At 41.4% G+C, this 144,179-nt stretch overlaps 1 protein-coding gene across 2 annotated transcripts; it reads left to right on the top strand.

Annotated features, from left to right (window-relative positions):
* Positions 1 to 34,697: 34,697 nt before the first annotated feature.
* On the top strand, positions 34,698 to 137,339 carry ANO6 (anoctamin 6). 2 transcript variants are annotated; one of them, XM_061639893.1, is made up of 20 exons: positions 34,698 to 35,044; positions 76,034 to 76,113; positions 80,238 to 80,366; positions 87,913 to 87,978; positions 90,475 to 90,753; positions 92,652 to 92,765; positions 94,653 to 94,768; positions 96,432 to 96,566; positions 98,016 to 98,121; positions 100,106 to 100,166; positions 104,758 to 104,903; positions 111,193 to 111,270; positions 114,011 to 114,236; positions 115,030 to 115,199; positions 118,719 to 118,816; positions 120,487 to 120,617; positions 121,976 to 122,181; positions 128,398 to 128,600; positions 128,973 to 129,078; positions 131,618 to 137,339. In XM_061639893.1, exons 1-20 carry the CDS (start codon positions 34,963 to 34,965, stop codon positions 131,822 to 131,824), a joined length of 2,739 nt encoding a protein of 912 aa, XP_061495877.1. In that variant the 5' UTR covers positions 34,698 to 34,962; the 3' UTR covers positions 131,825 to 137,339. The 2 variants fall into 2 exon arrangements, with proteins under 2 accessions (XP_061495877.1, XP_061495879.1); XM_061639895.1 differs by lacking the exon at positions 34,698 to 35,044 and adding an exon at positions 49,317 to 49,503.
* Positions 137,340 to 144,179: the final 6,840 nt, after the last annotated feature.

Genomic DNA, 144,179 nt, shown 5'->3' with positions numbered 1-144,179 from the left:
TATATCTCGACTTCAGCAAAGCTTTTGACAAAGTGCCCCATGATATTCTGATTAGCAAGCTAGCTAAATGTGAGCTGGATGGAACAACTATCAGGTGGATCCACAGTTGGCTCCAGAATCATACTCAAAGTGTACTTATCAAAGGTTCCTTCTCAAACTGGGCAGAAGTAACAAGTGGGGTACCACAGGTCTCGGTCCTGGGCCTAGTGCTCTTCAACATTTTTATTAATGACTTGGATGAAGAGCATGCTTATCAAATTTGCAGATTATACAAAATTGGGGGGCATAGCTAATACCATGGAAGACAGAAACAAACTTCAAAGGGACCATGATAGGCTGCAGTATTGGGCTGAAAACAACAGAATGAAATTCAACAGGGATAAATGCAAAGTTCTACACTTAGGAAAAAGAAACCAAATGCACAGTTATAAGATGGGGGATACTTGGCTAAGCAATACGACATGCGAGAAGGATCTTCGAATTGTCGTTGATCACAAGCTGAATATGAGCCAACAGTGTGATGTGGCTGCAAAAAAGGCAAATGTTATATTAGGCTGCATTAACAGAAGTATAGTTTCCAAATCGTGTGAAGTATTAGTTCCCCTCTATTCAGCACTGGTTAGGCCTCATCTTGAATACTGCATCCAGTTCTGGACTCCACACTTCAAGAAGGATGCGGACAAACTGGAACAGGTTCAGAGGAGGGCAACAAGGATGATTAGGGGACTGGAAACAAAGCCCTATGAGGAGAGACTGAAAGAACTGGGTATGTTTAGCCTGCAGAAGAGAAGACTGAGGGGAGATATGATAGCACTCTTCAAGTACATGAAAGGTTGTCACATAGAGGAAGGCCAGGATCTCTTCTCGATCGTCCCAGAGTGCAGGACACGGAATAATGGGCTCAAGTTGCAGAAAGCCAGATTTTGACTGGACATCAGGAAAAACTTCCTAACTGTTAGAGCCATACGACAATGGAATCAATTACTTAGAGAGGTAGTGGGCTCTCTGACACTGGGGCATTCAAGAGGCAGCTGGACAGCCATCTGTCGGGAATGCTTTGATTTGGATTCCTGCATTGAGCAGGGAGTTGGACTTGATGGCCTTATAGGCCCCTTCCAACTCTACTATTCTGTGATTCTATGATTATCTGGAGAAGCCAAGGAAACTGTGAATGAGCTCCTCTGTCTTTCTTCTTTACCAAGACAGAGACCCAATGAGGCAAGCAGTAGACAATAGTATGGCAGCCATATTGCTTTCAGCTCTGCAGCTACTACTAGATCCTAATGGATTCAAAATAGTTCCATATTTGGTATATGTACAATATTCAAAATGATCATGAAGTATTTGGTTAAAATGGCTCCAAACAAATATGCAATTTTAGACATGTGTATGTAACATCTTCATTTTAAAAGTAAACGCTTTTGGAGTAGGCGACTAGTGTGCTCACAGCCTTACTTTAGTTAAAGACACAATAGTGCAGTATTTTCTCTCTAATCAGACCCTTAGGGACAATCCACTAGGAGATTGTCTTGCCCAAGACCCACTGAAACGTATTGGAACAGTCCTTCCTGTGGGGCTTGCACAGAAGAAATTCCTGATGAATTGTGTCCTGCCTCCTTGATTATAAACAGATTTCTTTGGAAGCTAGGACATTTTGTACAAAAGAAACATGGTGTCTGCTTAAAATCTCACAACTGCATGGAGGTTGTATGGAAAAGCCCAGAGCCGCCCCTAGGCACCGGGAAGCGGGGCAGGTGCCCCGGGCCCCGTGCTTTGGGGGGGCCCCACGCTTGGCGATCTGCTCACCAGCCGGCTCCTCCCTGCCTGCCTGCCTGCTTGCCTTTGCCAATCCAGGCAGGGTGCAGCGCTTGCTCGCTCTCTTTCTGTCCGCCCAGGACAGGGGCTCACTCACCTGCCCGCCTACCCGCCATGCCGAAGCCACCAACACCGCCGCCGCTCCTGCTGTGGTCAGCGAGTGGTAGCCACTCCGGGGACAGCGAGCTGGGCTGGCAGTTCCGGGACTGGTGCCTGCACACCTACAGCAGCTCGGCCAAGACCAAGACGGTGACCCGGAGCAAATGTGGGGGGCCCCCAACTATGCTTTTGCCCCGGGGCCCGCACATGCTAAGGGAGGACCTGGAAAAACCATTTGGATGGAAAACAGTTTTCCATGCACATCCTGCAATGTTTACCATGCCATCATGGTGGCAGTCCAGCTCCAGACACTCTTGGATGAGACCGATTATCTAGATCCATTTCAGTCGGGTTTCAGGCCTGGTTTTGGCATGGAAACAGCCTTGGTTGCCTTGTATGATGACCTCTGTCCGGAGAGAGACAGGGGAAATATGACTCTGTTGATTCTCCTTGATCTCTCAGCAGCTTTAGATACCATCAACCATGGTATCCTTCTGGGAAGACTGGCTGAGTTGGCAGTGGGAGGGACTGCATGGCGGTGGTTCCGCTCCTACTTGGCACATCGGCTCCAGAAGGTGGTGCTTTGGGAACATTGCTCAGCACCCTGGACTCTCCAGTATGGGGTTTCACAGGGGTCAGTTCTGTCCCCCATGCTGTTCAACATCTACATGAAACCGTTGGGTGCGGTCATCCGGAGCTTTGGAGTGAGTTGCCATCAATACGCTGATGACACGCAGCTCTATTTCTCCTTTTCATCTTCTTCAGGTGAGGCTGTCAATGTGCTGAACCAGTGTCTGGCTGCGACAATGGACTGGATGAGGGCTAATAAACTGAGGCTCAATCCAGACAAGACTGAGATGCTGCTAGCGGGTGGTTCTTCTGACTGGATGGTGGATGTTCAACCTGTCCTGGATGGGGTTGCACTCCCCCTGAAGGAGCAGGTTCGTAGCTTGGGGGTTCTCTTAGAACCATCTCTATCACTTGAGGCTCAGGTAGCCTCGGTGGCACGGAGTGCCTTCTAACAACTTCGGTTGTTGATGAGGTGCGCCTGGCGCCAACACTGTTATCTTATCAGTGCCAGGTCAAGACTCTCCTCTTCTCCCAGGCATTTTAGCAGGTGTTTTTAAATTGCTTTTTAAATAATGTGTTTTTAAATTTGTATATTTGTTTTTAATATTTTTAATTGTCATAAACTGCCTACAGAGCTTCGGCTATGGGGTGGAATACAAATGCAATAAATAAATAAATAAATAAATCATAACAATATTTCCTCACACAAATGCACTTCATGATGGGGATGCTGAAAACAGCCAGGTCCACATGGGTTAATGCTTAAAAACAGCAACTTGCCATGCAAGACAGTTTCCATGCTGACAAACAGTCAGTTAATGGCCAAGCTACTCTGCTTTGTATGCAGAATGTCCCAGGTTTAATCTCTATCATCTCCTATTGAAAGGATCAGGTAGCAGAAGATGGGAAAGACGTTTGCCACGAACCTGCAACAAGTTGGAGTAGACAATACTGAGCCAGATGGAGAAATGAAATTATCTTTTTTTTTTTTTTTCAATAATTTTTATTCAGATTTTCATAAAACATACAAGACAAAATCATAAAACATTCAAAGACAAAAAACAAAATCAAAAATAGTTAAACAAAAAGAAAAAAAGAAAAAAAAAACAAAAATAAAAAATAAAGAGTAAAATATTGACTTCCCATTTGTCAAAGATCAAATCAGTTATAAGTCTATAATATATAGCAATCCTGTCTCTTAAGTCATATTATAAAATCACTTTCCTCCAGTAGTTATCTTACTTAATCATCAAATCTCATAAACATTACTTTATTCTTTCCACAAAAAGTCAAAGAGAGGTTTCAATTCTTTAAGAAATATATCTATCAATTTTTTTTTCCAGATAAGCATATCGATTAATCCATCTCATTACTAATTATGATAATCTTATTGTCATAACCATAGTCAAAATAAACATTTCAATTAATCCATCACATCAGAATCTGTTAGGTTCAGCAATTTCAGTAGCCATTGTTCTATTATCTCCATTAGTTCCATTTTCCATCTTCCATCTTCAGTAGTCTTGTTAAGTCCAGTAATTTCAATATCCAATCTTCCATTATCAGTATTCCATAATAATCTTGCTGTCAAAGCCATAGTCATATAGTAAGAGTCTGATGGGAATTACCTCTATCCCAAATATTTTCTTGCCATCCATTCTGAATAGGTTGCTGAAATACTGCTGTAAAATCATATCTCTGTTCTTTTTTTCAAAATACACTGGGTCATCTCTTAAAAGTTTTTCCATTGTCACATGGCTGCAGTTAATTCCATAGATTTTCTCTATATTGGGCTCCATCACATCATTCCAGTCCAGAAGATAATCCATGCCATTGATAACTTTATCTCTAGAATCTTCATTAATTTCTTCAGAGATAACATTGAGTTCCAAACAATAGATTTTATTTCTAAAGTCCATAGACTCCAAATCTTGTTCCTGTTCCACGTTTGTTCCAATCTCCGGGATCTCCTCTCTCACAGGGACCCCTATTCCAGTCTCCAGGGTCTCCTCTCTCACAGGGACCCCTGTTCCAATCTCCGGGGTCTCCTCTCTCACAGGGACCCCTTCCAGGGTCACCTCTCTCACAGGGACCCTTATATCTTTAATCTCCTGCTTCATTTTACTCAATTCAATTTTCGTTATCTCAATCTCATCCATTATTTTCTGAAACATAGTTATTTCCAGATTCTCAGCCACTTTCTTAATTGCCATTTTAAAAGAAAAATATAGGAAAACCACTTCTTATTTCAGCAACAATTGGGTTAATACTCCAAACTTGGTGACATCACAGTATAAACAGAGCAGACAGTCTTATCTCTCCAATAGTTAAGTAAACAAAATGCAGTTCCCAGGATCGAAACAATTAATGGCAATCGTCAAGAAACAGATTCGTCAAAATAAAATAGACCAAAAAGAGAGTAGTCTCAAAACAGTATAATATTTTTCAAAATAAAAATCTGGAATAGAAATCCCTCTTCTGTGTGTATCTTTAGAATGCAAATCCAGGACAGCTTTTTGCAACAAAAACAGAGATAAGCTATTAATTAGTGCGTAGCAGAGAGAAGTTACGGCTCCCCAGTGAGATGTCAAAAACCGATCAATCTGGCAAATCTCTTTTAAACAGCAACAATTTAAGTCAAGTAAAAGAAAAATATAGAAAGAAGGGTGCTTGCCTGTTAGTGCGTTCTCTCTTAGAAGATAAGATGAACGTTCGCTTTAACAGATAGAGCTTGCTGTTGAAAATCCGTCCCACCTTCGTCGGCTGGACCTCGTCCCATAAATTAATGAGATCTGGTCGTCCCAACAAAAATAGGCTTTGAGGTTAATCTCTTCGTTTCTCCCTACCCGGGAGAAGTTTAATCAGTCAAAAAAAAAGAAAAAACTGACTGATATATCTGAATAAGCTTCTTTTGAGGCAGGAGCCCGTCTCAAAAGCAGGCACAGGCTAAGTCACCCTTCCCGGAAGTCGAGAAATGAAATTATCTTGATATAAGGCGGCTTCTTATGTTCCAGTTCCATTTCAAGCTGCCACAATGCTGTTGTTTGCATGAAGCATTCCATCAACTGCAAGTAGTTACACTTAAATAGGCTTAGGTTAGGCTCCCAGCCTAAAGGTATTCTTGATTTGTCCTTCATCATATCTCATTAATACTCTTTTGTTCCTGTGCCGCTTATTCCCAACACATCACACCCCCTACTCCTGTTAGTGAGGTGCTCCTCAGAGAGCTGCTAGGGGGGCTGCACACAGCACACTTTCTTTTTTTTAAAAACTGCTCTTTTGTGCAAGTCTGCTATATGTTGGAAAACAGGTATCTCAAAAAATTTTTAAAAAATGTGCACAGGTAAACAAATCCCTGTGTGCGTGTCCACAATGGACCTCAGGTTTGTGGAACTCGGAGAGGGTGAGGTAGTACTAATTCAGGGGAGGGAACAATAATGCAGAGTGCAAATACATTCCAGCAAGCACCACCCTTTAGCATGGATGAGAAACCCTGAGACAGAGTTCAATTGAAAGTGCTCATGTATGGAAAAATGTGCAGAAAAGCACACATGGAAAAATCAGATACATGCGACCTATGTGTGCATTAACACACTGGTGCAGCAGTTGTTCTCAGTATGTTCTAGCATATATTCCAGGTGGAGAAATAACTAATGTGCAGTTATGTCCTGGCTCAGCTACTGGTACCCACTATCTTAACAAAGTGATCATAATTCAGTACCAACTCAGGCATGCTTAAGATCATAGGAATCAATGGGCTGAACTCATCTGAGTTTGTGCAGGATTGCTTGTAATTAAAAAAAAATAGGCATGTCTAAATTCCATTGAAATGATTGGAAGTAAATTGGATAGCAGCATGCTTATGTCTCATTGATTTTAATGGGGTTTTTAAGCACATCTAGCTTTTGCTGAATCACCCCCACTTTATAGAAGCAAATCTACTGAAACCACAAAATGTACCTCAGTACTGTTTGTATTTCAGCATTTTTGTGATCACCAATGGTTTTTAGCAAATAAACTGACTGACTACTGAAACCAAAGAGACTTTAATTCCAAGTAATATGTTCAGAATCATTTGCATCTCCATTGTAAGTGATCCATGTATATATATATATAACTCAGAATTAGCTATTTTTTCTTTACTGTCCAACAAGCCATTCTGTGTAATATGCAAATGTACATACACCCTTTCCCTAAGTAGATCTGCTGACAGTTAGTTCCTGAGGACAAATAAGATGAGATCATCACAATCTAGCTCTCCATCTGCAAATAAACTTTAAAAGCCTACCAAAAGGGAATGTTCTAGAAAAGAAAGAAAAAATAAATCCCAAATAACAGAATTAGAAAATGGCAGGTGCAATTATATCTTAAACCCATCAATTCCTGAATGAAGCCAGAATTTCAGGAAGCAGAACTTAAGGACCAATGGAGATGCTGGTAAATGAATCTCCGTGACAAAGGATGAAATGGTGGATTACAAATGAGCACTCCCTTTAGTTAGCTTGCTAAATTGGTGTGCAAGGCTGGAAAAAGAGAACAATGAATGTCTCCTGACACCAGGCTGTTTGTCTGGTGAGTGCTCCTCAGTGCAAATGTTGGTACTCTGTGAGTATTTTTTGTCTTTCTATAAAGTCCTAATGAGCTCCTTGGGTGAGAGTGAAAGCCATTGCTTTTTCACACTGTGCTCAAGACCCCTAAACTTCACAGGGTCAGGCCTAAAGAAAGGGTAATGGACCATGAGGTCCAGCTTAATAGACCTGATATTAACACAGCAGCAAGAATGTCACCAAATGCAAAGTTTAGGGCAAGCTATGAATGGGGTATTTGTTACACTTAATAATATACACAGATGATAACAGAGTAGTAGCACTATATCAATGTCATCGCAGCAGGACTTTCAAAATCTTCCAGGTATGAAATAACTTTTGCAGATTTGCCCTCCCTTGTAGCAGCCATCATTAGGTTGTAGGCACTGCTTTGTAAGTGACATCCATATATGTGCATATCAGGCCAATAATAACTAATGTTGTTTTTTTTAAAGATCTTGGGGTGAATGTGGAATCTCCCTGTAAAACTTCCACTGTGGCTGACTCAAACAATAGAATATTTGCATATGAGAGGAATGAAAGCATTGCTGGGCCTGCCATGCTAGCAAGCTTAAATAAATAAATAAAAAGAATCAGAGTTGCCTATTTATATCCATTCCATAGAACGCTATGTCTGTGTCCAGATGCACACTCTGGAAAGGATAAGCCTTTCTGGGGATCTGGCCCTGGATCTTTTATTTGCACTATTCCTGAGAGACTAATACGAACACTTGTCTCCTTCAGTTCTAGCATAAACAACTGTATTATGTGTGCCCTATAAAGACCCAAAATGGGTTTTCTAAGTAATTGCCTTTATTTGTTAAACATTTTCTCCCAACCCAACAACTGTGCTTATTTAACAGGTACAGTGCCTTGAGCTCCCCAGTCTAGAGTCTTAAAGCACATCTCAGTTACCTTTTGGTCTGCATTTCTTACAGTGATCATATCCTATATAATCTGCTCCTTTCTGTGCTTCCATATTTAATGTGCATTTTTCATGTGCTTCCCTATACACTATTATTTACTTTATGTATGTAAATATTTATAGACTGCACTTTTATAAAACTACAGCAAGGCAGTACACAACATACAAAATTACAATAAGATCAATAAAAACCAGAGTTATGCCAGGCAGTCCCCATGCATAGAGGAAGGTTACTTATCTTTTACCTTATCAGTTTCAAATGCAAGGAGAAGAAGAACCCTCAAAAGTGTACAGGAATCAGGATATCAAAGCCATAAGCTTAATACTCACCTGCTGGGAGTAAGTCCCGTTGAATTCAATGAAGGTTACTGCTGAATAGACATATATAGGATTGCACTCTTGATAAACTGATTACTGCACACCTTTGATGCTTTCTGGGAACTACAGACTAGTCACCCTGATATCAATCCCTCGGAAAGCTGTGGAGCAGATTCTAAAGTGGTCAGTCTGTAAGCAGCTTGAAAACAATGCAATGATTACTAGAAGCCAACATGGATCTATAAAGAACAAATCCTGCCACACTAATCTTATCTCATTTTTTGATCGGGTAACCTCCCTAGTAGGCTGTGGGAATGCTGTGGACATAATATATCTCGACTTCAGCAAACCTTTTGACAAAGTGCCCCATGGTGTTTTGATTAGCAAGTTAGCTAAATGTGGGCTGGATGGAACAACTATCGGGTGGATTCACAGGTGGCTAGAGAATTGTAATCAGAGTGCTTATCAATGGTTCCTTCTCAAACTGGGGAGGAGGTAACAAGCGTGGTACCACAGGGCTCCGTCCTGGGCCCAGTGCTCTTCAACATTTTTATTTATTCACTAATAGGCAAAAAACCTTGCCGTTTAAGAACATACCTATAGCCCACAGATATTTCTATCAAACTTTTAAAAGCAGGGACATTGGGCAGCTATAGTGAATGCACCAGGGGAGCAGGAGACCTGACCTCCTCTCTAAGATATTGAACTGCCCTACAAATTGGTCAAAATGCAAACACCATTTGAGTTGGTCTTTCACAGTCCAATCCACTTCCTGTGTAGCTTGGAAGTATTTGGTAACATGTGCCTCTGAGCATATGGTGAGTGGTGGCAACACCTGCCATCTCCAAAGATAGAGAATTATATTTTTGTATGTTTGTTGGTGTTCTTCTTACTTGGCTTCTTTCCTGTGTTACTAATGTTTCTACAGAGAATCTAAACTAGAAACTTTTATATTCATCTTAGAAATCTGTTTCAAATTTATTTTTATTAATTTCAAAGCCTTTTTATTGGTGAGTGTCATATGATGGTGAAGACAGCCTTTTGAGTTTCAAATTGGAGGTTATGTTCTGTTTCTATTTTGGGTGCATTAACAGTTGAATCTGAAACTGCAGTTTGATGTAAAATCAGATTGATTACAATACATTGCTGCTTCAGCAATGACTCTAGCTGTTGCTATGTTTAAACCATTTCATTTAAGTCAAGGTGGGCATGGTCAATTAAAAACATAGAGCACACCTAGAAAATTTCTAGAATATATTTCACCTCCCACTGTTTTATCTTGTGCAAATTGAGACACTCCTGATATTCACTGGAAGCTATTCTGCAGAATAGTCAGTGCCATTATTCCACAATTATTTTTGGAGTTTTTTAGTGTAAATTTTGCAAAGTGTTGCTGTACACATATTCACAGAAAAAGAAACAAAAGAAAATGTTTTCCTATAGGAAACATCACTAAAATTGCAAAGTAAATCAGACATATTCAAAGTGACCATCTGAACTATATCAACTGTCTTAATAATGTTGATTCCTCCCTGCTAAAACAAAATCAGCACAGCACATGTCTTCTTTCTATTATTTGGGCTGATTGCAGGTGTTGCCACCACTCACCATATGCTCAGAGGCAAATGTTACCAAAATCTTCCAAGCTACACAGGAAGTGGATTGGACTGTGAAAGACCAACGCAAATGGTGTTTGCATTTTGACAAATTTGTAGGGCAGTCCAATATATAAGAGAGGAGGTCAGATCTCCTGCTCCCCTGGTGCATTCACTATAGCTGCCCAATTTCCCTGCTTTTTAAAGTTTGATAGAAATATCTGTGAGCTATAGGTACGTTCTTAAACGGCAAGATTTTTTGCCTATTAGTGAATTTCTCTGCTTTTTAAACTGGGAAGTAAGAAATGGGATCCTATGCAAGTTTGCTGAGAATGGATTGATCATTTGCATGCTTATTGAGTTCAGTTGGATATACTCCCCTGCTTAGGATAGGTGAAACTGACCACAGGGGATGGGGAGGGGAGAAGGAGGGAGGGAAGGAAGGGCAGAGGGCAGGAGTGGGATGGGAGCAGGCAGGATGGGGAGGGGAAGAGAAGGACAAGTTTGATCATTTGCATGTTTATTGAGTTCAGTAGGATTAACTCCTGTGCAATCATGTTTAGGATAAGTAGAACTGATGCAGGGGGAGGCAGGGCTGGAGTGGGTAGGGGAGGAGGAAAAAGGGGGGAGACAAGGAAGGGAGAGGAGAGGGGAAGGAGGGGAAAAGCAGTTCTGATCATTTGCATGCTTATTGAGTTCAATGGGATTTACTCCTATGCAAGCATGGTTAGGATAGGTAAAACTGACCACGGGGAGGAGGAAGGGGAGGGGGAGGAGGGGGAAGGGGAGGAGGAGGGGGAGGGAGGGGGAGGGAGGGGCAAAGGAAGGGGGAGGGAAGGGGCAAGAGGGAGGGGATCGGAGGAAGGAGAAGGGAGGGTGGGCTTGATCGTTTGCATACTTTTTCAGTTCAATGGGATTTATTTCTGTGCAATCATGTTTGAAAATGGAAATGAACTGCCTTTAAGTCGATCCTGACTTATGGCGACCCTATCAATAGGGTTTTCAAGATAAACAGTATTCAGAGGTGGTTTTACTATTGCCTTCCACTGAGGCTAAGAGGCAGTGACTGGCCCAAGGCCACCCAGTGAGCTTCATGGCTGTGTGGGGATTCGAACCCTGGTCTCCCAGGTCGTAGTCCAACACTGACCTGGGGGAGGGGCACAGAGGGTAGGAGGAGGGGGAGGGGGAGGAGATTGGGTGGGTGGGCATTGGGCAGAGGGGAAGCCCCTTACCTTTCTAAAAGGAAAACATTGTGAACAGTATCATTGCTTTGCAGCATTTCCCCCACCTTTTTATTCTACAGCTGGCACATGTAGCCTCCCACCCGTATTTAAAGCAAAGCCGTCCCTGGCCACATCCACACCAGGCCTTTATTTCACTTTGGATGGTCATGATTTCTCTCAAAGAATCCTGGGAAGTGTAGTTAGTGAAGGGTGCTGAGAGTTGCTAGGAGACGCCCTGTTCCCCTCACAGAGCTTCAATCGGAGTGGCTGACTGTTAAACCAGTCTGGCCACTGGAGCTAGCTATGTCAGGGGAATAGGAGTCTCCTCTCAGCACCCTTCACAAACTATACTTCCCAGGATTCTTTGGGGAAGCCATCACTGTCTCAAATGAAATCAAAGTCTGGTGTGGGTGTGGCCCCCTGATTAGTCTAGTCCAGAAACTGTGAGTCTGGCTTTTAGAACACTGACAGTGGGGTCTTACTGAGCATGGCTGACACTATCATTGGGTTCAAGCCAAAATTTCTTAAATTAATTAAAAATCAGCCAGGCATTTTTTTAAACTTTTAAACTGCAGAAGATGAAGGTCAGAGTATGGGGCAAGGTCAGTTATAGGATTACAGGTGCTCTGTGAACATGGCTGATTTTTAATGAATTTCAACAGATTATGAGAACTCTGAGAGAAAAAAGTCCAAAAGGGCTCTGGGTTGTTTTTTTCTCTTTTTAGACTTTGAACTCCCTATTTTGTACACTGCCCAGAGAGCTATTTGCTATGGGCGGTTTATAAATGAAACAAATAAATAAATAAATAAATTCTCTCTGACTGTTTTGTGTATTGCCACGAACATTTACAGGGTTGTTAAGGAAGCGTTTCTGAGTTCAGGACTATAGGTTTTGTAATGTTTTGTTTTGAAATGAGCTTATGCGAAGCATCAGAATGGCACTTCAACTACCCGGACATAGATTGGCCACATATGTGTTCCAGTCATGACAAAGAAGCAAAGTTTCTAGATATTCTAAATGACTATTCCCTAGACCAGTTGGTCATGGAACCGACCAGAGGGACGGCAACCCTGGACTTAATCCTCAGTGGGGACCGGGACCTGGTGCGAGATGTAAGTGTCATTGAACTGATTGGGAGCAGTGACCACAGTGCTATTAAATTAAACATACATGTAAATGGCCAATTGCCAAGAAAATCCAACACGGTCACATTTGACTTCAAAAGAGGAAACTTCACAAAAATGAGGGGATTGGTAAAAAGAAAGCTGAAAAGCAAAGTCCAGAGGGTCACATCACTCGAAAATGCTTGGAAGTTGTTTAAAAACACTATATTAGAAGCTCAACTGGAGTGCATACCGCAGACCAGAAAAGGTACCGCCAGGGCCAAGAAGATGCCAGCATGGTTAACGAGCAAAGTCAAGGAAGCTCTTAGAGGCAAAAAGTCTTCCTTCAGAAAATGGAAGTCTTGTCCGAACGAAGAAAATAAAAAAGAACACAAACTCTGGCAAAAGAAATGCAAGAAGACAATAAGGGATGCTAAAGAAGAATTTGAGGAGCACATTGCTAAGAACATAAAAACCAACAACAAAAAATTCTATAAATACATTCAAAACAGGAGACCATCTAGGGAGGCGATTGGACCCTTGGATGATAAGGGAGTCAAAGGTGTACTAAAGAACGATAAGGAGATTGCAGAGAAGCTAAATGAATTCTTTGCATCTGTCTTCACAGTGGAAGATATAGGGCAGATCCCTGAACCTGAACTAACATTTGCAGGAAGGGATTCTGAGGAACTGAGACAAATAGTGGTAACGAGAGAGGAAGTTCTAGGCTTAATGGACAATATAAAAACTGACAAATCACCGGGCCCGGATGGCATCCACCCGAGAGTTCTCAAAGAACTCAAATGTGAAATTGCTGATCTGCTAACTAAAATATGTAACTTGTCCCTCGGGTCCTCCTCCGTGCCTGAGGACTGGAAAGTGGCAAATTAACGCCAATATTCAAAAAGGGATCCAGAGGGGATCCCGGAAATTACAGGCCAGTTAGCTTAACTTCTGTCCCTGGAAAACTGGTAGAAAGTATGATTAAAGCTAGATTCACTAAGCACATAGAAGAACAAGCCTTGCTGAAGCAGAGACAGCATGGCTTCTGCAAGGGAAAGTCCTGTCTCAGTAACCTATTAGAATTCTTTGAGAGTGTCAACAAGCATATAGATAGAGGTGATCCAGTGGAAATACTGTACTTAGACTTTCAAAAAGCGTTTGACAAGGTACCTCACCAAAGGCTTCTGAGGAAGCTTAGCAGTCATGGAATAAGAGGAGAGGTCCTCTTGTGGATAAGGAATTGGTTAAGAAGCAGAAAGCAGAGAGTAGGAATAAACGGACAGTTCTCCCAATGGAGGGCTGTAGAAAGTGGAGTCCCTCAAGGATCGGTATTGGGACCTGTGCTTTTCAACTTGTTCATTAATGACCTAGAATTAGGAGTGAGCAGTGAAGTGGCCAAGTTTGCTGACGACACTAAATTGTTCAGGGTTGTTAAAACAAAAAGGGATTGCAAAGAGCTCCAAAAAGACCTCTCCAAACTGAGTGAATGGGCGGAAAAATGGCAAATGCAATTCAATATAAACAAGTGTAAAATTATGCATATTGGAGCAAAAAATCTTAATTTCACATATACGCTCATGGGGTCTGAACTGGCGGTGACTGACCAGGAGAGAGATCTCGGGGTTGTAGTGGACAGCACGATGAAAATGTTGACCCAGTGTGTGGCAGCTGTGAAAAAGGCAAATTCTATGCTACCGATAATTAGGAAAGGTATTGAAAATAAAACAGCCGATATCATAATGCCGTTGTATAAATCTATGGTGCAGCCGCATTTGGAATACTGTGTACAGTTCTGGTCGCCTCATCTCAAAAAGGATATTATAGAGTTGGAAAAGGTTCAGAAGAGGGCAACCAGAATGATCAAGGGGATGGAGCGACTCCCTTACGAAGAAAGATTGCAGCATTTGGGGCTTTTTAGTTTAGAGAAAAGGCGGGTCAGAGGAGACATGATAGAAGTGTATAAAATTATGCATGGCATTGAGAAAGTGGATAGAGAAAAGTTCTTCTCCCTCTCTCATAATACTAGAACTCGTGGACATTCAAAGAAGCTGAATGTTGGAAGATTCAGGACAGACAAAAGGAAGTACTTCTTTACTCAGTGCATAGTTAAACTATGGAATTTGCTCCCACAAGATGCAGTAATGGCCACCAGCTTGGATGGCTTTAAAAGAAGATTAGACAAATTCATGGAGGACAGGGCTATCAATGGCTACTAGCTGTGATGGCTGTGCTCTGCCACCCTAATCAGAGGCAGCATGCTTCTGAAAACCAGTTGCCGGAAGCCTCAGGAGGCGAGAGTGTTCTTGCACTCAGGTCCTGCTTGCGGGCTTCCCCCAGGCACGTGGTTGGGCACTGTGAGAACAGGATGCTGGACTAGATGGGCCACTGGCCTGATCCTGCAGGCTCTTCTTATGTTCTTATGTTCTTATGTTCTTATGAGGGGTATTTTCAATTTAACATTGAGGAATGTGAAAAATCCATGCTGGCTCTAGTATACCACCACTCTCTAAAAAGAGAGTAAAAAAACTCCAGAGCCCTTTTGGACTTTTTTCTCTGAGAGTTCTCATGAAATTCATTAAAAAACAGCCATATTCACAGAGTGTTTGCCTATTAGTGAATAATGACTTGGATGAAAAGGTGCCTGGAATGCTTATGAAATTTGCAGATGATGCAAAATTGGAGGGGGGATAGCTAATACCCTAGAGGCTAGAAACAAAATTCAAAGTGATCTTGATAGGCTGGAGCACTGGGATGAAAACAGCAGAATGAAACTTAATAGGGATAAGTGAAAAGTTCTACACCTAGGAAAAAGAAACCAAATGCACAGTTAAAAATGGGAGATATGTGGCTCAGCAATACTGCATGCAGGTGAAAATGAGCCAACAATGTGATGTAGCTGCAAAGAAGGCAAATGCTATTTTTAGGCTGCATTAACAGAAGTATAGTTTCCAAATCATGTGAAGTATTGGTTCCCCTCTATTTGACACTGGTTTTGCCGCATCTTGAATACTGCATCCAGTTCTGGACACCACACTTTAAGAAGGATGCAGACAAACTAGAACAGGTTCAGGGAAGGGAATGAGGATGATCAGGGAACTGGAAACAAAGCCCTGTGAGGAGAGACAGAAAAAAACTGGCATGTTTAGCCTTGCAAAGAGAAGACTCAAGGAAGATATGATAGCACTCTTCGAGTACTTGAAAGATTGTCACACAGAGGAGGGCCAGTTTCTCTTCTCAGTTATCCCAGAGTGCAGGACATGGCATAGGCATTCAAGAGGCGGCAGAGCTTGGAAGTAACTCGTTATTTTTAACGAGTTACTTGTAATTAGTTACAATTTTAAATAATGAGTGGGTAATTCCATTACATTTGGCAAGTAACGGAACGACTAGTAATTTCCCTACTTTTCAGCTGCAACTTTAACGTTTCCACATTAGGTTGGACGTTGCTTGGGGGCGGGAACAAGGGGAAGTCAGCTCCTGGCTGTGATTGGTTAACACAAGACATGTGCCTCACACTGATTGGACCTCTGCGCAGACTGTCTCTTCCCTCGTGATCTGTGTTAGGAGGCACGAGGGAAGAGGTGAATAGGCAGGGTCTGCTAGCGTCTGAGAGGAAAAAATGGACGCCGGAGGAAAAAGCCAGGGCAAGGACAACGGAGGAGAAGGCAGCAGCAGAATGGCGAAGAGCTGTGGAGGTGAGTGACGATGATTTGTGTGTGTGTGTGTGTGCCCCCCGCGGCCCCTTCCGCCCCCGTGGCATTTTTGCCCCCCCTGCCCCCGTGGCCCATTCTGCCCCCCCCACTGCCTCTCCTTGCCTAGGTATGCATGGGAACAAGGGGGAGAGTTCAAAAAGGGGGGGAAGGAAGAGAAGTAGGGCTTCTCTTCCTTCCCCCCTTTTTGAACTCTCCCCCTTGTTCCCATGCATACCTGTGTGCTGTATTTATCCAGACAGAGCACTCCTGCCTTTTAAAATGCCAGCTAGCTTTTTATTGTATATTTATTTGAACTCCATCTTTCTTTTTATTTGTATTTTTGTCCTGTTTAATCGCAAGACTGAATTGTATGTGGGACAAAAACTGTCTCAGTAATAGTAATAATAATAATAATAATAATAATAATAATAATAATAATAATAATAATAATAATAATAATAATAATAAATCATTAGGCATATAATAAATGGCTTAAGGCTGATTTTTTTGTTCTTGGCAGAGATGAGGTGAGAAGTAGGGTCCTTGCAGCTCCTCCTCTCAGTCCCCCAGCTCTCAAACTCATGTTCTGTGAGAAAGAGAGAGATTCCCAGTCCCAGAGAGAGATAGACTGTTGACAATCTCTGCTAATATCTATACAAATGTACATAACATGCATCACCTGAACTCACATGATCTAGAGTTACCTTAGATCTTGCAAGATTTGCAAATGAGAAGCAATAGGGTTTTATATTAGTTCTGACTGTCTATTGGGCTATCATAGGTTATATGTTATTTTCATTTTCTATGGCAAAAACTCCAACTTCAGTGGAATTTATGTGATGTGTTCTAATCATTTGAATTTGGCTAATGAATGCTTTATTCTTTCATCAGAACTTTAGCAGCAGTACTAAAATATTAATAAAAAAGAAAAGGGAAAGAAAAAATACTTTACATACATCATTCAGCTGTATTGCTAATTATAGATATAGATATAAAAGATAAACGGCATTTTGTCAAAAGTATTTTTGTCTACATTTTATACCTCATCCTTGGTTTTCCAAGCTTGGCATGGAATGCTTCTCGTACAGAATTAATTTGAAATGCTGCATATTTATTATCATAATCATCATATTCAAAATAAAAAATATATGTACCGCCTTCAAGTTGATTCCAACTTATGGTGACCCTATGAATAGGGCTTTCATGAGGCTGAGAGGCAGTGACTGGCCCAAGGTCACCCAGTGAGCTTCATGGCTATGTGGGGATTTGAACCCTAGTCTCATTTTGTTCTCACAACAGAACAGGTTAGACTGGCCCAGGCAGGGTTATTCAGTGAGCAAAAATGATGCAAATAGGATCTCTTTTAATTGTGCTATCGACCTGCTTACTTCCACTCTGACTGGGGGATCTTGCAGCATGGGGAAGAGATGGGGGCACATCACAGCTGAAGTTCACCCATATAGGAGCATTATCTCTTGTTTATTACAGAGATGCCTGTTGCAGGTTTTGCTGCTGAGAGCAGCAGTCAGTTAGTGCGGCCACTTGAGTCACAGCTTGTTGATCCTGAGGAGGCAAAACTAGAAAGTGAGGTTCAGAAAGGAGGCCCTGTGCATGAGAAGGAGGAGGGCATGAAGCAGTGCCAGTTGCCCACAGCCACATCTGCAGAACAGCAAGTACCATGGTTTGGCTTTGATAAAGCTTGTACATTTGTGAGCCAGAGTAGGAAAAATGTTGTTGTACGATGCAATTACTGCCTTCCAAGGATCAAAAATCTGAGATCAGCTGTTTCCTCCTCATCCAATGTGAAGAAACATTTTGAGGTAAGCCTTTGTCATGCTGGTCCTCAAAGAGTGTCCATTGTTTATTTATGTTTAAATTGTGAAGTTCCTCTTCCATTTTTTCTTGGATTCATGCTTTGTTCTTCTTCCTCAGAGGGCACACCCTGAGAAGCTGAGAGCAATTGAAGAAGCAATAAAGGCAAGGAGACGTGGCCTTCCTGAACCAATGCATGACACCCTTCCTCCCAAAATGCTGAAGCAGCAGCAGACAACCCTTGAGAGGTGGGGATCTGGCAGGGAGCCTGTCACCCAGAGCAATCTCGACAGGAGAATCATTGATTTCATTGTAGAGGAGACCTTACCACTTCAGACTGTGGACAAACCATCATTCATTAATCTGGTTCGCATTGGACTCCCCAAAGATCTCACCATCATATGTGCCAAGACTCTGAGAGACAGAATTGAGAAGAGAGCATGCCACATGAGAGAAACTCTTGCAAACCGAATGGGTGCTGTGGCATATATAGCAACCACTGCAGATTGTTGGACCAATGGCAAGAAGAGTTACTATGGGGTAACAGCCCACTGGATCAACCCAACTACTCTGAAACGTGAGGTCAGGGCCTTGGCTTGTAAGCGTCTGAAGGGGCGCCATACATACGATGTCCTTTCAAAAGCACTGCATGATGTACATGTGCAGTACAGGATCCACAACAAAGTTATGTGCACTACTACAGACAATGGCTCCAACTTTGTGAAAGCGTTCAGAGTTTTCATGGCCAAAGAACCAGTGGAAGCTGCAGGCACCAGTGACGATGATGGTGATAACCAGGAGGAGGAGGAGGCTGAGGTGGAGTTTGTGCCTATCTGTGAGATCCTGGACACAGGACCTGAGGCAGAGGAAGAAGCTGCAGACTCAGGAGAGGATTTTGTTTTACCACCACACCAGAGATGTGCTAGCCACACCCTCAACCTTGTGGCAACACAAGACATAGAGGCCATGCTTTCTGACTCCTCCAAAAGTAGTCTTCTTGGTCCTTTCAAGAAACAGTTTCGTTCCTTGATGGGAAAGTGCAGCAAGTTGTGGTCCAAGCAGAACCAGTCAGCCCAGATTGCTGAGTATATTCATGCGCAATGTGGTGTGTATCTGAAGGTACCGAATAAGACCAGGTGGAATTCCACCTTTGATGCGTTGAAGCAACTACATGAGCAACTGTCAACTGTGCCACTAAAAATGCATGCCATAATGGACCGCTGCTCCTTGTCCAGGATCACAGCTGCTGAGATTGAAGTGGTACAGGAATACACAGAGATTATGGAGCCACTAGCCCAGTCCCTAGATATCCTGCAACGGGAGAACGGCATGTTCATGGGGTATTTGCTACCAACGCTCTGCAATCTGGACCGCAAGTTAGAAGGACTGGAAAACAATCCTGAGAGGTACACATACTGTTTTCAGCTGCTGAGAGGTGTGCGCGAAGCCCTAAGAAAGCCCTAAGAAAAATCTGGGAGGACAAGAGGCTTCTTCTGGCAGCCTGCCTACACCCTCGCTTCAAACTAGATTGGCTGGAATCGTGTCAGACCACCACCCATACCAACAAGTAAGAACATTAGGGAAGCCCTTTGGGTGGATTACTCCAAGGGAAATGTTGTCTCAAGGGAGGCATCAGAGGGCTTAAGGTGGTAGGCAGGGGCTGGGCCTTTTTTTCCTGGGGCTCCTCATCACAACCTTGGGTTGCTGCAGGTAATCCTTAAGGGTCTGCTGTGCTGCCCATGAGTGTGGTGACTTGGTCACCTTCCTACCTTCCATGTCATCATCCACAGGCTCAGGCTGGACCCTGAACCAGGGGACATGACAAGCATCAGGAAATGAAGAGCAGATGATGGTTTCCTAACATATATGTGTTAACATATCCTCTCTCTTTCTTACATACACAATGGAAGCCTTGCTGAAAGCTGAAATAAAGATGGGTGTACTTAATGAGGACAGTGATCAGTCTTCAAATAAAGACCAGGAAGGAGATGACTTAGAAGATGACTTCTTTAACTTTCTGCCCCATGGCAAGAAGTCAGCAGTGGACACTGCTGAGGAGGAACTGGTGAGGTACCTGAGGTCTCCCAGCAGGGAAGTGTCATCACTCCATGGCTTTCCACGTGTGCTGCGGTGTTTTTTGCAGCACAACACAGGCATGCCTTCAAGCGCCGCAGTAGAACGCCTGTTCAGTACTGGTGGCAACGTAATGACTGTAAAAAGACATTCCTTGTCTGACATGCTCTTTGAGCATCTTGTTCTTTTGAGACATAACAGAAACATATTATAAAAGCATTTCAAGTGTAAAATTTGATTTCAAGAGTTGGGGTATCTTCATTGCTTGGGGGGATGTGAGGTTCTGTTATGCCATTATGTTAATCTTATGGATAAAAATTTTTATTCTACTACCCCCTGTGTGTGTGTGTTTATTTTTAATATTGTTTTAGGCTTCTTAGATGTGCAGCAGCCAAGGCCAGCACCTTGTAGGAGTTTTTTTTAAAAAAAGTAACTGAAATGTAATTGTAGTGATTACTTTTGAGAAAAAGCAAAGTAATCAGTTACTTTCAGAGCAATTGTAATTGTAATGGTAATTACTACTTTTTTGGGCCAAGTAATTGTAACTGTAATTTATTACTTTTTAAAAGTAATCTTCCAAGCTCTGAGAGGCAGCTTGACAGCCACCTGTTGTATATGCTTTAATATGGATTCCTGCACTGAGCAGTGGGCTGGACTCAAGGAATCATAGAATCATAGAACAGAATCATAGAATAGTAGAGTTAGAAGGAACCTATAAGGCCATTGTTTTCTGTATTGGTGTCTTCCTCCCTTTTCCCTTGTTCCCTTTAATTTTTTTTAAAATCATGCAAGAGTTGTGTTATTGCGCATGAAACAAGATCATACAATTATGTTGTGTTTCTCTTTGCAGTGGCATTTCCCAGCCAGCATTTAATGAGGAATAGGTTTCACCTGATGTGCACTATTGCACACAAAGATTAACCACTACCATCTGGTTTTTTTCCCTGGTTGTTAAAACAATAATATATAACAGTTTCATCCAAGTGAATGAAAATAATATATATGGGAGTTCTGCACCTGTCTGACATTTCACACATTTATATCTCACCCCTTTTGATATTGATCGTGAGATTGTATATGGTAGAGAGGCTTCCACGTGCAGCCATCTGAATGAAAAAATGGAAACCCAGTAACAATTCTTTTAAAAATGTCCTGCAGCTTGCTCATACCTGGATTACTTGGATTTCTTGGTGGGTGCACGGGGTGCTGGCAGCAGCAGAGGACCTGCTTGGGGAGAGTCTCCTGGGGAAGTTCCTACAGCCCTAACCAATCCTTTTTACTCACCAGGCTGAAACTGAAAAGCTAAGAGTATGGAACTTACAGATGACCCATTTATTGAGCATTCACTCTGATTTATTTGTGGGTATGCTACTCGATGTGTCAAAGCAAGTGTTATCCCACACTTTCCAGTGCATTTCCCCATCACTTTCCTCGGTGCAAAAAGTCTAATCACTGGGGGAAGCAGATTTGTTGTGAAAGAGCTGCAAATCAGCTTTAACTGCACAAACTGAATTTGCCAGTATATGATTGAATCCCATCTGAAAATAGCAACCATCCAGAAACACCTTAGTTGTGACACTGCCTACTCAGACCTGGAGTGGCCAGAATGTGCCAGTACAGCCAGCCAGCTTCTTCCTTCTCCCTTCCAGTCTGAGACACCAAAGAGGGTTTAACCTGAACTGCAGTAACATATGCCAACATGGTCTGGCATGGAGGCCGGTACACAGGGATGCCCTTCATACCTGGACTACTTGGGTTTTCTAAAGTCTGGATCATAGCCACTGATTTCTGCCTAGTCAAATGCGTGCACATTAATTATTTTTTCTTCTGATGCTGAACTTGCTGTCTGTTTTAATATCTACTATAAAATCAGTACAAAGCCTTAAAAATTAGCAAATGTGGTCTTAAGAAAGTAAGCAGTTATATAAATGTGTATGATTACATAAGAATTGGCCACATAAGCTCTCCTCCAACATTTAAATACAGGTAGCAGAGAGCAATCTCATTGCACTTAATGCTGGTGCTAAAATATTTTACTGTACAGAATCATGAATAGGCTTTGCATCCAGTCTTGCATAGACCTGTAAATAGATTCCAGTTTCTGATGTACCACCAGCCTCAGTGTTTTAGGTTGCTGGAAAATCAAAACCTGGGATTTTTCTACTTTTATTTGTTTGGTATTATATGTGTCAATTCTAGTAGCAGTGAAATGAAACTTTCCAAGTCAGGAGGTCTACGAATCTGCATTGAGATCACAGCTTTGGCTCTTAAATCAAACTGAGCTTGTTCCTTGCATTAGAATACATGGTTTTTAGTCAATAGCATTGCAGCTTAGGCAGTAGCAGCTGCAGTTCAAGCCTGCAAACCAAAACAAGACTGCCACCAGGAGGCCATTGTGAACAAAGTGATCTGGAGTTTGCAAAGTAGCTAAGCTATAAACAGTGCTGGCACATTTGACAAAGCCCTAGAGAAAATATAATAAGGGAGAATAGTTAATTAGGCTGTATAGTACTTACAGCTGAAAAGTTGCATTGGTTAAGTGGTTATTAGCATGTACATTGGGCATGGATGACAACATGTTTTTAATTGGACTGACACGATTGCCACATTGCTATTAAGGAAGAGGTGGTAGTGCATAGTTGCTAAGAGACTGAGTTGCTCCCTGAAAGTCCCAGGTTCAAATCTTTCCTCTGCCACTAATTTACTAGCTGTCCTTAGGCAAGCCACACATTCTCAGCCTCAGTCCCTCCACCTGCAATATATGGGAAATAATTTTGATTAACTTTAGACTAGCATTATATGGGTTACAACTAGATAATACATGTGAACTGCTTTGAATACTTACAAGTGTTCTACAAATGCTAAGTTGTTGTTGTTGTTGTTATCATCATCATCATCATCATCATCACCAAAAAAGATCATTCTGAATAAATTAGCAATTCTTCAAAAATAAGCCATACACTTTGCTACAGTCTTTAGGCCTCTTTGTTTGGAATATTTCCTCCTCTCTCAGGTTCTAATGACTGTGATAAGCATACTTACAACCTGATTCTATGCTTCTTTAGTCAGAAATAATTTGCAGCAAAGCCAGCTGGAAATATATTTAGCATATGCCTGGGGTGGGTGGGGGAATGCTATTTTTAATTTTAACATGTTGTCTCTAAATTCAGAATTCTTTTTCCATAATCCAAAGAGGATACCTGAATTTAGAATATTCTTCCATACATTACTATTTAGTCATTCCACATATGGAAAATTTTTGAACTTATACTCATTACCAAAGAGTCCCAGGCAACAAATTATACCTCTAAAAATCAATACCAAGCTACCCCCTCATTCTGCCCTTTCAGATTTTTCCAAATTGCCCTTTTAATATCTAAGATATCTTTTTATATCTAAGAGACCTCCCCTACCCACGGATGGGCTCTTCTTCTCACATCTTTCCAAAGACCACCATAGTTCCCATGCCCTACTCTGTAGGTCAGCCTGTAATCAAGCCTAAGCACATGCAACTGAAACAACCACATATTGTTCCCCAGTTTTCCTCTCTTTCCACTTCCTTCTACTCCCCTTTGAAGCAACTTTTAGAATGTAAGCTCCTCAGGGCAGGGACTTGAATTCTTCTACCCTGTGAAGTGCCATGTAAGATAATGGCACTATATAATGTCTTATCATTGATATTGTAATCCACAGTGGGAGCCTTTTTATCTGAGATAGAAAGGCTTTTAATAATAATTCCAGTACTGGAATCTGAGAGCATATGTCATTACTGTTTTATTAGCAACTAAGCTTGGTTTACCATTGAAGTCTCATGGGAGACCTATAAACACTGACATTCCAACTTGTCAGTGGATAATGTCCCATCCGAGGCTTAAACCAAGTCAGGGTTCACTGGGGATCAACCCTGGAATCTATGATAAATGTTGGGGCTCAAATGTGTTGCCTTCATTATTGAATAGCAACTAAGCACAGCCCTGCTCCAAAATGCCTGGCTTTAAAGGCAGGGATTCCAGATTAGATGCCATTGTTTCCAGGGACATTTAACCTAGCACCGTACTTTCATGAAATGGATAATTTTTCTAGCTTCAATGGAAAATGATTTGCTGTCTGATGAACTACTGTATTTAGTGAGGGCATCTGCTATTACAGCATAACATATTGGGGAAATATGAATTGAAACTTTAAGACATGCTTCAAATAATATATTGAGACTTCTAAAGAAAATGCATTTAATATCAAGCATTTTATAAATGTGTTTTATGATTATAGAAAAAATTAGGGGTTGTTTTCTATTTATGTAATCTTTTTTCTTTTATTTGGGAATAAAGTCATACATGACCTGGGTTTATTCCCTCCTGGGAGGAATTTTTACTTACTTCATTTGAAGGAATTAGACTTTTATGAAGAATGCTGGCAAACCAATGGAGCATGTCTGGGGGGGGGGGAAATCACATCAGAGAAAATGTTCCTGGGATACATTAATATGACTCCTATATTTTCTAAGGCCCATGCTGGCATTTCTGAAAAGGAAAGGTTAAGGCACCCAGATTCATTAGCAGTTTCTATTTATGGTGAGAAAATGCTTCCATAGTTAAAGACTGTATAAATATGCCCTCATGTGGTCAAATAATGGACTGCAAGTCCTGAAAAATGTTCAGATGTTCTAGTTAAGGGACAAAGACACCATTGGATGAAGGTCCCACAGCTGGAGGGAAGAAGAGGATTGACATGCTGTCAACACTAAGAAAGGGAAGAAATTGCCAACCTAAAAGCATCATCTTGGCACATTTCTCATTGCCTTCAGCAGGATCCTAAGATAACTTCTCATTGCAAGTTACATTTGCTTGCACAGGCTTTGTCTGTACTAGTTGCATTATCATCAGAATGTGGAAAGGAACAGAAATTCCTTCATTCCTTTTGGCTCACTCTGACTTAATGGTTTGTACTGAATTATGGGCAGAGGCCCCATCTAGCTGTGCAGTGTTCAAACATTACTAGAACTTCAGGACAAGAAGTTCCATGGTATTTGTGTGACAATGGTGCTGTCAGTTTTGCAAAAAGTTGCATAGGGTAAATAAGGACAACAGCTATCCTATTAGACTATAATCCTTCAGACAAATCCTCATGCTCTTCCTATACGGATGTGGTATGCAAGGAAGGGAGCATATGCTCACTTTGGGGCAAGGTGTCAGCAGTATGCTGATGATACCCAGCTCTATTTCTCTGTAACATCTGAATCGGGAGAGGCCGCTGGACCATTGCCTGGACTCGGTGGTGGGCTGGATGAGGGCCAATAAACTGAGTTTGAATCCTAGCAAGACGGAGGCGCTGTAGATTGGTGGTTCCCGAGTTCAGATAGTTGGTCAGTTGCCTGCTTTGGAAGGGGTCGTACTCCCTCTGAAAGAGCAGGTCTGTAGCTTGGGGGTGCTCCTGGATCCATCTTTGTCACTAGAGGCCCAGGTGACCTCAGTGGCTAGGAGTGCCTTTTACCAGCTTCAGCTGGTGAGACAGCTGCGGCCATTTCTGGACTGGGATAGCCTGATCGCTGTTGTACATGCACTGGTAACTTCCAGGCTGGATTGCTGTAATGCGCTCTATGTGGGGCTGACCTTGAGGTTGGTCCAGAAGTTGCAGCTGGTGCAAAATGTGGCAGTGCAACTGCTCAATGGGGCAGGGTATCACTAACATGTCACCCTGCTGCTGAAAGAATTGCACTGGCTGCCGATTTCCTACCGGGCCAAGTTCAAAGTTCTAGTTTTGGTGTACAAAACCCTATACAGCTCTGGACCAGGATACCTGAAAAACCGTCTTACCCCTTATATACCCAGTCAATCACTGCACTCTGCAGGTGAGGGCCTCCTGCAGATACCATCTTATCAGGAGGTTCGTTCTGCACAATATAGGAAACGGACCTTTAGTGTGTCAGCACCTACCCTGTGGAATTCCCTCCCTTTGAATATTAGGCAGGTGCCATCTCTGCTATCTTTTCGGCGCCTTTTGAAGACCTTCCTCTTTCAACAAGCCTTTTAGGTTGAGACCTATCCCAGTCTGCATCTGTGTTAGAATTGCTTAATATGTTTTTTAATAATGTTTTTAACCCTTTTTTAAAGTTATTTTTTTTAAAAAAAATGTTTTTAACACTGTTTTGTTTTAACGTATTTTAAGATCTGTTTTTATGATGTTTTAAAGTGTTTTTAGTGCTTTGTTTGCCACCCTGGGCTCCCGCTGGGAGGAAGGGCGGGATACAAATTAAATAATAAATAAATAAAATAAATAAAATAAAAGTGCCCATGGAAACCAGCCCTTGGGTTATCTAGGGGATTCACTGGCTAATAGTCAAAAGAAAGATTTGTAACAAAAGTTAAATATAAGGCAGAGAAAACACATTTACACTTGGGTGGAAAAGGACAGTAGGAACCTTCCAACAGTTAAAATATTCAGGTCAAAATACCCTACCTCTACATCCAGGCAGGATGATTTATTGATTTTATTGATTCATTATATTTATATTGCACCTTTCCACAGTAGTCTATAAGTTGGTTACAAAGTTCCAGGGAGCACCATCAGAATTGCCCATTTCCATAATTGACTCCAAAATCTATTTTTACATTTCCTGTGTCTGTAAGTTGGTGGGGGAAAAACAGAGCTTGGAAGATTACTTTTAAAAAGTAATAAATTACAGTTACAATTACATGGCCCAAAAAGTAGTAATTACCGTTACAACTACAATTGCTCTGAAAGTAACTGATTACTTTTTCTCAAAAGTAATTACTGCAATTACATTTTGGTTACTTTAAAAAAATGCCTACAAGGTGCTGGCCTTGGCTGCTGTACATCTAAGTAGCCTAAAACAACATTAAAAATAAACACACACATACAGAGGTAATAGAATAATTCTTTTTATCCATAAGATAGCAACGGTGGCCTCTCCACTGGTAAGAGAGGTGGGGAGGGAGGCAGAGGCCACTACACAGATCTTTGCACATCAAACCAAGTGCAACCCCCACCCCACTCAGCCAGCAAGCATAATCTCTGTCACTTAACCACCTCCACACCTTGCCCTGCCACCAACTAAGGGACACTCACCCAAGCAAAATTTTCCCCTGAGATGCAAAAAAGCTAAAATACTGCAAATTCAGCACAGTAGCCAGAGAGGATGGTGGAGGCCATTTTGTGTGCCAAGTTCAAACACAGTATTCACACACACATTGTCATCTTTCACCTCCACAGTTCTTTATCTCCATTCTGCTGCTGCCTCCTTCTCCTCCTTTATCCATGTTCTTGCCCTCTGGCTCCTTTTTCCCTCCACTCCATTCTTCACCACCACCATCCATTTTTTTAAACCATTGTTTTCTGCACTCCACCCCATCTCACTCTCCACCTCCTCCCTCGTTGCCTCCTACCCACCCACAGAGCATGAGGGAAGTGCGTTGCTGCATAGAAGCCCAGTTTGAGGCACATGGTTTTCATCCACAAATCTGAGGAGTAGAAGACTTCCCCTGCTGCCGCCCCGAAGTAATGCCCAAAAGTAATGCTGGAAGCATTACAATTACTCCACAAAAGTAATAAAATTGCTCCTAGTTCTATTACAATCAAAATGTAAAGGAATTACCCACTCGTTCCTCAAAAAGGTAATGAATTACAAGTAACGAATTACTTCCAAGTTCTGGGAAAAAAGCTACATTGACTGGAACAGTAGCCTTCAGCTTTGCAGATCTAGGACACATTTTTGGTCCCAACCTGCAACATGTCACTTTCCAAGGGCTACATGCTAGTGGTAGGCTGGGCCAGAGGCAAAAGTGGATGGAGCAACAGATGTGAATTTTACCTTTGTACAGTAGTTTAATTTCTACACACTGTCTTTATCCTCCATCCAGAAAAGTTTTAGTTTACTTTAAGTTTTTGTAGTTTATGGTTTATTTCTGTCCCACCTTTTTGCCAAAAGGCCCTCAAGGCAGCTTACAAAAAATAAACACAAATATAGAAATACATATCAATAAAAACAGTACAATTTACAAAAATTAAATAACAAGGTAATAACATTATTAAAAAGCAACAATAACAACTTTCAATGAAAATACAATAACAAATCACACTTTCCTAATAACTTCCTGACAATTAGACAATGTCTACTAGTTCTTACATCCATATGTTGACATCAAAACATGATACCACTGGGGTGTCCTGCTGGTACTGCCTCTGCCAGTCTTAAGACAGGAAAAGGAGCAGGAGCAGTCCAGCTTTTTGCCAACATAGACGGTGTCCATGGTAAGCAGGACTTCAACTTGATCATGGGAATGAAGCGGTTGACGTTCTGGCTCTTGTAGGTCGTTGCAAAAGTGGAAAGGACGGGCTTGGAAAGCAAGGAGAGGAAAAAAGTAGAAGCCTGCTTGGTGTGGGTGGGTCTGCCCACGGGAGAGATGGAAATGACGGGCTCTGAGAGGAAAGGAGAGGAAAGGGTTGGAGGCCTCCTCAGCATAGATGGATTTCCCCGCAGGGGAGGCCCCGGCGCTGGAGCTCATATCTTTGGAGAGTTGGTACAGGTCCGCCATCATGGCCAGGTTGGACAACTAGAGGCCCAGCAGGAAGGGCGGTGGCAAAAACAGACACGGTGGTGAAGATGGGCAGGTGGTGCTTGGTGGCTCTGGGGCTTTCAAAGGTGAAGGTGACACAGCTGCCCCTCCACCAAAATGGACAACAAAAAGCTCTCAAGGGAGGGTGGAGGCAAGGAAGACATGGCAGTGGAGATGAGTGGGCGGTGTTTGATAGCTCTGGAACTTTTCAGAAATAAAGGTGGCACAACTGCACCTCTGCCAGTAACTCTGCTCTGTACTCTGCTCTGCACAGGTCCTGAGTGGTGAAGGTATTCAAAATAAAGCACCAGCAGCTTGCCCGCTGTTCTCTCTCCGCTGTCTTTTTGCAACCTTGCAGGAACCCTGCAGGAACCTGCTCACTCTGCCACTCATTCCACCGCCATCTTCCAAGCAAAAGTTCAAGGACACATTTCATCTAGGCAAAAAAATTGGGTGTGAAGCAGGGCCAGTGAGGGGATGTGACCTGAAAAGAGCCGGTGTGGCCAGTAGAAAATTCTGAGGGCCAGATAGAGGCCTGGAGGGCCACATTTGGCCCCCAGGACTGAGGTTCCCCATCCCTGACTTAAAGAATCTCCCAAATGTAGGTTGCCCATTTTAGAATGACCATTAATCTATATTCTATAGTCCAGACAATAGTGATCTTTCTGTAATAGCAACATGCTGTTCTGTATGCAGTATCAAAACATAAGAAACATAAATAGAATCCTCTGCCAGTGGCCTTGCTGCTGTGCACTGTCATTGTATTTTCTATTTAAAAAACAACTTAGAAAATGCATACATCACTGTACAAGTTCATGTGTGTATGAACCTCTGGACAGCTAAGAGGCATTCATCACCAATAGGTGGTCTAGGCTGAAGGAAAGAAAATCTATGGATTTTATATCAGTCAGTGGCATGGGATAGGCCCTCCGGTATCACCTAATTCCTTGTGCCAGGGTTTCTTTATAAATGTCCAGTTTTGATGTGCTTGTAGTTTCCTCCTTGGATTAGCAGCCCACTGGTACAGCAAGTCAAAACCCAATCTTGAGACCTCAGGTCTCACAGTTTTATGCCTTCAGTCCTGGCACCACTTCTGGGTTGGATTTTAGCACTTCCTAAGGCACTAAGAAAAATGTGAAAAGTGATGGAGGCATTTCCAAGACAATTTCCTAGTGATGGAAACTCAAGGGAAAAAAGTGTGTGTTGTGCAAGAGGAGGGCAAGAGCACGTCCATATATATTTTTAAATGTATCATTTATGAGTCCTAAAAGGAAAATGATACATTTACTCGAAAGATCATCATATTAAGTGGATGTGGCTCCCTGTTGAGTTTGGGGCCAACCCTGCTGTTAGGCACAATGAGACAGCTGCCTCAGACTTAAGATGCTGGGAGGCAGTGAGTGCCTCCTGGATACAGGTACTGGAGGACAGAGTTATGTGTGCTTTTCAGTCCTAGCTAACCTTACGTGTCATAAAGGTTGCTGTCCTGCCACCAGTGCTGAACTAAGATTCAGTTGCCAGTTCAGGTGGCTACTGTATGTACAGTTGGAGATAGGTGGGATCTTGTCCTTCAACACACACACACACACCCCACACACTCACACATATGGCTGGTCCTGTGGCTATATTAGCATAAAACTGGAACTATGGGAGGTACTTTTCTCACTCCATGATAAAAGCATGAATCCTGTAGTGCACACTTTCCAGTATGTGTTGGTTCAGCAATCTCCATAACTCCCTAAAAATGAACAGCATATTTAATTGTCAATTGTTGTTACCAGTTCAGTTCAGCAGAGGGCAAAAGAGACTGTGGTCATGTTGATCTGGAACTTGCATGGAAACATGAAAATTAACAAGTCCTCGGAGGATTAAACACAACTGGAAACAATGTTAAATTGGGTTACGGTTGCTTCACACCGCTTTTTCTATACACAGCCATTTTAATTTCCTCTAATACTTCACAGCACTGCCTGTCATTAAAAGGCAATGCAAATACTGGGAAATGAATTCTGGCACTAGGAAATGTAGTCCAGGAATGTGTTTTTATCAGTCTCTTGAAAATATGCTTTATCCACTGAAAAAGAATGAACAAGTTGGCAAATTGAAAGAATTGCTCTTTTGATTTTCCTGCACTGTGCCCTACTTTAAAATGTTTGTAATATAGAAAGTTCCCCTGACATCAGGTGTGTGAAAAAGATATAAGAACATAAGAAGAGCTCTCCTGGATGAGATAAAAAGGCCCATGTAGTCCAGCATCCTGTTCCCAAAGGGGGCAACCAGATGCCTATGGAAAGCCTGCAAACACAACTTGAGTACATGAGCACTCTCTCCACTTGTGATTCCATCAACTGCTATACAGAGGTATACTGCCTCTCACCGGTATACTGCCTAGTAGTCATAGATAGCCCTATCCTCCATGAATTTGTCTAATCCTTATTTAAAACTATTCAAGTTTGTGTCCATTGCTGCATCTTGTGGGAGCAAATTCCATACTTTAACTATGTAAAATAAAGGAAGTACTTTATTTTATCCAACAATCAGCTTCATTGAAGGCCCTGGATTCTAGTATTAGAAGAGAGGGAGAAAAACTTATATCTATCCAATTTCTCCATACCATGCATAATCTTTTATGTCTCTATCAGGTCCCTTCATACTTGCCTTTTTTTAAAATAAAAAGACCCAAATGTGTAACCTTTGTTCATAGGAAAGTTGCCTCAGCCTTTTTATTTATCATTTTGGTTGCCCCTTTCTGACCCCTTTCCAGCAGGACTGATGATGATGATCTAAAGCATACAGTAACTCTGCTAGCATGAACAAAGTGTTTTATATATTTATATATACCAAAAATGCCATCCTATGCCTTATATACCCAGGTGATCACTGCACTCTGCAGGTGAGGGCCTACTGCAGATACCATCTTATCAGGAGATCCATTCCACACAACTTAGGAAGTGGACCTTTAGTGTAGTGGCACCTACCCTTTGGAATTCCCTTCCCTTAAATATTAGACAGGCACCATCTCTGTTATCTTTTCAGTGCCTACTGAAGAACTTCCTCTTACAACAAGCCTTTTAAGTAGGGACCTTATCCCAGTTTGCGTCTGTTTTGGAATCGCTTTTAAGACATTTTAAAAGATTGTTTAAAAGACACTTTTAAGATGTTTGTTTTTAAAAATTGTTTTAATATGTTTTGTTTTTGAGTTGTTTTAACATATTTGTAGCGTTTTGTTCTTTGTTTACCTCCCTGGGCTCCTTCTGAGAGGAAGTTAAACAACAACAATGTTATATCTTTCCAAAGGACAACAGTTAGAACACTGGACTTGGACAGTGGGGATGCAGATTAAAATCCTTAGCCATGAAACTCAGGTGATCTTGGCCCAGACATTTTCTTTCTGTTTTTCCTGCTACCTTACAGATTTGTTGTGAAGATAATAAGGGAAAGTTATGAGGATGAGGATTTATTAGATTTATTAATTGCTTGTTACCCAAAGGTCTCCAAATGACTTACAACATTGATAAAATGTTTTATGGTAAATATATCATACCATAAAACAAAATAATAAACAACCACCCTCATACAGCCCCAGAACACTTTGGCAGCATACTAATACAATAAACATCATCTTCGTCTATCAAACGTCTGAAAAAAGAAAAATCTTTACCTGGTGCCAAAAAGATGTCAATGAAGGTGCCAGGCAGACTTCACTGGGGAGCGTATTCCACAGATGGGGAGCCACAACTGAAAAGTCCCTCTCTCTTGTCACCACCCTCCAAGCCTCTCTCAGAGGAGAGAAGTGGAGAAGGGCCTCAGAAGAAGATCTAAGGGCTAGGTAGGTTAATATTGGAAGAGGTGTTCCAGAAGATATTGGGATCTTGAGCCGTAAAGAGCTTTTTAGGTCTAAACCAGCACTTTGAATTGGATTCAGGAGTGTACAGGCAGCTAGTGTAATTAAAACAAAATTGTGTTACATTATCTGTTTGCCTCAAACCCATCAATAGATGGGCAGCCACATTCTCCACTAATTGAAGCTTGCAAACCATTTTCAAAGACAGTCCCATGTAATGCACATTGCAATAATCCAGCCTTGAGGTTGCAGAGAATAGATTACTGTATCCAGGTTATCCCTGTCTCAATAGGGTCACGGTTTGACCACTAAGCCGATGGAAGGCACTCGGTGCCACTGAGGTTACTTGTGCCTCAAGCAATGGATCCAGGAGAACCCCCAAACTATGAACCCACTCCTTCAGAGGAAGTGTGACCCCATCTAGAGTAGGCCACACACCACTCAGCCAATCAGAGGAACGACTCACCAACAGCATCTCAGTCTTGTCTTCAGTTTATGGGTCCTCTTCTAGTTCATTCTCGCAACCAAGAACTGATTCAGCACATCCACTGCCTCACTGGCAGAAGATGAAAAGGGGAAATAGAGTTACGTGTCATCAGCATACTGATGACAACACACTCCAAAATTCCATATGACGCCACTCAGCAGTTTCATGCAGATGTTAAATAACAAGAAGGACCCCATACTGGAGAACCCATGGAGCTGAGCAATGTCAAGAACCACCTTCTAGACCTGGCCATCCAAGTAAGAATGGAACCCACAAGGCAGTGCCCCAACACCCAACTCAGACAATTGCCCCAAAAGGATTGATGCGATCAAAAGCCACTGAAGGATCAAGGAGAATCAGCAGAATGACACTGCCCCTGACTTTCTGCTGACACAGGCAATCATACAGGGTGACCAAGGCAATTTCTGTACCAAAACCAGGTTTGAGTCTCAGTTGAAATGGATCTATAAAACTTGTCTCCTCCAAAAGTATCTGGATCTAGTTGGCAACCATGCTGTCAAGAACCTTGCGCTGAAAGGGGACATTTGCAACTAGTTTAAAATTATTAGGATCTTCCAGGTCCAGGGAAAGCTTCTTCGGGAGTGGTTTTACTACTGTCTCCTTCAGGCAGCCTGGGACTACTCTTTGGAAAGAAGGATTATCTACCAGGCCCATCCAGCTGTCCCCTCCCTGCCAGATTTTATCAGCAATGAAGGACAAAGGTCCAAGACACCAGAGGCTGCACGAACCCAACTAAGTATCTCATCCATGTCCTCAGGCTGCAGCAGCTGAAATTCATCCAAGGACATCAGACAAGGAAGCACTCCGGACATCTCACCTGGATCATCAGCATCAACAATGGAGTCCAAATCCTGGCAGATGGAAGTTATTTTGTCCTCAAAATGCTTAGCAATAATGATGTATATGTTTCAAAAGATCTTTGGCAGAAGATCTTTGAGACACACATACACAAACCTTGAATGGTGTTAGACTTGCTCATAACCACACTATAGTATTTGCTCAGATACCCTTCAATTGTCCCTGTTTTGTCCGCGTCAATCACTGCCCCTACTTTTGTCTTTGCTGATGCCTTGTTATTTAGCTTTTGCTACTGTTTGCTTGTTGTTGTTCCTTAGGGTTCGGCTGCTTGATCCCACAGTCTCTAGAATATGGAGTCTAGAGTGGGGAGTGAACACATCTGGCCTCTAGCAATGTCCATGCATTTTAAAACAGGCACCATGTGATGGCATGCACAGCATGCTATTTTATTTATATACTTATTAACTACATTGGTTTTATACCTGCCCGGAATAGGAGCACAGGGCAGCTCACAACACAGAATATAAAATGGAATAAGGCGCGCGCACACACGCACACGCACACACACACACACACACACACACACAGACAGAGTAAAAACAGCCTAAAATCCAAAGCCTTTTGAATACAACTCAGCAGCAGTAAAGAATCCGCACCATCTATTCTAGAGTCATCATCAACTTTTGCAGGCTGCAGTAACGGGTTTTTTTAAAGACAGTTATGTGCTTGTGGTTCCCCATATATTTCTTTCAGAGCAAATGAATGCAGCATAAGTTCATCAATATGTAAAAGAGGGGACGGAAGGAGCACGAACAGGGATCCTGGGCAGAAGAACTGAGATGTCCCAAGCGTGTCCTCCTTATTTTTTCATTAGTGAAAGGTCGAAGGGTACTGTATTATGAACATACTCGCTGATTGCCCATCCTGAAGTCCAAAACAGAAAACGAGAACCATGCATTTGATGTGCAAGAGTGGGCGCTGGCTAGTTTGCTTCGACGAGCACCCCGGCTGAGGCAACATGCCGGGCACAACACGCCCTGAAGGAAGGGGAGGGATGGGGTGGGGAAGCCCGGTCTCAGTCACCACAAGAGCCCTGTCTCTATGGCAACCGGGGGAAACTCCCCTCTCGCTTTCCCGCCTCTTTCGCCTTTTCAGGGCAGCCTGTCAAGAGGGCGGAGGCTTCAGCCTAGCTCTCTTCTGCAGCAGAAGCCGCCTCGCCTCGCTCAGAGTTGGGCTTTCGTTTCATTAGCCCCGGCGCTTCACTTTCCCGGCAGGCTCGTGGTGGCCTTTCAGCCTTCAAGACCTCCCTCCTTCTTTTGTGTCTTATATTATCTGCGGGGGGGGGGCTCTGCTTTTCAATTGCGAGCAAGAAAGACGAAAGGAAGCTGGAGCAACGGCAGCCGCCGCCACAGACATCTGGCGAGATGAATGCGGAGAACCAGGATGTGTTGCTGGAGCTGGAGGAGGACGAAGATGAAGAAGGGGAGGAAGAGGATGGGGAGATTGGTGAGTAAGGAGGTTGGGGGTGGAAGAGAGAAAAAGAGAGAAACGGGCTGCCTAGGCACCATAAATTTAAAACGTATTATTTCCCCCGCCCAAGAATCTTGGGGACTATGGTTCGTTAAGGGTGCTGGGAATTGTAGCTCTGTGAGGGGTAAACTACTGTTCCCAGGATTCTTTGGGGGAAAATAATGTGCTTTAAATGTTTGGTGTGTACGTAGCCTAGAAAAAAAGGGGGCAGGATTAGGAATATACACTTTTACACACAGAGTAAGCGTATATCTAAACTTATTTCAATCAAAAGCAGAGAACAGCATCAGAGACAGATGAATTTCTTAAAGGTGTCTCCTGGACAGGAGATAAAGAGCTGTGCCAGAGGGTTTTTTTCATCCTTTTCATTGGCTGCCTTTTTTTCACCTTTGATTCCCCTCACTTTTTGAAGTGTATCAACAGCTTTGACAGTCCCCCAGCACAACTTAACTTGGAAAGTTTTACTTCCAATTCTTTCCAGCTCATTTCCAAACCATTACCCTTGATTTGACTTCCAGGATTTGCTGTCTGATGATGATGCCTTGCGGCTGGAAAAAAAGTCCTGTGTCCAGGGACCTCTTCATTGTCTCTTCCCTGCACCCACACCCAGGCCACTCCCTGTTTTCAAATAGTGATAGAGATTTCACTGGAACATCTGCAAAGAAAACTGACTGTGATGGGTGTTTTGATAGGCTTGGGATCTTCCCGGATCTTGTTTTTTGTCTGGGGCTTTAAAGGGCAGAGATTTGTCGCTTTTCCAAATAAATGTGAATCAGAAAAAAGGGATGAATTGAGAGGATGAAATAATCTTTTTAACAGATTATCTGGAAACACGAAGATAGTGCCTTTTTCTGATGGGAAAGGCAATACTTTAGCATACTACTAGGATAGTAGTTGAGGGGCACAATCCAGCAAAAGTTAGACATAGCTGCGGCTGCAATCCTAGCACCACTTACCCGGGAGTGAGCCCCACTGAATTCAGTGGAACTTATTTCTGAGTAGACATGGTTAGAGTTTCAAGTCCCATTGAAATCAGTGAGGACTTTGGTTAGTCATAAGCCCCCTTTCATAGCTTTAAATAATCAGTAAATACAGCAATGAAGTGTGGGGTTGTGCCTGTTCTGTATTAAGCTGAAGCTGTCCTATTTTGGAAGAGAAAATAAAAATAAGTTTAACAAAGAAGAAGCATGTAGGAGATGGCAGCAGAAGAAAGATATCGTTCACTGTTGTGATGGAGCCAGCATTCCACTGTATGGCCAACAGGAGATGATCCATTCAGTGTGTTAAAAACCACACCCCTGTGTCTAGTTTGGACCTCACTTCTGGCATCAACATCAAGAAGCAGCAGCTCTGCTTTCCCAGTTTTGCAAAGCTGTAATTTGACAACCAAAGCAGCTTTGGATGGCAGGGAGAAAAACATGGTGAATAAGGGAAATGTATTCTGTATCTGTAAGAAAAAAGTAGCTAACTGTTTTTCTCAGATAAAACATGAGAGGGCTGTTTGTTTATTCATGTACTTACATTTTTAAATGTATCAACTATCTTTTCATACTTGGAGTTGGATCCAGACTTAGTCATGCTTAGAGCACACCTATTGAAACCAAAGGGACTAACTTAGGTCCTATTGCTTTCAAAGGAACTGCTCTAAAGATGACTAAGTGTGAAGTCCCTTCAATTTCAGTGGGTCTGTTCTAAGTATGGTTTAGGCTGAAATCCACCACCCCCATGCTAGATGGGGGGGGGGGGTTGGACTGAGCAGAGATGTCCCTCTGCTTGATTCTGCCAGCTCAGGCAACCAGGTAGCAAACACGCAGGCAGGCAGAAGGTCCACTGATGGTATTTGCTCTAGTAGAGCCCAGGAGAAAGCCCCCAAATGGGGTGTTCTGAGGGAGGAGTCGGGCTGAGCTGGGCCGGGATCCACTGAACCCCAAGCTGTTCTCACAGTCAGCACCACTATCCATAATGACCATGACCCCTGGTTCAGACAGCATGGGAAGCTGTAATTAACTGAAAGCAGAAGTGAAAGCTTCCTTCTCTCAGCCACACAAAAGAATGAGAGCAGAGGGTGAAGCATGCAAGCCCAGGAGGATGTTAGGTTTGTTCATGTATTACTAAAGCATGGCTTAGTGCTACATCCAAACACCGGGAGAAAGGCCATCCCTAAGGATACCAAAGAATAGTGGGATTCAAGTGAGCAAAGGTATTTCTGAACATATGTTGGATCTAGACCAAATAAAGGATTATAAATGGGAATAGAAAAATCCCAAGGACCTGGTCATCAAGGTAACGAGGCTGATATTTCTATAGCCCTATGCAAGCCTAGTATAAAGAATTTTTATGCTGGCACCTAAGAATTTGGTACAGGTTCATGAACATTTTAACTACTTTCCAGCCCTACTTATACCTTTTTTCCCTGTAACATTATGAAATTGCCATAAAAGTTTCTTTTTGTAATTGAATACAAAAATAATTTTTCTCAAATCTTCTCCTTTCACTTTGTAAACTGATTCTGACATTTATCTCTTATAAATTATAGTGCAGATCTGCCTACGTATTTGACACAAGTCTCCCTTCAGTCATGAAACCTTTTACTTCTGCCTAAGTTGTTAATGAAAATAAAATAAAGCAGAGATGAAAAACAACTGATGTGTGTAATATTTGTAAATGAAGCTTACCAGCAGAGGAGACTGGATATTAGGAGCTGTTCAGATTTATCAAAGGGAAAATGGGTGAATGATTTCCCATCATTGTTTCAGACTGTAACAAAATAAAATTCAATAGACATGTGTCTGTTGCCATTTATATTATGTTTGGATCAAATGTCTATATTTGTTGGAAGGTGGCAAATTTGTATATGAAACTATCATTTGGTGTTCAGGAGGTCTTACAGTTTATCTGTGTTAAATGTTAGCTCTTGATAAATGTGTCATCATAGCTTTTTAAAGTGAGGCTAAATAAGCAAGCAACGTGGTTTAAAAGAGGCTTTAGGCATAAGTTAGTCCACATGGGTAAGTTCTTTTTGCATAGCCACTGAAATACATTTGGGCCCTATGAGTTTATTGCCATTTTAAGTTCAGTACGGCTTTGCTCATTCTGCTCACTGATCCTAATCCAATTGAAGTCGATTAATAGAGTGGCGTTAGTTTCACTGTGTTTTGGATTAGATCCTGTAGAGAGATCAGGAAAATGTAAAAAGAAAGAAACAGAGCTATGTTCCATCTACAGTAAGTGACAGGAACTAAGTTGGCACCGCTTGCTTCATTGAGGGATGAGTCAGTGTTCTGGTTTTATAATTAAATCATGCTGTCTTGTTCAACATTGTCCACGGAGAGAAGTTGAGCTTATGAAAGTTTTGTTACTTGTTTATTTCTAAAATGTCTATTCCACCCTTCTGCATGAATATTCTCAGTTGTTGCTGCTAAGAATCATCTATAAAGTCAATGTATGCCCAAGTCCACATACCACAGATTTCCAGAAAGAAGTTTAATTAAAACCAGAGAGATTGCTTTTGAATACATGGTTTGCAACCAGGCATACCAGTCCTTCCCTTTCCCAACTGTAGCTTTTGCCACTCAAGTAAAGGTTTGTAACATGTCGTGGAAGGCTTGGGGCACGTATCAGAAAGGAAACCAGACAAGAATATATTATATTGTCTTCCTCCAAAAAGAACTGCAACAGGAAACTTCTGGCTCCATCCCGATATAACTATATCCAGTTCCCACCTAGTGGCTAAATAATATAAGGACACTATTGACTTATTCTGCAGCTACAGTGATATCCTATGTAAAGCAAGTAGGGCCTAGATTAAGAGCTTTGCTTTCATGAGGTCAGATCAGGTGTGGGGAGCCTTTGGCCCTCCAGAGACTTGGACCATTGGCCATGCTTGCTAAGGCTGATTGGAGTTGTAGTTAAGTATGTGGAGGACTGCTTTGGGGGTGTGGCATAAGAGAAAATGGCTGCCACATCTAAAAGAACAAAACAGAGACTGGACCACAAAATGGTGCAGATGTCTCCATCCCACCATCAGTGCAAAAGAAGTTGTATACACCAGTCACAACCACACTCATTCAGAGAGAGAAGCATTCCACTGTTTAGAGTGGAAAGAAAGCTGGGTGTCCAATCGTGGCATCCATGAAATGTGGGCATGTTTAAGATGTGTCAACGTAGGAGAGGATGAACTAGTGAAAACAGGAAGAGCAAACAGTCTGTCATGCTCTGTGGATTTTGGAGGGGCTATACTGAGATCTTCTACATGCATAGGAGGTATTATGGGCACCCTGTCACCCACAAATGCCATGGGTACCATGAGGTGGGGATATATGGAAGTAGGAATTATACTGAATGATGCAGCCATGTTTAAAGGGTTGGCCCTAGTATGGCGGGGGGGGGCATTAGGGCTCTGATTCAGGCAGCAAAATGTCTTAGTCTGTCACTGCCCTGGGGAGAAGGAACCACAATCTTCATATCGATCATACTTTCATTATGATATTTACAGTGCAATTCTACACATGTCTACTCAGAAGTAAGACCCACTAAGTTCAATGGCTCTTATTCCCAATTACATATGTATAGGATTACACCTTCAATCCCAATATATTTCCAGGTTTCATTTATAATAATGAAAAATGTTAACTTGTGTAGGCTGCAATTCACAGTATGCTTATTCCAGAGTACTGTAGTTCCTTTTACTTCAGTCGGGTTATTTCAGAAGAGCTTTGAAGGGAACAAATTATGTGATTCTTTTCTGAAGGGGTTAATAGAAAGATGGAGGATTTCACGCAGGATAATGGTATTAATGGTATCAAAGGCTACTAGCCATGATGGCTATGCTCTGCCTCCACAGTTGGAGGCAGTATGCTTCTGAATACCAGTTGCTAGAAACTGCAGGGTGGGGGAGAGCACTCTTGTGCTCAGGTCCGGCTAACAGGCTTCCCATGGGCATCTGGTTGGTCCCTGTGAAAACAGGATGCTGGAACTAGATGGGCCACTGGCCTGATCCAGCAGGCTCTTATGTTCTTAAGATAAGCTATATGCATGTCAACAGAAACATCATAAATTCAGTTTCTTGTCCTCAGGAAATGTATTTCTCTCTTCCACAAAAGTCATAACTGAGGAAACATTGTCTTATCTGCACTAAGTTTTGATCCCAGACATGATGAGCTGATATTGCATCTTGCCTTTTAGCCATGTTGGCATCTTTTCCCATTTTATTTCCATACTGAGATGTTTTCCATCTGTGTTTTATGGACATATGCAGGACTCGAGATCCCCAAACTGCATGTTTCATCTCGCTAATGTCACTGTTTTTCTTCAATTCTGTCTGTATGTTTAGTAACCAGCTACATTTTAATTAAGGAGCATTTCAATCAACCCTTGTCTTGAACAGCAAAAGCAAAATGAATGTGTGTTGAAGAATAATTGCAGATGGACAAGAGGGCAATTCATTTGCAGTTCAAGCAAAACATATTAAACAGAGCATATGCACAGGAGAAAGGGTGAAGGGTTAATATGCAGCTTCCTCTGCCACACTATTAAAGTACTAGGCTCATGCTAGAATACTAATTGAAGTGACTTGCTGGCGCAAAAAGCAAAGGCAAGAGCCAAAAACGAAAAGAAAATCCTTCTGTACTACGCTTCTTTTTTCTTTTTAGTCAGTACAGTTCTGCTTTATATTGAACCATTTGCCTTTTTTTCAGGGCCATTTCACACCCACAAACACTGCTAATTTTCTCCATGTTATATGCAGGATGATAGGAATGAATGTTTGTGTGGATTGGGAAGAACATGGAAATAGCCAAAAGTTATTCTGGCTGCTCTTTTTCCATCTGTTAGGATCATGGAAACAGCTATGTACTGCTGCATGTGATCTAGCTCTAGTGCCCGGTGTTTATAATTCAGCTGTTAAGAACATTAGAATCGCCCTGCAAGGTCAGAGTAATGGTGCATCTGCACACGGCCGGAGTTCGATTCCAACGGAAGGAGGAAGTTGAATCTCCAGTAAAAGAGGTCGAAGTCCACTCAGCCTTCCAGCCATCCGTGGTCGGTAAAATGAGTACCTGGCATACGCTGGGGGGTAAAGAAAGGCCGGGGAAGGAACTGGCAATCCCACCCCATATATACGTTCTGCCTAGTAAACGTCGCAAGACATCACCCTAAGAGTTGGAAACGACTCGCACTACAAGTGCAGGGACACCTTCACCTTTACCTTTAGTCCAGTATTCTCTCTATTGTGTCCATCCAGATGCACATGGAAAGCTTCCATGTGGGCCAAGATGGTGATCGCCTTCTTTTGTTGTTTATTCTCAGCACTACCCTGTACTACTTCTGAACAAGACAATTCCATTTTTAATTATTGTAATTAAAGCCTATTCCTCCATGAATTTGTCTTAATCGCTTTGAAGCCATCTGAGTCCAATTTCAGATGTTTGAATAGCACAGTAACCCTTGCTTTTAGAATGGTTAAAACCACCATCGTCAGGTGGTGGATGTCCTTCCATAGCACCTCATAGAAGGGCATCTTCATGCAATGCTGGCTCCAGGATTTGGGAGCCCCTTGGGCACAGCACACTTATGCCCCGTAACCATGAAAATACAAGATACGAATTTTTCTTAGGCTTCACCTGATCTTCATGAGTACTCTTTGCAAAATGGAAATGATAGCACTTTTAGGGTAAAGGGCCCTCTTGTTGGTCTTGGAGCCCTGGGTGGGAAACACCTAATCTTGCCACCCTCTGGAGCTAGCCTTACTTCTGGAAATCTAGTGGAAATAAATGGAAGTGTAGCACTCATTTCTGTGTTAATTGCTTCCAGAAAAATATCACTTTGCAACCCCATTTACTCGCAAAATTGCGGGAGTTTAGCATGGTATTTTTAGTGTGGATTTCTTAGGATACCACCACCACCACTCTTGTAACAAAATTTGGAGCAGTATTCCAGCATACTGTTATGTTACACCATGTCCACTGGTGTGAATGAAATTTAGAGCAACATGGCAGTATATTTATTAATTTTATTAAATTTATATCCCATCCTTCCTCCCGGGAGGAGTCCAGGGTGGCAAAAAACACAGATCCATAATACAACAGACACTATAGTGTGAAATGATCATTAGAAATTGGGACAGAAGCACTAACATTATACTGAGGAAAAATAACACTGTTAAGTTCACAACTACCGACCGGTTGCAAATACCCCCTTTTTAGGGAAGGTGATTGAGAGGGTTGTGGCGCAGCAATTGCAAGTACTCTTGGATGAAACAGGTTATCTTGACCCATCCCAGTCTGGGTTCAGGCCTGGTTATGGGACTGAATTGGCCTTGGTCTCCCTGATGGATGACCTTTATCAGGAGAAGGACAGGGGGAGCGCGACCCTGTTATTCTTACTTGTCAGCGGCTTTTGATACCATTGGCCATGGCATCCTTCTGGGCCGACTTGGTGAGATGGGTATCGGAGGCTCTGTTTTACAGTGGTTCCAATCCTATCTCCAAGGTCTTTCTCAGAGAATAACATTGGGTGACTGTTTTTCAGGCCCCTGGCAGTTGTGCTGTGGGGTGCTGCAGGGTACCATCTTGTCCCCCATGCTGTTTAAAATCTATATGAAGCCCTTGGGAGCGGTCATCAGGAGATTTGGGGTGAGGTGTCAAAGGTATGCTGATGATACCCAGCCATGCAAGCCCTTGACCACTGCCTCAGTGGTGGGCTGGATGAGGGCCAATAAACTGAGTCTGAATCATAGCAAGACAGAGGCACTGTGGGTTGGTGGTTCCCAAGTTCGGATAATTGGTCAGTTCCCTGCTTTGGATGGGGTCGTACTTCCTCTGAAACAGCAGGTTCATAGTCTGGGTGTGCTCCTGGATACATCTTTGCTGCTAGAGGCCCAAGTGACCTCAGTGGCTAGAGTGCCTTTTACCACCTTCGGCTGGTAAGACAGCTGCAGCCATTTCTGGACTGGGATATTTTGACCACTGTTGTCCATGCCCTGGTAACCTCCAGGCTGGATTACTGTAATGCGCTCTATGTGGGGCTGCCCTTGAGGTTGGTCTGGAAGTTGCAGCTGGTGCAAAGTGCAGCAGCAAGACTGCTCACTGGGGCAGGGTATCGCCAACCTGTCACCCCTCTGCTGAAAGAATTGCACTGGCTGCCCATTTGCTACTGGGCCAAGTTCAAGGTTTTAATTTTGGTGTACAAAGCCCTATACAGCTTGTGACCAGGATACCTAAAAGACCAGCTTATCCCTAATATAGCCAGTCGATCACTGCGCTCTGCAGGTGAGGGCCTCCTGCAGATAGCATCTTATCATGAGGTCTGTTCTGCACAACATAAGAAACAGACTATCTCTGTTATCTTTTTGGCACCTGTTGAAGACCTTCCTCTTTCAACAAGCCTTTTAAGTTGAGACCTTATCCCAGTCTGCGTTTATGTGGGAATTGCTTTTAATATGTTTTTAAACCTTTTTTTAAAAACAACGTTTTTAACCTTTTTTAAAAAAAAGTCTTGAAAGCTTTTTTAAAAAATGTTTTCAAAGATGTTTTGTTTTAATGAATTTTAAAGTCTGTTTTTATGATGTTTAAAGTGTTTTTAGTGCTTTTGTTTGCCACCCTGGGCTTCTGCTGGGAGGAAGGGTGGGATATAAATCAAATAATAAATAAATAAAAATAAAATATGAATGCAGCCTAAGTAAGCACAATATATTTGATGATATAAACTGTATACCTGAAAAAGATTTTCCTTAAACTACCAGAGTGTAAAGTTGCCATAGGTATGTAGAATGTTTCTAGTAGTGTGTGAACCCCAAACAGAGCTTGCACAGGAATTTTTGATTATTGATTTTGTTGTATCTTATGTCAGGCTTACACAGGACTTAAGCAGAGGGAAGTTGTGTCAAGATCGGCTGCTAATCCCAAGATCTGTAGCATATAAAAAGAAAAGAAAAGCTGTTTCATCTTCTTTGTGCTGCAATGGTTTCCTTTGTGTATATCTGTTGGCTGGATAACATCTAAGTGTTCATCTATTCCTGACCCATAACTATTTAGATGAATCTAAAATGTGAGATAGTTCCCATAGTAATGTCATTGAGTTTGCTTACAGCTGTAATAATTGTTTTTGGCACGTTTACTTTTCCAAATACAACAACACCTATAAAAATTATGCATGTAGCATGTGAGAAATATGATAACTTGTTCCATCTCTACAGTCTGTCTAGTGGGGTACAGAGGTGCTATTCATCAAGATATTCTGCTCAAACCATGGCAATCCCCCAGGTAATCTATATAAACTCATAGCCTCAAATAGCCCCAAATGCTTGTATTCAGAGTGCAGATCCAGTTATATGATTTACGTCAGAGAGAGTTTCATTCTTTCTGGCTGCAACTGAGGAACAAGCACAACACTACTCCCCTAACTTAGGATGCATATATGTATTAACCATGCAACTGCCTGGTGAGTGCTCTCCTATATATTCAGATATATATTTAAACAAACACCATAGCTAAATTCTAACAGCAAAGAAAGTAAATACATCATCTGTAATTACAGGGGGATATCACTATGAGATCATTATTGCTACCATATGCAATTTGACAGTCTCCGTATTTAGTTTGGAAGAGAGAAGGGAAAGGGAGTCGAACCCACGCATGTTCAGCAGAGTTTTTTTCAGTGAAAACCCCTTAAATCTGTAATCCATATACTATCTTATGGAGGGTAGACTAGATGACCCACTGGATTCCTCATCTTCCATTATCTCGTTTTTCATAAATGTGGGGAATACAGGTAAACATCCCATTTCACAGGTGAGAAATTGAGGCTGATAGGCAGTGGCTTTTATAAGGCCACATGGTAGGTCCATGGATAAGATGGAACTTGAATCCTGGTCTTCTCCAGGGGAAAGAAAAGCAGTACTAAAGATATGTTAGTACTCTTCCATTTTGTTTTACTATTTAAATTTTTTAATTAAGTTTCTTCAAACTAAATTAACCCTCCACCTAATATTTATCTATACATGCCTATATAATCTTCTACCCCAATACATATAATCGGATATATGCATTTAATGACAGATTAACATATCAGACAGGACAAAAAGGAGGGGGGAAGAGAAATAAAATCAAATCTGGGTGTACCCATCTTGATGGTTCATCAGTCAAATTCTTTCAACCAGAATCTTCTCAGTTGAATCTCCTTAAGTCTATTCCCTGATATGTAGGAATAATTGAAGGGAGAAGGTAAACTGCAGGAATTTTCTCTTAATTCTGAGTTATAATGTATTATTTTATTATTTCATTCATTCATTCATTCATTAGATTTATATTCCACCCTTTCTCCCAGGAGCCCAGGGCAGCAAACAAAACACTAAAAACACTCTAAAACATCTTAAAAACAGACTTTAAAATATATTAAAACAGAACATTTAAAAAATATTAAAACAAAACATCTTAAAAATATTTTTTTTTTAAAAAGCTTTAAAAACATCTTAAAAAGCAATTCCAACACAGAATCAGACTGGGATAAGGGCTCTACTTAAAAGGCTTGTTGAAACAGGAAGGTCTTCAGTAGGCACCAAAAAGATAACAGAGATAGCACCTGTCTAATATTTAAGGAGAGGGAATTCCAAAGTGTTGGTGCCACAGCACTAACGGTCTGGTTCCTATGTTATGTGGAATGGACCTCCTGATAAGGTGGTATCTGCAGGAGGCCCTCACCTGCAGAGTGCAGTGATTGACTGGGTATAAAAGGGATAAGATGGTCTTTCAGGTATCCTGGTCCCAAGCTGTATAGGGCTTTGTACACCAAGACCAGCACTTTGAACTTGGCCTGGTAGCTAATGGGCAGCCAGTGCAATTCTTTCAGCCGCGTAGTGACATGTTGGCAATACCCTGCCCCTGTGAACAATCATGGCGCCACCACCTGCAGCTTCTGAACCAACCTCAAGGGCAGCCCCACATAGAGTGCATTACAGTAATCTAGCTTGGAGGTTAATTTATGCATTTAAGAAATTCATAGATGACTCTTCATCATTTGATTCCAGATCAGTTTACAATGATAAAATGCAATTTGTAATACATAAAAATATTCAAACATTTTTTTAAAATCTTGAAAACTGACTAAACAGAACAAAACAACCTCAGGGCAGTATTTAACATACTTTAAAAACTTTAGTACCTGGGAATACAGAACTATTTTTGTCTTATGCCTAAGGGATAACACTAGGTATCTGACAAACTTCCCTAGAGTAGGATTTCCATAAACAGGTGCCACAAAACAACCAATAATGAACTTTCCTTGTCACCATCCATCTTACCACTGATGATGGAGACATCCAGAGAAGAGTCTCTGTAGATCAGGGATGGGAAGCCTGTGCCCTTCCAGATGTTGCTGGACTCCATCATTCCTGACCATTGACTAAACTGGCTGAGGGTGATGGAAGTTGTAGTCCAGCAACACATGGAGGGCCACAGATTCTCCACCCCTGCTGTAGGTTATCTCTGTGCATGGAGAGGTTGATATGGGAGTAGACATTCCTTTAAAAGTAATCAGTGAGAAGTCTGTTATTCTTGTGGCCCTCCATATGATGTTGGACTCCATCAGCCCCAGCAAGCATAGTCAATGATCAGGGATGGTAAAAGCTGTAGACTGACAACATCTGGAGGGCCATAGATTCCTCACTCCTGCTTTATAAGGCATTACCTTTCTTCCTTTCAACACAGTCCTATGAATCTGAGTGTTTTTTTATTTTTTTTAAATTGCAATATAACAGAAAGAAACAAGGAAAAAGAGATAAAAATATTGCCATCTGACATTAACAATAAGAATATTTCATCAATCCTAATGGAATGTATGGAATGTATAGATTAATATAAGTGGTCCATATGTCCAAATAGGTATGTAAAGAGATTGATGATTATAAGCCATGTAGAATGTAGAAAGGAGCAGTAGGATCTTCAGATCACTGAGTAGTGGATGGTGGTGATTTGTTCTTCCAGCCTTGCAGTGTAAGTCTCTTTGCCACCATAAGGGCTCACAAGACCCACCTTTGTTGTCCGTCTTTTAGACTCTCACACCACAGGAATATAATTTAAGAGTGTATTAACATCCACAAATATCAAGGATTTCTCCAAAATGAAGTTAATACAAATAATAATTTCTTACCAGAAAGATGACATTACAGGACATACCCATCATATGCCTCAAAGAGGCATTTTCAGCATTATATCACCAACATCTATCTGAACTAGCCAGTTCCTTCCTGGACATCACTTTTTCTTAAATCAATCTCAGTTTTGCACTACATATAGATGCTAAAGCAACTTTTTATTGATTAAGCAGAATGGAACACTCTAACTCTCTATTCCAACCCTGAACATTAAATTTACTACATCCGATAAACATTTATAAACAACTATTATGGGTTTAGCTTTTTGCAAGGATCCAGTTATTAATTTCATTGTGCAGTCCTATCTGAATCTGTGACATCTGCACTGAGAGTATATACTGCTCCAGAATCTGGGTGAAACTACCTGACACTGAAATGGCATCCCTGTGTCAAGTATTGCCTCAAGACTCAATGATATATAGTAACACTAGCTGAAACATGACTTAATCATCATGTATATTTCACTCATACATCATGTATACATCATGTATATTTGTATATATACATTATGTATATATACATGATGTATATTTGAAACTGGTATAGCACAGTGGGGAGGAGAGCCTGGCTGGAAGTCCAGAGTCTGTGAGTTCAAATCCCCGCTTGTGTCTCTTGAGTGTAAAGGGCCAGCTAAAGATCATCCCCACAGTGAGTGGCTCAGGGGTTATGTGCCCTGCCACCTGTGCAGCCGTGGGCAAGCTGCATAGTCCCAATGAGCCCAGTTGCCCCCCAGCTGGCAGTTGCGATCAAGGAAGGGACTGTCTTGTGCAGCTGTGGCAAGCTGAGCAGGCCCTAGCCAGCGGGGGAGGACTAGCCTCAGAGGGAGACAATGGCAAACCCCCTCTGAATACCGCTTACCATGAAAACTCTATTCATAGGGTAGCCATAAGTTGGGATCAACTTGAAGGCAGTCCATTTCCATTTTTCCATATTTCCCTACCCCAATTCCACATCTACCACTAGGAAGGGAAAAGTGGCAAGAAAATACATGGTATGGCTTTTTAGTAGTCTTTAAGGTGCCACAAAACCTTTTGTTACCATGTCACAGGATAAGTGTTACCACATGCTTAATGGAATTGAGAGACAATTTACCATAGGCAAGCAGTTTTCAGTGGCAATCCTGTGTCTCTGGTAGCATAGGGTTTCCTCCAATATTAGTCATACTCAGAGTAGATCCATTGAAATTACTGGACACAATTAACTTAGGCTTATTAATTTAAGTGTGTAAACCTTAGTTGGATACAACCCAGATAGTTCTACAGACAGGTCCGGTTCTTTGCATAGTACTGGGAATACATATGAAGTACAGAGGTTTCCAGAATCTCTTGTTTGTATCATTGGTTATATTACACTTATACACCAGCTTTTTCTATGTAAAAGAGGCAAGGAATGTAGCTACTTGTTTGGATGTATGGTATTCCTGATTTAATAACATTTGCATGTCATGTTTGTTAAGTGGTACTATCCAAGCCATGTTTGTCAGCTTTTTGTATTGAAAAAGCCAGCAAGTCGTAAGTCAATATTCTCTTCTTCATTCTGCCTATATGGCCTATTAGTTGCTGAATGTGTAAATTGGAAAAAATAACAAAAATGCTTTGAGCCTTAAATCAAAAGAGCATAAGAGTTCATTTACATGTTCACCAAAATAAATGGTCTTCGTTTGTTATTTCCACTATTAATTGATTTCAAGAAGATCAAATGGCTGTCAAAAGCTTGAATGAGAGCACTTTCATTTAGAGTTTACATTATAGACTTTCCAGCCACACCCTTTGTCATCAAAATTCTTCTGAATGCCATAACTGAAAAGGAAGGATTGGTATCTTTTTCCCCCGTGTTTGTTACAGGGCAGAATATGCACATGTTAATCTGGTTAGTCAGGTTCTTCAAGATTTTTTGCACTTTGTTCACAAAGAGAGAATACATAATAGGCTGCTTGAGAAAGAATATACTGCCTGCTATTTCCATTTGGCAAATTTGCTTCATTCTGTCCTCCTCTATCCCCATACACCAGTTCTTTTAAAGAAGGATTGGTAGCATATTAATGACAATTTGTATGCTGCTATTTTCATATACTGAGGTTGAGGACTTATAAAGATAAGCACCACTTGTTCATTTAGAGAGGGGCTTTCTTTTTGGTACTCTGTGTTCTTGCACAAGAGTAGGAAAAAGCAGCCAGAGTTTGTGTGAGATTCTGAAGCTGTTTCCTAATCAACAAAAACAACGGACCTTGCCAGGCATCAGTGCTGTCAAAGAGTTTCTACCTGGAGCTACATGGAACAGCAGCCAGGTAAGAAAAGCAGCTAAAGGAATCATAAGCAACAGAATGCCAAAGAGGCAAGCACATATCTGATTGACAGGCAGCAGACCTTTCTATGTTATGTGCAGAAGTTTCAATGGTCAGATCTGGGGATGAAATAATAGCATTTCGCAGGAGAACAATATGAAAGAAAGTGATTTTTGAGAAGGCCAACCTTAGAAGGACACAATCCACAAAACTTGCTGTGCAGATATAGAAGTGACATTAAGATATGCAGTGGAAAGGTAATGAACAAACATAATGGGAGCAGTAATTGACAAATGTCTTATTTGTATTTGTTAATCATACATTTAAACAGGCAAAATTTACACTGCTTACCGCTGAGGCTGAACCAAGAAAAACAGTCTGAGAAAGAAGGATGTGGGTGGAAAGGGCCAGTGATCTAGCTTCTCTGTGCAGGGAAGCACAGAGTTCTTAATTCATATCACATTGTATCTGAATAATAAATAAACTGGAAAATTCATTTAATATCTGATTGCATTTGGAAGATTTTTCTGTAGCTTAAGAAAAAATATTTCCCTTTCGCATGACTTAAAGCAGACCTTTTCCTTCCTCAAACTGATGCAGATAATTGTGAAATGTCCAATGTTTCATTAAAAACAAAAGAGCAGTAATGCCTGAAAGAGGAAGTGAACTCAATCTTTTTTCTTTAAAAAAGTCCTTTATTTACTTTACAAGCTTTACCAAACATATTTTGAAGATACAATAACATGACAATTTCTCTCTCCTCTGTACACTCCAACAAGAAATCATAGAGGATACATGAGCTCAATATTTTCTATATGAAATTCTTTTTTTAAATTTTTTTTATTTTTTAAAGGAGTCTATACATAAACAATAATAATCTACAATTGAGGACTATGATCATGCAACGGTAGGCCAAAATACAATATAGATATTTTAAAATATATCCAGCCATATATTTAAGTTAATACTACTTGACAGCCAAAATAAAGAAAAAATACCACTGCATTTAGCCGTGCATTGACAGCATGAGTTTACGATACATCTATTCATGAGTTCCAAATATGAATAAGTTGATCTGGAGATTTTATATTGTTATCTGTCCTATTAACTTAAGTGATAAACTGTTTCTCCCTCTCCCCACCTAAATAATCTGTTTTTGTTTGGCCTCAGCTTTCGTGTACTTTTTTCAGCCTTTGTGATGGGCCATAGTTCCACATACATTTCTGTTTGAAGAATGTTTAAATGCTAATATAGCAGAGAAGATTGCCAGAGGAAAGATCTCCACCTAGTCAAAAGTTCACAAGCTGTTTGTTGTTGTTTTAAATCTTTGTTGAACTTCAAGGGTGTAGTTGTAGATACATTTTTTCCATGCATCAGAATGGAAAATATGCTTGGCACATTTGAAATTATTAAAATATGATTAAAATAAAATATGATTAGTCACTATGATCTAATAAACATACATAACTGCAACTCAGAGTGGAGTTCATAACAGCTTCTTGTATGAGGCAGGTTCAGGCATGTTAACATACTTTGCTATAGCTTGTCTTCTAAAGTGAAAACTAATAGCAAAGCTACATCTTATGCTATAACATAAATAACAAAATCCTAAGCACCACTTTAGTAGCTTTGGGGTGAAGTGGGGTTGGCATTTAATCTTTTTCCCACCCACTATTTATCTGTTCCAAATTCCCCCCTCTCCAGGCTGCTTCCCCTGCCCCACTGAGGATAAAAAAGCATCTATGTGGATAAACAAGAAAAGCAGTTTTCAAGAGAGAATCTCTGCAGAAGTGTAGTGAATGAGTGTATGTGGGGAGGGGGGATTTAAGAATACTTTCCCTGCTGTTTATCTGCTCTGAGTCCTGAAGCAATTTTATTACATGCATTCACATTTGATGTGTAGGAAGCGAACCTATAGTGTTGTGGCACCTACTCTTTGGAATTCCCTCCCCTTAAATATTAGACAGGCACCATCTCTGTCATCTTTTTGACACCTGCTGAAACCTTCCTGTTTCAATGAACCTTTTAAGTAGAGACCTTATCCCATTCTATGTCTGTGTTGGAACTGTTTTAAGATGTTTTTAAAGTTTTTTTAAAAAATCCTGTCAAAACCCTGGTTGAACTGTGGCATACAGAAATGACCCAGGAGGTTGACATGATTGCTCCTGAGCACCCTGTCCTGTCTAGAGCTCCTATGGCTCCATGGTATACCCCAGAGCTGAGAGTGATGAAACAATATAGGAGACAGCTTGAGTGCAGATGGAGACGAACTCCTGGTGGATGCAATTACACACTGGTAAGTGCCTATGGTAAACTGTATTTAGGGGCAGTGAGGGCATCAAAAAAACAATATTTTGCTGCCACTATCAAATCATCAATCTGCCGCCCAGTGGAGCTCTTCAGAATCGCCCGGGGGCTATTACACGCTGGCCCCAAGGACATGGTAGAACCATCTGAGGCCTGCTGTAATGAATTTGCTAGGCACTTCAAGGATAAAATCTTTAGCATCCACCAGGACTTAGACTCCAGTGTTATAGCAGGTGAATCAAGTGGGATATCCAGAGCACAGCCTTGTCCCAATTTCTTGGATGAGTTTCAGTTGGTACAGCTTGAGGACGTTGACAAGGTGCTTGGACAGGTTCGTGCAACCACTTCTGTGCTGAATCCTTGCCCTTCTTGGCTAATAAAAGCTAACAGGGATGGAACAGCCGGCTGGGCCAGGGAAGTGATTAATTCCTCTCTGCGAAAGGGGGTGGTCCCTAGCTTCCTGAAAGAGGCGGTAGTGAGACCACTCCTGAAGAGACCCTCCCTGGACCCAGAAAATCTTAATAACTATAGGCCAGTAGCAAATGTTCCATTCCTGGGCAAGGTCCTTGAATGAGTGATGGCAGGCCAGCTCCAGACACTCTTGAATGAGACTTGATTATCTGGATCCATTTCAGTTGGGTTTCAGGCCTGGTTTTGGCATGGAAACGGCCTTGGTCGCCCTGTATGATGACCTCTGTCTGGAGAGAGACAGGGCGAGTGTGACTCTGTTGAATTCTCTATGATCTCTCAGCAGCTTTAGATACTATTGACCATGGTATCCTTCTGGGAAGGCTGGCTGAGTTGGGAGTGGGAGGGACTGCATGGTGGTGGTTCCACTCCTACTTGGCGGGTCAGCTCCAGAAGGTGGTGCTTGGGGAGCATTGATCAGCACCCTGGACTCTCCAGTATGGGGTTCCACAGGGGTCAGCTGGAACTTTGCTTTGATGTCATTGGCCACGCTTCCATAGCAGCCCTACCAGGTCTAGTGGGCACCAGCCCTGTATGATGACCTCTGTCGGGAGAGAGGCAGGGGGAGTGTGACTCTGTTGATTCTCCTTGATCTCTCAGTGGCTTTCGATACCATCAACCATGGTATCCTTCTGGGAAGACTTGCTAAGTTGGGAGTGAGAGGGACTGCGTGACGGTGGTTCCACTCCTACTTGGCACGTCAGCTCCAGAAGGTGGTGCTTGGGGAACATTGCTCGGCACCCTGGACTCTCCAGTATGGGGTTCCACAGGGGTCAGTTCAGTCTCCCATGCTGTTCAACATCTACATGAAACCGTTGGGTGCTGTCATCCGGAGATTTGTAGTGCGTTGCCATCAGTATGCTGATGACATGCAGCTCTATTTCTCCTTTTCATCTTCTTCAGGTGAGGCTGTCAGTGTGCAGAACCAGTGCCTGGCTGCGACAATGGACTGGATGAGGGCTAATAAACTGAGGCTCAATCCAGACAAGACTGAGATGCTGCTAGTGGGTGGTTCTTCTGACTGGATGGTGGATGTCCAACCTGTCCTGGATGGGGTTGCACTCCCCCTGAAGGAGCAGGTTCGTAGCTTGGGGGTTCTCCTAGAACCATCTCTGTCACTTGAGGCTCAGGTAGCCTCGGTGGCACGGAGTGCCTTCTAACAACTTCGGTTGGTGGCCCAGCTACAACCCTATCTGGACAGGGATAACCTGGCATCAGTTGTCCATGCTCTGGCAACCTCCAAGTTAAATTACTGCAATGTACTCTACGTGGGGCTGCCTTTGAAGACGGCTCGGAAATGGCAGGTTATGCAAAATGCAGTGGCCAGATTGGTAACAGGGACCAGAAGGTTTGAACATATAAAACCATTCTGGCCCACTTGCATTGGCTGCCTGTATGTTTCCAAGCTTGATTCAAGGTGCTGGTTTTAACCTATAAAGCCTTACACGGCTTAGGACCACAATACCTGATGGAACGCCTCTCCTGACATGAACCCACCCGTACAGTACCCTCAACATCCAAGGCCCTCCTCCGGGTGCCTCCTCTGGGGGAAGATGGGAGTCTGGCAACAATGGAGAGTGTCTTCTCAGTGGTGGCCCCCAAATTATGGAATGATCTTCCTGATGAGGTGAGCCTGGTGCCAACACTGTTATCTTTTCAGTGCCAGGTCATGACTTTCCTCTTCTCCCAGGCATTTTAGCATGTGTTTTTAAATTGCTTTTTAAACATGTGTTTTTAAATTTGTATATTTGTTTTTAATTGTTGTAAAATGCCCAGAGAGCTTCGGCTATGGGGTGGAATACAACAACACTTTATTCGCTTTTAGCCATGGGCCATAGCATACATGTTTCCATAAAATAAATAAAATAGAGATAAACCATACAATGTAGTACACAATTTTGTTGGCTTCCCTATGAGATAAAATGATTTAAAATTCAATGCAATTAGGTTTTGCAATATTGAATTCTAATATGCTTTGCAGCAAGAGCAAAATTGGCTACAGCCATAGTGATTACTCCATAGTTATCTGACAACAAGTCGGCTATTAAAACATCAGAGGAAAGCCCAGCTCTAGAGTTAATAAAGGGAGATAAAAACTTGTGTCTGGGAGCATTATATAGAGGACATTTTAAGATATAGTGGGCTAGATCCTCGGTCTCCTTATTACCCCAAATACAGTAACGTTCAGTTCTTGGAATCCCATTATATCTACCCTCCAAAAAAGCTGTTTTCATAGTCTGGAATCTGATTTCAGTGTAAACTTTCCGTATCTTCGGGTTAGTGAGTATAGTAAAATAAGAGGCAATTACGTGATTTGATTTAAAAGATGGAAACCATCTCGAGAAAGGAGATGTCACTATATAGAGCCTATCCTGGACCTCATGGAAATTAAAGATCCAGTTTCTCAAGTCCTTTGGAGAAAGGGTTAGAAGATTACTGGGGGAGAGATTATAAACATTAATTAGCGTTAGTGTGGTATGGGCCCAGCCTCCAGATTGTATTTGTTCTTGCCAGCAAGATTTTACAATTGAAAATTCATCAAGATTGATAATTTTCCTCCAAAACCTTAATATCGCGCAATCTATTTTCGCTGCCAATGTGGAGAGTCCCGTCTCAGCTCTTACATGAGCAGAAGGCGTTCCTTGGGGAAGGCCCAGAATCTGTTTTAAAAATAAATTTTGGATGGGTTCTAAAGTTGGCTTAAGAGCATAACCCCAAATTTCTGCCCCGTATAACAATTTAGGAAGGCCTTTAGCGATAAAGATTTTTATCATCGGGGGGATTAACTGTCCACCTCGGGTGAAGAAAAACTTTTTTAATTGGCCTGTTATTCTGGCACTAGCTAATTTGATAACCTCTGCCTGGGGTTTCCATGAAAGGTTATTAAGTATTATGCCAAGGTATTTGAAAGATTGGACCTGCTCTATAGGGATGCCATTGAGGGACCATTTGTTTTTGGACTTCCTGTTCTTCCCGCAAATCATAATTTTAGATTTTGGGTGGTTTATCTGTAGGCTGTTATTCCGGCAGTATTCCTCTAGGCAAGCTAGCATTCTATTTAAACCGATCTTATTTAGGGAGAATAGAGCCAGATCGTCTGCGTATAGCAACGCAGATATTTTTTTATTGCCAATTGATGGAGGGAAGAACTTCAATGAAGATAGCGTTGGAATTATATCATTGATGAAATAATTGAAAAGAAAAGGTGCCAAAATGCATCCTTGTTTCACTCCTCTCAAGGATGGAATTTCACGTGATAGAGCTCCGTTTCTACCCAAACGTACTCTTAAATAATTAGAGTGATGAAGGGACCTAATTAACCAAACCAATCGTTTGTCTATATTCGATTGTCCCAATTTATGCCACAGCAACTCTCTATCCACTGAGTCGAATGCCGCGGCGAAATCTATGAACACTATATAAAGGGATGAATATTTTCCTTTGAGGGCTTTAGATATTAGGTGCTGTAGAATATAGACTTGATCTATTGCGGACCTATCTTTTCTGAATCCCGCCTGCTCCTGGTGGATGATCGAAAACTTGGTGTCCCACTCTACCAGTTTATTCAGAAGGAGACGTCCATATAATTTAGCTGTAACGTCAAGGAGGCTAATGGGCCTATAGTTTCAGGGGTCTGATGGATCCCCCTTTTTATAAATGGGTACTATAATACTAGTGCACCAGCCCCAGGGGAAGTTTCCTGTATTATTAATGTATGTAAATAAATTTGCTAACAGAGGGATCCACCAAGAGGATTCCGTTAGAAAAATCTCAGACGGTAACATGTCTTCCCCAGGGGCTTTATTTAGGTGGAGAGTTGAAATTAAATCCCTTATCTCGGTATAGGTGACTGGTGGCCACGGCGGCAAGTCCAGGCTCGCATCTGGAGGGCGGGGCTGGGTTAGTGTTATAGGGGCAAAAAGGGCGCTAAAATATGACACCCACGTCTCAGGAAGAATCGGGGGAATAGGGACTGGATCACTCTGAGTAAAACCTCCCTGGACCAATTTCCAAAATTGCTGGTCTTTTTTATGTAATAAGGCTTGGCCTAGATCCCTCCAATTGTTTGCAAAGAAGAGTTGTTTTTTCTTTTTTTAGAAGGCAGTTATAAGCCCTCTTTAATAGTAAAACTTGATGGATAGAATCCTCTGAAGGACATCGACACATAATTTTAATTTGGGTTGTCAAATCACTTTTCTTTGCACGACATTCCCCATCAAACCACGAATTCAGACCTCTTGAGGGTTTGGGAGGGATAGAGGTTGACACTACATGTTTAATAGCCGAAACTGTGCGATCGTAAATTTCCAGGATATCTTCAGGAGTAACAGTGGCCTGATGGCGAAGATCTAAAAGTGTTTTTGATTGAAGGAGTTGGTTTGCTAGCATTTCTATATCTGGTGTCCATTTAAGACGTGGAATACAAATGCAATAAATAAATAAATAAATAAGATGTTTTTAGTGTTTTGTTCCTTGTTTGCTGCCCTGAGTTCCTTCTGCAAGGAAGGGCAGGATAGAAATTTAATTAATTAATAGTTCTTTCCTTAAAGAAATAGGATGATTTCCATTTTCAGCCCTGTTCATATATTCTCTCCCTGTGTGTACAATAAATGTGTGGATAGCAGACATCAGCAGGTGCCAGCATCCCTCCCTTGGTGTGATGACATTCTTGTCTACAATATACAGCCATGTGTACAAATCTATAGCCAGCAGCAGAGCTACATGAAATTGGGAACCCTGAAAGAACAGGGCCTCTGATCAAGTAGAGCCTATGCAATAGGGTTGTATTCACAGACATGTATTCAGCAGATGGAGAAGATCAGAAAGAGCCCTTAATATAAGTAAAGAGCTTCTAGAAACAGAGGAGAAGCTGTCATACAAAGTCAAACCGTTAGTCCATCTATCCCATTACTGTCTATGCTCACTGGCAGTGGCTCTCCAGGGTTTCAGACAATGGTCTGTCACAGCCCTAATTTGAGATGCTGTGGATTGAACCTGGGACCCTTTGAATGCAAAGCAGGTGCTCTGTCACTGAGCTACTGCCCTTCTACCTTGCTATTACATTTAACAGCTACGGCTTTCATACAAATGAATACCTTTGGATAAAGAACCACAATAATTCAAAAATTCATATGCACAGAATACATATTTTTATTCTTAGCATTCTGTCTCAAAACATGTCTTCCAAAGTAAAATAAAAATAAAAAACTAAGGCAACAAGGGTGCCAGAAATAATGAGAAATAGCATTAAGAGGTACTGTGTGTATGCAACATTTACTGAGGAGCTCCATACTGGTAAAAAATATTGCGTTTCTGGATTACTTATTGTAGGCCATCTTTCCTACAAAGAACTCCAGGTGCTCTGTGAAGTTATCCCATCTTATTCTCAAAACGGTTAGGTTAGGCTGAGAGACTGTAACTGGCCTTCTGTCTCCTTCCTCATCACAAGTTGCAATGCTTGGGCTATGTAACTTTTTCTGGGACCTTGGAAACTGAAGTAGTTCATATATGGCCTCCTGGCTCAACTCATTGGTCTGTTTTAAGAAGCCTCCCCCCCCATGCAAATTTCCCCTTTTTTCCCTGGAGTGCCTTAGTGATATCATGTTACTTTAGAATACATGTGTCTGCACTAGGGTTGCCAGGTCAGAAGCATCCCAAACCCTGAGATTTTGGGTGCAGGCCCTAGTGATGTCATAGGGGCATGCCTGAGTGATGTCATGGGGTGGGCCCTAATGATGTCATGGGGGCCGGCCTGAACGATGTCATTAAATATGATACATTAAGCATCAACCACAGTTGTTTGGAACATACAATTCAAACAAAAACATTTCTCTGATTGGAAATTAAGATTGAAATCTTAGCTAAAAGATGGAGCCTGGGTAGGGAACATTTAATCTAGCCAATTCACTTCTGGTAAAAAGGGTTTAAGTGCCCTCAGGCCAGGCCAGTCACCAGAAGGCCATTGTAGGAAGCCTAGTGTTGTGGAGATGTTAGATGGGAGCACTCAGATGGCCCTGAAGACTGCAATTCTAAACACACTTATTAAGGGACTAAGCCCCATAGAACTCAATAGGACTTACTTCTTAGTAGACATGGTTTGGATTATGTTGTTGGTAAGGCTTGACCAGGGATCCTCTGCAAAGATATCTGTATCGAAGTAGGGTTGGCAACTCCCTGCCTGGAATGCCCTGCCTGCCTTTTAACATGGCTGCTTACAGACTTGACCCTTCACTGCAGAGAGAGGTTTGAGAAAAGAGTAAGAGTTAAGAAGATTATCTACCTTTTCCTGTCTACCTTGTGGGCTGCTATAAACTCACTTTGATAGCCAACCCAATTCCAGTGAGTAATAATGGACAGAGAGAAAACACACATTGTTTGGTCTACATTCACAGGCAGTAGTTTGGGAACAACAGCAATTGAAGCCACACTTCCCAGTATTTTACCACTATTGGGCAAGAAACAAACCATCATGCAAACAAGGTGCATCATCAGTGAGTCTTAAGGGGGTTGAGCTGAGCACATGGAACCACTGTTGTTGCTTCTATGGATGTAAGAGAGTGAGGTCAGAGGTAAATGAAATGTAAATAGAAAAAGAAAAAGCAGTGATGATTTCCTAAATGCAATACCATACCAACTACAACAAGATTCCTATGAGTAAGGCAAAAAACTCAGCATACCACAACCAGTTAGGATTCCTAACCAAAAACCACAACTAAAAATCCTGGCAGCCAGACAGCCAAGATCATAGACATCCCCATGCAGAACAACCTGACCCAGAGGCTGCAGTTAGTGCAGAATGCTGTGGCACGACTGCTGACATGAATGAGACCCTATCAGCACATAATACCTCTGCTTTGAAATCTGCACTGGTTGCTAATTTGCTACCAGGCCAAGTTCAAGGTGTGTTTTCCATGTTATGGGTGCCACATAGTACTTGTTCTGCTCTTGTAAGAAATGAGTCCTTTAGTGTGGCAGCACCTACCCTTTGAAACTCCTGCCTATTGACATTAGCAGATGCCTCTATTGTACTCTTTTTGGCACCTAAAACATTTTTGTTTAGGCAAGCCTACCCAGGCAGGTAGAAACTATTATGTTTTTATCTATTTTAACTCATTGTTAATTTTACTATTTTGAATATTTTTAAATACCTGTCTTTAACTGCTTTTGCCAATAATTTTATTGTTTTAATTCCTTCTGTAAACTGCTTTGAGATTTTTTTTACAATAAAATGGTATATAAATGTTGTAATTAAAATACATAAATAAATTACTGAGTCACTGTGGCCCTTGGGTCTCTTTCCACTTTTAGGAACAAAGGAATCTGTCTTATACTGACTCAGGCCATTTGGTGCCGTCTAGCTGAATACTGATGACATGGATTAGCATTGGCTCTCCAGGATTCCAGGCAATAGTCTTTTCCAGAAACTGAATTTTGGACCTTTGCATGCAAAGTATATGCCCTACCACTGAGCTACAACCCTTCCCCTATTTTAAAAAAATATCTTTTAGAATTGTTCTTTTCAGTTCACTAATGAATGCACATCATACCTAGTGCAGATCCACACCATTCATTTAAAGCACATTCAACACATATTTGAAGCACATGAATCACACCATAGAATCATGGGAACTGTAGTTTGTTAAGGGTGGTGGGAACTATAACTGAGGGGGAAACTACACTTCCCAGGATTCTTTAGGGAAAGTTATGTGCTTTAAATGAAAGCTGGATGTGCTTTAAATGTATTGTGTGGATCTACTTAATAAACTTTGCCTGCATGTAATTAATTAATCTTTTAAAATGGAAATGAGCTATAAAGTTTACTGGGTGACCATGGGCTACTAACCATCTGTCAGCCTAATCTGCCCCTCAGGATGAAAACAACAGAGGGGAACCATGAATACCCCAAGGAAGAAGGGCACACTGAAAATGTAGAGGAAGTAATACTGTACAACCATAGTGTGAAATCAGATACTTATCGGGACATAGTATGAAGAAATATTTATATAAGCATGACTATCAAACATATTTATTATGTACACAACCTGTAAATATATTTATAGTGCAATCCTACGTTTGTTTACTCAGAAGCAAGTCCCAATGTATTCAGTGGGGCTTACTAAAACAAGAAAGCATGTAGAGAACTGCAACCTCAAATGATAAGGAACTTCATTCACCCAACCCAAACTTCAGAATCATGCCACTTTAAGATGTTTTGCAACTGTTTATACTTGTTTTTATGGTTACTGGATTTTAAAGGGTTTTATTTTTTACTGTGAACTGCCTTGGTTTCCAATCTGCAACCCTACCTCACAGGGTTGTTAGAAAAACTCCACACACACACACTGGAGATGTAAAAATACATACACCCCATATTTATTGTCAAAACCAGTTGGTCATTGCAGAACATTTTTAAAAAATCAGTATCAGTTTCCTACATAATAAAAGCAGTGATACCTATGTAGGCCCTACCTAACTGCTTTAAAAATAAGATTGGAGAGGGAGAGTAAGATTTACAACACAAACACAATTCTTTGCTATGTTTACTCAAAAGTTCCATCAATTTACAGCACAATAGTAACCATGTCTACTCAAAAGTAAGTCCTATTGAATTCAGTGAGGTTTACTCTGGGTATGTGGGATTAGCATTGCAGCTTTACTCCCAGAAAAGCAAGTACTGGATTAAAGCTTCGTATTGTATAGGTTTTCAAAACAGTACCCTCTTCAACAGCCCAGGAAAATTTAAACTTGTTTGACTCCTGCACACAAAAGAGAAAAAGACTGAAAGCTATAAACTTACTCAATTGATGGGATTATCAGAAAAGCGGGGGGGGGGGGAACAAGTTTTCTGACTTGCAAAGGGCTCTAGTTACTGCCTTATCAGTCACAACCCTGACTTCACTTATTGGCTACACACCTGAAAGGGTGGGATTAGAGGAGCCAGCTATGAGCTCATTTAACTGAAGTTATGGGGAGGTGGTTGACATTTTTGGTATATATCTCGGGAACCAGACAACCTAGAAACTTAATTTTTAAAAAAATGAAAGTGGAGAGTCCGGAGATTAAAGTGACTCAACTGGAGACCCATAAAGAACCCCAAAAATCAAGAGTCTCCAGGCAAAAACTGGACACCTGGCAACCCTAGTCTGCACCATTCAGACTTGGTGCAGGAATCACCCAAGTGCCTTCTATATCTCTTTTCCTGCTATTTAGATCATGCTAGAATTAAATGCATGAGGTCCAGTGTTAGAGATTAACAACTGTTTCTTTACCAAACACAAAACAAGTAAAATATTACCTTTTATCAGAGCAAATTTGCTATAGGTGTATACAAGTTTCCACACTTCACAGAAACAGTTAAGTTTTAGTTTTTTAAAAAATGCTTACAACCTTCAAAATGTGTAAGTATTTCAGAGCAACAGTTTAACAGTGTTAGTGGAAAATATAATGTGGATATGAGTATCCATTTTAAGATTCTTGGTTTATATTATATGTGTAAACTCACTAAAGGGTTTCTTCTTGAATGCCTTTTTAAAAAGAAATCTGACTTTTAAAATGTTATGTTTTCATATAATTCCTTCATCTGTGCTAAACTCCACTCTTAGTATAAGAATCAACAAATTATGATCACTGAACAGGGCCAACATTTAAGTTATGATTCATATAACTAAAATTTAAAGTTGATGGAAAATTGCTTGAGAGATGTTCTTGCTTTCCTCCCTACAGCAAATACAACACCGCCACCATAACAGCTTTCTGGAAATAGAATTCTCGACATCTGGAAGAAGTGTCAATCCAACTGTACAAGCAATAGAATTTAAACCAGTAACCTTACCAATATGAAGGCTAGATTCAACCTACAGCTCTAATTGTAGATCTGTTTTATAACTTAAGCTCCATTATAGTTGCTGCCCAGAAAACAGTTCACATCATGAAATGCTTTCTGTGTACAAATCTCTTTATGTAAAGCAGCTTCTACACATTTCAAGCAATTTTGTCTACAGCAGTAAAAATCATACTCATTAAAACATACCTATCACTTAGTTTTCACATCTGGAAAACCACCCACATGGTTAGCCTTCCTTGAAGCAACCATGCAGCCAGATTAGTATTTGAATCGAGCCTTGGATAGGGTTTGAAAGGTTGTCTGAATATGGCCATGGAGTATACAAGTACAGACCCATAAAGAATTTTCATGGGTTCTATATTTTGTTCCTAGTTTTTCTTCACCACTGTCCCTTTTCTATTGAAAATACATTATTTTGATTTTCAACATTACTTCTCATCATTTATTTATATCACTTATGTTTATTGTCCACTTCATTAATTGCTCTGTATATGTTTAGAAAGGTGGATATGTGCATTCCCAATATTCTGACAATACCATATATTGTCTTTCTTTTAAAATATAAACTTTTAAATATGAATATGACTTGCATAGAATGCAGTTCTGGTGGGTTAGCCGAGAGAAATGCTCACTTCATCCATATTCTGCTCAGTCTTTCATGTCTCCTTTCCCCAGGTGTGTACTGATGCCATGTGGAATGATCACTGCTTACATTTCACACAGCATTTTTCACTTGATCCACAATGGGTTGTATCCACCATTACTCATGTTAGGATCAGAGCTTGGAAAAGTTACTTTTTTGAACTACAACTTCCATCAGCCCCAGCCAGCATGGCCACTGGATTGGGCTGATGGGAGTTGTAGTTCAAAAAAGTAACTTTTCCAAGCTCTGGTTAGGATCTATGGATTATAATGGTATTTTTCAGAATTAAGCATGTGCAGTAAACACTAAGCAGTAGCTACACTTCAGCTTGGTAGAAATTGCACTGAGAGTCTGGTATAAGAAAAATATCAAACTAAATTAATTGTAGGAAATACAATTAGACAGAAAAGACCTACATCTGACTAACTGGATAGGAGATGCTGCAGAAGAGATGTCTGCAGCATCTGTGGTCCTCCTAAGGGAGCCATGCTGGCAAAAAGAACAAAAGGAAGACTGAGATCAGAGAAGGAGCAGGAAGGGAGATTTGTTTCCTCTGAGGATATCAGTTTACACCTAGAAGGAACAGTGAGCTTAGGTGAGAGTGGATAGAACAGCCTAGGAACTTAAGAGGGCGTATGTCTATCTCTCTGCTCCCCATGTAGCATGCAATCCCCTCCCAGGCTTCAAGCTGAGTTTTCAACAAGTCACACAGAGTAGACTCACTGATATTAATAAATTAGTCACGTCCAATAATTTCAATGGGTTTATTCTGAGAATGCCTAATATTGGCTACTACAAACCAATATATTTTTGAGACTGAGTAGGTTGCTTGCTTTGTTTGCATTCCACTCAGACTTTCATTCCCTGTATTTTGAAATTGAGTGGAATGCTGTCATAACTCACTCCCTGCTCACATTCTACCAGAGGTGTAGTCGTCCAGGGTCTTTGGGGTCTTAGTCCCCTTACTTTTTTGGGAGCCAGGTCCCAGCAGGGTCCCTATGTCTCCAGCATCCAGTGAGCCATTCAGCATGAAAGGGTGTTAGCCACTGAGAAGAGTCTTCTAAAACAATGTTCAAGCTTGTCCAGATTATTCTATATTCTTAGAAGATTGTATAATCTTAGAAGGGGGGATGGCTGTGAGGGAGGCATGGCTGTGACTATTATGAAAGGACCCTGCACTTCTGAATCTGCCACTACACTACTGCATTCTACAAGCCAGGATCTCATTAGTGCCGGTCTTAAACCATGGTTTATTGTTGGCTTATGAATTCTGGAATGTTAGGAAGGAACAAACCACAGTCCTGGGTTCAGGTGTCATGGGAAGTCAAGCTTAATTGTGGCTTCCTGGCTTATTTCCTGTGCTTGTGCCAGGGGAGGCACGAATCAGAAGGGATAAGACAGCCTGCATGAGCAGACTATTCAGTCACAATAAGCCACAATAAGCATGCAGCCCTGGCATATTGTGGCTTGTGAACACAACCAATATTATCTTCTCTCGGACTCACTGGTGTGTCCATTTTATATGAAATCCCAGCTTTGTGTGTTTCATAGATCAGTTTACAGATTATACAGGCTCTGTGTCTACACGGCATAACTATGCATCACTACATAAGCTAAGACCTTGCTGCAACAATTAGATATACTCCTTGATACCCTTTAAGTAGACTTGGAATGGGCTCTATATTTTCATGAGGAATGTTTCTCTGAACACTCCTACAAAGAGGGTGAAAAGCTGGCACTATCTGCTTGTGCCTGTGCATTTGCTGGCATATTCTTGGCAACCAGGGTGGAGGCACTTCAATCAGATCCACCTCTGTCACTGTCTCTGGTTGAACCTCCAATTCCTCCTCCTTTGGAGGAAATGTGAGTGGCAGCTTGAGTGACAAGACAGGGCTGAGGTGGCACAAGGACCTGTCCATTGTCAGACAGTGCTGCTTTAGCACAACTGGAACTAAGACAGCAGAACTGTCACTATCTATACTGCCAAAGCCATTTTCTGTTTCAACCCCCTCCCGCTGCAGCCCACTAGGTCCTCCCCAAGGACCCAGTCATTCTCCTCTTCGTCCTGATCACTCCACTGCAAACTCTCCACAGGGCCCATAACACGTACTAGCCAGGGCCAGATTATCCATTAGGCTTTGTAGGCTGAAGCCTAGGGGCCCGGAGCTCTTGGGGCCCCGTGGGGCACTGGCCCGAGGGCCCCTGGAGCTACGGGGGCCCTTTGCTCTCCTTCCGCAATCCGCGGAAGCAGGGCAGGCTCCAGGCATGCGGAGACCCTTGGGCATCAGCTTGCCCTGGCCTCCCGGTGTGTGTGTGTGTGCGCACACGCATATGTGTGCATGCACGGCCCCCCTGCATGCCCCCCCCAGCCCCCCTACCTGTCTAGTCTTTACCATTGCCCTTAATGAAGATGGTGGCCGCGGTTTCCCTAAGGGGAATGAAGCCTCCGCCACCATCTTTGTTGATGGCACACGTGCAGTGGCTTCAGTACCTTAGGGAAGCTGTGGCCTCCATCTTCATTAAGGGCAATGCTAAAAAGCCGGCTGACAGGTAAGTGGGAGGCGTGGGGGGGCACGGATAGTGGAAGGGGAGCGGAGGGCCCCTCCGGGGCTCCTGTATCTCTGGGGCCCTCAGGCCAGTGCCCAACCTGGCCGCCCTTTAGAACCGGCCCTGCGCGGAAGCATCTGCGGACCACCATCCCCCCGCTATCCCTCCACTTTACCTACCTTTCCGTTGTTTTTTACGGAGCGCAGATTTGCCATCAACAAAGATGGCGGCAGAGGTTTCAGCTCCATAGAGAAACCTCGGCCGCCATCTTGATTGATGGCAAATCTGCACGCACCACAAAAAACAATGGAAAGGTAGGTGAAGTGTGGGGATAGGGGGGCCCAAACACCAATCAACCTAGGGGCCCTCCTCAGCTTAATCCGGCCCTGGTACTAGCCATGTTCTGTATCCCTGAACCTTTAACCTGCCATTGTTTATCCTCAGATTCTTCCAACTGTGTGTGCTCAGACTGACTTTTCTACTATTAGAGGCCTTATCTTTTTGTTTTTTTAACAATATGAGGATTTTCTCTCCACCCCTCCACCCCAAAAACCCTGCAAATGTTAGTAATGTTTTATTTATTAAAAAAGTTTGCATACTTTGGCAGAATGTTCCACACATCATCCCCACTTCCCTCCCTATAGCATTTTGGCACCCAGTGTGTCCACTGGGGTATTATTAAGGTGGCCTTAGACTCATATCTTCTGCCCTACCTTTATTTATTATTGTTATTTATTTGTTTTGTTTGTTTGTTTGTTTGTTTGTTTATTTGTTTGTTTGTTTGTTTACAGGGTGGCTGGGCATGCTGCAAGGTGCAATGCCAGTGAGACCCCAGCCGGCCACCATCTTAATTTGTTCAGAGACTGACATTTACACAAAAATTAGCATATGCACATTTATATCATGATCATGCGCCCGCAGTCTTTTAAGTACTTTTCTGGAATGGGAAAAGTGATATCCCAATGGCTACACTATTTCATATCTCCACAACACAGGTGCTCAGTTAAAGGGAACCTTTTGGGTGATTGAATCTCTCTCAATAAATGCACAATAGCTTCATATTTATTGCATGGAAAGGCCCTCAGTCTGAATATTTTATGAACCATTGCTTAGCTTTGGGGGGGGGGAACCGCTGGGTTTTTTTAACTGTGACCTACTGCCTAATTTTTCAAGCAGTACTATCAAGAACTATGCCAGTGCAGTGTCACAGTATATATAATGTGACACCAGTGTTGCGGACAGATATATAAGCACAAGTGTTTAACAATGCAATCCTATACATCAGGGATCAGGAACTGGACATAGAAGGCTATTTTCAAGCCCAAGTGTGGCATGAGGGCCATTTTCATGGGAAGGTCACAGCTGTGTATAGAAGAATTAACCCTTTCCTCTCCTGGCACAATTACGACATCTACCACCAAAAGCCCCCCCCCCCAGGTGTTGCAATTAGCTTTGAAATCAGACATTTATTGGTACTAATGGAAGGCTGTTTTCAAGCTTAATTGCCTCACGGTGGTGATCTTCCCTCCGCATCTGGAGTCTTCATAGCACACACCCCTCTGCCAATTAGGCCTAAAATGGGTTTTTTCAAACCTAATTGCTTAAGTGGGAAAAAGTGAGTCTGTATGTGTGTGGTATATGTACGCAAATGTGGTGTGTGTGAGAGTGTTATATGTATGTGGCATCTGTGTGTGTGATGGGTATGCATGTGTGAGATAAAGTGTGGAGTGTCCCTCTCATCTTGACCACACCTACCCCTGGAATGTGGCCAAGAGGGAATGCAGTCCTCAGGCTAGAAGTGCTCCGCAGCCCTGCTGTTCATGTTTACTGAGAAGTTCCACTATGTGGGCGTAATGAGGCTTGCTCCCTTATAAGTGTGTTTATAATTGCAACCTAAGAGCTCAGTGGAGTATGTATTTTTGAAAGCAAACATAATTGCAAGGGATCTGTAGTGGCTTTGTACAAACCCTGAGTTGAATCAGGGTGCTTCTGAGTATTTGAGGGCTTGCCCAAGATGAGGCAGTATGTCTACAACCTTCCGCCCCCAAGTTGAAGCAAAACCCCACTCCAAAACCTTATCATTCATTATCTTTGGTGATCTCTCATGGCTGAGTAAGATTGTCTTCCAAGATAAGGTCTTTAACAGAGGGTCCGTAAGTGACTGTGGAGGCCAATTCTGGATCCACACAGCCTCCCACAGTGAGGACATAGGTTTCCAGATGGAAGATGGTCGCAATGAGGATTTGTTTGACATGCCTTCTGCTTAGCTCGTTTGTCCTGTTCACCCTGTATTCGTGCTTCTTCGAAGTTCTTAGCATCTTTGATAATAGCTGACCTCCATTTGGGACGTTCATGGGCCAAGACTTCCCAGTTCTCGATGCTCATGTTACATTTTTTTAGATTCGCTTTAAGAACATCTTTAAACCTCTTTTGCTGTCCATCAATATTCCATTTTCCATCCTTAAGTTGGGAGTAAAGTAGCTGCTTTGGAAGAAGGTGACCAGGCATTCGAACGGAACTCTGTCGACTTGTTTGCAAAACAAGAACAAAACAAAACAAAAAATGCTGCAGACTTTTTTCCATAAAAAGGAAAACCAGTTTTATGGCAAATGTCCTTGATCAAGTGTGAGGGGGTAAGAAGAAGGATAGCCCATTGTGAGTGGCACAGGCCTAGCTTTTACTCAGAGGGAATTATTTTACCAGGGCTCTGGAAGAGGGATGTTAATGGATGGAAACAAATATGTTTGTCTCAAATGCTTGTTGTTCTTTTATAAATTCTGTCTCTCTTAGGGCACTTAGAAGAGTTCTGGTACACTAGGAGACATCACTCCCCCTCCCGAATCTGGATCCAAACCAAATCTTGATGCCAGTGTACACCCCTCATAATTGCCTGTGTAGCCCTGCAGGCATCTACTAGCCCCCTACGTTGCCATCTTCAGTGGGTGTTTTGTTACATATTGTTCTGCTTATCTTCTTGTCTATGCTCTCTGTTCGTTTCTGTGGGATATGATTACCTAAATAAATCAATGGAAATTTAAGAGTAAATTGAAACCTCCCAGTAATCATGATTAACGAAAGTGCTGATGCAGACGTGACACTGCCCCATCATGACTCACTCCCAAAAAATAGGAGGAGGAGGAAATCACAAGCAAGAGGGGAGTAGAAAAGGACAAGAAGGAAGTGGACTGTGTTCCATAAAAACTCATGCCATCATAAACATGTTAGTATTTAAGGTGCCACAGCCACCTGATTGTTTTTACTGCATAAGACTACCTCTCTGGAAACAATTATCACTAGGAAAAACAAAAGCATTCATTCTGCTCTTGTCCAAAGTAAGTGAATCTGTTTCTGCACCCCAATCTCCAAGCATGATAAGACTTCCAGGGGTTCCTGTGTTTACCCAGGGTTTTGTTTTGTTGGGATGAAGGTCAGCAGAGACTGTGTTGTCTTAGGCTATATGGCTTATTCATGCATATATACTACCTGAGCATGAGGTGGAAACATTCTCAGTATTAACAGTCTAACAGATCTTGGTTCCCCATCAGGTTTCTAGGGGAATCCCCCAAAGCCATAGGTTTGGGGCTGAGTACAGAGACCAGGCCTCTCTGTGTGTCTTTTCAGTTCCCAGATTTTCCTCAGACTTAATACAGGCTGCTTTTTGGCTCCAGAACAATGGTGACCTCCAGCCAGATGAAGGGGGAGGAGGGCCTATCTTCTGAAAGAGTTCCCATTGCAACAGGACTACTCTGTATTATATTTTTATATGCTGATTGGCCCATCAAGTGCACAAAGAAGCTAATATGGCTGGAACTATTAACTTATATAAGGAACTTGTTGACCAGTAGAGCAGGTGTTTGATTGATCGATTGATTTGATTTATTACAGTCAATAGACCAATCAGAAAAAGACATACAGAGTCACTTAAAATCACATAGAAATATTAAAACGATCATAATACATCACTGTACATAGGTGTTTGAATTCATTAAATACAATGTAAAATTTAATTATCAGATAGTTGAGTCATTTTGATTTTCCTAATTTGGATGGCCGCAGCACTAAATTTGGCAACTACTAAAGACACCTCAGTTAAATGATCACCTAAGAGATAGTTTAGATAAAAAGCTTGGTCTCTGCCTGGAAATGATCGTAAAATGGGAGAAATTAGTTTGCTTCTCAAATCTTGATAGTATAAACAACGAAAAAGGACATGAGCATTAGATTCAGGTTCTTTCATATCGCAAGGGCATAATCTCTCTGAATAAGGGATTTTATTATATCTGCCAAAAAGAATAGCAGACGGCAAGATATTTAATCTCATTAGAGTAAATGCTCTACGATATTTAGGGAGGTCCAAGGTCGTCAAATACGACATTAATGTACAGTATTTGGGGTTATGTCTTTGCTTCTTGATAAGAAGATGGTTCTGAAAGTCTATATCTTTAATTCGTTGTTTGACTAGTTCTCTGGCAGTTTCATAGTTCAGTTGTGATATATATAAAGGAGAGAGACCTAACATTGATAATTTATGATGAATCATTGTTTCCCAAGGGGAATGATGGTTATCTAAAAGAACATGCGGGGCCAAACTTGAAGGGTTATAAATCAATTTTAACCAATAAAGAATTCTTAACTTCCAGATAATTGCCTCTATGGATTGCATTCCACATTCTAATCTCAGAATGTGGTTAGGTATACAAGTAGGAACTGCTAATATAGCTCTTAAGAAAGAGTTTTGTAGCGTTTCCAACTTTGAAAAATTCGTAGTTGTATTTAGCTGGGCTCCGTATATAAGTTGTGGAATTATTTTGGCCACAAATACCTTTATAACCGGGGAAATAAGTCGACCCCCTTTATTATGAAAAAAGAATATTAGAGATTTGGTCGTACGTCTGGCATTCAACAAGGTGGAAGTAACATGTTGCTGTTGGGAACCAGTTGATTGTAAAATGATGCCAAGGTATCTAATATTTTTAGCTTGTTCTATAGGCAAGTTATTCATCCTCCACCTATATTTGGTCCTTTTGTTAGAAAAAACTACCACTTTAGTTTTATTATGGTTAATTATTAGATCTTCTTTAGAGCAAAAAGATGTTAAGGATGCCATTAATCTTTTAAGTCCAATCGGTGTCTGCGATAAGAGCACTATATCGTCGGCATATAATAGACAGGGTCTTGGCATATTGGCCAACATTGGAGGATGGGAAGAAATGGGTGCAACTGTAGCTATTAAATCATTAATATATAAATTAAATAATAAAGGTGCAAGAATACATCCCTGCTTCACACCCTTAGAGGTAGGAATTTGTTTCGTTAGATGGCCTTTGTTGTTACAACGAATTTGAAGAGATGTATTTCGATATAAACCTTGTATCAAAGCTAGTAAACGGCTATCGATTCCCAGATGTTGTAATTTCGCCCAAAGTCTCGGTCTGGAGATAGAATTGAATGCCGCTTTTAGATCGACAAAGGCAGTATACAAGGCTTTGCCCTTACTATTACTATACTTAGAGATGATATGCTTCAATACCAAGACGTGATCGTAGGGGGAATGACCAACCCGAAAGCCTGCTTGCTCTGGGGCTAGTATATCCATTTGGTTAACCCATTCTAAAAGTTTTCTGTATAAGTAGGTGGCATATAGCTTTGATATTATATTAAGAAGACTTATAGGTCTATAATTTGCTGGGTCTAGACGAGAACTTCTTTTAAAAATAGGAATTATTATTGCGGTTCCCCAGCCCTCAGGAATAATCATAGAAGAATTAATATTGGTAAAAAGGGCAGCCAAAAATGGAGCCCACCAATTTGCATTTGATTTAAAAACCTCAGGGGGTATATTATCAGGACCTGGGGCTTTATTTGGTTTAAGAGAGGCTATAAGATCTAAAATTTCCTCTATTGTAACCGCTGGCCATATTGGAAATTCTGAAGGTAGATCCATCTGAGCCTCTATATTAGCCACACTAGTTTGATACAGAGTTGCATAATATTTTTCCCAAACAGAGGGAGCAATGGCACAATCTAATTTAAAACTTGCTTGAGGCCAATGCTGGGTTATTATATGCCAGAATAACGTAGGATTCTTTAATTTGGAAGCCTGGATTAAACTTTGCCATGTTTCTCTTAGAGCAAGGTTCTTTTTAGTTTTTATTAACAGCTTAAAGCTTTTCCTAGCTTTCCTAAATTTCTCCAAATAGTCATGAGTACCCTGCATTTTATATGCTTTAGAGCAGGTGCTTCTGCTACAACTTTGAATCTGTAAAGTTGTAGTAGAGCAGGTGTTTCTGCTGCAACTTTACAGATTCAAAATCAGAAGCTGGAAGGGGGACCCAAAGACACCATCCATCCATCCCATTTCCCCAGTCCTATAACAATACCAATTCAGTGTGAAATAAGATGTCATAACCCATGCTTAAAATATAGTCTTTATTCTACCACAAACTTAAAGAAGCAGAAAAAAAACTCAAGGAACTTTGTAACCAAACTAAAAATTCAACCCATTAAAAACAACTATATCACTTTCAACATTGCCCCCTTTAGGATGCACACCTTAACGTGGTGAGGGGGTTTGAGAGTGTTGAAGAAGCTGAGAGCAATGCTGTCAGGAGTCTAGACCAAGAGGCTAGACTCCTAGCAGGGGCACCCATGGTGGAATGGTCAAAGCTGAGACACCAGACTAAGATGCATCCAAACTCAGAGGAAGGCAATGGTAAACCACCTCTGAATACCTCTTACCATGAAAACCCTATGAACACAGTATCCAAAATGCAACACAAGATAGTGCTGGAAGATGAGACCCCGAGGTCAGAAGGCACTCACCAAGCTACTGGGGAAGAACAAAGGACAAGTACGAGTAGCTCTGTGACTAATGACGCAGCTGGGTCAAAGCCGAAAGGAAGCCCAGAGGCTGATGTGCACAGATGCGAAAGGAGAGTCCGGAGTTGTACGACGGACACAATAGGAATATGGAATGTGAGAAGCATGAACCAGGGAAAGTTAGAAATTGTCATGCAAGAAATGGAGCATATCAACATTACAATACTTGTATATTTTCAATCAGACAACTACAAAATATTTTGGGCAGGAAATGAGAAATTAAGAAGAAATGGGGTTGCTTTAATAGTGAGAAGTAATGTAGCAAAAGCAATTAGGAGCTACAACGCAAGGTCTGAGCGAGTGATATCAATGAGATTAAATGGGAAACCTATTAACATAACCATCAACCAAGTCTACGCTCCAACATCAAACACGGAAGAAGAAGAATTGGAGAGATTTTACGCAGAAGTACAGGAGGAAATTGATCACACACCAAAACAAGATATGATAATAATTATGGGGGACTGGAATGCAAAAGTAGAGAACAGACAAGAACTAGGAATTGTGGGGAAATGGGGCTTAGGTGACAGAAATGAAGCAGGAGAAAGACTTATTGAATTCTGTGAAGCAAATGATTTGTTTCTTGCCAACACATTTCTTGAGCAACCAAAAAGATGACTGTACACGTGGACATCACCAGATGGTCGATATAGGAATCAAATTGATTATATAATTAGAAACAGAAGATGGAGAAGTTCCATACTTTCTGCAAAAACAAGACCAGGAGCAGACTGCGGTACAGATCATGAACTGATCGCATCGAAAATCAGAGTAAAGCTAAAGAAGAAGAACAAAGCACTCATAATGCCAAAATACAATTTAAATAACATCCCAGAAGAATATAAAGATCAAATAAGGAACAGGTTTGAGGCTTTAAACTTAGTTGACAGAGAACCAGAAGAACTATGGGCTGAAGTCAAGGACATTATCAGGGAAGAATGCAAAAAGACAATACCTCTAGTTAAAAAGAGAGAAAGACCTCAATGGATGACTGAAGAAACTCTTCAAATGGTTAAGGAGAGAAGGAAAGCAAAAGCAAAAGATATAGAAACACGGTCAGAACCCTAAATGCAACTATACAACGACTAGTACATAGGGACAAAGAAAACTAGTACAATAGTTATTGTATGGAAATAGAAAAGGACAACAAAATGGGAAGAACAAGAGCCCTATTCCAAAAGATTAGAGAAATGAAAGGGAAATTTAAACCACGAGTAGGGATGTTGAATAATCAACAGGGGAACACACTGACTGACCAAGATAAAATAAAAGGAAGATGGAAGCAATACACTGAAGAACTCTATAAAAGAGATGACAGTATGACAGATTCATTCACAGAGGAACCATATGATGAAGAACCAGAAATTTTAGAATGTGAGATGAAAGCTGCTCTTAAAATTATTGGAAGAAACAAATCACCAGGAATAGACGGCATACCAATAGAGTTGCTACAAGCTACTGAGACTGAATCTGTCCAAATTTTGACAAAAATCAAAAATTTGTCAAGAAATATGGAAAACTAAACAATAGCCCACAGACTGGAAGTGTTCAATATATATCCCAATTCCAAAGAAAGGGGAACCCAGGGAATGCAGTAATTATCGAACTATTGCCTTAATATCCCATGCAAGTAAAGTAATGCTCAAGATTCTACAACAAAGGCTCTTACCATATATGGAGTGAGAAATGCCAGACGTCCAAGCTGGATTTAGAAAGGGAAGAGGCACCAGACATCATATCGCAAACATATGTTGGATAATGGAACGGAACAAGGAATTTCAGAAGAAAATCACCCTGTGCTTTATAGACTACACCAAAGCCTTTGACTGTGTAGATCATGAAAAACTATTGAATGCTTTAAAAGAAATGGGGGTGCAACAGCATCTGATTGTCCTGATGCGCAACCTATACTCTGGACAAGAGGCTACTGTAAGGACAGAATATGGAGAAACCGATTGGTTCCCCATCGGAAAGGGTGTGAGACAGGAGTGTATTTTATCACCCTATTTGTTTAATCTGTACGCAGAACATATCATACGGAAAGCAGGATTGGACCAAGATGAAGGAGGTGTGAAAATTGGAGGGAGAAACATCAATAATTTAAGATATGCAGACGATACCATACTCTTAGCAGAAACCAGTTTGAAACAAATTTGAAACGAATGCTGATGAAAGTTAAAGAGGAAAGCACAAAAGTAGGACTACAGCTGAACGTCAAGAAGACTAAAGTAATGACAACAGAAGATTTATGTAACTTTACAGTTGACAATGGGGACATTGAACTTGTTAAGGATTATCAATACCTCGGCACAGTCATTAACCAAAATGGAGACAATAGTCAAGAAATCAGAAGAAGGCTAGGACTGGGTAGGCCAGCTGTGAGAGAACTAAAAAAAGTCCTCAAATGCGAAGATGTGTCACTGAACACCAAAGTCAGGATCATTCAGACCATGGTATTCCCAATCTCTATGTATGGATGTGAAAGTTGGACAGTGAAAAAGGCGGATAAGAGAAAAGTCAGCTCATTTGAAATGTGCTGTTGGAGGAGAGCTTTGTGCATAGCATGAACTGCGAAAAAGACAAATAATTGGGTGTTAGAACAAATTAAACCAGAACTGTCACTAGAAGCTAAAATGATGAAACTGAGGTTATCAGACTTTGGACACATAATGAGAAGACATGATTCATTAGAAAAGATAATAATGCTGGGAAAAACAGAAGGGAGTAGAAAAAGAGGAAGGCCGAACAAGAGATGGATTGATTCCATAAAGAAAGCCACAGTCCTGAACTTACAAGATCTGAACAGAGTGGTTCATGACAGATGCTCTTGGAGGTTGCTGCTTCATAGGGTCTCCATAAATCATAATCGACTTGAAGGAACATAACAACAACAACATATCACTTTCATGTCAATCTTACAGTAAAATAAATTCATTTTGTCTACCTTCACATCACTTTTTATAGGACAGTAATACAATACAGTAATGTTGCTTAGCTCTAACTAAAAAGACATAGAATTGCAGTCAAGGAAATAAGAAGAGCAGAATGATGGCTTTTACTTTTAATATTTGCCCTAGCAGAGAGCCATTGTGGTGTATTGATTAGATTGTTGACCTAGGACTCATGTTCAAATTACCACTCACCCATAAAGTTCACTGGGTGGTCTTTGGTCAATCACTATGTCTCTGCCTAGCCTACTTCAATAGGTTGTTGTGAGGATAAAATGAGAAGTGGAAAGAACTCTGAGTCTGCGGACAAAGGGTGTGATACAGAAATCAAATAAATAAACAGGGCAGAAAGTTTGTTGCTTTCATGGCTTCAGAGGATTCATAGCAAAAGGCAGTAAACCCTCTCTGTTTCTCCATCACTAGAACACAGGAAGCTACCCTTATACCAAGATAGATGATTGATCCATCTAGCTCAGTATTGCTCACACTGACTGGTAGCTGCTCTCTAGGGTTTTAGACTGTGGACATTCCTATCTTCACCTGGAGCTGCTAGTAGGGATTAAACCTGAGGCCTTCTGCATGCAAAGCAGATGCCCTACCAGTCAGCTATGGCAGAAGATGCATTGCGGAATCCACAGAACATTGTTTCTATTAACTCCAGACTGAAGACCATTGAGACAAAACTGAGCTGTATATTTTATAGGGAACTTGACAGAGGGACTGATGCAAGGGCATAACCTGGTTTTCTTAATAGCTATCTAATTTAGGATGCTAGATTCTTAACTCTCCCTGGCAGGTATGAAAGGGCAAAGCTGAGAATTTCACCCCAAAATGAAGAAAAGATCACAAAAGTGAAGGCTATAAGCACACTAAACTGTCTCTTCTGCATTGTTTTAGTCTTGGAAGAACTGGAACAAACTGTCATTCCAAGCTATGGAGCAATCCCCAACCAGCCAGCACTTAATATGCCAGAATGGGTAAGTACTATTTCACCTAATGTTATCTTTGGTGGTGTGGCCACTCCTAAGGAAACAGGCCCTTGGATTGGAATAAGTATTGACCAGCTGCAAATATCCCCTTCTTGAGGAAGCTGGTAGAAAGAGAGGTGGTAGGGCAGCTGCACGTATTCTTGGATGACATGGATTGTTTAGATCCATTCCAATCTGGGTTCAGGCCAGGCCATGGGACTAAATCAGCCTTGGTCGCCCTGATGGATGACCTTACATAGAATGGGACGAGGGGAGTGAAACCTTCTTCCTGCTTCTTGATCTCTGGGCTGATTCACACGGGAGCTAAAAGACATAGTAACAATGCAGCTTTTGCCATCGCAATAGATTTGCAAGGTTCACACTTTGTACCTTCAAATCTGCTGTTTTCTGTTCACACTAGTCGGCATTTCTCAGGGAAGGATTGGTACCGTTGTTTCATCCCCCCCCCAAATTTACATGTTTACTCCCTCCAGTGTATCGCTATTGCTAACAGAGAAGGTTTTTTTTGTCAGTGTTTCTTGTCAATTGCATGCCTCTCCCTGCTGAAGCCCACAGCTTTGGTTGCAATTGACACCTAATTAGAAGGGGGGAGATGGTTTTCTTTCATTGTTTCTTCTTGTCAATTGCACACCTCTGCCCAGAGCTTTGAGGTGCAATTGACAGGATACTGCTTAGAGAGGGGAAATGGTTTTCTTTGTCAGCTTCATTGTATCTTCTTGTTAATTGCACACCTCTCCCATCTGAAGCACAGAGCCTAGGGGTGCAATTGACACAAAACTAATTAGAGCGGGGGGGAGGGAAGGAAGGCTATAGCAAACTCCGATGTAGGAGGACAGAAAGGGAGGCAGAAGTGGCTGGTTAAACTGCTAGGAAAAAATGGAATTCATGGAGAGTTTAGTGGGCAGAGAAAGGGGAGTATCTGAAAGTGAGGATCCACCGACCCAGCAAAAAATGTCAAAGCAAAGCATGTACATGGAGTAATGCTGCGAAGCGAAGACAGTTTTTCCTTCACTTTTCACATTATCCCTGGATTGGCTTAATGTGGATTTAAAGGGAAAAACTGTGTCCCAGCTTCTCTTTGCCTGCAACATCATGTGAACCATGTGAATTAAATGGGGATGCAAGTAGCATCAATCGCACAGTAAATCGCTGTGTGAACAGGTCCTCTCTGTGGCTTTCAACCATGGTATCCCCCTGAACCAGCTCTGTGAAATGGTAATTGGGAGCAATGTGTTACAGTGGTTCTAGTCCTACCTACAAGGCTGTGTCCAGAGAGTAACATTAGGAAACTTTTTTATTTTTGCACCCTGGCATTATGCTATGGGGTGCCACAGGGCACTATTTTATCCCCAGTCCTATTTAATATATATATGAAGCCACTGGGAGTAGTCATTAGGCATGGTGTCAAGGTGCCATCAGTAAACTGATGACACTCAGCTCTATTTCTCCACAACAACTGAATCAGAAGAGGCCATGAAGGCCCTGGGCTGGTGCCTGGGTGCAGTGGTGGGGTAGATGAGGGAAAATAAACTGAGTTTGAATCCTGGCAAGATGGAGGCATTGTGAGTGAATGGTTTCTGTGTCTGAGAAATTGGTCACTTGCCTGTCCTGTACAGGGTTGCACACCCTCTGATGGAGCAGTTAAGGAGTCTGGGGATGCTTCTGGACTCAGCTTTGTCAAAGGAGGCCCAGGTCCTAGCCATAAGTGGCTGAAATGCCTTGTACCAGCTGTGCCTTGTATGACAGCTACAACTATTCCTTGTCCAAGGAAACTTGGCCACAATAGTCCAGGCATTGGTGACTTCAAGACTGGGTTACTGCAATGCACTCTATGTGGGGCTTCTCTTGCACTTGATCCAGAAACTGCAGTTAGTGCAGAATGCTGTAGCACGGTTGCTGACAAGAGTGAGACCCTGTCAGCATATGACACCTCATGAATATGAAAAGACAATAAATGGGCTGGTAGATAAAGAATGGGGCAAGAAGTTAGCTGAACAGAAAGTTTGTAGTGCTTGCTTTCTGCTCAGCCTGACCACACACTTAGGTGGAGAAAAGGGTATGGAGAATGGAAAGTGAGCACAGCCAGGAACTAGCTGACTTCAAGACTGGATTACTGCAATCCACTTTATGTGGGGATTCCTTTCTGCTTGTCCTAGAGAATGCAGTTAGTGCAGAATGCTGCAGCATGGTTGCTGACAGCTGTGAGACCTTGTCAGCATGTGACACCTCTGCTCTGAGATCTGCACCAGTTGCCAATTGTTACCAGGCCAAACTCAAGGTGTTACTATTGGTATATAAAGCCCTTAACAGCTTAGGACCAGTTTACTTGTGGGATTGCCTTACCCTATATGTGTCCATTCAACAACTTTGATCTGTGGAACAGAAATTGTTGTTTGAGTGTGGCAGCACCTATTCTTTGGAACTCCCTGCCTAGTAGTAGTAGTAGTAGTAGTAGTAGTAGTAGTGACACCAGGCAGGCGCCTTTGCCATATTCTTTTTGGCACCTGCTTAATATTTCTTGTAAGTCACTTAGAGGTTTTTTTAAATATAATCAAGTGGTATATAAATTTTGTTGAATAAATAAAAATAAATAAAACTTCACCCTTCATATTTGAGGCTTAGATAATAACCCAGAAATACTGAAAATCATGGCACCAGTAGTAACAGGAATATAAATCGGAACAGATCTTTTTTTAAAAAAAAGGTGTGTAAAGAAAAATAAATTGTACCATATGGTCATGAAGGTGATATAAGTTTTTTTGATAAAACTGTTGAGTAAACTTAATGTCCTAATACAATTATTACCTTGTTTTCTCAGCAGGGTTAGCTGTGTTAATGTGTAGCAATGAAACCAACTGCCTCATTACACAATAAAGCTTATGCCACAATAAACCTCTTAGTCTTTAAGGTGCCACAACAGTCTTGGTTGTTTTCACTTTTCTTTTGTTTACTGAATATACACCACTAAATCAACCCTGTGTGGCTCTCATGTTGCATTAGGCTAAATCTGTGGCATATGAAAGTACATAGCACCATGTTATGTCCCCTTCTCAGTCATGTTAATTCTATATTCTGACAATAATTAGTGGTTGGTTAATTGTTCAGGAATAACGATGCCAATAACGTGCAGTGCTTTCGTTTTGGAATCCACAGATTATGTGGTCTCTTTTCAGTCAGTAACATTGCTAATTAACTATTATAAGAGAGTAGTCTTGTAATGCCTGAGTAATTAGCAACCAGTGTTAATTACAATACAAACCCTAACTAGGGGAGGAAGTGGCAGGGAGAAGGAAGTCTTAAGATTTCGGCTGGGCTCAAAGTCCTTTGCCATCTCCAGAGTATGTAAGGGAGTGTGCTGGGGTTCTTAAACCACTATGTAACATCCTTCATTTAATGCATGGTATAGAATTAGGCCATCCTTTCACACATCTGACTGGATTTCTAAACATCTAAAATGATTTAAGTTCTTAGTAGTATCTGCTTAATGGGAAATAAAGAGTACAAAGAAGCCCCACTTAAAAAAATTACACAGAAAGAGTTATATTGTTTTTGGTGCTACAGAGGTATTTTGAACATTTTGTTCATTAACAATGAATACTGTACTAACTTAAACTGTGATTAAGTTTTGAAACTGCTTAGTTGAAAAAATTAAGGAAGCACCAAGAGTGCTGCCATTTTTTCAATATATGGCAAAATAAGAGACATGCAAGCCAGTACTCATATATGAGACAGTGAGCAAATGCTTTTGTATGTGCAAGTCTGAGACAGATATTCTGATCAATGTTTGTTCCCAAGATCTGCAGTGATAGGCCTATATATCCCATTGGCTTTTGCTTTAGTGGACTATTTATTCCATTACAAAAACCATTGCTTCAGCATGTATTGCATTAAAGTTCAGTCTTTATACCTCATAGACTGCACATGAGGCTTGGTGTACATTGTGATTTGCAAAGGTTTTACTTCAGGACCCAACTGAGTAATTGGCCATTGTATTGCTCCAGCCGCTACAGCCATATATTTGAACTGCCTATTACAGTCGTGCTGCTTGTTTTCCGTATGATAGTATATTGGGATTACAGAGTAATCATCATAATATGATATGTTCTTTGCAGGCAGAGTTTAATCTGAAACCTGACTCCCTCTATTTTAATGATGGACGAAGAAGAATTGACTTTGTTTTAGTGTATGAAGATGAAAAGAAAAAGGAACATCGTAAGAGGAGCTTTCATAATAAGCAAATGGTATGACTTGGCTTCTGTTTTATGCTGCTATTGATTAGGGCTCTACTTCTATGGCTGATTCCAGGCTTCCATTTTCAGCAATTATTTTTCTTCAGCCTCTTAGTCAAAGTTTGTGCCAATGTCCAAAGGTGCACTTTTTCTTTTCTTTTCTTCTCTTTTGTCTTTCCCCACAAAGCTGAGTCATTGTTTATATAATCTCAAACAAAGATAGGATTTGATGATCTTCCCCTTGGCTTCTTTCTTACTTGATCTTTCTAGTTAGGTTTTACTTCTTACAATTGAAAAATATATTATCTCTGAATTCAAATATACTTGGTGCTGGCATGCTTGGTTCTTAGCATTTGTCACAAAGAAATTACTGACACCAAAAATGAGTAAAGGAAGCTTTAAATATTATGCATTCTGTACAGTCATGTAATCTATAATAGTTTCCTTTATAACTTGATATAGCCTGTTTGCAATGGTACCCCTTCAGAATGTATGTTGGAATGCCATTCAGATGTTTTTGAGGGGGTTGGTTTTTGTTTTTAAAAAACACCTCCCAGCAGATAGAAAGCCAGTCTGTCAGGGAGACAGCTAAGCTATCTCCCTTACTTGCTAGATTTCTATAGGCAGGAGTGTTGGGCATGGGGTGGGTGGGTCATTCAATGATGTGTTTCCTCATCCAAATTCAGATGTTAACAGGAGGCCTATACTATATCATTTAATAAGGTCTAATCCTTATTAAATAAAAAAGGAGGAAATAACAACTCTCACAATACGCTTAACAAATTACAGTTCCCAACATTCTTTGGTGAAAATAATGTGTTTTAAATGTCTGGCATCTACACAGTCATTAATAGCTCTGTCCTATGAGAATCAGCAAAGGGCTGCTGCTGCATCAACACTTGCAAACTGATCCACATCCTATTTCTCATAGGTATCTTGTGGTCAATCTGGGCAACTTGGTTGCTACATTTTCCCCTGCTATCCTTTCAGTAGCTGCATGAGAGGCAGAAATTCAATAAGCACAACATTTACTATCACTCCAGGTCTACATGGCAAAAAACTTTCCTTGCAGAATTTTTATTTATTATTTTTATTTATTTATTATTTGATTTATATCCTGCCCTTCCTCCTAGCAGGAGCCCACATAGCTGTCACATAGCTGTTAAAGGCACAAAAATAGTTGTTAGGGAAGGAGCTAATGATCTCAGAATACTACTAAAATGTGTAAATAGTCTATTTACTTTGGAGTAATCTCTAATCAATATTTTCCTCCTTGGTGGCAGGAATGCAATTTCTTTTTCTGTTTTTTAGTTGCACTGTCTCTTAACAACCACATTTAACTATTGAATATGTCCCTTGTTCTCCTTCCTCAATGAAACTAAACAATCCTAAAGATTACAGTCATTACATTGTGCATTCCCAAGTTCTTGCTAGCTTTCCAGACATGCCAATGTGGCATTTTTTCAGTACTTTATTATTACTCTTTATTACTTATCTGTTTGGTTCACCAAATAATCATCTAAAGTGTCATATTCTTGGTATATCACATTTTGTGTGTTTAAGGAAGATTCTCAGATTATGCCTGAGTTTCTAGTCAACTCTAATCTCACAGACCCCAGGGAGTTTTTATAAACAGAGAACTAGATGTTGATTTAATTTTTTCTGCTTTAAGAAATCATAACCTGTCATATGCAGTATATGTCACAAATAGCTCTGAAAATGTTTTTGTATGTACTTTTTCCAAGTCAAGTACAAAATTGGGAGGAAGCTAAACATTTGAATCACCTTGTCTCAGAAAAGGCCATGTTAAGACACGTAAAGTTAACATGCACTGTATGACCCATGGAGACTTTAAGTTCCATCTCTTTTCTTTCTGAAGAGTTGCATCTTCTAACTTGCAAAATCCTCTTTTGTAAAATCATCTTGCAAAATTATGTGCAGCCAAGTGGAAATATTGTCATAGGCCACACAGATGCAAGCACAAATTATGGTGATGTAAAATCCACGTGACTGAGCAGTCTCAGAGTAGCCTGTTAAGTCAGGCCATGTATGGAACTAGCAAGCCAAAAATTCAATGAAAATAAAAAATTGTAATATTTTTCAACACAATTTTCTTTTGAATATCTAAACATGATCCTCACCTTTCCTGCACAACCAATCCATTTTCAGATTTCTAGTAGTAGTACAGGCCTTATCTACACAATATTTTTATCCATGTTAATCAAAGTTTTAAATTAATTAATGAGTAACTCTTCATTATTTCAAAGGCCCCATTCAAACATAAGAACAAAGCATGGTTTAGCACAAGAGGAACCTCAAATGTCTGGCTACAATTAATTACTTTCGTGTGAGCACAAACCATAGTTTCCTCTTACATTCAAACCAGCATATTATGGTCTGCATTTGTTCTCCAAGATACACATCCTCCAGTTCTTGTAGTTTATCCCTAGATAAATATCCTACAATTACTTCTGTTATCCACTTTTGATATTTGGGGCAAGGAGATAAAACAACACTTATCTGGAGCATGTATACTGGGAAAAAAGAACTGTACTGCAAGGAGATCTTCCATCTCTAGCTTCTGCCTAGCAAGCAGTGCCTCTCTGTACTGCAGGGAGCTTAGAGTCCTTGGTCTCAACACTGTTGTCAGCAGCAGAAGTGCTTCAACAATCAACGTACAAGGAAGAAACTCCTCCCCATTGTTCTTTGTGAACAATATTGCTCCTAAGTTGTGTTTTGTTTTGTTTTGTTTCAAAAGGTTCTACTGGATATTATTTCAGTCTCTGCCCCTCATCTGCAATATGAAGATAATAATATGAAAATAAGAAATACATTTTATTGTAAGCTGCCAACAGAACTGTGTTACGGGACACCATACAAATATAATAAATTAATTAATACTGGCCTACCTTACAAAGTTGGGTGAATTATGACGCACTTTAAACACATAAATGCTAAGATTGTTATCATAATCATCAAGACTATTCCAGCATAAAATCATCTTTCAAAAATTTTAGTAATAGTTGTCTTAATTAATAAGATCCTAGAGAATTCTGAAAGAGTTCTGGCAATTAACCAGAGTCCAGAGTTTCTTAGAACTGTATTCAGGTGTACATCAGGTATACAAGTGTATTCTTCAGTGTGCTTTTATGGTGCTAGTCCATTATGTTTAAACTATTTTTCTTTTTCTTTTTTAAGAATTGTTTTCCTTGCAAACATGTTGCAGAACCTTTTATGGCTATCCCATGCTCCTATGTATAGAGGAAGGGAGCATGTATCCAAAAAGGACACTTTATCCAATTGTTTTTACTCTGCCACATGGAAGCTGTATTTTAAATCCCAGAACTGTGCTCAGAGCCAATTTTAATTTGTAATTCTGGTAAATTGAATTTAATAATTTTATTTATTTATTGTCTTTGTATACCGCCCCATAGCTGAAGCTCTCTGGGCGGTTTACAGTAACTAAAAACATTACTACATTAACATTTATTTATTTATTTATTAATATTAATAAATTACTGATAGGGAAGTGAGGACCCTATAACAATAATATAGTTGCAAGATACTAGTGTAAGTGGAGTGCTTCCAATATGCATGGAGTTAAAAACAGTGTTGGTTCCCATATAACAGCAAGCTAAACAATGGTTTGGTATTATATAACCAAGCCTCATGCTTGTGCTTCCTCTCTCTCCCTTCTCTTACATGATGAGTTTAACTGGTGATTTCCTCCTTACCATATACCATGGTTAGTCATTATCTCTGAACTGGCAAGCTATGGTTTGCACTCATCCTCCAAAGCAGGATTGCAAATCACTTGCAAATTTCAAATCACTTAAATAGTATTGCAAGCTATGATTTGCCACAAATTATGGCGGTGTACACTCTCCCATTTACTCTGTATCCAGTATGCTCCCGCTACTAGTTTGGACAGCAGTGTAAACATGGTGTTAGGCACAGTCTATATTTATCCTGTATCTATCCTGATGCTTCTTATGAAATACTGTGTTTTGATGCATTTTTTCCCCAAACAGCATTGATATGAACTGAGAAAACGAACAACCTAGCTGGTAATGTGTACACAGCCCAAGTTGCAGTTATTGAAACAGAGTGCACAAAGGACAGAAGAAGCACATGAGCACAGGGCTAGTTTTCATAGTGCCAAACCACAGTATGATTCAGTATATTGTAGATTTATCATGGGAGACAGACCTGGAAACATCCAGTTTAGCAGGATCTGAAGAGTCTGATTTACTTGCAATTGCTGCCTCCATCCCCTTCTCTAAAAAGATAGTATTTATGACTGGGTGGTAGTTGTAACAAACCAATGGCCCAGGGTGGGCTTTTTCAGGAGTGGTCGGAACACTGCCTCTGTTACGGCAGCTGGGGTCACTCCGTCTCACAAAGACCATTCCTTGGATCCACTCGGTCATACCTCTTCAACAAGAGTTAATAAGCCAAGAAGGGCAAGAGTCAAGAGGACATGTTGATGGCTGCATCATTGCAGGCAACTTGTCCACATCATCAGGATCATTTCAGCATCAACTGAAACTGATCCCAAGAAGTTGGGGCATATGTTTCACTGGACACCCCACCAGGGACTATAGTAGATGTAGCTGGGGCATCAAGCTTGCTATGAAGGCAAGCAACTTTATCCTCAAAGTGCCTTGCAAACAATTCACAGTGGGCCTCCAAAGGGTCTAAAACTCCATTTCCTGAAGATGATGTTAACAGACCCCTGACAATACAGAAAAGGTCCACTGGACGGCTACCTGAGGATGCAATGGAGACAGAGAAGTGGGCCTTCTTTGCCGCCCTCACCACCACACAGTAAGCACAGTTATGATGTTTTACTCATGCCCGATCAGCCTCACAGCACGTCTTTTGCCACTTGCACTCTAGTCATCTTCCAGCCTGTTTAATTGCCCTTAGTTCACTGGTGTACCAAGGTGCAAACCAGGCTCCACAATGCTGGAGAGGGCTCTCAGGGGCAACCTTGTTAAGAGCCCAACACATCTTGTTGTTTCATAGCATAACAATGGCTTCAATGAGTCACCTGCTCTATCTACTGGGAACTCCCCCAGGACATTCAGGAATCCAGTGGATTCCATTCGTCTCCAGGGATGGACCATCTAAATCTGGCCATCACCCCTTCAGGAGAGCATTGGAGCCATAAGCTTAAATTTCACCAGGGAGTGGTCTGACCATGACAATGGGGTGACATCCACCACCACCCCAATCGCCATACAAACCTTTCCTCCATGTGGAACAAAAATAAAAAAATAAAAAATGAGTATGTGCCCTGTCCTATGTGTTGGACCAGTAACAACTTGAGATAGTCGAATGGTCATCGTGGAGGCCATGAAGTGCCAAGCCAGAACACTACAGACATAGACATTGAAATCATCCAGGACTATTATTCTGGGTTCCTCAATACCATAGCCTCTGCCAGCTCAGTTAGAGATGCTGCTGGGCAACAGGGTGGATGGTATACCAGCAGCAACCCTATTTTACTGTCTCCTTGGCCTGATGCCAGGTGCAGGCCCTCACAGCCAGCTCCAAGACACAGTGGTTTCCTGGTAACAGAGATGGAAGTCCTGTAGACCACAGCAACTCCTCCCTTGCGTCACTGCAGCCTATGCTGCATCAAGTATCTAGGTGGGCAAAGCTGGGTCAGATCAACTCCTCCCAGCTCACCCACCCAGGTCTCAGTAATGCACACCAGTAAGGCACCCTCATCCATGATCAAATCAATGATCAAATCTTATGAATCAAATCCATGATCAAATGTGGTCTTATTGTGTATAGATCTGGCATTAAACAATAGTACACACAGGCCAGTGGGCACAGCAGATGAGCAACCAGGAACCCATTCATGAGAGGAGTGGGAGCAAGGAACAAGGTGTAGATAGCCTTATCCTCGTCTTCCATGAATACTCTGTTCATAGGGTTTTCATGGTAAGAGGTATTCAGAGGTGGTTTACCATTGCCTTCCTCTGAGTTTTGATGCATCTTAGTCTGGTGTCTCAGCTTTGACCATTCCGCCTTGGGTGCCCCTCTAGCCTCTTGGATGATGAAAGTTAAAGAGGAAAGCACAAAAGCAGGACTATAGCTCAACATCAAAAAGACTAAAGTAATGACAACAGAAGATTTATGTAACTTTAAAGTTGACAATGAGGACATTGAACTTGTCAAGAATTATCAATACCTCGGCACCGTCATTAACCAAAATGGAGACAATAGTCAAGAAATCAGAAGAAGGCTAGGACTGGGGAGGGCAGCTATCAGAGAACTGGAAAAGGTCCTCAAATGCAAAGATGTATCACTGAACACCAAAGTCAGGATCTTTCAGACCATGGTATTCCCGATTTCTATGTATGGATATGAAAGTTGGACAGTGAAAAAAGGGGATAAGAGAAAAATCAACTCATTTGAAATGCGGTGTTGGAGGAGAGCTTTGTGCATACCATGTACTGCAAAAAAGACAAATAATTGGGTGTTAGAACAAATTAAACCAGAACTGTCACTAGAAGTTAAAATGATGAGACTGAGGTTATCATACTTTGGACCCATAATGAGAAGACCTGATTCACTAGAAAAGACAATAACGCTGGGAAAAACAGAAGGGGGTAGAAAAAGAGGAAGGCCAAATGAGAGATGGATTGATTCCATAAAGAAAGCCACAGACCTGAACTTACAAGATCTGAAAAGGGTGGTTCATGACAGATTCTCTTGGAGGTCACTGATTCATAGGGTCGTCATAAGTTGTAATCGACTTGAAGGGACATAACAACAACAACATCTTCCATGGTAGCCCATCACCTCCCATGGCTATGCCTCCCTCTACCCATGATCACTGAAATTGAGGTGGCATCACCCATCTCCCTCCTTCCCAAGACTTCTCCTAAACATGAGATATAAACAACAGCCCACCAATAAAACCTATCAGAACAGTTATCCCAGTATGCCTCTGAGAGAATTGGAAACAGTATTACTAGGACTATACCACCCAATATCTTTCACACATGGCACATCTACTGTCCCCCCGTCTCACACCTAGGGAGGACCAGCCTTCTGCCAGTTGTAGACTCTCACTCTGAAGGCATCTTCTAGAGATTGTTATCCCTGGTCTATGGGATTTATGGAATAATCTCTTATTATTCAGTATTGTTATATATTTATTTTTGTTCAGTTTGATGAATGTCAACTGTCTGTAAGAATATGGGGTTCACACTTTACTCAGGGATAAAGTGGTCATGCTTGCCACCTTGTGTACATTCATCAGAGCCGTGACTCCCTGGCCTGTGTGCTTGCAGAGTACACACACTTTCAAACATATACACATTTTAAAGCATGTATTCATTGCATTGTGTGTGCACCTTAATATCTTGATGTGAAAACCAATCATATGCAAAGAATGCCAGGGTCTATATACAGTTAAACACAATGATTTTTCATATTGCAGTAAAATCTATGTGCATTTCTTTTGAGGAGTATGAATCATCATACCCTTCTAAAAAAAAGAAAAGAAATCTTACCATTTTTCAATCAATTTTAACAGAGGAAGAGGCAAGTATATGAATCTAACTTGATAAGCCGTGGTTTGCAGCTTGAAGCAACAAGGTCGGTAAGTACAATTCCCCTTGTACTTTTTGAAAATGTGCATTGTTGCATTGAAGAAAATGGATTTGTATGTCAGTGGCATTGAAATCTGTCCACATGCTTGTGGTATTTTTCTCATCTTTTTGTAATCAGGCTATAGTGAGGAATCTCAGCCCCTTCTCTCTCTTTTTAGGTTTTGGCGTGTTTGTGTGTGTGTGCACGCACACGCATACTCGCGTGTCTGAAACCAATCAATTCAGTCAGAACACTTGGTTTTAACTGAATTTAGTTGCATGGAAGAATGTTTCATGTGTTACAGCAAAGAGGGGTGCCTGTCATTCCATCATGGGACAAGAATGCCTTTTCTAAAATGTTGAATCGTGCTGCCATTCCACTGAAATGAAAAGAAGAGGCAGCTTACATAAGAACTCTGTGCACACTACGGAACACTGCAAGTTAATGTTATTTTATTATTATTATTATTCATTATTATTTATTTAATTATTTAACTTATATCCCACCTTTCCTCTCAGAAGGAGCCCTACACTGATCTGAACAAGTGCAGACTTGTAACACTGACAGAGTATTTTTATCCGGTCATCTGTTCCTTCTAGTTCTCCTGCATAACCATTAGAGGTTCATTCTGTTTCTGCACTTCCTGGACTATTATGGGATGAACTGTAGTATTGCTAGAGATGAACTTGTATGGTTCAGCTTCTATAATCCCGTGTTATTTTAACTTTTTTTTAAAATTGAGATAAAAATGGCACAGTTGCTCACCTACGCATGACAGTCATGTCTTCTTTCAGATATCCATCCACCCACATTGCTGAAATGTAAGAAGCCGAAGAGAAAAATTGCCCCTCTTCAAACTGGCACAATTTACAGTGCTTCTAGCAATTCCCAGATATTTTACACTGTGAACAGTAAAGGTTAGCTGCATATATTACATGTGAGGAGTAATAAAAATCAAAAGCAAATCAAGCTTTAGAGCCAACTTGGTCATATTTATGACCATATGTCATTTTTATGGTAGTGTCATCAACTGGCAATGTTCATCAATCAAAACATTTAGAAACAGCAGCCTTGTTCACAGAGGTAAATTGTATGATCAGAAGTAGTAATAGGATTTTTTACATGACTTAGTTTGTAACGTGTTTGACAGATTTATTGACATAAAACAAGACATTTGTCCCTTTAATATACACCTATTTCCAGTGAAAACGTATCATTTATATCTCCTTTTGCACAGTGCTTAATTTATGCCAGGGCTTAGACTTGCGATCTATTTTCAGTGCCAGCTCTCAGCCTCAAAACAACAAAACAACAGTAAAGAAAAAGGTGCCTCTGAGTTTAGTTATTATGCCTTCTGACTATCTTTGAATCATCAGAAGGACTGATGGGTAAACTCCTTGTAGCTCACCGTACACTTACACATGCACACCTGTGAACTCCTCAACCCCGCTGCATCTTCTTCCCTTCTCTCAGGCCTACCTGAAGGAGTGAGGGATACAGCAGAAGCAGTAGCATTTATTGGAGGTTGTGTGGTCTCCAGCCACCTTTCTGTGTGTCATAATGTCTAGAAGACAGCATCCGAAGCTCTAGGTTAAAAGTAATTTTACTAGGGATATTAATGGTAGAGTATCTGCTTTACATGCAGAAGGTCCCAAGTTCAGTCCCCAGCATCTCAAAGTAGGGCTGAGAGAGACTCCTGCCTGAAACCCTAGAGAGCCGCTGCCAGTCAGTGTAGACAATACTGAGTTAAATGGACCAATGGTCTGACACAGTGTAAGGCAACTTCCTATGTTATTCATTGTTTATTTACTACATTTATATCCCGCCTTTCCTTCAAGGAGCTCAAGATAGAATACATGGTTCCCTCCCAGCACCCACCACACCCCACTCTGTTTCACTCTAACAATAACCATGAGTAGGGATTTGAACCCTCATCTCCCAGGTACTAATCAATCATTCTAACCACTACACTATACTGGAGAGAGAGAGCTTTCTCAACCACTGCGATTAGACCTGCTCAGCTATCAGGGCAAGTTTGGAAGAAAGCCATAAAAAGAAAGGAAGCACTGGCAGGCAGGCAGCTGTTCTAGGGTGTGACCCAAATATGAAGTAAACGAAATCCAGACCCAAATCTTGCTGACAGGCTTTTCCAGTGGGGGAATTCAGATAGTGACCTTCCCCAGGTTAAACAATCCCTCCCTCCAACACTAATCACAAGTGGTTCATTCTCAAGTAGGATTTGGGAGAAGGTTTTCCATACTGGGGTAGGGGAGGATGGTTTCCAGCAAGGCTTGCACTCTTAGAAACGAAGCACCACTTGTGCTCTTCCACTACTCCCATTGCTATCAGTGTGTCTTGTGCAGGAGAACTTCCCAGCAGATTGTGTCCAAACTGTCACGGGATAATCTTTTTCTGGTTCTTAACAGATTAAAGAATCTGTTTAAAATTCTTTAAAAACGGATGAAATAAACATACATATATTTATATGAATATCCATTTATTGCAGGTCTTGGATGAAAAGCTTTTATTTATAAAAGTGCACGCACCTTGGGAACTGCTGTGCAGCTATGCTGAAATTATGCACATCAAATTGCCTCTGCAGCCAAATGACCTAAAAACCCATGACTCAGCATTTAAGTGGATTAGTAGATTCTTCAGTGTGGATGAAACTATCATCAAACCAGAGCAGGAGTTTTTTACTGCTCCATTTGAAAATGACCGTTTATCAGACTTTTATATGCAAGACAAGGAGACATTCTTCAATCCAGCAACAAGGAGCCGAATAGTAAGTCTCAGATATTCTTGTAAGGATGCATTTGCTTTCTGCATCAATCAAAGCTAATATTTTCTCTTGCTGTTTTGTGCATCAAAACAATAAAACAGTGCATGAAAACTGCATTGCATTGTACAATCAATCATTGGCGATGGGTCATAGCTTGAGAAGAGCCATCACTTGAAGACGTTCAGTAAAAGAACTCATGCTTTAGCATGCAAAAGGTCCCAGGATCAGTTCCTAGCTGGCATCTCTAAGTAGGGCTTGAAAATACAACAGTTTGAAATCCTGGACAGCTGCTATCAGACAATGAATAGACAATTCTGAGTTAGATGGACCAATGGTCTGACTATAAGGTGTAAGGCAATATTTTATGTGCCTGTGACTTTTTTTCAAAGTATTATTATTATTATTTATTACATTTGTATACCACCCCATAGCCGAAGCTCTCTGGGCGGTTTACAACAATTAAAAACATTAAAAACAAATATACAAAATACAAATTTAAAAACACATTTTTTAAAAAAACAATGTAAAAACACATGCTAAAATGCCTGGGAGAAGAGGAAAGTAGAACTATAGGCTCGTTCAGCTGTTGTATTTTCACTCCCACAACTCATCCTGGCCTTTATCAAGTACACGGTTACACAAGTAAATCTAATGTGTGGCCCATGACTCACATGTATTGTCCACATGAATTGTCCCTCCAGCTTCCCTGTCCTCAAGGCACCATTCTCCATCCTTCAGAACCCCACAGATATAGTTGTTCAGGAGAGTACCCTTTTACTAACAGCAATGACAAATACAGTCCTTGAGACAAATCTGATCCCCGCAAGCCACATAAGCATCAGTGCACAACCTGTCATATTTCACTTGTCTGCATCACAGACCAGGGATCACAATCACCATGGATGAAGGAGTCGTCATGGAAAAGGGTCGTGAAAGATCCTGATTTTGTGTTAAACACCAAATTATGTTTCTGACATGGGTTTGACTAATTGTTCTTGGGTTCCCTTCCTGCAGGGATGGGGAGGCTGGAGCCCTCCAGATGTAGCTGGACTGCATCATCCATCACCCCGGAACTTTGGCCATGCTGGCTAGAGCCAATAGGAGTTGAAAAGCAACAACATCTGTTCACAGGTTCCCCACCTGTGCCTTAACTGTGTACATTCTACTGGTTTTGGAGGTTTCAAAAATTATTGTCAGGACTGAGATGGGTTGAGGGAGAAACTAAGGCTGCTAACCACTGGCTTCAGGAAGATACTTGAGCCTTTAATACCTTTGAAGCAGAGAGATGTGGCAGCAGGAAGACAGAATCATTTGTGAACTTTTTGCCCACATGGTGCATAAATACTCTCTGATTCCTGTGCAAATATTATCCATACTTTTTCAAGTCTTTTTCCACAACCATAAGAACTCAAAACCTATATTTTCAAATGAAAATTGAGGGTGGATTCAAATGTCCCTGTTATTCCCATGACTGTTATAATTGTGGTAAATATAGGTATCACATGATTGCTTGGTCACTCGTAGCTCATTAAGAGATATTCTCCTAAGACAAGAGTGTCTAATGTGTAGCTCTCCAGATGTTGGGCTCCCATCATCCCCAGTCAGTATAGCTGATAGTGAGGGATAATGGGAGATGTAGTCCAACAACATCTGGAGGGCTGCAGGTTGGATACTCTGTCCTAAAAGCTACAACCATCAGTAAACTGGGTGCTGCTACTGGATATGATAATCAGATTTGCACTATATATGATCAGCCTAGGATGGCATGATCTAGACAATGCATATTTCTAGACACTCTTACCATATGATTAATGCCCCCTGAGTTTATTCTGGTGTAATCCCTACAAATCTAGTTCATTCTTAGTAAAGTAAGAACTTTGTGTGTGGGGTGTGTGTTTCAGGTTCACTTTATTCTTTGCCGTGGGGAATATGCTATAAGAGACAACGTGAAAAAGTTTGGAATCAATAAACTACTGGACTCTGGGATCTACAAAGCAGCCTTTCCACTCCATGATGTAAGTCCAATATTTAAAGCATTACCCTTTTGATTAAAAAAAATGTATTATAGAAACAATGATACAAAGTCTCTATAGAAGCCAACAGGAAAATACTAGCTGACCTTTTAACTGTGATCGCTTCCAGATGGCCTGTTTATTGAGCATTCATCCTGATTGTACAAAGTTTACAAGGAAGCTAAACAATGTCAGCTTTTTATTGAGCATTCATTCTGTTTTGTTGGTGAGGAGGTTATACAATGTTACACTAAGCAATTATCCCACACTTTCCAATCCTTTCCCCGCTCGCTTTCCTTATTGCAAAAAGTCTGATTTTGGGAGGAAGCAGTTTTGTTGTAAAAGATCTCAAAATCAGCCTTAACTGCACAACCTGAATTTGTCGTATGTGATTGAATCACATCCCAAAACAGCGACAGTCTGGAAATATCCTGTGTACTAGATTGTGACCTAACAGTTTTGCAAGCTACTGCAATGCAGCATCACTTTTTTATAGAATGCTGCAAAATGGACAAACACAAAGTGATGTAAATATTTTATGCACAATTTAAGCAATCTCTACATGGTGTATCCCATACAGAATGCCTTTGCAAAAACTATGTATATTTAGAGTGATATGTGTAAAGATCACTGAAGAATTGTGGTAAATATTTACCCATGGACCAAATAACAAACTTTTGTCATATGTTAGTTACATGCTATTAGTTTCTTGTGAAAAGTAATGAGGAAGATCCTGAATATTTTTAAAGTATTCAAATGCTGTAAAACTGTATTTTAAAATCTTAAAATCTCATTCTTTGTTCTTCTGCACATTGTGTCTGTTTGAGATAATGGGATTTACACTTATAACACTGGCATGAGAGGACTTTTTTTCCCCCTTTGCTTTCTCCACCCACAATCCTGCATATATTTCTACTGCTCTGGCACCACTGGGAAAGTCCCTGTATGTCATAAAAGAAGCTTTTGAGGAACACAGGAGGTATGAAAAGAGACACAAACTCCTGGTGCTATATTATAAGAGCTGGAGAACTGGCCTTTACCACCAATACACTTTTGTGCCCCACAGCATGTCATTCATCTAGAAGGACAACTGAACCAGAACAGGATAGAGTAGATAAAGGCTGTTCCTATTTTCACTGAGTTATTTTTACATTTCAAACTTTGGTGTGTGCTGGCAGAATTGAGGCTATAATATATCTTCATCAGGAGTGGGGAACCTTTGGCCCTCTAGATGTTACTGAACTATAACTCCCATCAGCCCCAGCAAGTTTTTGCCAATGGGCAGGGATGACTGGTGTTGCAATTCAGCAACATTTGGAGGGCCAAAGGTTGCCCAACCCAATCTCCATGCTGTGCGCTGTGTCACTCATTCCCTTTCACACATATTCACATATTCATCTAGGGCTTAAAATAGATAGAGATGCAGTACATCAGCCCTCTCCAACCTGATGCCCTACGGATCTCTCTCTTTATCATTTACATCTCTCTGTCATTCAAATGAAGTTAGATTACTTTTTTCCGTTATGGTGTCAAAATCAACAGCATAACTATCTCTGCTTTTTCTGCACAGTGTGGGTAAGCTTCCATGCCAGTTCCAGAAGCTACCAGGAAACCATTTATGACCACTGTTGCACATTACAGTACCAGTCTTACAAAGATAATGATGATGATTTAAAAAAAAGCATATTCTAGCTTCCTCTACATGAAAATGATAAAATGTAGTTTGACCCTAAAGCATGCCCTGGCAGTGACTGTAAATGCTTCAAGGCAAGTGATTCATGCTTGGGCAATGAATTGAGCAAGAGCAGATTTCAAAAATACAAGACACAAACTGTATTTCCATGGAGGTTGGGGGTTCTTTAATGATCCACTTAATATTATGTTTCACAGTCAAGATTCAACTATCAGTCACAGGATCCCAACTGCCCAAATGAACGGTACCTGCTATACAGAGAATGGGCTCATCCTCGAAATATTTTCAAGTTACAACCCTTAGATCTGGTCAGGTAGGTTTGGACAGGCATCAGAAAGATGGAAGGGCCAATTCAAATATGATTGCCCCCCCTCCATATATAGTAATTCTTTACAAAGAAAACATGCAGAATGCAAGGAGATTGGTCAAGTATGTGTACCCCATCATCAGACATGATGATCTATTTCCTACAAAGTACACAAAAGTACACAAAGTACACAAAAGTACCATCTGTATAAAAGGACTGATGATATTTGAGGGACCCTAATTATTCACTCTAATTTGTTCCTTTGATGTTCTTTGGAGTCAGTTGGATTGTGTATAATCATCCACTTGTTACATATTGAGAATGTTCAAAATATATATATCCATGTAATAAAAAATCAAGGTTCCATTTGGAAGGAAGAACTTATCTCAGCGTGCAGTGTAATCCATGTATACATGTATAAGATATATCCCCTTTCAATGGGACTTACTCCCAAGTCCTTGTGTAAGTCTGTAGAGATTGCAGCCTTACAGAGTAATTCAACTTGTTAGAGGCCAGCAGAAGTGAATCCGTCGGAGGCAGAGCTGGCGAAAGGGGCCACTATATCCAGCTGCTGCTCGGAGGCCTCTTGGAGGGGAGGATGCTGGCTGCATTGGCAGGGTGCAGCAGAAGGAAACAAAATAAATGTTTCCTTCCACCACCACTTTTCCCAGCGTACTGGCTGCTGAGATGAAGGGCCACAAGAGGGAGCCGAATGGAACCTGGATATCATGCAAGTCCCCTCTCTCAGCCCCACCTCCAGCATGTCCCCAGAACGGCCCTTTTTCAGGCCTCCCACTGGCTTCTGCAGGCTCCTCTTATCTCAGGCTGGGTTTCCCCGGAAGACCTCCAGCTGAGTCCCTGCTCAGCTGCAGCTGAGCCAGGGTATGGGGCTTATGCCGGTGCAGCCCAGCTGTGCTGGGGTTCAGCCAGCTCAGCCGGAGGTCCGCCATATCCATCTCCCTTAGCCCATATAACTAGCAGTTGGATTGTGCCCTTAGTGTAATTGTTACTTAATATAACTGGCCTTATCCCTAACATCGCAGTATGAGTGAAAATGTTTTAAGCAAGATCTTTTAAAAATTAAATAAGGATGCTGAATGGCAACAAAATCAACCTGCTTCAGAGCAGCTACAAAAACCTAAACCCTAAACAAAAAAATCTGACACCAAATGTGGCCAGGCTTGAGCTTTAGCCAAATTTTGGAAGAAGGAGGTTTCATAGTAGTGGAGAATCCACGTAAATATTCCTCCCATTGTACAAATTTTAACACAAGTGGAATTGCCATTATGGTGCTCAGATGGAGATCCATTTGGGCAAGGTTCCCAATTCTCTAACATCTGTGTGAGAAGCTGAAATGTAAAAGATTTCTTCATCTCCATGCTAGGAAATACCCTGTTAAACGGCTGCCTCGTGCAGTAGTTAAAGCTTTGTTGGCGGGTGGCTGGGGGGGGGAGATGGCATCACTGCTTTTCAATGATCTTAGAGACAGTAAAGGAGGCTTCTGTGCTCAATTACTATAAGGAATTCTGGTAGCCCAGAACAGATGGCAGTACACAATAATTTATGCATGTTTGCATGAAATATAAAGGGATTCCCACCGCCTTCATTATTGGAATGAGGAGAGATGCAGATTTATTTGCATTTTCTAATGATATGTTTTTATCCACAGGAAATATTATGGTGAGAAAATTGGGATCTATTTTGCTTGGCTGGGATTCTATACTCAGATGTTACTCCTGGCAGCAGTCGTTGGACTTGGATGCTTTTTGTATGGATATTTCACAAAGGACAACTGCACTTGGAGGTAACCTATAATCGTTCATGCAGTTCATGTTACATATAATCCAGCATGCATATGATCCAGCATAAAGATTGCACTGTTGTTAAGTAGACCATTCCCAAATAATAATTTGTTCTGCCAGATGAGTTAATCTAGGCTGCAGTCCTACACACATTTACCTTGGGAAAAGTTCAATTGAACTTAGTAGGACTTACAGTGCAGTCCTAACCATGTATACTCAAAAGAAGGTTCCACAAAATTCCGTGGGGCTTAATCCAAGGTAAGTGGGTTTAGGATTGCAGCCTAAATTGTGAGCATGCAGGGTCAAGTTATTGTTTAAGCATTCAAAGAGGGCCAGCACCAGACTGAAGCAGGCCATCGAAGGCAGCAGTGATACTGTAGCACTACCATGGCCAGGGGCTTAAATAAGTCCAGAAGCATTAGCATGTTACTGCACTGTGCATGCACACCTGCCATCGGATTGCAGAGCAAAAGCTACACCCATCCAGCCCCAGCCCCAGCCCCAGCTGCAGAGGCCCTCGGCCAATGCCCACCCTGGCCATCTGCTGGTGCCAGGCCAGCGTTCAAATGTCTTTTGAAATGTTAGAAAAAACTTTTTACTATTGTAGAACCACATTCAATGTGAAAAGGTTAAAATATGCTAAGGACAACTAATTTTAGTATGTGGTATTGTAATTGCCCCACAAATCTATCATCTATGACCAATTTCCAAAACCTCATTTTTGTGTCTTCTCTGATTCCTTTGTTTTATTGTTCTCTGGAGTACATAATACCCTTTTCAGATTTTTAACCATCCTCTCTTCTGGACATACCATAAGCTTAGAGGGAAATCTCAGCAGTTTTTTTAACCAACTCCCAGCTGAAATCAGTGAAAAATTATGCTATGAAAACAAATGATCCTATATAAATATTAATTTGATTTATGAATATGAAAATTTTGGGGACACTTATGACAAATAAAATAAAATATGGAACACTGACAGAGAACTATAAAGGACAAAATCAATGGGTTATTCAAGAGCAATGAATAATCAGTTACTATCGTATGCATTGATTGGAGCCCAAATGGAAGAAGCCACTAGAAGGGGTGAGATTTGGAAAAGAGAAAGAGAAGGTGGGGAAAAGAATAAGCACTTCCTCCATTCAAACATTTTCTTGGATTGCTTCTGCAGAACTTGTGAACTTGTTTTTTGTTGTTGTTCAAAAAGGATCATTGTGGTGAAGAGCACTGTTGTATTTACTTTGACCCTATTGAAGTGACTGCAAATGGGAATCTTAAAGGAATACGATAGATACAGACAGTGGTTTATGAAAGCAATGGGTGGTAGTCAATGCTGGTCTTACTCAGAGTAGACCCATTGGAGTTAATAAGACTTAGTTGAATTCAACTGAGGGAATTTAGCAATTTGTTCATTGAGTTGCACAGTATATAGAATGGATTTTTTTTTTCAGACAAGAGGTATGTGACCCTAACATAGGAGGTAATATCATCATGTGCCCACAATGCGATCAACAGTGTACATACTGGAATCTCACAATCACTTGTGAATCAGTCAAGGTAACAAACAGCATTTCCTTTTCCAGCATAAAGAAATGCATTCTTTTCTATGACATGAAAATTTATTTTTAAACAAAGTTGAAAATACATGCAAAAAAGGAAGGACTGAAAAGGCTAAAGTAAAATGTAACTCATTAATTAAAGTCAGATTTGTGAGAGGAACAGTCTGAGGAAAGGCTATTGAGAGACATTTCATGGGTAGATTATGTACCTGTATCATAGCCAGGGGGAAAAGTGCATCTGTATTTGATTGGAATGTGATCAGAAGCTTGAAGGACTTCCACAAAGGTGATAAACGGAAACGATGGTGCTGTTGCTCTACTTGAAGAGTATTTTTGTGTTTAATATTGTCTCCCAAATGTTTGCAATCTACTGTAAGTTAACGGTTGCTTAGGAGATTTCCAACTACATGGATTTTTTAAGAAATGTGTTCTTAAGTTTGATCTTATTCCTCTTTACATCAGGATATTCAACCTCACTTCCCAGGAATGTTGATCTCCAAAAGTAGAGTACTGGAAGTTTGTAGTATCTCTGAGAAAAGAATGTAGAGAGAAAAGAATGAAGAGCTGAAAAGGAGTATTGGAAAAGGAGAAATCAGTACAGGCAGTGCTGTTCCTTGGAAAAATTAGATCTTCAATTATCTAAGGACATTTTTATGGCTTCCCACTCATCATCATCAACAACAGTCAGGATTGTTTCTCTAGGCAAAGCCTATTGCTACAGCTCCTACATTATATTTCTGTATCCCATCTGTCTGCTCAGCTAAACAAGTTTGACTTAATGGAACCTTAGCAAAATGGATACTCCATTAACTTGAATTGCTCTCATATACCCATAGCCTATCCTGCACAACCGTATCCACCAATAGAGTGATAGTCTGATACTTCTCATGGCCAGGCTGTCCTTGTCACAGAACTACTTTCTTCTCCTTCATAAATGGAGCGGCACAAAAATAATATGTGTCATTTTCTCTTCATTTTCAGGTTCACTTTAGAAAGGCAGGATAGGGAATAGGAAAGAGATAAATGTGGGGGAAAAGAATAAGCAGACTGAAGAAATGAAACCGATTTAAATGTGTGGTTTTTAAAAAACAGGCCTAGAGTTATCATGCTTTTCATGTGATAAGCTTGTCACATTATAGCTTGCCTTCCACTGGTGGGTCTTTTGTTTATATGATAAGAATGCAACATCTAGAACAACTAATCTGTATATTAGTTTTACACAATCACATTATCATCTGATAGTTGCTGCCATCACACAAGAAACTTATCATTTGAGTCCAGCCTGACGCTGTTCATTTGTTTCCTTATTTTTAGTTGGTCTGCTTTTTATGTGTGCATTTAATATTTGATATATGAAACATATTTGTCTCTCTTTTCAGGATGGTAAGTAGATTTTAAAAACTGTTGTGATTTTAAAAAAAAATCCCATGTATAGCATATTGGGCCATTTTCTATGATGCGAGACTAGGTTAGTGTTACATTTCTCTGATTTATGAAACTTGACATAACATTAAAAAAATGGAAAGTTTATTTAACTATAAAACTGAGAGGCCGTTATCTTGACAGCTTCTTACACAGTAGAGAGCTACGTGCCATCACCATAGCTTCCAGTTGGCAATCGCTTTCTTCCTCCTAACAAACAGATGGCCAATGCCTTCAGCTGATCAGCTGTGGGGCAAGAAAACAGCAAGCAGGTGCCTTGGTTCAGTCCTTCCTCCTAACCGATGAGGAGTGCCTTTCTTTTGTCACTGTGTGCATCCTGAGGCATACCAAACGCAGAGCCCTAGGTGCTGGATGCGGGACTACCATTTGCATGGCGTAAGAGAATATGTGCACATGAAAACTGGTTTCTGTGTATAGGTAGCCCCACCCCACCCCCATACAATTGAATTATAAAACTTCTGAGTCTCTGTTCTTTAGGTGCGTGGGAAGATAATACAGCATTATATGTTAAGCTATTTTTTTTCCTTAATGTTTTCCAGAAGCTGTGTATATTTGATAGCTTCGGAACACTAGTGTTTGCAGTATTTATGGGAATATGGGGTAAGCTGATTTCAAATATAATGTTTGGGGCAGATTTTTTTTTAAAAAAATGAAATCAAAGCAGAGGCATTGGTTTCTATATCTATGTCTATATCCATAACAACTTCAGATAGATTTTGCAGGAATGGTATAGCATAAAATTGTTCTTCAAGACATGAAGTCAATGTACAGAAATCACAGAATCAGCTAAGTGTTTATCTAGGTGAGAGATATGACTCCCCCACACCCACAGCACTGCTGTGCATGCAGAAACTTATTTGCGTAGGATCCTGAGAAAACTCTTCCTGCTCTCTGGATGTTCTCAGCTACATGCTAGAAAGGGGAAGGGAAAGAAAATACTCCAGTGAGTCCGATGGCAATCCACTCCTGTACTCACAGCTGTGACAGTGGAAGATAAGTGGGCATGCCCCTAAACTTTCCAGACTGCACCTCCTATCCATGTAGTCCAGAGCATCCAAAGGGTACCAGGTTGGCAAAGGTTGCTTTAGTAGCACAGCCTCAATCCAGAGGCAATCCATGCATACCTGAAACAGCCTTGCTGCAGTGAGACTGCTGGTTCACACTTTTTTCTGTTGTTTTTTTAAGTAACAGTAGAGTGCTGGATACAATGTGATTCCATATTCTTCCAAGAAAGGGGAGAAAAGAACAGATACAAAAAAGGGCAGGTATTGTTCAGGTGGTTAGGGCATCCTTGCTTATGTATATTACATATGTTACATGGCCACACCTCCTCTTGCATTGTATGGCAAGAGAGCAGTCGGTAAAGACTTTTTTTAAAAAAAATTAAGAAAATCACACTAATGCCAGATATATTCAGATGGATAATGTCTACTCAGAAGTAAATCCCATTAAGTTCAATGGGACTTGCTCCCAGGTTAAGTGTGTCTACAGGATTGCCACCTCCATGATCCACACAGGCACTGTCCAATAAGATACTAATTGTTGTTGTTGTTGTTGTTAATAATAATAATAATAATAATTACATTTGTATACCGCCCCATAGCCAAAGCTCTCTGGGCAGTTTACGTAAAAACATTAAATACAAATATACAAATTTTAAAACACATTTTTAAAAAAACAATTTAAAAACACAGAATCCCTGGGAGAAGAAGAAAGTCTTGACCTGGTACCAAAAAGATAACAGTGTTGGCGCCAGGCACACTTCATCAAAAACATCATTCCATAATTTGGGGGCCACCACTGAGAAGGCCCTCTCCCTTGTTGCCAGACTCCCAGCTTCCCTCGCAGTAGGCACCCGGAGGAGGGCCTTGGATGGTGAGTGTAGTGTGTGGGTGGGTTCGTGTCAAGAGAGGCGTTCCACCAGGTATTGTGGTCCTAAGCCGTGTAAGGCTTTATAGGTCAAAACCAGCACTTAGAAGCAAGCTCGGAAACATACAGGCAGCCAATGCAAGTGGGCCAGAATCGGTTTTATACGTTCGAACCATCTGGTCCCTGTTATCAATCTAGCCGCTGCATTTTGCACAAGCTGCAGTTTCCAAACCATCTTCAAAGGCAGCCCCATGTAGAGCACAATCTAACTTGGAGGTTACCAGAGCATGGACAACTGAAGCCAGGTTATCCTGTCCAGATAGGGGCATAACTGGGCCACCAACCGAAGTTGTTAGAAGGCACTCCGTGCCACCGAGGCTACCTGAGCCTCAAGTGACAGAGATGGTTCTAGGAGAACCCCTAAGCTACAAACCTGCTCCTTCAGGGGGAGTGCAACCCCATCCAGGACTGGTTGGACATCCACCATTCGGTCAGAAGAACCACCCACTAGCAGCATCTCAGTCTTGTCTGGATTGAGCCTCAGTTTATTAGCCCTCATCCAGTCCATTGTCGCAGCCAGACACTGGTTCAGCACATTGACAGCCTCACCACAAGAGGATGAAAGGAGAAATAGAGCTGCGTGTCATCAGATACTGATGGCAGCACACTCCAAAGCTCTGGATGACCACACCCAAAGGTTTCATGTAGATGTTGAACAGCATGGGGGCCAGAACTGACCCCTGTGGAACCCCATACTGGAGAGTCCAGGGTGCCGAGCAATGTTCCCAAGCACCACCTTCTGGAGCCGGTGCACCAAGTAGAAGCGGAACCACTGCCATGCAGTCCCTCCCACTCCCAACTCAGCCAGTCGAAGCCACATTCCATATGGCAGTTGTAAGAATAATGGATGTGCTAACCAGGGAGGTCAGGAGCGGGGTAGAGAAGAACACCATTTTTCCAGAAACAAAATATTCTGATCTGAATGTTTATTAGTTCATGCATTCTACACACAACAACTGTAAGCAGTCAGGGACATCTCTTGGTAAGAAAAATGATTCTATAATCAAAATGTCCGCATTGTTGACAAATGTTGTACTCAATGGTCAAGGTAAAGTTGTTTGCCCAGAAAGCATTTTGATTCACTGGTTTGATGTTATTTACAAGGTCACTATAACTAGCATTAGCCCCTCCTATTTAATCACTATGCTTGCTTACTGGTGATTAAAATCAATGCTATATTGAAATCTAATTACACAGTATGTAAAGTAACATTTAGACTACTATTAGGACTATGGGAAGTTTAATATACAAAAAGGTGTTGTTATAACATTTTAGACAAATGTTGTAAATTGACAACAACATGTGTTTCATGTTACGTATGTGGCAGCTTAGTCGTCCAATTCGTTAAAACAGACCCAAAACAACTTATTTTCTAAAATATAAAATAAAATAAAGCCTTTTCAGTAGTGCACAATTCCTAAATATTTATTAGCAATAATTATTACAATAATGGAAGCACGACTTCTTTAAGCACTCATGGGTCATGCCATCCATCAATCAATTACTGAACAATGCTAAATGGATTTCTTGAATCATTTTCACTGAACACCAGGTTCTTTAACAGGGATTTTCAACATTCTCTTATTTTAGTGTATTTTAGAAACATGCACTTACTTCTTCCACTGCTATACTCTAACAGATAGCATGGTATTTGCAAGTTTAAATACTGAAAAACAGCAAACTCTGCTTAGGATAGGTGTCAATCATGGGTAAGGCCAACAGGGGCAATTTATGCCAAAGAGAGGTGGTGTTGAGTCCCAAGTTCTTCTCATCCCTTAGCCATGGTTGAGTTAGCAGCATTACACTGGCAGAAGCATGTGTCTGTGTGTGCGTGTGTGTATACACATACACATACACAGTCTCTTAAATAAAACTGAGATTCTCAAGCTTCCATCAAGAACTGGGGGCTACACAAAAGTATGATGAGCAAACATGGAGCCAGCAGGAAGGACCTTATCCAGCACTGCCTTCAAGGTGCATTGTTGTATATTGTATATGCTGCAGTTGCAGTCATATTCTGTTTTGGGGCTTTCCATAGGAATCTGGTTGGTTGCTGTGAGTATGGAGCACTGGGCTAACTAGGCCTTTATCCAGAGGGGCTCTTCTTATGCTCTTAAGTTCCCATGTGTGCTAAGGAGGTACACTTTTTGCAAGGCTCCCTCTTTTTGTGCGAAGTTCTACTTCTTAGCGCAGAGTGCTTCTCCTTTCTCCATTGCATCCCATCATTAGAGTTTCCTCTTGTGAATGGGATAACATATTTGTATACTGCTCTTAGACCCTTTTTTGGCTGAAGGGCAGGATTATTATTATTATTTATAAATGCATCAGAACTAGAATTAGTTCATTTACCATGAGTGATAAATGAACACTTAACTAGATGATATAGCAAATTGTATAGCTAATGGCATAGTATTTTCCTTAAATAGGTATATTTCTTTTGTTATAAATGTTTATTGTTAAGCATATCTATTAATCTCCAATACCAAACCTCCAGATACATTTTTTAAACTGTGTCTCTGGAATTCCTCTGAAGCTTATCAGGGATTTCTCATTGAAAATATCAGTAACAATAGTAATCTTGCCCTGCAATGTGTATCTATAGGGAAGTGTTGGGTATGTTCTGAATGGTCCTCCAGATGTTGTTTGGATATGACTCCCATTATTCCTAATCATGCTGAATGGAGTGATGGGAGTTGGAGCCCAACAACATCTGGAGGGCCACAGTTTCTCCATCCCTGTTTTAGGTCATGGGTTCTGGTTTCAAAAAGGGCAACACAAAGCACAGCTGCTCTGATTTGTGTCACATATGAAGCAAGTGTGTACCTTACATTGCATGCCCCACAATTTTCTACAATGTGCTGGAGTTTCATGGCAGACATCCAGGGGTTCCTTTGCAAATACGTTGATGGATGCGGCATTCACTGAAGATTTTAAAAATCTTCCAACATAAATTGCAGATTATTAATTTATTTTATACAATACCCAGATTGGTGATGAAAATCTAAACATGAATTTCCTTTTTCCTGCATGCATAAAAATGACGATGCATCACAAAAAGAAGCCAAATAATTCCAATAATCATTTTCTAAATAAATAATTTCCACTGTTTCCTTCATAAAAACCTGGTTGCCATTCCATCAACCGGTGAGATTTTACTCCGTTTACGCACAGATTGGCAAAAAACTAATAACCCTTGCTTTAGATTCATAGGCAACAATGCTCATATGCTATAATTATTTTTGTTTTATCCTTCTTTCATCAGTTACTTTGTTTCTGGAGTTTTGGAAACGACGGCAGGCTGAGCTGGAATACGAATGGGACACGGTTGAGTTCTTAGAGCAAGAAGAACAAATACGTCCTGAGTATGAAGCAAGATGTCATCATGTGGTAGTGAATGAAATCACACAGGTCAGGTTTTGTTTACAATTGTCACGCTTGGAAAAACTCTTTGGACTCTATCAAGTCAATATTCCTTCTATATATTTGTAGAAATGTATATCAGTGGTGGTGATATTAATGTAAGTGGGACGCTGTATCATAGTTCAAGTGTATATTTGTCCTTATTTGTGATTGTTGTTCTTTTGTTTCAATAATGGTTTTTTAAAATTATTTTTATGTTGTACTCTGCTCTGGTATTGGTCCCTTGAATAAATAATAAATACATTAAAATATTGCATATATAATATTTTAGGGAGCTTAGGTAGAAAGGCTTGGAAAAGCTTCTGAGTTGTATCTCATCTTATTTATACTCCATGTAGACCCATTGAAGTGAATGGGCATGACTAACGTAGGTCTCTTAATTTCAGTTGGTCCAGAATTTAGTTGGATCCAACTCTTGAAGAACTGAATTTAAAGCCCATGTTACTGTTGGCAGTACTAGGCTAGGCTGGACACTGGCCTTGATATATGGTGGCTTTTTATAGTCTTCTTCCAGTTCCTTTTATTCAGTCTCAATTGTCAGCAGTGTAAAGCTTCAAGATGCTCAAAGTATAAAGATATAAGAACTTTAAATTCTAACAAGTCAGATCAGCTTTGTCTTTGCTAGCAGTATTGTTGATTCTCACCACTTTAGAGGCTTCAAGCTTTCTGTAATTGAAAATGTGTTGTGAATAGAATTCCACAAGAATTACTCAGAACTAAGGAGATGAAATAATGTTTGATTAATTTGATTAACCCACGAGAGAGATTTTACCATCAGAGAATAGAGAAAAGCTTTACATAGGAACATTAGTTGTTATTCAATGATAGTCCTACTCAGAGTGGACCAGTTGAAGTTAATAGACAAGACTAACTTATGTTTATTAATTTCAATGGCTCTGTGAGTAGGACTTAGTTAAATACAACCCATAGAAAGCTGCCTTATACTAAGACAGACCATTGTGCTTCTAACTCTCTACTGTCTACAGTGACTGGCAGTAGCTCTCCACAGTTTCAGACGGGTTTTCCTAGCCTGGGAATTGAACCTGTGACATTACTCATGTAAAGCAGGTGCTCTGCCACTCATCTGTGGCACCAGTTGTGTTATATTTTAGTTCCATTTTAAATTTTATCAGGGTGGGGAACCTCTGTCCTCCCAGCCAATATGGCCCTTCAGAGAGTCCCATTTGGGCCCTGGGGCCATTTTCTTCAGACTACACCCACCTGCCCATCAGCTGACATCACCAGTGATGACACAAATCCTGATAAGGATCTTGTCCATGGAACCAAAATGTTTCCCCACCCTTGGATAATATGTGTGTTTTTCACTGTCTGAGTACTGCATATTTTAAGCTCATACTTTTCAATACAGCTATGAAAAATGGCAAAAACTTTTTAATGACCTAGTAAATTTTTAATATTAGAACTCTGTTTCATCCCTGAAAGGAAGCCTTTCCAAGGGGAAGTCTGACTGCCTATAAATAAGATTCATGCCACCAGCCATAACTTAAGGCACAAAGGATATATATCCTGGCAGATGTAATTTATGTGGAGAAACACAAAGTAAACGGGCATACTTTATAGTGCCTTCCAATAACCTCCATGTGAAATGAGCTGACATGTGTTCTAGAGCAGGGGAACAGTTCAAAAGGAAGCTGGATGTGAGGCAGTTGCTTGCATAGGGCACTGCAACACAGACCCAAAGCCATATATATGCTGACTTAGAGAATTACCTCAATGGGTGCCATGTGAACAAACATTTATTTATTACAATATTTTTATACCAGCCTTTCTTATCTTTTCTTTTTTTAATGCTCATAAGGCAACTTAGAAAAAGCATATATATAAAATAAATCCAATTTTAAAAATTTAAAACAATTTACAATTGCAGATTTTCTAAAACCCAATAAGAAATCTCCAACTAATTTCAAATAAGAATGTTTTCACCTGTTTCTGCACCTAGGGCACATTTCAACATCTCTGGGGAAAGAATTCATGGTGAATTACATCCTTACCTTCCTAAGGACAGACCCCAGATCAGACTATCACTGGTGGATCTTAGAACACTATGGAAAACATTTGGGACAAAGGACTTCCTTGGAGTACTCAGGGCCTGTGTAGGGCTTCAATGGTTGAAAAAACACAGCACTTTGCTGCTGTCAATGATTTCCAGATTGTTTCTGTAAAATCAAACATTTTAGTTGCCGAGCAATGGTGTGATGTTGATGATGACTCTCAGGGCCGGCCCCAGGCATGCCGGGGTCCTGGGGCACACGCCCCATGTACCTGTCTTTTGCAGCAATGTGGGCTGCACGCACAGCACTACGATTAACCAAGATGGTGGCTCAGGTTTTCCTAAGGTGCTGAAGCCTCCGCCGCCATCTTGGTTGATGGCACTCATGTGTGCTACGCACATGCACCTCTGCTGTCAACCAAGATGGCAGCAGGGGCATCAGCACCTTAGGGAAACCTCAGCCGTCATCTTGGTTAATGGTAGCGCTGCACGCACACTGTGCACAGCCGCAAGAGAAGTCAGCAGAGAAAGGTAGGTGGAGCGAGGGAATGGCGGGCAGCTTGGAAGCTCCACGGATCACAGAAGAGGAGCAGAGGGGCCCCTCAAGGGCCCTTGTTGTCCCAGCGGCCTCAGTCAGGATCCCACCTAGCCGCCCTTTGGAGCGGGCCCTGATGACTCTGTCCTTACTTTGAAAGAATAGGTAGCAAAAGTTGGCTAAAATGTCAAAATGAACTAAATATATTTGGCTGGCAGAAAACAAATGGCCTCCTTTTTTATTATATGAAGACTGAATATAATGTAGATATTAATATTAATTTTTATTCACTAATAGGCAAAAAACCTTGCAAAGTAAATCAAACATATTTAAAGTGAGTATCTGAACTGTATCAACTGTTTTAATATTGTTGCTTTCTTCCTGCTAAAACAAGATCAGCACAGCACATGTCTTGTTTCTGTTATTTGGGCTCATTGCAGGTGTTGCCACCACTCACCATGTGCTCAGAGGCACATGTTACCAAATTCTTCCAAGCTACACAGGAAGTGGATTGGACTGTGAAAGACCAACCCAAATTGTTTTTGCATTTTGAAAACTTTGTAGGGCAGTCCAATATCTAAGAACATAAGAAGAGCCTGCTGGATCAAGCCAGAGGCCCATCTAGTCCAGCATCCTGTTCTCACAGTGGCCAACCACGTGCCTGGGGGAAGCCCGCAAGCAGGACCTGAGTGCAAGAACACTCTCCCCTCCTGAGGCTTCTGGCAACTGGTTTTCAGAAGCATACTGCCTCTGACTAGGGTGGCAGAGCACAGCCATCATGGCTAGTAGCCATTGATAGCCCTGTCCTCCATTAATTTGTCTAATCTCCTTTTAAAACCATCCAAGCTTGTGGCCATTACTGCATCTTGTGGGAGCAAATTCCATAGGTTAGCTATGCGCTGACTAAAGTACTTCCTTTTGTCTGTCCTGAATCTTCCAACGTTCAGCTTCTTTGAATGTCCATGAGTTCTAGTATTATGAGAGAGGGAGAAAAACTTTTCTCTATCCACTTTCTCAATGCCATGCATAATTTTATACACTTCTATCATGTCTCCTCTGACCCGCCTTTTCTCTAAACTAAAAAGCCCCAAATGCTGCAACCTTTCCTCGTAAGGGAGTCGCTCCATCCCCTTGATCATTCTGGTTGCCCTCTTCTGAACCTTTTCCAACTCTATAATATCCTTTTTGAGATGAGGCGACCAGAACTGTACACAGTATTCCAAATGCGGCCGCACCATAGATTTATACAGCGGCATTATGATATCGGCTGTTTTATTTTCAATACCTTTCCTAATTATTGGTAGCATGGAATTTGCCTTTTTCACAGCTGCCGCACACTGGGTCGACAGTTTCATCGTACTGTCCGCTACAACCCTGAGGTCTCTCTCCTGGTCGGTCACCTCCAGTTCAGACCCCATGAGCATATATGTGAAATTAAGATTTTTTTCTCCAATATGCATAGTCTTAGAGAGGAGGTGAGGTCTCCTCTCCCCTGGTGCATTCACTATAGCTGCCCAATTTCCCTGCTTTTTAAAGTTTGATAGAAATATCTGTTGGCTGTAGGTACATTCTTAAACCGCAAGGTTTTTTGCCTATTAGTGAATTGTTACTTAAGCAATGACTCTAGCTGTTGGAAAATACAAACTTGGCCTGCCCAAGATGCCTGTTTTCAGGCTGCTATGCTTAAAATACTCCACTTAAGGAAAGGTGGGCATGGTCAATTAAAAACACAGAGCACACCTAGAATTTTGCTAGAATATATTTCACCTCCCACTGTTTTATCTTGTGCAAACGGAGAAACTCCTCATGTCCATTGGAAAATATTCTGCAGAACGGTCAATGCCATTATTCCACAATTGTTTTTGGAGCTTTTTTTTAGGTTGCAAAGTGTTGCTGTACTTCACATATTCACAGAAACAGAAGCAAAAGAAAATGATTTACTTTAGAAAACTTCACGGAAATTGCAAAGTAAATCAAACATATTTAAAGCGACTATCTGACCTATATCAACTGTTTTAATATTGCTCTCTGCTAAAACAAGATCAGCACAGCCCATGTCTTGTTTCTGTTATTTGGGCTGATTGTAGGTGTTGCCACCACTCACCATATGCTCAGAGGTACATGTTACCAAATTCTTCCAAGCTACACAGGAAGTGGATTGGACTGTGAAAGACCAACCCAAATGGTGTTTGCGTTTTGACAAATTTGTAGGGCAGTACAATATTTCAGAGAGGAGGTCAGGTCTCCTGCTCCCATGGTGCATTCACTATAGCTGCCCAATTTCCCTACTTTTAAAATTTGATAGAAATATCTGTTGGCTATTAATATGTTCTTAAACCTCAAGGGTTTTTTCGCATACTAGTGAATTTCTCTGCTTTTTAAACTGGGAGGTAAGAAATGGGATCCTGTGCACGTTTGCTGAGAATGGATTGATCATTTGCATGCTTATTGAGTTATTGAGGGGATGGGGAGGGGGGAGGGGAGCAGGGAGGAGGGGGAGGACGAAGGCAGGTTTGATCATTTGCATGTTTATTGAGTTCAGTGGGATTTACTCCCATGCAGTCACGTTTAGGATAGATAAAACTGACCATGGGGAGGGAGGCCTCTAAGGGGCAGGGGAGGAGGAAAAAGGAAGAGGGGAGGAGAGGAAGAAGAGAGGATGAAGGGAGAGGAGAGGGGAGGGAGGGGAAAGGCAGGTCTGATCATTTGTATGCTTATTGAGTTCAATGGGATTCACTCTTGTGCAATTATGGTTAGGATAGGGAAGAAACTGACCATGGGGAGGGGGAGGGGAGAGGAGAGGGGAGGAGGAAGGCAGTTGAAAGGGGGGGAGGAGGAGGAGGAGGGGATTGGAAGAGTATGATGGAGGGGGGAAAGGAAGGGGGAGGGAAGGGGCAAGAGGGAGGGGATAGGAGGGAGGAGGAGAGGAGGGCAAGTTTGATCATTTGCATGCTTTTTTAGTTCAGTGGGATTTACTCCTGTGCAATCATGCTTAGGATAGCTGAAACTGACCTGGGGGAGAGGCAGGAAGGGAAGGGGGAGGAAGGAAGGGGAGAGGAAGAGGTTGGGTGGGTAGGCATTGGGCAGAGGGGAAGCCCCTTACCTTTCTAAAAGGAAAACATTGTGAACAGTATCATTCTTGTTCAGGGTTTCTCTCACCTAAGGTGAAAAATCCAATAAGCAGCTCTTCCTCAGAGTGAAAATGTAATAATAAATTAGATAACTTTTTCCCCTTCAAACAGATTTATTTATGAGAATGGATAATAAATTAGATAATTATTTGCTGCCCTTCCATGACACCTGAATGCAGCTGCCTAAGTTAACCACTTCATGGTAGGGCCAGCCCTGGGCATATCATAAATTGCTTTTGAAATTCCCCTCAATCCAAAAGTGTTTTGCTATATGGCATGGCAGGGTTTGGGAGGCTGTTGTTTTGAGATACCAAAGCTCTCTTAGGCACATGGAACTAGTTGCATAGTTTTTTGGATCCTGGCCTTTTGGTAGGAAATTGTAATGTGATAAGCCATCAAAGATCCATGAATGCTCAAATAGGTTGAGGGTGACATTCTTAATGTAACATAATGACCAACCAACATGAAACAGAGTGATTTAGTCTGGAAACAGATTTTTTAAAAGCTGTTTTTCTTGAATGCTGTGTACTAAAGTAGGTTACATGAAAAAAGTGTGCATATTGACAATGATAATCTTTTCTCAATCCACTTTCTTTACAGCAAGAAGAGCATGTCCCATACACAGCCTGTGGAAAGTGTGTAAGGATAACCTTCTGTACGAGCGCTGTCTTATTCTGGGTAAAATTTCTACTACTGGTTGTCATGTTTTTAGCATCCACAGTATGGTAGATTCTGTAAAGGATAAACTGATATGGCTCCTGCTTTAAATGACAGGTGTTCATATGATACTGCCTCAGATTTGTGTCAGACTTTTCTTTTAAAAAATAACTCACATATCAATATTGTTCTGCACATGGAAATATAACATTATAGAAATGTCCAGCTTGACATTTTAAAGATTTTCATGGAAAGAGTTATCTTTGTCCTTGGACCACCTTGAAAAACAGCAGATGCATTCTGAGGGAGTACAAGAAATAAGAAAATTGTGACATGTAACCACTGGTACATTTAAACTAGCTCTCAGATAGACAGGATTCCTGGCTTTGTTCCTCCTCCCAAGACAGACCAGCATCTTTCTTTCTTTCTTATTCCAGGCTTGATCCCTTTTTCTGCTTCCATGTCCCATTTTCTGTTGCTTTCCGCTGTCCGTTGAATTTTGGGTGTTTTTGCACAGCTGATATCTCCATTTCTGGATTTCTGCCTTCTTTCTTCAACTTGATCCCCCATCTTCTGAACTCTCTTCTTACCTCTTGACATATCTTCTACATCAGGTCTCTTGGATTTTTGAGATCACTTCACAGGTTATATTTCAAAGGTATGTTTTAAAATATGACACAGCAGGGCTCTTCTTATGTTCTGGTGAGGAAACATAAACCTTTCCCCTTCCCCACATTATCTCACTGCACTCCATCATTTCAAGGACTTTTCTCCTCAGCCCAGCTTCGTTCCAACATTGGAACAGGGCTGGGAGCAAAGTGCTTCAAGCAAGGAAGCAACAGAATACAGCAAGGTAAGGCTGGGAAGTCCTGAGTTTCCCTCACTGCATGTTATTTTTATGTAAAAAAAAAAAGAGATTCCCTCCCAACTTTGCTGTTTTCATATGGGAGCAGGACAGACATGTCCTGTGGCTGCCCCATCACTCCTAGTTTGCTCTGAGCAAGGCAGGAAAAAGGGTGACCGGACAAGGGGGAATAAATATAAAAGGAAAGATAGAACTTAAACATTAAGTTACTTTAAAACATTTTTTTTAAATGCCCAGCAGTTCTTTGTCTCCCAGAGAATAGTGCCACCCTGGGTTCCTACTAGAAATCTAATAAATAAATAATAAACATTTCATTCTTACATGGCTGTTTTGGGCAGAGGTGTAGTCATCCAGGGTCTCAGAGGGTCTTACATCCTTTACTTCTTTGGGAGTAGGGGCCTTATATCTCCAGTATCCTATGAACCAATTAGCATGAAAGGGGAGTGTGTTAGCCACTGAGAAGAGTCTTTTAACATGCTTCCTTGTCCTTTCCTGCTGATTAGAGCCAATCAGAGTGACAGGAGGTGAGTCAGCCACTGAGAAGACTCTTCTCAGTAGCTAACACTCTCCCCTTTCATATTTATGGGCTCCTAGGGACATCTGTTGTTGTATGAGAAGGCATTAACAAGGATCTCATTCTCAACTCTGCAGCAAAAAGGGAGGCAAGGGCGTGGCTATGACTAAGATGAAGGGACCCTGCATTTCAGAATTTGCCACTGTACTATTGGTTTCAGGAGGAAAAATGAAGTTCCATATACTCCTGCGTAATTCAACATAATGTGCTGAATTTGCCAAAGTGCAGTGAACATGATTAGCCCCTACTCCTGGATGCTACACTGCTTTCACTAGCTGGAAGCTGATCTCTGGGATGTGTCTCTCACCACTTTAAGGCTTTCCAATAGCAGTGGTAAGGCAAAGGCGGCTGATCCATGAGGGCGAATGGGGCACCACCCCACCAACCGCAGCCTGTCCTTGGCCAGACCCCACCCACCTGCCTTCTTACTTACAATCAGTTTGGGGTGGAGCTGCCTCTCATTGCCCCTGAATGCACCTACTGCGGAATGCCATGCCTTCTGCCCTCCCAGTCCCAATGGGAACGAGCCACCACTGGTGGTAGGACTGTGTTTATCATGGCTGCGGGTACTAGAGAGAGAGACATGACAGTATAATCATCCTCCTTTGAAATGTATTATAAGGCTAGCAGAGAAAATTGGTGAAAGGAGGAAGTTAAAATTATCTTCAGGACCTAGGGCATGAAACGTATTATTTTGTGTTTTCCTGCATGCTGTTCTTGTGTTCCTATTTATCTCCCTTACTCCTCACTCCCACCTCCTTTTTCCCCATCCCCAAATTCCCTATATAGTCAATCCAGACCTTTTGTTCTCTTTCACAGCAGATAGATATTTTGAGTGATGCTGAGGAGAGGGCAGGGGGCAGGGAATCAATAAAAATACATTTTAAAATAAAAGTACTGATTCAGCAAATCCATATTTACTGTTGGGAAAGTTTAATATCTTAAAGTTAGTTATGATTTGGGAGTTTAATTATGTTTAATTATGATCAGGAATGATGAAAAGAGCAAAATGCATTGCAGCAATAAGCTTAACAATCAATGCTATATTGATTAGGAATAGGAAATTGTGTGTTCTTAATTATGTGAATACTTGATATATTTATACATTATTCAAAAATATATTTAACTATAACTGATTTGTACTTAAAGTGGTAATTAATTTTTCTATATAACATTTTATATAACATTTGATCGTATTTATATAATAAATTCATCCATTAAGTGTGTGTGTGTGTGTGCTATATATATGTTATATAAAATATTTAATATTTACTGACATATTATATATTAGTTAGAATATATCTGTTGCTCTCTGTTTTCAGATCCTGCTCATTATTGCCTCAGTTATTGGCATAATTGTTTACCGATTGTCTGTTTTCCTGGTGTTTTCTGCAACACTCCCAAGGCACATTAATGGAACAGAAGCAATCCAGAAGTACCTGACTCCACAAGCAGCAACTTCGGTTTCTGCTTCCATCATAAGCTTTGTAATCATTATGATTCTGAACATGATCTATGAGAAAGTAGCAATCATGATTACTGACTTCGGTAAGATGATCTGTAGCCCAACTTGAAACCTTCCAGAATTCAATGAAGAAAATTGTTGTATTCCTAAGGGATAACCCAACAAATAGGATGCCTCTGCCATGTATCTGAGAACTTTCCAACCGTTGATTGTAATGACTTCTAAATATTTTAAAGTACAGGCTTTCTCAGTTAACAAAGAAATTACTTTCAGCCACTTTCCTAGCCAGCATGAAAGATCAATTGTTTACAGCTGTATATTTATGAAACTGACAATGCACAGAAGATTACTATAATAATTTCAACTTTATGACAATGGATCAGCACTGCGTAATGCATTCAATTACATTTCCTATTGTTTAGCCATTTTCTTGTAAATAAAAAGGAAAAGAATCGCTGTTTGAAACCTCTCTCGTCTTAGTAAATAGCTAAACCATAGCAAACACTGCTGGTTTCTTCCCATCCAGGTCATTTACATTAAAGGAGCTGGCCTTTTTTGGTGCATCTAAAGTAGCTTTATTTTAATATTCTTTCATTTGCATCACATTAAAATGTTATGTTCATCATGTACTGGATCTGCTGGAGGCTTTTTGCATTGAGAATTGCTGCTTGTTCTTGTGTGGAAGAGCACTTTTCCCTCCCTTTTTATAACACATTGTCATAGAATTAACATAATGGCTACAGTATATTAGACAACTCCAAATAATCTAAATGATAAAGATGTAAATTGTATTCAAGTTTGCAACATGCAAGTATTTCATCTCCAAAGCTCTTCTCAAGCTAACCATTTCTCTCTTCCTCCGCTCTTAAACTACAGAACTACCAAGGACACAGTCCGATTATGAAAACAGCCTGACCATGAAGATGTTCTTATTCCAATTTGTCAACTATTATTCTTCCTGTTTCTACATTGCATTCTTTAAGGGTAAATTTGTGGGTTACCCTGGGGACCCTGTTTATTGGCTTGGAAAATACAGAAATGAAGAGGTATGAATGAACTATCTGCTGTGGGTGGGGTTTTGTTTTTTGTCTTTTCTCTGTTTGTTTTTAAATAGCTAGAGATGCTAGGCTCAAACATTTTAAATGTTAAAAATAAAGTAGCCCAATGGCATTATTAAAGCAAAAGCAGCTTTCACATAAGGAAAAGCTGGCACTTCACCCTTCCCCTACCAACTGCATTGTAAAAACATGCACTCCCCTGCTGCTGCTGCTGCTGCTGCTGTTGCTTTCCTCCCAATTGTCCCTTCCAAAAACTTCATTTGATTTTTGAAAAATCCAGCAAGGTACCATTACACATATCTGCATGTAACATCTACTTTGGCCCTGAGCCTTGGCCAGTTCATCAGTTTCAAGGGATACACTGGAAGAAGTGATGGTGCTGAAGTTTGGGATTGGGATCTTGAAATGGTAGAGTGAAGTCCGCACCTTCACAACTACCGCCATCACCTAAGCTCATTATGAGCTGAGTCCAAAGTCCACTGACCCCAAATTCCACCAAAATGAAGACCCAGCTCCTAATGATCTGTGATGACAGCTGATCCCTTCTGTTCCCCAAAAACTTTATTATTATTTATTATTTATTAATTAAGCTTATAAACCGCCCGACTAGCAATAGCTCTGTGGGCGGTGAACAAAGTACAGTAAAATCATAATACAATACCACAGGACATAAAAACAATCAAAAATCAATTACAACAATTTGTATAAATTTAAGTTAAACTAAATTAAAATGCTTCGGTGAAAAGAAAGGTTTTCACTTGGCGCCGAAAAGAAAACAGCGTCGGCGCCAAGCGCACCTCCATGGGGAGACTGTTCCACAATTCGGGGGCCACCACCGAGAAGGCCTTAGATCTTGTCACCACCCTCTGGGCCTCCCTATGAGTCGGGGCCTGGAGGAGGGCCTTCGTTGTGGAACGTAGTGTACGGGCCGGTTCATATCGGGAGAGGCGTTCCAACAGGTATCGTGGCCCTGCGCCGTATAAGGCTTTATAGGTTAATACCAACACTTTGAATCTTAGCTGCAACGATGGAGAAGTCTCACAAAAAGGTCACCATTACTCCCTGAGGCAAAAAAAGAATGCTGAAATAGCAGCAGGTACAAGGGCCCTAGAAATGGCTGGAAACTAAAACTGCCAGTATAGCTATACAAAGTTGTGTTGCAACCACACTTGGAATTCTTTGAACAGTTCTGGCCATTTCTCAAAAAAAGAAAAAGGTAACAAAACAATTACAGGACTGGAACACCTTCCCTGTGGAGAAAGGTTACCACCAATGAAGCTTTTTAGTTTAGAACGAAAAAGGTAACTTAAATGCATGGTGTGGAGAAAGTGGAGAGCAAGAGGTTCTCCTCTCATAATACTAGAACTCAGGGTTATCAAATAAATTATTGGCAGGAGTTTCAAGATAGTCAAAAGAAAGAACTTCTTCACCCAATGATTGTATGGAATTGTTTGCTACTAGATATCTTGCTCCCCCAAACAGTTGTACACCCACCCACAACCTAACAGACACAGAATAGTAAATCTTAAACATTAAAACCTTATTGCAAAAACCTATCAACATAATTTCTAAGAAATCATTAAACAGCTCATATCCCCACCAGCATGCAAAAAAGCACAAATCAACAGCATTTCAAAAGGCAATGCCATCAGAATAATTCCCACAGCAAATCAGTACACAGTCCCATATGCATAACCCCCACTCCCAAGCCACATGGTTGCCCACATAGCCCTTTGTCTTGGGGCTTCATGGAGTTCCCAGTCCAAGCTGATCCCTGCTGCTGCCTGCAGGGTGTTGGGACTCCTTTCCAGGAACAGATTCGTTTCCTCATCAGCACACGGCAGGCTGTAGCCATTTTCTTCCCACTCTCTGCCCTGGGAAAAGTCTGTAAGCCAGTCCACTTGGTCTCCTGCCCCAAACTCCAAATCAAAGTTCTGACACAAGTCTTTATCTGGGGGCATCTTCCTCAGTGGTTAAGGTGTTGGACTACAACCCAGGAGACCAGGGTTCGAATCCCCACACAGCCATGAAGCTCACTGGGTGACCTTGGGCCAGTCACTGCCTCTCAGCCTCAGAGGAAGGTAATGGTAAACCACCTCTGAATACCGCTTACCACAAAAACCCTATTCGTAGGGTCGCCATAAGTAGGGATCGACTTGAAGGCAGTCCATTTCCATGGTGATTATCATCCAGCTTGGATAGCTTAATGGGATTTGACTAGACGGGAAGGCCCTTTAGTCTGTTCAGCAGGGCCCTTCCTAGATTCTAGTTGCGGGAGATGTGGTTTCAGGCCACCTAATGTCCCTACTAAATATTCAGGCACCTTGAAAACACTACATGCCCTAAGATCCTTGGCACACTGGTCATTGTCATGACATGAGGCCTCCCATCTGATGCAGCTGCCACCAGGAGAGTTCTGGGGAAAGGGAAGAGGCAGGGCTTAGGAGGATCTGTTTGGGGCCATCATGTATCTGACATCATCAGAAGTGTGATGTGATCCAACCTCTGAAAGGGTTGGAAGCAGTAATTACTGGGGGGGGGGTTCACTCAAATGCACTCCCAAATCAGGATTTGGGAGAGGGATTGTCCCATGCAGCTCTTACATTGAATAATTGCTATCAACTTACTTCTCATAATGGCAGTGAACATTGCAAATGGCAATACTACAGTAGACAATAATGTGCTGTTACTTTTCTGCAATTATAAAAAGAATCTTTGAGGCTCCCACTACCATCACCACTTATTTAGAGATACATAAGGGATCTGAACCAGGCCAGGGCACAAACAGAAGCAGGAAGGACCAGCCCAAGACATTTTGTGGCCTGAGACAAGGGCAACATGGTGCCTTCCATTGTAGGAAGGCACCATGTACAAATAGCAATCAGACCAGCAATTGAAACTTCCTTCAATGGTGGGAAAAAGACAGAATCCTCCACCGCACCTGAGGATAGCAAGCTAGCTTAGAGACACAGGGCAGGCTGCAGGATGGCACACACAACTTTATCCTCCAACATCTTGCTGCCCTCCCTGCCAGCTGCTGTCTTATTCTGCCCAATAGTAGGCTTCTAAGCATGTGGAGGCTTCTGAGCACAAGGAGGCTTCTGAGCATGTGTCCTTGACTTCAATATGAACCATATGTCCATGGTTCTCACTCATCTCAGTTCTGATTATTATCAATGATTTTGAGGGGTGTAGAGAATGGTTAAGGACCCATGATGCAGTTCTACAGCTGAAGCTATGCAGGATTAACCTGTAAGCTCTGTGGGCTGAAGACCATGGGAGCCATATGCAAGCTACTCCTTGCTCCTCAAAGGAAATGTTTAGTATAAATGAAGTAATTTTTTTTTAAAATTGAATGAATTATCTTTTTTGGTATTAATCTCCAATGCTAGATTGGTTGTGCTGTTTTCTGGAGATAATTGTGTTAAGAAAGCATTATGCTAATTTTGGAGTTGTACTAATGAATTATAAAATTTCAAAGTTTTTTCCTGCCTCTTCCATTCCTAGTGTGATCCGGGTGGATGTCTTCTTGAACTCACAACACAGCTGACAATAATAATGGGAGGCAAAGCAATCTGGAATAATATTCAAGAAGTACTTCTTCCGTAAGTAGGGAGTCAAAACCAAGACAAACAGGTTCAGAAAGAATTTTAGTGAAGTAGAGCTCAACCTGAACTTAAAATCTTTCTGTTGTCTGGATCTTATACCAGAATGCAACCAAATGTTTAAAAAGTAGTTTAATGATCAGAGGTTCAGGAGGACTCTGCGGGAGGTAAGAAAGGGTCTCATTTATTCCTAGAGATTCAGACAAAAGAGATTTCCCAGGAAACCATTAGAAAAGAAGAAATAGACCAAGTGAACTGAGAGGTGGATTGCATTGGGATTAGTAGTTCATCTCTCTCAACTTCCATGGAAGTAAAGTAAAAATCTAATCCAAATAGGATTCGTTAACTTGGAAATATTAACAAATAATGAACTGATTGTGCCTTATTTTTTCTGCCTGAAATGTGTGCCTAATTCAAATTATACAGTTACTTCTCAGAATGTTGAAGATTCCAAGAAACAAGTAGCACTTGGTCAAAGCAATATCCAGAAACATATTAGTCCCTATTATAAGCTTCATAAGTGCCGTAAAAGGGAAAATAAGAACATTAAAAACCACCTTGGGTGATCAGACCAAGGCACATCAAGTTCAAACATTTTGTTTACAGCAACAGAAGCTTTGCTCATGTACAGGGCCCGTCCTCTACTGCGTTGTGCTCAGTTTTTTTAAAAGGGTTAGAAAAATTATAATCGAACAGACCAAGTTCATCAAAGGCTATAAAGATGAAACCATGAGTGGATCTTCCAGATAGAAGCAGCTACAGGACATCCAACTTGAATCCAGGGCCATGGCTCTGGCGGAGGGGGTTTAGCCATTTCCCCAATTTAATTTACTTCCCTTGCAAAAACAAAACAAACAAACAAAACCAAGCTGCTGTTGACTGCAGAAAGGGGAAAAATCATACAGGAACATCAAAAATAAATATCAAATATGCCTTACCTACACCCGCTCATACAGCAACAAACTAATAGCAGTTTTGCAGAATAGTTTCACAAACCCCTCCAACTATCACCACAGTCCTAGTCCAACTCAGGGATACTCCACATCTGCTTTGGGGGAGGGGGATGGACAAACATTGGAAGATCTGATTGTGGAACTCTCTCTTTGCACTTAGTGTGGCCTTGATAGTCAAGATAGTAAAGACGTAATTTAGTAGTACTCAGAATTACACTGCATTTGGACACAGAGTTTCCATTTAAATAATATGGCTAGTATTCATGAAGATAGGTCTGTCAAAGGCTTTCTTTAAACCTATTTTTTAAGCTATCAAAACTAGTGGTCACCCAAATGATCACAGGGCTGGAACAACTCCCCTCTGAGATCTATGACTTTTTGGTTTAGAGAGGGAAAAGGTAAGGAAGGGGGAATGATTAAAATGATGCAAGGTGTAGAGGAACTGAATAGAGGGGTTTTTTTTCTTTCATACTAGACTCCCTGCCTTCCTCTGATCAAACTCAGAGCCTCAGAGACTTCTTTTAGTTACAAAAAGAAAACATCAGAGGAAAGATATATATGTAACATGTAACTTGCACTTGACTGCAAGTGCCAGATATGGGGGGGAAATCCAAAGAAAACCACCAGACCTGGATATTCCATATGGACAAAAGCTGGACAAAAATTGCACAGTCTCTACCAAATAGAATAAACCTTTCTGGTAATCTCCTTTCATAGGTGGCTTAAAAATCTGATTGGAAGATGTTGCTCAGCTGTTCGGTCTGAAGATGTTGTCCCACGCTGGGAACAGGACTACCACCTGCAACCCATTGGCAAACTTGGGTTGTTTTATGAGTATCTTGAAATGGGTAAGCCAGCTGCTATAATTCTCTTAATTCATTTTCTATCAAATCATCACAAACCGGTAAAAAGGGGGGTGGCTGTTTTTTGCTGGATTTGCTGGGTTTCCTATTTATTTGTTTTTTAAAAATAAATAATCCTAACACAAAGGACTTCACTGTTTGTATACATGGCATTGCAGATCTGTGTGCACCTACCTGGAAGAAAGCCTCATTTAATACAGTGAGGCTTACTACAGAGCAAACATCCATATGATTGTGCTGTAGTTGTATTTTGGTCTAACTGAAATCAAGCTGTGCATAGATTTATTATTATTATTGTTGTTGTTGTTGTTGTTTATTTGATTTTATCCTGAACAGTGAGCCCTCTGTGGATCCACACTCAATCTTTTTGGACATATGTACAATCTACCTAAGGAAACTGAACTTTTTAGCAACTAGTTATCCTATTTCCAGCAGAGACCAGCTGTGCAAAATATTGGATGGCTGGTCCTTGTGCAAACATGAAGCGATCCATTCCTTCTACCCAGAGTTATGCAGCAGCAGCAGCAGCAGCAGCAGGCTTTCAAAATAGTGCAGAACATTTTAATGCCAGATGATGATTTTAAAAATTGAAACTTTGCTCTAGGCAGGGGGTGGGGGTAGTTTCATAATTGCACAAGGAGCAACCATTCAACACTTTTACACAGCTAGATCCTGCAGAAAACATGAACAACTGTCTGCCACAGAGCTTGATCTGGAAGTTAAGTCTTGGGGAAGGTCAAAAATCCATGTGTCTATATATGTATGTCAATAGATGTGTAATGACCTGGAGAAAACAGAACTGGCCTCACAGGAAAAAAACTGTCCCTGTAGGAAAATACTGTACACATCCTAAACGCCAGCATTTTGTGCAAATAAGATCTCTAATATGAGCATATTTGAGCTCTCCCATTTTGTTCAGTAAGCAAGGTAACCCTGCATGCACATGAAGCATTTTCCTTTATTAGAAGCTAGCAAGAATCCCTGCGCATGTGAGGCTTTGGATCACACTTAGAACTCATATGAGAGCTCATGTAGAAATTCTAACTTCTTTTGTTATTTATTGTTGCTTTCTAGCAGCAAGATAAGTATATAGCAAAATATTACTTGTCACACACACACACCCTACCCTAATAGGCATTACAAATTCCTTTTTATAACATCCTTGGTTCTTGTTGGTTGCAGATAAGGACTCTGTTCCATATTTTTCTGATACAGCAACCCAGTGTTTTCAAGTGGTTTAGAGTAGTTCCCTTTAGCCACTGTATTAGGCAGGTCTGACCTCTGAAAATATACACAGTGCTAATTAATACTTCACCAATGTTTGTCACGTTTCTCATTGGCAGTTATACAGTTTGGATTTGTCACCTTATTTGTGGCATCATTCCCACTGGCTCCCCTTCTGGCGCTTATGAACAATTTACTGGAAATACATGTAGATGCCTGGAAGATTACTACCCAATTCAGGCGCATGATCCCTCAGAAAGCTCAGGACATAGGAGCATGGCAACCAATCATGCAAGGAATAGCTATACTTGCTGTGGTGACAAATGTAAGTACCATCTTAGAGCAATGCCAACTTGCTACTAGGGGTGGAAGATTCTGTCAGTTTGGTTCTCACAGTTTCTCATTTTTTCCAATTTTAAATTCAGTTCCTCATATTTCTGCAGCCATTTGCAGATTTTTTTATCCTCATGAAAATTTTTCAATATTTTAGTGTGCATTTCTCCTAATAAACACATTTTTATATGCAGTTTTCACTAATGTACACATTTTCCCTAATATAATGCATTCTTATGTTATTTTCACTAAAATATTTATTTTTATGTACATTTTCCCCAATATATGAATTCTTGTAAACAATGTTTGATTGGAGAACTGCAGTACAAAATTCAGATCAGTGTGAATTTTGAAGGATGGCTGGTTTCAGTTCTCATGTTGTTTCAGAAAATGCAACTTTGGTAAATTTGGCTTCAAATGTGAACTGCATCTAATTTCTCGCTCATCCCTACTTCCTACTTAAATGTCACAGGCCTAACAGTTATTTCATTAGGGAAAGTAGTATTTAGTCAACTGTAAAGTCTGTTCTGCACATTCTCTCTTTAAATTCACACCTTCCAACAGTACAAAATAGTTCACATATTGTTATATGCTCTCCACTTCCCTGAATCATGAGAAGTCCAGGGACAGTTCTACAGAATTGTTGACTGGTTGTTCTTTTATGAGATAGCAATGAAACCACATGATGCCATTGTGATGTCTGGTTATTCACAAATATACGAGCCAAGAACCTTGAGGTGCTTCCAGATTACCTGTTTATTGTGCGTTCATCCTGATTTGTTTGCAGGGAGGTTAGAGGACATTGCACCAAATAAAATATTATCCCACACTTTTCAGAGCATTTTCCCATCACTTTCCTTATAGCCCAAAGTCTGGTCTTTTCTGGGAAGTGGGTTTGTGGTGTAAGATCTCCCAATCCACTATAACTGCAATTCCTGAATTTTTCAGTATGTGACTGAATATCACCTAAAAATAGCAATAGTCTGGAAGGCCCCTTGGAAGCAGACTTCTACGGCAGGCAAGTCAGCCACTAATCCTGCAGTAGAGTCTCCAAAAGCAGTTGCACTCCAAGAATATTTCAGTTTTAGAAACTAGCTTTAAAAAAAACTCATCTCCCACTCAACCCCCAATCCAAACTCAATACTGCAAACTGTTTCCAGCTATTTAAGCTGTGATGGGTGTGACAGTCTCAAAGTGACCATTAAAGACCATTACACTCCTCTGTCAAACCCCAGGCCCATTCACAGTTTGGCTGCCTTGATTACTAATACAATATTGAACTTTGTTTGATACTAATACAACATCGTTAGGCTGAGAGAGAACATAAATCCATCTAGACCAGCGGAGGGAAAGGCTTAACTCTTCCATCTCAGAAAAAGAGCCAACCAAGAGTCAGGTGATATCCCTGACCAGAGAGAAGAAGCCTCCCTGTTCTTTGCCATCCAAGGAAGTAGAGCCATTTGTCTAGACCAGGGGTTGCCAACCTGTCACTCGTGGGCACCATGGTGCCTGCAAAGGCCTTCAGTGGGGCCTCCTGCAGGTAGCCCAGAATCTGAACTTTCATTTTTTTAAAAAAGTAAATCTCTAACCCTCCTAGAAAGAAAGCTATAGAACTAAATGTGTGGGTACTCTTCTAAGCAATGTATGTGAAATGAGCCAGTCTGACTGCTCCTGCCTATCAATGTTATTAGCCAATGAGTGAAGTCAGAGCTGTGATTGATAAGTAAGTTGTTCGGATACCAGGCAATAGGAATCCCTGAGGTTCTAAAGAGCTGCTGTTTTGCCCTCTCTTTTAGTGTGCTTTTCCTGCTTCTGTCTATTTCTAATCCTTGGAATTAGGGTTAAGATTCGCCCCCACCCCCAATCCACTCCACCCCACTCATTCCTAGCATCATGGAGAAGGAGGAGGCAGGAGAGAAGGGGTCCTTCCTGGGTGGAAGGCTGCAATGGGTGAATATCTGCTTGATTGTGGCCCTCTGTAGTCAGAATTGAGCAGATTTTTCACCCATCCTAGCCTTCAGCTTGTTGCTTGCCCTGCAGTGTGGCACCTCCTTTTTCTGTTTCTGTTCCTCCTCCACAGTCAGGCCATGCTCCAGGAGGTTTTTGCCATGGCAGCCGCTCTATCCTTCCACCTGGGGAGGGCCTCTGCTCTCCTGCCTCCTCCTTCTCAGTGATGTTAGGAGTGTGTGGGCAGGGTGGATGAAATCAGCAGGGGGTGAATCCCATCCCTACTTGGAACCACCATAGTTTGCCCATCACAACCAGGATGAATTTTCCTTGTGTTGGGTTTGCCTCAGATCAGGTAGTACCTAGAAGTTATTTTCTCCAAATACTACTACACAATAAGTGTGGGTGAATGTTACAGGATCCGCCTCCCCCTAAAAGGCAAATGTGAAAACTTTGCAAACAGGCTTAGGCATGTCTCCTGCTTTGCAGAAGCTAAAGACCAGAGACTCATGAAGAATTCACTATATAGTTAACTTACAGTATACGTGTCAACTCAGAATAATTCTCTTTGTGTTTAATGGGGCTTACTTCCAGGTAAGTGAGTCCAGGATGGTAGCCTAGACTTTGGTTTAGGATTGGCTCCCAACAGTTTCATGTAGATGTTGAATAGCACTGGGGACAGAAGGGTATTCTACAGCGCCCCAGAGCACAACTACCAGGGGCCCAGGAGATAATCACCCTATGCTATTATCTGAAACCAACCCTGGAGATCAGATCAGAATGACTGTAAAACAGTGCCCCAACACCCACATCATAGAGCTGGTTCAGGATATGGTATCAAATGCTGCTGAGAGATCAAGTAAGAATAGCAAGGGTCAAACTCCCCCTGTCCTTCTCTCGATAAATCAGGGTGACCATGGGAGTTTGGAATGGGTAGTTGGTTTCATCCCAGATTATGTAACTGAGATATTTCTTTGTGAACCATTACATGATTATTCTGATATATTTAACAGATGAAGGATGGTTGTATTTTCAAGTATATTCTGTTTTGTTTATTGTGTTATAAATTGTTTGACCTGGCCCAAGAACACGTGTATGCCCTTTGCTTTCTCTTTCTCCCTAAGTGGACAAGGTCAGCTAACCATACTTCAACAAACTTTGCTGAGACTCTGCAGTGGGAGTTTCCAGCCAAATAAACTGGATGAGGGCAGATTTAGCATCCAAAAATGACTAGTGGTTGGCACCATACTAAAAGAGGCATTCCTCCTTCTCTCACACTGGAGTGAATGCCTCTTCTGAGATGCCTGATGTAACACTACTAAGTCATCTAAAAAGAAACCACATGTTTTTTTTTCTCCTGAACGGATACTTTCTTCATTTAAAAGTTCAATTGTTTAAAATGATTCAGATATCTTTAATTATGTGACAGCCTTAGTAACAATATCCACTGAAATTGTACAGTGGTCCAGGAAGACTCTCAGTCACAGCCAGCAACAGAGGCTCTCTAAACTTTCCCTAAAATTGTTGATGCCCTTCTTCTTTTATAGTAAGTCCCATTTCTTTCCACTCTGCGTATTAGCTCTGCAAAAGAAACAGAGCGTTATGTGGATATTGAGCAAAACTACTTGGGATTTAACAGTGCATGCAGCATAGCTGACTTCATTGTACTGAACGTTGCCAATCTTAAGGCCAGGTTCCATTTGTTCTGGAGTAACTGGGAAAGTGATTATGTCTTGGAACATGGAAATCAGACTATTTTTCTAGTGTGATACTCTAAAAATCAGTCTACTGATCAGAGGGGGGTGTAATGTTTCCTTTTAGAGAGTGCATGGAAGAATTTATTCTCCTGTGTATGTCCTCACAGCTATAGCACATCTGGAAATCATTTTAAAAGAGGTGAAAGTTTATGTGAAAAGAATCCTGGGGGCAGGGGGAGAGAAAGAAAAGCAGTGTAAAAGAGCAAATAAGTTACAGTGAATTCCAAAACAAGGTTCCAAGACACCTTCTTAGGGAAGATGATTGAGAGGGTTGTGGTGCAGCAATTGCAAGTACTCTTGGATGAAAAAGATTATCTTGACCGATTCCAGACTAGGTTCAGGCCTGGTTATGGGACTGAATCAGCCTTGGTTGCCCTGATGGATAGGCGAAGGACAGGGGGAGTGCAACCCTGTTACTCTTACTTGATCTCTCAGTGGCTTTTGATACCATTAACCATGGTATCCTTCTAGTCCGACTTGGTGAGATGGGTATTGCAGGTTCTGTTTTATAGTGGTTCCGATCCTGTCCTAGCTCCAAGGTCATTTTCAGATAATAGCATTGGGTGATTGTCTTTTTGCCCCCTGGCAGTTGTGCTGTGGGGTGCAACAGGGTACCATCTTGTCCCCCATGCTGTTTAACATCTATATGAAGCCCTTGGGAGCAATCATCAGGAGATTTGGGGCAAAGTGTCAGCAGTATGCTGATGATACCCAGCTCTATTTCTCTGTAACAACTGAATGGGGAGAGGCCATGCAAGCCCTGGACTTCTGCCTGAACTTGGTGGTGAGCTGGATAAGAGCCAATAAACTGAGTCTGAATCCTAGCAAGACAGAGGCACTGTGGGTTGTTGGTTCCCGAGTTCAGATAACTGGTCAGTTGCCTGCTTTGGATGGGGTTGTACTCCCTCTGAAAGAGTAGGTCTGTAGTCTCGGGGTGCTCCTGGATCCATCTTTGTTGCTAGAGGCTCAAGTGACCTCAGTGGCTAGGAGTGCCTTTTACCAGCTTCAGCTGGTAAGACAGCTGTGGCTGTTTCTGGACCGGGATAGCCTGACCACTGTTGTCCATGCACTGGTAACCTCCAGGCTGGATGACTGTAATGCACTCTATGTGGGGCTACCCTTGAGGTTGGTGTGGAAGCTGCAGCTGGTGCAAAATGCAGCAGCAAGACTGCTCACTGGGGCAGGGTATTGTCAACATGTCACCCCACTGCTGAAAGAATTGCACTGGCTGCCCATTTCCTACCAGGCCAAGTTCAAGGTTCTAGTTTTGGTGTACAAAGCCCTATACAGCTGTGGACCAGAATACCTGAAAGACTGTCTCATCCCTTATATATTCAGTCGATCACTGCACTCTGCAGGTGAGGGCCTCCTGCAGATACCTTCTTATCAGGAGGTGCGTTCTGTACAACATAGGAAATGGACCTTTAGTGTAGTGGCACCTACTATTTGGAATTCCCTCCCCTTTAATATTAGACAGGCACCATCTCTGTTATCTTTTTGGTGCCTACTGAAGACCTTCCTCTTTCAACAAGACTTTTAAGTTGAGACGTTATCCCAGTGTGCTTCTTTGTTGGGATTGTTTTTAATATGTTTTTAAACCTTTTTTTAAAAATAGATTTTTTTAAACCTTTTTTTAAAAGATGTTTTAAAAGCTTTTTTAAAAACTGTTTTTAAAGATGTTTTGTTTTAATATATTTTAACGTCTGTTTTATGATGTTTTAAAGTGCTTTTAGTGCTTTTGTTTGCTGCCCTGGGCTCCTACTGGAAGGAAGGGCGGGATATAAATCAAATCATAAATAATAAAATAAATAAAACAATGTTTTGGTGTAACTCAACATTATTATACATGTGGAAAGTGGGGAAATGTTTTGATGCTAGGGCGATACTAGAAATGAATAATATGATCACGAAGATGATTGTTTCTTAATCGTATCTAAAACCAGGTTTTTATAGTAATTTCTGTAATGTTACTAGGGTAATACACCCACAGTTTTCTGGATGCATTGTGTGGTATTCTCTCAAGGAAGTTTTTATTTTTTATTATTGGATTTATATCCCACCTGTCCTACATGGAGCTCCAGATGGCATACATCGTTTTCGTCTCTCTCTATTTTATCCTCACAGCAAGTCTGTGCGGTAGGTTAGGCTGAGACTGTGACTGACCAAGGTTACCCAAAAAGCTTCATGGCTGAGTGTGGAATTGAACCCTGGTGTCCACCACTCTAACCACTATACCACACTGGCTCTGGAGTTTTGGTTTCTTTTGTTCACATCCCACCCTTTCACCAAGGAACACAGACCATTGTGCGTAACCTGTTGTAGGCACAATAATAACGACAATGGAAATGGTTCCCAAGATTTATGTCAGCCAGATACCAGAGAAAACTGGATGTGATGCACTTCTGTTTAGTACAATAATACACATACAGGAAGATACAGACAAAGACTTACTTCTATCAAGATTCTGTTAAATCTTGCTCATTTTCCCCTTTTTTCAAATGTAGGCAATGATAATTGCTTTTACATCTGATATGATTCCACGTCTGGTTTATTACTGGTCATTTTCTGTCCCTCCCTATGGAAGTCACAGCAGTTACACCATGAAGGGGTACATAAACAACACACTTTCCGTCTTTGCTGTGTCAGACTTCAGAAATGAAAGCAAGCCAGTTGCTCTTCCCAGATTTGCCAACCAGACGACATGCAGGCAAGTCTACTTTCCCATTTAAAATAGCTAAGCTATATATATTTTTGAAAAATCAGCATGTCTTTACTTAGATTGAACTGTTCCACAATGTAAATAGCAAATGATTATCAAAAGAGAAGATGTTTTAAAATATAGTGTTTAATGTCTACAAATTAATTCTGATTATTTTACATAATATAAAGCTTAAATAATGTTTTTCAGTGGATCTAACTTATCAGGATTTGATTAGATCTACAGTTCATTCTGCTTACAATCTTGCTTATATCTTGCTAATACCAGGAGAAAGGGACAAATATTGCTCCCCCTTCTGGCCTAAATACTGTGTATCAGAGACTGTTGAAATAATTGCTTAAATGTCTTTGACTGTGTTAGGTACCGGGATTTCCGATACCCTCCTGGGCATGAACATCAATATGAACACAATATCTATTACTGGCATGTTATTGCAGCCAAATTATCATTCATCATTGTCATGGAGGTTAGTATATTTCTTCCTGAATTGAATTTCTTCATTTTTTTGGTATTAGAAACCACTGCAGTGTGTGTCTTCCATTCCTTCCCCTAAGGCTGCACTAGTGTCCCTCTGTATACCTCGAATAAGCCCACCCCAACCCATGTAATGGGGTGCAACTTCTCCTTTAGCATATTTTTCAGAAATTGCCTCATGCATTCCAAAGGAAAATCAAGGAATTGTTAGGGTGGTTAAGAAAAAAAACAGCAAGCAGATTTTTCTGATCTAAATGAAAACAAAACTGGCAGAGTGGTTTTGACACAGCTTTACTTAATGGCGTATGTTTTAGTATATATGTACATTTGTGAAGGAAAATGAATGAAGATTGTGAACACTTGTGCACAATGAAATACTCATGAATGTCCTTCAACTGCCCAGTGCCACCAATTCTGCCTTTTTTGCCTCTTGGGTGGAGGATGAACAAATACTGAGCAGAATTTGGATGCCATTTTTTAAAAAAAACTGTTTTTCTAAAGACTGAGATGGGAAAAGGCAAATAAAACATTTGTGAATTCACTTTTTAATTTATTAGCCATTTATTTTAAGCCAACTGGAGGATGTTTAAGCCCCACCACAATCTCTCCCTGCCATTCTAGTTGTTTGCTGCAAGTAAGCCCTGAAAAACAGGAGCCGTTAAGAACATAAGAACATAAGAAGAGCCTGCTGGATCAGGCCAGTGGCCCATCTAGTCCAGCATCCTGTTCTCACAGTGGCCAACCAGGTGCCTGGGGGAAGCCCGCTCAAAGGGTCTTGCTCAGAACTTTTTGCAGTTGCCACTCACATATTGAGAAAACAGCAATTTTGAAGGTGTGTGTGACCTGATGACCTAGACCTTTACATCTTACCTACTAACCTCCACATCATGGATTATGACCCTGGTATTGTTTTATCCCACCAGCTGCCGCCACCACTTTCTCATTCCACGGCCACCATTTATTTTGACACTTACTTGCCTCTTACTCTTTTACAACTATGGAAGCTGGGCATAAGCATGGAACAAAATGGGTCAGAGATTCATACTTAGATGTTGAAGAAAGATTTTATAATTTATTAGAGATTATTATTAATATAACAATATGATTAGTGCAGGCAAAATGTATACTACGTCGCTGGGTTTAATATTTGATGCAAGATGTTGCCATTACTTAAGGATGTTACTGTTACTTTAAATAGATGTTACATAAACTTTAGTGGAGTTACTGTTGCTTTTAAAGATGACGAGCTGGCTGCTCTAGTTCCTTTCCATATAGCCAGTTGCCCTTTCTAATTCACTCCGGATAACTCACAGGCTTGTTCAGGGGTTCACTTGAAGATTTCTCTCTGGTCAGGATTCACTTCCCCTTGGTTGTCTTTCAGCTGTGCGATTTTCACCAGAACCCTTCACTCTCTTCCAGAATTAGTGACTTCCTCAGCTCCACTGCAACCCACTGTCACTCTGTCCTTAGTTCTCCCAAAGGTTCTGCTTCTGTCTTATACACCTCTCCTGCAGACATTCATAGCGCTTTGCTCACATAATTTGAGTTTCCAAGTTGGCTCCTCACCCTTCCTCACCCCCACTGCCACTTCAGGCTTCTCTTCCAGAAAAGTCCATTACTGAACCTCTTCACAGTCCTTCCAAGACTGAGCTCCAAACAGTGCAGCACTTGGCTGGCCTTATATTCCCTTCAGCCAGGACCTTCCGGCTAACCAACTTGTTTGTGATAGAATTCCAAACCTTCATTGCCCTATAATCATGGTCCAATAGATTTGAATGGAGTGAGCATAACCTGTTCTTTGGAATCCTCCTACCTCTTATATTAAGGTAGAGTTCAACTGAAACCTTACAAGTTGCATTATTAGCAACAGTTTAACCGACAGTTGGCAGAGTGCCAACTGACTGTATATGCTATGTATCTCTCTGTGACTGTAGCGGAAGCAAAAATGCATAGGTTTTTTTAACAGTTAACTGTTTGCCTACCAACCATTGTCCATAGCATAAATATATTCGTAGATTTAACTTTTAGCTCAGGAAAATACAGCTTCTTCACGAGGGGTAAATGGTAAGCCAGGATGCTGCTGCCCCCCAGAGTCTGCTCCCAGTGCTGGTCCTTCCCTGTCCAAATTGTACAGACTGTGTGGTCTGCTTGGCAGGTGGCACATTGTGATGGCACAGATAAATGGTGGTTTGACTGGTACTTTACTAGCAGACAAGCATGAAGCCCAGAGAGAAAAGAATTGCCACCTGGGCATGCTCTGAGAAATTCTCTTAGCAACTGGCAGACTTCTTCAAGAAACAAGTCTCCTTTCAATTCAGTAGAGCAGACTAGCCTGGGAACACATTTTTTTGTCTCTCCAGATTGGATCCCTCTGTTGAAATGAATGAGGAGACTCATGTGTCTACCATCTGAGTGCACATATACTTCCAAATTGTGACAAAAGTCAATAACCAGGCAATGTTTGCCTCTAATAATGGTTATATATTCTGAGAAGCTGACTCTGTTTATGTTCACTTTTCCCTCCTACCCAGCATATCATCTACTTTGTGAAATTTGTTATATCATACGTCATTCCAGATGTGTCAAAGAAAACCAAGAGCAAAATTAAACGGGAGAAATATCTAATACAGACACTCCTGCATGAGAATCCTCTGAAAGATATGAAGAAAAATATGGGGAACATTGCAGACAAAATATTAAAAGGAGCAGATAGCACTCTCCGACCTAAATATGACTAAAGACTTGCCAAAATGACAGTGCCAGACCAGTGGGATTGCTAGTCATGTGTGAATGTTTCAACCAAAACAAACCAAAATGATTGGACCAAAGACGTAGTAGAACATAATTGCAAGGGAAGACGTGAATGCTCATAAACAAGTTTAACAGAGTGGATAAGTATTTCACCATGCTTTTTGTATGCTGCTAAAAAGGGAATGCCTTAATCTAAACGTTTGTGGTGTGCCTTCCAGCTGTATGTCATTTGATCTGTTATTCAGTTCAAACAAAACCTCAGAAACCAAACCACTTGTCTTAAAAACTGTATAGCTTATTTGAGCCAGTTTTAAATTCTTTTGATTGCCTTATCCAGCATTATCAATAGTTTTGTGCAGTCAAACTGAGTAGAAACAGACACAATCACAGGGATAGGGAACAGGATTGCCCATGCTGGCTCCACCTTGAGCTCCATGTATTGGCAGATCATGCATATGGAGCCTACATGTGCGGAGTGTGTGTACGTAGGCTTCTGTTCAGAAGTTATCAATGCATAGAGCTTAGGGCTGGGACTAGCCAGAGTGATCCCAGTCCTCCACTTCTCAGATATAGTTGGCACACAATGAATGTCTATTGAATTAAAGCAAAATGACAATCCAAAGGACAGTAAGGGGAGAATGGCAAGATGATACCTGATACCGTGATATACAATTGCTGCCACAATGTTGTGTTAACCACATTGTCCCATAAAGCCTGAAGGGATGTATATTGAGGGGGAAACAGTAATGTTCAACCAGGAGTAGCCAGTGCAATGGGGCAGTGCCACACCATTGCCCTCCCGACAGCAGTGTTCTGCTGCTTAATGGGGCAGTGCAAGGATAGAACAGGGTGGCAGTAAGGTTGGGGCTGTGGAAGCACATTGGTGCAGCAAATCCAGTGTTCCCACTGGTGTGCCTCTGTGCACTGGTGTGCCAATCTCGCTGTCACCGTCCTCCATCCTATTAAGTGGCAGCAACATGATGGCTGGGATTGCAGCAGCAAGGCACCGCCCACTGCATTGGCTGCTCCTGCATACAACATAATATGAAGGGATTTCCATCATAGCAAGGGCCATACTGCCACTGGCATCTCTGCAGGATGGATGATCCACAGAAGAGAGTACACTTTTGATTTCCCCCTTCTTTTTTCTTTCTTTTTTTGCTCTGCTTAATTTCACATTGAATGCCCCCGGAGTGCATTACAATGTTAGGAAACATTAATATCTGTAGAACCTTTGAGAGTGCATAGTAATTTAAGGTGTACTATTTATGAAACTTGGACTTGGGATGGAACTTCATCAACAGTGCAAAAAAATCCATTTAAAGATATCCAAATTGTAGTATGTTAAGGCTGTTTTACACACCCCTAACCAAACATCCTTTTGTTGTATGAATGTGTTCTCTATATGGGTCAATCCGTTCTCTTGATTCTTTCTTGCAAATACTTTTTGTTGTTATTGCTGCCATTCATATCTAAAACCCTCTTTTGTTTCCTGGTGCATTTGTTGAGGGAGGAGGGAGCACAGTTGAATTTCAACATAGTTCTCCACCATGGCTGGTACTATGGGATGGGTGTAAAGCAGGTGGAACCAAGCAAGTCTGGGGAACAATACAGTGTGTTATATGCACTTGGTAGCATCAACACACAAACATTAACACTGGGAGCTGGGAGCAGACTCTCTGAAACCAGATGTACTTCTTCCAATTGCTCAAGGAAGTTTTTAAAGATTGAGCCTATTCCAAACCATCACTCTTCTGGACTAGCCAAGCCTTGTATAAATACTAGGAACCTGGCCCAATTATCAGCCCTTAATGCTGCATGCTGCTTTTCTGGCACCAGCTTATATCTTAAACCACTGAGCTCCAAAATGCTGAGTGGAAGATCATACAATGCAGATCTAGGTTTGGGTATGGGCACGTGTTCACCAAGCTGGATCTTGACATAGAACAACTTCCAACACAACAAGAGAGTATGGTCTCTATTGACCTCTTTAGAATCCCATGGGTATTTACACAAACACACACACACACACACTTCAATCAAGTGATAATAAACATAGGCATGCAACCACATAGAAGAAAATATATTTCCATGTGGTTGTGTATATAATCACTTGATTTATGTCTGTGTGTATGTAAACATAAGCATGTGTGCATTCTAACAGAATCAGCTCAATAAATTTTACTACCTGAGGTGATGGACAATTTGGTGCACCCTTCCATTCCATGTACAGAAGGTGACCAGTCTGGTGGGTTGAATCTTACTTCAACACTGGCAATGTGACAGCATCCTCCATTGTACCTGGGGGGGCACCAGGGTAGCTTAGGGGGTACAAAGTAGATCACATGACACAGAAAACTCTGTCTTCTTAACAGTCCATCACTGATCCTCACCACCATAATCTGCCATCTGAGGAAACCATACTCTATTTATTCTCAAGAAATAGCTTGTGTCACCAGCAAATGAATATTTAGAACAGGGTGTACTGATCACTATATCTGGACATCGCTGTAGCCTACAGTGTTTTACCACTGGTTCAAGAACAACTTGCTGGTGTAAGGGGTGCATTGTTTCACAGAGCATTAAAAGCATTTGCTGATGCTTTATACCAACTGATTTTGCAAAGTTTCTGATTGATCTAATAAAGATTACAAATAGAGGTATAATCAAGTTTGAGTATTTGGCAGTAATGGTTTCTTTATTAAGCAGCGTTTCCAAGAAATTGGAATAGACAAATGTATTGATGATGATTGAGTATGCTTGAAACCCTGACCACTGATGACTTGTTCTGTCATTTGGCTTAAGAGGCTAAACTTACTTGTAAGAGCTGTTGATTCACTGGTTATTTGTGTATCAGCCATGAGACAATATGGTTAACTTTACATATAATATATATGTATTAGGAGAGCCATAACTGTTTACTTATATAAGATTATATATTGTGAAGTACTGAGTTGCAAAGCTGGTTAATGAACTGATTTTGTTTTAATCATGTTAATAGAAAAGAATCTTGACATAATACTTATATAGAGATAATGTTCCATACTACTACTTCATTATATCTCCTTCAATGCAGCATGACATATTTGTTAGGGTATATAATATGTATATTATAACTATGATGCCTATGGAGTACAGTCCTGTGCTTGAAAAATAAGTTGCACTGTGTATAATTTTTCAGATAGGCTATCAATATAGAGAAAAATCCCAGGCACTGAACTGAAATAACAGTCTCTACTTTGCTATGCCATTCCTTAACAGTCTCTCAATACTTCCTGTTTGCCTGATACTTTACTTCTGTCCCCCAGATTGTGGAGTATGCCACTTGTTATGCAGACACTGACCATGACACACAATAATTTAAACTTCTACACTATGCTGCATATATTTTTGCTGATAGCCAATGTAAGTCATACTCAGAGCAGACCCATTGAAATCAGTGGGCGTAGATTCTTCATGTGTATTAATTTCAGTGGGTCTACTCTGACTTGGATTCAGTGACTTTTTTATAAATGCTGTTTATATGCATTTTAAAATTTCAGTATATTCTAAAAACTGAAGTCACCATTTGGTTTCACAGATTTCAGTCTAAAATTCCATTCGGCAGAAAGCTGGTTCAATAAACTAGAGGTTCACATCAATGGAATATTGCCTTTGTTCAAGTCTGGGCTGTCATGCATATTAATGTACATCACTTGATGAACTAACACACAACAATTGGTGCAATGTGTTTGAACTGATATGAAAGATTTCCTGTAGAGTTAGATCTGTGATGGGTATTTAGCACATACAAGGCACCACTTGATGATATCATAGTCATCATGTGATTTATTTATTTATTTAGACAATTTATATGCCACTTGTATTTAAATGACACTCTAAGCAGTATGCAACCTAAGTTAAACATCTTAAACAGCAAATGTAATAACAATACAATCTATAAAATACAATTGATAACTCAACAGAATGTCATTAATATCAACATTTAATATAAACATTGCATATAAAAACGAACTACAAAAAATACAAGAAAAATCATAGCCAACATGGTAGGCTCAACAAAATATCCTTTAGGTTTCAATAAAAATTAATAAAAATCAAATTAAAAAACTTCAGCCTTATTTTTAAACATGATAAATTAGTCTTCATTCACATTGTTATATGTAGTACATGAAGTGTGAGGCAAGATTCCCTTGAGATGCATGAACAAAGGGGGTGAAAGTTTCTTCCAGAAACCATAAGGCTACTTTTTGGGTCTAGATTGACCATCCTGCCCTATATATGGATCCTTTTCTTTACCATTGGATACTGCACTACATACAACATGCAATCCTGTACTCACTTAGGGCGCAATCCAACTGCTATTTATGCTGGGCTGAGGGGAGTTGGATATGGCAGACCCCTGGCTGTGCCAGCTGGTTCCTGGCTACACCAGCAGAAGACCCTCATCCTGGCTCAGCCATGGCAGAACCAGGACCCAGCCAGCTCAGCCAGGGGTCCAGCCCAAAGGAAGGGAGCCTGAAGAAGGCCTGAAAAAAGGGCATTCTGGGGTCGTGTCGAAGGAGGGGCTGAGGGGGGGAACTTAGGCCATATCTAACTCATGTTCAGAGTGCTCCTGCAGGTCTAGATCCAGGCAAAAGTTATGCCGGGGGAAAAGGTTGAGCTAAGAAAATAATTACAATGGAAGTCAATGGAGAGTGCTTACTCCCCAGCAGACATATTTGTGAGAGCTGGCTTTTACTTTCCGGTCCCTCTACACAGCTCCCGGCTGAACCAGCATTCAGTCAGCCCGAAGGCTTCCAAACAGCAATTGGATGCTGCAGACCTTCCCACTGGCTTCTCTTGTGCCATCTCCCCTTCTGCTGGCTTCCCGAGTTGGATTGCTCTGTTATCTGGGAGCGAATCCCTTGAACTCAATGGGGCTTACTTATACACATATAGGATTGCTCTGTAAGACAAATATTTTTTTAAAAAAATTAATTAACTTAGGTAAGCCAATAATGGTGAAAACTGATAATTATGACAAACTGATTAGATCACTGCTAAATAATAATTTTTAAATGGAGTTTAAAAAGAGAGATGAGCCACCAGTAGGGATATTGTACATTTTACAGTGGTTCTGTGCAAGACTTTTTCGTATGTGACTTCAAGAAACTAGAAGGAGATTGTGCAGGAATAAAGTTTGATAGACTGTGTTGTGGATTAATTATTTTCATTAGTGATATATTAGCTTTGAATGTAACTGTAATACTCAAGTTATTTTGCCAACTACAGACAGTAACTGTGATAGCACCAAGTCCCAGGCATTTCACAGCAAGATGTGCTAGTCCAGCATTTGGAGGATCAAGCTGGAATAAATATTTTAGAGGATTGCCATGGCTTATAAGTATTTACCGAGTAAAAAAATCATCTTTGTACATTCTCTAGAAATATTTCTAATTATGTTCTGAATGGAAGTTTTTTCTTTTTTATCATTGTAATAAAGTTAATTTTATAATGTAATTTACTTCATGTTGGACTCCCCCTTTTTCAAACAACACTGAATAATCTGCTGATGAGTGTTATTCAAAGGGTGTTTGTTAATGCCTTTTGTCAGGCTGCAAGTTTTAAATGATTCATAACTTTGAACATGTAGTTGCATGTAGGGTCATGACATGTAGTCAGGTAGGGTCGGGTTGCTGGAGGATGGGTTCAGATGTAAAGGCGTGTTGGAGGCGCCGGAAGGCCTGTTGAGCGGCCTTGGTCCAAACAAACTTCTCTTTGCCTCGAAGCAGGTCTGATATGGGCGTGGTGAGTTCGGAGAAGTGGGAGATGAACCGGCGGTAATAGTTGGCGAAGCCCAAGAAGCGCTGCACATCTTTGGGGCTTCGCGGAGCGGCCCAGTGGAGGATGGTCTCAATTTTGGCGGGGTCCATCTGGATACCCGAGGGCGAGATCCGATGGCCTAGGAAATCCATGGTCGTGAGGTCAAAGGCGCATTTTTCGAGCTTGGCAAAGAGGCGGTGCTCCCGCAGGCGCTGCAGCACCGCTCGAACGTGGTCCTGATGTTCCGAGGGGTTCCGCGAGTAGATCAGGATGTCATCCAAGTAGATCACCAGGAAGCGGTCTAGGAGGTCCCGGAAGATGTCGTTCATGAAGTGCTGGAAGACGGCAGGGGCGTTGCACAAGCCAAACGGCATCACGGTGTACTCAAAGTGCCCATAACGGGTGCGGAAGGCCGTCTTCCACTCATCGCCCTCCCGCATACGCACCAGGTTGTAGGCCCCTCTCAGGTCTAGTTTGGTGAAAATGCGCACGCCCCACAGCCGCTCTAACAGTTCTGGGATCGGGGCAGAGGGTAGCGATTCCGAACTGTAATCTGGTTGAGGGCGCGGTAGTCATTGCACAGCTGGAGTTCCCCACATTTCTTTTTGACAAAGAGGACAGGGGCGGCTGCAGGGGACGTGGAAGGGCGAATGAACCCTCGGTGCAGGTTCTTGTCGAGGAACTCTCTGAGGGCTGCCAGTTCAGGTTCTGACAGGGAATAAAGCCGGCCCACGGGAATCTTGGCTCCAGGGAGCAGATCAATGGGACAGTCATAAGGACGATGGGGCGGCAACTGGTCTGCCTCTTGCTTCCCAAACACATCCGCGAACTCCCGGTACTGTTCCGGTAAGGCCTCGGGCACGGAGCTTGCCTCCTGGGTCATCAGGATGTGCTCCTTCGGCCTCCAGCAGTTGGCTTGGCAATAGGGGGATCCGAGGGTCAGTCGGCCCATGGACCACTGGATGATGGGGTCATGCCGCTGGAGCCATGCCAGGCCCAGCACGACCGGGAAGTGGGGTGCGGCAGCCAGGTAGAACTGGAGGCTTTCCTCGTGCTCCCCCAGGGCCATGTCGAGCGGCACTGTCTCCTGTACTACAGGGCCCGAGGTGAGAAGCCGGCCATCAATAGTCTCCACCAGGAGGGGGCGGTGAATGGGTTGACTAGGAACCCGGTGGAGCTTGGCAAAGGACACGTCCATAAAATTGCTGGTGGATCCTGAGTCCAGCATGGCGGGTACTTGTAGGGTCCCCCTTCCGGGGACTGTCAGTGCGATCAACACGGTCAGATGCTTGGGCGGTGAGGAACTGAGGTGGCAGGCCCCTTGACCCATGAGGTTGCCCCGGCTCAGGGGCCTGTGAAGGCCGGGGCATGGGCATTTCCCGAGGCAGGGGCTGTGGGTCGTTTCGCGGAACACTGGGCTGCAAAATGTCCCGGGGCCCCGCAATACAGGCAGAGGCCCTGTTGCCGGCGTCGCAGCTTTTCGGCCACAGAGAGACGTGGCCGAGCCCCTCCCAGCTGCATCGGTTCTGCCGGGGGTGTAGGGTCCTTGCCGACAGGCTCCAAGGGCCCAGCCACTGGGGCTGATGCTCTGTAGACTGGCCGGGGTCGGTTGGCAGCACGCCTGCTTTCCAGCCTCCCGTCAATTTGGAGACACAGGCATATGAGGGCTTGCAGGGTTCCAGGGCGCTCCACCCTAGCTAGCTCATCCAGGAGCTCATCCGACAGCCCCTCCTGAAACTGGTCCATGAGAGCGGCTTCGTTCCAGCCCAGGGTTTGTTGCAATAGACGAAAGTCTGTTACATATTCCCCCAAGGGGCGTCGGCCTTGCCGCAGCCTGCGTATCCGGCGGTTGGCTGTGGCAGATTGGACTGGGTCCTCGAACATAGCCTTCAGTTCTCTGGTGAAGGCGGCTAGGTCGTTGAGCACGGGGCTCCGCTTGAGGAGCAAGGGCATGGCCCATCTAGCTGCCACCCCGGTGCAGAGGTTAATCAAGAATCCCACCCGGGTCTTATCATCTGGGAAGGCCTCTGGGCGTAACTCCATGAAGAGCTGGGCCTGGGCCAAGAAGGCTGAGAGCTGGTCGGAAGCCCCAGTAAATTTCTCTGGGAGAGTCACAGGGCACTTGGCTCTCCCTGTAGGGAGAGGGGGTGGGGTTGTTGCTAGCTGGGTTTGCAAGCCTTGGACGGCCAACAGCAGCTGGTCTACTTGTGAGCGCAGGAGCAAGTTTTCCTGCTGGAGTTGCTCCAAGGTCAGCACTTCCCCCACTCCTTTGTTGCCTGCTTTGTTTGGGCTGACTGCAAACTGTCAGCTCTACACTGCATCAGCAGTGTCAGGGGGGGCTGGAAATTCCTGGGTCTTTGGCAGGGAAGGAAAGTCCTTAGCCAGCAGTTGGGTTGTAAATCTGCCAGGCCTATCCGAAGCATACTTACCGAGTCAGAAGTCCAGAAGCGAGGTCAGTGGAGGTCCGGGATCAATTGCCAAGGAGGTCAGTCAAAGAGATGCTGCAGGGAAACTAGGTCTACACAAAGCCACGCCTGACATTGCAGTCAGCAACAAGCTGCAGCCAAGGTGTGCCTTATAAAGAGCAGGATGGACAGCAGGTGTGAGCCCTCAGCGTTTGGGCCTTAAGGAGACAGGCCTGCCTCTCTTCTGCCTGACCTTCTGCTGTCTACGTTCTGCAGGTGAGGGGGGAGTATCCTGTTCACTGTCTGTGTCTGGCTGCAGGGCCTCTGCTGTCCCTGGGGTGCTCTGCAGCTGAGGGGCAGAAGGAGCTGGATTCTCAGGAGGCTCCTCCGTGTCTCCTGCTGCTCCTGGGTCTGCTGCTGTTACTCCCGAGTCGTCCTCATCTGAGGAGTCCTCTGACGGGGCCATGACACACATACAAATAAATTCGATTTGCTTCAAATAAGACTAGAAATGGAAATGATATAAAACCAGCAGCAGGCAGTGTGGTTGAACAGGGCCATGAAGCCTCTTTCTTTATACTGGCATTGTTGCAATTTATGTGGATGCTGCTGGGGTGGTGATGAGGTGGGGCTGTGCAGGTGCACCATCAGAGGCAATCCAGCACTCCTGCCAGTGCATCCAAGCAGCCATATCTCACTACTGCCCTGTCCCATCCAAGCAAACTGCAATGATCCCAGACTCAGGAGGGTGGTCCCACAGCTCTGTCACACCATGGAAAATGGAAATGGACTGCCTTCAAGTCGATCCCGACTTATGGCTACCCTATGAATAGGGATTTCATGGTAAGCGGTATTCAGAGGGGGGTTACCATTGCCTCCCTCTGAGGCTAATCCTCCCCAACTGGCTAGTGCCTGCTCAGCTTGCCACAGCTGCACAAACCAGCTCCTTCCTTGTCTGTAACTGCCAGCTGGGGGGCAACTGGGCTCCTTGGGACTATGCAGCTTGCCCACAGCTGCACAGGTGGCAGGGCATGTAACCCCTGAGCCACTCACTGTGGAGTGATCTTTAGCTGGCCCTTGACACCCAGGAGACACAAGCGGGGATTTGAACTCACAGACTCTGGACTCCCAGCCAGGCTCTCCTCCCCACTGTGCTATACCAGCTGTCTGTTGCACCACACTGATCATCATTGTCTAAAATCTTTTAAGTGTGTCCTAGAGAAAACTAAATGGCTAATGCTGGACACAATCCTGTCCTGGTTAAACAATTTAAAGTGTAATTGGTTTCAGTGGAAGAATTCAGCATGCATTTAATTCATTATTATTCAAATCTGTGGCATTTAGAAGTGCTTGAGTTTAGATGGATTGTACCTCATTCAATTATTTCTACATGGTGGTATTCCATTTTGTGCCCAAATGGCAAATATAGAACTGGGAATGACTCACTGCCCAAAAGTCATATTGTTTTCTCTTTTACTTGTCAATATGTCATGTTTAAATATAAACTGTGGTAAAGACCTCCCATAGCATTTCAGTCACAAGGATCACTTTTGAACCAATAACTGTCATTTTTACCATTTTCCTCTCTGGCATGCTGATGCCAGAGGGTAAACTGGAGTTGATATCTGCTTTAGTACCAAGAGTATTTCAGAAACCTTCCATTTTAGAAATCAGATTGAGATAAATGCGCCAGCAGCTTGAATCTGACACTGTTTAAATGTGACACCTTTGCCTGTTGTGCTGCTTTTGGCAAAGATCTGATACACTCAGGAGCCCCTGATAGCTCCCAAGTGTATCAAATCCCTGCTGAAAGCAGTGCAGAGGGAAAGGTGCCACATTCATACAACACCAAATTCTAGCCACGGCTGCAAATAAACAATTGTGAGTGCACTTAAGTAGCAGCTGTAGAATTTCAGTTACATCATTCATGGCAAGTCGTTCATTATGCTCATAAAATTTGGGGGGAGGCATACTCTTAGGGATGAACAAATAACCCAAGAGTCAGCTGTGTTCAAGGTTGAATCACCATGCATAGTATGCAAATGGGCAGAGAGAGATAATGTCTGTAGGGATCATTCACTGAAAATCTGAACCAAACTCTGGCATTCTTCATAATCATTTTTTGTACATATTTATTAATGGAATCTTATTTGTTGATCTTATGTTTTTCACCGCCATGATTTGTTGTTGTTGTTAATGTATAGAAATTTTTACAAATAAAATAAACAAACCCAGAGTGCATCCACATATAGCAAATGCTTCATGTAAGAGTCTTGTATATATTTGTTGTTTGATTTCCAAAACTTTTCCCACCTTGAAAATCATGTCCTCTGGCATGGTCTCAATTTTATTTAAAGTCCTTCCTTCCTGATTGTAACATGTAGTACAAAACACAAACTGAATGAAATTCTCATCTGTTCAATCTTTGCAAAAGGTATTGTAACCAATAATTCTACTCTAGGTGTAGCCAACATGGTGCCCTCCAGATGCTGTTGGACTTAATCTCCCAGCAGCCATAGTCAGTGTGGTCAGAAGACAAAATGATGGGAATTCAAACTGGAACAGGTTCAGAGGAGGGCAACAAGGATGATCAGGGGACTGGAAACAAAGCCCTATAAGAAGAGACTGAAAGAATTCGACATGCTTTGCCTTGAGAAGAGAAGACTGAGGGCAGATATGATAACACTCTTCAAGTACTTGATAGGTTGCCACACAGAGAAGGGCCAGGATCTCTTCTCGATCATCCCAGAGTGCAGGTCACAGAATAATGGGCTCAAGTTACAGGAAGCCAGATTTCAGCTGAACATCAGGAAAAACTTCCTAACTATTAGAGCAGTATGACAATGGCACCAATTACTTAGAGAGGTGGTGGGCTCTGCCAATACTGGAGGTATTCAAAAGGCAGCTGGACAGCCACCTATCAGGTATACTTTAAGTTGGATCCCTTCCCACTCTACTATTCTGTGATAATTATAGTCCAGCATCAAGAGGGTACCATGTTGGCTACCCGTTTCACTAGTATTTTGCATATTATACTGTTATGTCAGAGATCCATGCGCTGAGTTTTCAGAGTAAGATCTTCTCAAGTTCTACATCCTATGGCCTGAACTCTGTGCTTTGCCAGGTAAATGGTGGGGCACTCCTTTCTAAATAGAATGCACCTTTGGAAATAGCGTCTTAGTCATTACTCATTGCTATTAGGGAACTGTCATTTAATTGTAGCTCTTAAGCAGCAACAGCCTACCCATTAGGGATGGGATCTGCATTTTGGTGCCAATTCGAATTTTGGTCCATCAAACTTCCTTCCAGTACTGCTTCGTAAGGGATCAGTGTTTGCTATTTGCGATAAATACCAATTCTGTGTTGTTTCCACAAAAATATTGATATTAAGATCAATATTTTAAAATTATTGTTTTTTCATAGATTTTTTAAAATGTTATTTTTCTCAAAATACAAATATCAACATTAATATTGATATTTTTGAGGTGAATTGTTTTTTAAAAAAAAATCTGCTTCAGCCGCAGAAAATTGCTAGGAAAAAACCAATCCACAAGGACAAAAAAAGCATGAACAAATAGGAAATCGGGTGTCAAATTCAAAATTTGTGCAATTTGAGCACATCCCAACTACCCATTTACCATTTGAAGTTCAATCAAGCAGCAACAATTCTTCTTGGACTTAGGTGATCAGGTTGTGCATTCCATTTTTATTCTTTAAATTGACCAAAATGTAAAATAGAACCTGTTGAGATGTATTGAGAGACTGGGGGCTGCACTGGTTTTTTACTAACATAGGAACTTAATAACACAGGAAATGGCTTTAAGTTGTTTTTAAACAAGCAGAGTCCCTTAATAACCAGCTTCTTCCTCTCCTCTCTTGATGCATTCAGTGGGTAAGTGAATAAGCAGGCACACTTATTTCCACAAATGTACAACTAGCGGTTGTTCTTCCCCTTTATGCATTCCAGTGTTTATACCTGAGTAATCAGCATCTCCTGTTACCAAGACATGCTACAAATATCCGGTAGAATAATTCAGAATTAATAAGGAGTTGTTATGCTAAAAATATTTCATATAAATGAATGTAAATATTCCTTTATCTTAAAATCCAACAGCAGAGAGTCTTTCAACAA

Source organism: Rhineura floridana, chromosome 8 (genome assembly GCF_030035675.1).
Source record: "Rhineura floridana isolate rRhiFlo1 chromosome 8, rRhiFlo1.hap2, whole genome shotgun sequence".
Taxonomy (NCBI): Eukaryota; Metazoa; Chordata; class Lepidosauria; order Squamata; family Rhineuridae; genus Rhineura; species Rhineura floridana.
The sequence above is the reverse complement of the archived record's forward strand: the minus strand, read 5'-3'. Positions and strand labels throughout refer to the sequence as shown.

Excerpts from the sequence above, each read along its gene's own strand:
- ANO6 (XM_061639893.1), top strand. The coding sequence starts at position 34,963 with ATGAATGCGGAGAACCAGGATGTGTTGCTGGAGCTGGAGGAGGACGAA. Across the intron at positions 76,114-80,237 it reads CACTTAATATGCCAGAATGG|GCAGAGTTTAATCTGAAACC; the intron begins GTAAGTACTATT and ends TGTTCTTTGCAG. Across the intron at positions 129,079-131,617 it reads CATTCATCATTGTCATGGAG|CATATCATCTACTTTGTGAA; the intron begins GTTAGTATATTT and ends CCTCCTACCCAG.